Source organism: Choloepus didactylus, chromosome 2 (genome assembly GCF_015220235.1).
Source record: "Choloepus didactylus isolate mChoDid1 chromosome 2, mChoDid1.pri, whole genome shotgun sequence".
Classification (NCBI taxonomy): Eukaryota; Metazoa; Chordata; class Mammalia; order Pilosa; family Megalonychidae; genus Choloepus; species Choloepus didactylus.
In genome coordinates this window covers 240,295,913-240,398,991 of record NC_051308.1, presented here as the reverse complement: position 1 = coordinate 240,398,991, position 103,079 = coordinate 240,295,913, and the positions used below count along the sequence as shown (strand labels likewise).

Here is a 103,079-nt window from a genome sequence, read left to right as displayed (position 1 = left end):
ATCCCAGGAGACTCACTGGTTCTGTTCTGGGAGAAAGGACCAGGAGGCAGGTGCTGCCCAGGTGTGACTGCATTGGGCCCACTAGAGGGGAGCAAGTGGAGGCCACGTGTGAGCTGCTCCCATTTCACAAGTGAGGAGCCTGAGACACGCGATACTAAATAGTCTGCTGGAGCCCAGGATTCCCCGACTCTCTTGGGATTCTAGAACATCCTTGGAGAAGGAATGAGCCAGGACAGGCAAGTGAGAACACCCAGGTGCCAGTGGAAGGCTGAGGACCAGGCCCAACTTTTCCCATATGGGGTTAGTGCAGGGGAAGGGGCACTTCCTTGCCCACCCTCGCCATGGGGCGGATGAGGTGAAGAAGCGTTCCCAGATCCCCAAAGACTCCAGAGGATAAAACAAAGTCAGTGGCCTGGGAGGCAGCACATGGTGATGGAAGGGTTTGCTTTTATGGTTGGATAAATGTCGGTGCCAATTCTGACTTGCTGGGTGACCTTGGCAATGACAATTAGAAGATCAGTAATTTGCCTTGAGAACTTACCTTCAGGTAATCTCATTCAGTCCTCAGATCAGTTGTGAGAGACGGAAACTAGTCCCACCCCACTTACAGGGGGGACCTTGGTGATTGGCAGCTAAGACTTGGCCTGGCCACCATCATGGGGTGCCCATCAGACCCCAAGTCCCCAACCCCCACTCCCCATGCACCTGCCATCCTGCCTCGGCTCATAGTGCAGATTCAATAGATGTGGAATGAACAAATGACACGCAGCCCTGCCCTGGGTTATTGTAGGTACCGTGGCCAGAGAGCCTGGCTCCCAGCGGCCTGTGCATGAGTTCACAACCCCTCCCAGAAACCTCAAGCATCAGCTCTCCTCCGTGCGTCCCCATCCGAGTCCCCTGCCCTGGCTGGCCCTTTCTTCCTGCTGTCCTTTCAGAGTCACCGAAATGCCTTGACCTGTAGTTAACCATCTCATGATTACACTTTGGAGACATTAGACCCTGGCTACTGGAGAATTGAAATGAACCGATTCTTATTTGCTTTTCCCTTTTCCATCCAGAGAGGCCAAGACATACACAGGCCTCTATAATTTTTATTTATTTATTTGTTTGTTTATTTATTCATTTATTTTAGCATTTTAGTGTAAATGAGGGCTGCTTTTAAAAGGCCTCTGTAAATGTCAAACTCTGTCGCACTTTTCCCCACCTGGCCAGGCCCGGGGAGGGTGCACCCACCCCTATTTCCTCTAGAATGCACCCGGTGCCTGGAGACACACATGCCTCTAACTTACACACCAAGGCCAAAGGGGGCTGGAAAAGGGGTGTTACAGCCGGCAGGATAATTCACAGGTGCCCCGGGTCTGCGTCCCCACTCACTGAATCCCAGCAGCCGCCTGGGGGGCCTTTGGGCCTTGAATTAACCGCCGAGGCCCGGGGTTGTCAGTGCTGCCGGCTCGGCCTCCCCCCCTCAAATGAGAAAAACTAACTCAGACAAGTACTTGGGAAACATCCAGCCCCAAGTTCGTGGAAAAGCCAGCAAAGGAACCCAAGGGATTCTCATCCCCTGTCTGTCGAGGGCTCCGTCTTGTCCACAAAGGTTAATTTTAAACAGGAGGATGAAAATGTTCTGGGATCAGATAGTGGGGATGGTTGCACAACTTTGTGAATATGCTGGAAACCACTGAATTGTAAACTTCTAAAATGGTGAAATTTATGGTATGTGAGTTGTAGACCGAAAAAAAAGAAAAAAAAAAAAAGCCACCCAACTCCTCCCTGGCCTGGGAAACAGGACATGCACCCCAATAAGTGCCTGAGAGCCACCAAGGCCCCTAATTTAGAGGATCTAGTCTGGGTTGTGGATAACCCAGGAGGAACCAACATCCCAAGGCTGCAGTGTTTCTTTCCGGGGACGTGGCTTGTTCACAGGGACAAGTGCCAGGAGGCCAGGAGGGGCTTGCCTCAGATATGTCTGCAGAAAAAAGGGGTCCCGGGAGGAGGGGCTGACTTCACTCGGCCCTGACATCAGAGAATCGCTTGGTGGTGGTGACGGTGGACAGGCGAGTGTGTGTATGTGTGTGTGTAGGCATGCATGTGTGTGCACACATGTGTGTGTGCACGTGTGGTGGATTGGGAGTGGGTGGGTGGGCTCCCTGAAGCCCACTCAGTATTGACAAGGCCCTTGCTGTCGGCAAGCACAATTTTTAGTGCCTCTCGTCGGAATAAGGAAGCCCGACTTTTCTCTTGCTGGGTTGGTGAAGAAATCTCTACCAGATTAAAAATAGCAAGCAAATGCAAGAAGTCAAAATACTGTACAAAGGGGAGAATGACTTTAAAATGTTTACTCATCACTACGCTGACGGGGCATTTTAACTAAATATAGCTTTAAGGTTCTGACGATTTTCTCATTCCTACAGTCGCCTTCTGTCTTATGCAAAAAATCAGCCATTTTCATAATTGTTGACAGACGGATCAATTTAGGAGGTATCTATCAATCCATAAATAGATATTTACTAGATATGTATTATAAAACTGCTATTTATGTCGTTACGTATATGTTAGGAAGTGCTTTGTATGTTTTACAGACTTTATCTCATTTGGTCTCTCTATAAAATTCCTAGTCTTATGCCCATTTAGCAGGTGATCAACTGAGTCTCAGAGCAGTGTAAGCTTACGCCCCATGTCTAAGGAAGGCCATAGAGCTGGTAAGTGACAGGCCTGGGATTTGAACCTCCTGTGAATCCCAAAGGTAGGGCGGCTGATTACACCACCCCGTGCCCCTCAGAACACCCAGCCCTGTTTCACACAGGCACAGAGGAAACCCCTCCATTTTTATCGCGATGCATGACAGCTGCCTAACTTTGGGTTCCAGAAGTGAGACTTGCCCAGGTCTGTGCGCTGCCAGCAGGCTTTCGTGAATACACGCAACTGCTCCATCCCCTTTCACCCACTTGAAGCAGAAGATAGAGCCACTTTCCTCTCTGTGTCTAAATGGGCAGTGACTCCAGGCGTCCGTCCTAAGGGCTATGGAAAGGACATCTTCTCTTTCCAAGGATCCCGCCCCTCAATGAACTCTGGGTGCACCAGCCCCCCTCAAGTCACAGGGTGGGGTGATGGAGGAGGGCCCCTTCTATCGTGCTGCATCAGACACAGGTAGCACGGCCAACCTGCAGCCCTTGGTACCTGCCCTTTGGAGAGAGGATTTGTTCCAACCCACACTCTGGATTTTTCAACCAACACTTACATTAGGGGCTTCTCTGGGGCAGGCTGAGGTCTGAGTGCTCCACAGGCATTACTGCTCCTTATTCTCGTGATAATGGGGTGGTTGCTTTTATTACCCTCCATCTTACAGATGAGGAGACCGAGGCACGGACGGGTCAGCTAACTAGTTAGTGGCCCGGCTGGGATGTGGCTCCAGAGTCTGCCCCCAGCACCGTCAGGCTGCCCGGCTAGGCTCCCAAGGGTGCCAGGTGCCAGGGCGCCAAGCCCTTCTCTAGGACCTCCTGGTCCCTGGGGTTGGCGTCCGATGACTTGTTCCCCAGGCCCCTTGACCTCCTGTCGGCTGACGTCACTGTGTTCCTTCCAGTCCATCCCAGATGGTGGAAATGTCTGGGCCCCCATCCCCTCCCCACCTCACCCCCGGAGAGGCTTACAGGACCCACCACAAGTTCCCAGTCACCTTCCTAACCACCCCCCACTCCACCAGCAATAGGGAGGCGCAGCTCCACCGCCTTTCTAAGCCAAACGCCTCCTGCCCATCCCGTGCCCAGAACTCAGTGGTTATTCCTGGGACAAGACAAGGTTCTTCCTGCTCCGAGACAGTTTCGTGTCTCCGCTCCCAGAAACAAGCTGCTGGCACCTTTTAAAGAGCACTTTCTCATTAAACAAAAGGTGAGTTCTGCCTTACCTGATGCTATTGCACAGCATATTTCATACACACACGCACACAAAATACATGTCATATTATATATATGCATATGTTATTTATATTATATTATTTGTTCCTCCAGATCGATGGTTTTGAACCTTTCTTTGGATCATATAGTCCTTTGAGAATCTAATGAAAGCTATCAACCCTTTTCCAAGATGAAAAACAAAATCCTCATCACCCAAAATTTTACTCACAACTTCAGGAGATTCCTTGACTGCTTTGTCCCTCTCTCTTCCTCCTGACAAACTTAAAAATACTGAGCTGTTGTCCAATAGAACTTTCTGTGCTAGCAGAAAAGTCCTGTATCTTCGCCATCCAATATCGTAGCCACTAGCTACATGTGGCTATTTAAATTTAAGTTAATTAAAATTAAGTAAAATGTTAAATTCAGGCCCTCGGTGGCAAGAGCACATGTTGTTTGTGGCTACTATATTAGCACAGCTTGAAAGTCTCTCCTGAAATGAGCCAGAGCCGTAAGAAGTTGAAACCTGGGCTGCCGCACACTTTTTTGCTGCCATGGGCTAGTGTTGAGGGGCCGTCGGAGAAAGCACCCCGAGACACGTCCCCCACCCTCAGTGCTAACTCTCAGGATCTCATCGAGGTGAGGAGGATCATTATGTAAAGCATGTTAGGTCCTGGTCTCCATGGCAATCCACTTTTGGGGACTGAGATTCCCAGACAAAGGCAACTTGGCAAGGAGACGTTTCTTTGGTCACCAAATTGTCCTTTGAATTAGTTGAAGGCTGAAGGCCTTTAGCTATAAAGCCAGCTAATGTGCTTTGATGATGACGCAGCAGTCTGAATATGAGCACAAGTGCTCCTTTTGAAAGGTAGGAGTGGGACTGAGTTCTAGTAAAATATTTTAGAAGGTCTGATGGGTTGTTGGTGCTGGGCAGCCTTCCGCCGAATACCTGGCAGCTCCCAATAGGACCGGAGCTAGATCCGATCAGCCCCAATGACCAAGAACCTGGGGTCTCTCTCTCCACTTTGCTGCCATGTGACCACGTCTGAGAGATCCTTCCCCTCCTTGTCCACTGAGTCTAGGGGGCCAATGGAAAGCTTGCTCTCTCCCACTCTTATCTTGTCTAGGTCACAAATGAGCTCCATGTTGCTAAGTCCAGTGATCAATTCCAAGTCCTCACTTGGCTTGACTCATCAGCATCATTTAACAGAGCTGACCCCTCCCTCAGCTTTGAAACATTTTTTTTTTCCATTTGGATATTAATCTACCACTCTCTCTTGGTTCTCACGCACTTCACTGGCCATTCATTCCCAGTCTCTTCTGCCGATTCCTCCTCTACTCTCCATCCTCTGTACTGGGGGAGCCCAGGGCTTGTTCCTTGTACCCCTTCTGTACTACACTCCCTCCTGGGTGATCTCATACAGCCCCTCATGGAGTCCACTGAGCTCCCACACTGACCATCTGCAGCCCGGGGTCTCCCCTGACCTCCAGACTCTGATAGCCAACCGCCAAATCAGTATTGTGGGTGTGAAGTAGGAATCTCCAACATAATACCCCAAACTAAAGCCCTGATTCCACCCTCCCTAACCAGATTGCTCTTCCGAAGCCCTCCCCATCTCCTCAAATGCAGCTCCATCCTTCCAGTGCTGAAGCCAGCAATCTTGCCTTTCCCCCTTGTCTCTTCTCTCTCATACATCCCGTCCACCAGCAGAGCTTACTGGCTCCACCTTTAGATTATATCCAGAATCCAAGCACTTCTCTCCTTTCTCTCATTGCACTCAACTTCCCCGCTTGCTGAGCCACTGTCATCTCTTGTATGGACGGTGGCCGTGGCCTCCTCGCTGGTTTCACTTGCCCCTCTCTTCCCAAAGTCCATTCTCAGCACAGCGTCCAACAGCAATCTGTTTAGGACAAAGTCAGATCTCATTGCTCCTGCACTCAAAACCCGCCAGTGGCTCTTCCTCTCACTCCAACCAAAAGCCAAGTCCTTTCCGGGGCCTAAAAGGCTCACGTGAACTGGCCCCTGCTTACACCGTCACAGCCACACTAACCCCTGTTCTTATCTTGGCACACACCGGGCACACCCCTACTGCAGGGCCTTGGCACATACTGTTCCTCCTGCCTGCACTGCTCCCGCCCCGAAGCCCCTCGTGGCCTGCTTCCTACCTCCTTCAGGTCTCTGACAGATGAGGCCTTTCTAGATTATTCCCTGCCCCACTCTCTTGCTTTATGATTTGTCCACGCATTTACCACCTGACATTCTATTTATTTGCATGTTTGTTCACTGTCTGTCCTCCCCAACCATCACTGGAATGTAAGCTCCATGCAGACGGGGACATGGTTGTGTTCACTGCTGTATCTTGAGCATCTAAAAAGGGTCCAGCATACAGTAAGTGCTCAGTAAATATTTGTTGAAATGGATAAACCAGCATAGGCTACTCAGCCTCATGCCTCTGCTCAGATTATCCCTCCGTCTGAAAGGCTCCCCTCGCTGAGCCAAATCCTGCCTGCTCCACTCAGCACTCAACAAATATCCTGTCCATGTTGTAAGGCCAAAGGGAATTTAGGCTTCACATGTTGATTTCGGTGCCTGCCAAGGCATGGTTCCATCTAAGGAAAATTACCCCTTCCTGTTGAAAGGGCATCCTGTTGTATGGCCTGCTTCCACCCTGTGTCATTGGACCTGTCTACAGGTGCTTGCACCTGTCTAATGGGAGTGAGGCTGTCCCTCTGGGAGCTGCAGCCACGTGGGTCATGAGGTAGAGAGAGGCTGATGGGCCACGGGCTGAATTAGGCCAAAGCTCAGGGTCAGCCAAAGTTGGGGGCAAGCGGTGTCAAAGAGGGAGAGAAAAGACACACCGGGCAAGGTACAAGGAGGCCTGTGGCTGGAGGAAGAGAAGTGGACCAGGATGGCAGGTCCCGGGGTGGGCGGGCTGAGCCCCCAGTGACAGTGGAAGAAACGCACAAGTACCCAGACCGTGGCTGTGGATGAACACAGCGCGCCGTGGACTCCGAGGCCTGGGTCTGGTTTCCGGGAGGCCAGCCCTCCTCCTTCCGGGCCTGTTACTTGGCTTCTTGTTCCCGTGCAGCTTTCCAAGAAGCCCCTTCAGAGAAGCCAAAGGAACCAATCAAATTGTGCACTTGGGGACGGCCTTTGCCATCATCATCATCATCAATGGGAAGTGAGAACCGATGGCTGGGAGAGTCCAGTGAGTCTCCATCCTGGGTCCCCAGGGGTGGAAATGCAGCCCAGGGGTCGGGTGACAGCCAAGGAGGCCCTGGGCCTGTGGTTACAATACTCATTTCTCACAGCCAAAGGGCCACAGAAGGAAAAAGCAAAGTTCTTTCCTAATTCCAGAAAAGTACTATCGGCCCTTCATTTCTGAGATAGGTAACCACATTATTCTCCTGATTCATCAGGAAAAAAAAGAAAGAAAGAAAAGGAACCCACTGCCAGTAGGAAGTGTGGGCTGCTCTTTAGCAGAGAAAGCCACTCTTTGGGGGGGGTTGACTAGGATCCCACACGTGGATGTGCTGAGACAGGCGGGACCCATGATGAACTAGGCTGACGTTCAAGGCACATGGCACTTGGTGGAATGGAAAGGGTAGCCAAGGTCAACAGAGACACAGCAGAAAGAAGCCACCCCAGACCCTCAAATACCTAAATCCTTCCAACGTGGAGACCATGAGTACACTCCTCGTAAATGGATGCAGGGAATTGTCTTAAATGAACCCCTCTTCTCTCCCAGCCACACCCAACACTCTCAGTCCTTTTGACGGATACTGAAAAGCTCTATATTTGCCGCCGCTACCCCTGTGTTGTTCTAGTTAGCTGTGGACCTCGCAGCAGCCACGTCTTTCTGTAAATAGGAAGAATGCTTAGCATGGCCCCCAGAAAACCGTATGCTGAAAGCGTATGGATTCCCGGCTGGAAGAGAGAAAGGTCACGCATGGGACTTCTTTGCTGGAGCTGTGTTTTTCCCACGTGCCTTGAAGGTGGTCACTTTTGGCCTCTGGGGACCTCACGAAGCAAGAAGCCAAACAGTTCCAAGAACCAGCTGCACCGCAGGTCCATGTGCGCCTCAAAGCAGGGGATCTGGAAGGTCTGCTCAGTGTCACCCTCACCAATCATTTCTCCACAGTGCGATGTTACTGCTAGGGACCCCCTTCTTTGAGTTAAGGCACTGCATTTTCAGGGGTCCCCTAGGCGGTGCCAACTCCCCAGAGAGGCCTGGCATTCCTAGAAGCGTGTGTGCTGGGTTCCCCGGCAGCCTGCAGACTTTTAAGGCAGAAGAGAGGGATGGGTCAGATGGCACAAACACGGCACTCAGGCCACCAGGCTCCTGCTGATGTGGGGTCCCTTTCAGCCTCTGAGGGCAGCCTGAGAGAGAGGGGTACAGGCAGGAAGGAGCAGCAAAGGCTTGGCCTGTTACACAATTTCACCCTGAACCAGCCCTATCTTACTACTGTTTTCAAGGGAACCCAAATTTGTGTTTTGTGTGTTGTTTTTTAAAAAACCACATATGCTTGTGACACAAGTGCATTTATTACTCCCTACTGTGAAATAAGTGCATTTATTACTCAGAGGAAGCTTGATATTTCCGAGACCTGAAACGGACTATTTGCCATATGTAGGCTGCAAGACAAAAAGTGACCTTCAGGCCACCAAGAGGCAATGTCTTGAGTCTGGCAAGGTGGGGCCTTTTGGAGGACATAAGACACCCAGGTATTAGGGGACCTGGGATTCGACAGAAGGAGAAACGAAACAGAAAAAATGTGTGTTTTAAACATTTAAAAATTTTAAAACAATGTTTTTTAAACATTACACAAAACCAAATACCATTTAATGCGCTGTTGACTAGAAGTGATACAAAAAATCTGAAGACCCTTTTCAAACATGAAGTCCTGGCCAAATGCCACCCCTGTCCCCCAGCAGACAGACCTGTGGCAAGATGCTGTCCGCGAGCCAGCAGCATGCAATGACTCAGGCACTAAAATAGGAATCCGAGCTGCAGGGCTGGACGGTCAAATAGCGACGCTTCTGAACCCAAATGATCTGGCACACTGGCAATATGGCTACATTTCCACTCTCAATCCAGATTTGGATCAAGAAGGGAGGAAAAAAAAAAGGGAGAGGCTGAGCTGTCATCTCTAGCCCTGAGACAGACCCCCATCCCCCCGCCCTCCCACCAACTGTGCTTTGCCACCCTACTGCCCTCTGTGAAATGCAATGCTGACGGTCTTTACCCCTAAGCACCAATGCTCATGTTAGTAGATGCTCAAGAGTTACTTGTTAGGTTGACCTGAATTATAAAGAAGGTGATATCAAGGATTCTTTGGGTAGATATTTCACACTGAAAGAGGGTCAAGCAAAGTGTTTTGCTCACTGGTTCCATTTGAGATGGTTCCAGTCAACTTTCTCTGCCTCTGACAAGTCAACCCAGACACCCCAGAAATCTTAAGGGAGCCGGCAGCTTTCCCGCTCAGCGGCAGTTACAGAACTTGCATGGACATGTGTCAGTGAATAAGCACCCGTGAACACCCCAACACAGAGTCTTCCACTAGCCCTAAACTGGAGAACTCAGAAGTTGCCACAGGGAACGATAACAAGCAATCCGTAAGCACGTTTTGCCACGAAGAGGTAATTGCCTGGCACCGAAGACGGGTTTCCCAAATAATCTCAGTCACTCACCTCCAAGCAGTGAGCTGAAGGTCATGAACAGGCAGCGTTTTAGTTTCAGAGGGGTTCAGTGTGGTCTTACTTGCACCAAATTAGTGTGAAGCAGGTAGAAGCTTTCAGGAGGAAAGCGAGAACACTGGGCACGAGAGGGAGTTGCCTAGGTTCTCCATTGGAGGCCCACGGCTCTGAGCAGGTGCCCCAAGCATCTGAAAAGTCACCCAGGGGGAGGCTGGTGGGAAGGGCCTGACCCCAAACCCCGGCAGCCAAGTCGCGTGGTCTCTTGTCCGGGTTTGCTCCTGTCATTCCGTGACATTCTCCAAACCAGTGGTGGACATGAGGCCAGCCCTGAAAAGCCAGGGTGCCTGGAGAGCTTGCCCTGGGCCAGAATGTTCTGTTCAGTGTTCCCCGTTGCCCACCTCTCCTTTGCACCCCACTCAAGGAAAGGATCCCCCCAGAATGTCGTTAAATCTCTGCAAATAACAGTGTACTGTGACTAATCAGGCCTACCACAAAATGAGAAGCAACAACAAAAAACACGGTACACACCCCCATACTGAGTCCAAAAATGCAACAGAGGTGGCCTGGGAGATGACACAGATCCTGAATGGCAGGGAACTCCCTAAGTAACCTTTCCATATTAGTTGACACAAAAAATCCTGAACACTTTTCTGCTTAGATCCAAGGGGCTAAATGAAACTAACAAGCCCCAATCTGCAACCACCCCTGGCCCAGCAGTCAGTGGCTGGATTTCCTTCCGGCGTCCTCGGGGGCCCTCTGCTGGAGGAAGACTGAATTACAGCACAAATAACCGGGCAGGGAGCAGCCAGGCTCAAGGGACCCCGATTTTCCAGAATTGGAAACAGGAGAAACATATAAGAAGCTTAGTGTTTTCTCCCCCCAACCCCAGGCATCTTGTCCAATGACAGCTGTAAGCCAGAGGCCATGCAAACCCGCTCAAACGGAGCGTCCAGTTACCAGCCAGCACTGCCCAGGGTCCAGTGAGTTTTGCCCATGGTTCTCAGAACCCCAGGTCTGGGTCACCTCCCAGCCCCCGATTTCTTTACCTGAGCCAGGCGCCTGATGGATCCAGCACTGATGAGCTCATCCTTGCACCCCGTGCAAGTCTGGGGGTCCCCCTGCTCTGCTCTGAGTGACTGTGTCCTTGGTCAAGCCAGTAAATGTCTCTGACTCAGGGCCTCATTTCCAAGCAAGGGCTTGGACCACATGACTTCCGGCTTTGACTACAGCGTCTGTGAGGTCACAGCACCTCGGGCAGCCAGGGTTAGAGTTGAAATGCATAAAGCAAAGACAGGTTCTGATATCCTTGGTCAGATCTGCAGCCAGGGTTAGAGTTGAAATGCATAAAGCAAAGACAGGTTCTGATATCCTTGGTCAGATCTGCAGCCAGGGTTAGAGTTGAAATGCATAAAGCAAAGACAGGTTCTGATATCCTTGGTCAGATCTGCAGCCAGGGTTAGAGTTGAAATGCATAAAGCAAAGACAGGTTCTGATATCCTTGGTCAGATCTGCAGCCAGGGTTAGAGTTGAAATGCATAAAGCAAAGACAGGTTCTGATATCCTTGGTCAGATCTGCAGAGAATGGGAACAGCAGAAACCACTGACTCTGCACTGGATGAAAAGCATTTGGTCCTGGAGCCGTGGGGTCCTGGCAGCCCCTTGGAGCCTTTCGATGCAACCCCCACTGGCCTCTTTCGTCCTCGCTCTCTCCGCAGCCTGGGCTCTGCCTCCTTGCCAGGTGAGCACCACCAACGGCCGTCACCAGTTGATAAGCCAGGCCTACTATTTGTTCTCCTGGCCCCCCCTTTTCCTTAGACCTTAGTCCCAGGAGGAGCTGCAGGCACTTGGCTCTGCCTGGAGGGTGCAGGCAGTCCCGGGAGAGCCTCCTCTCCCAGCGTCCTTGGCAGGGCACACCGGCAGCCGCAGTGCCCGTCCCAGACTGAGGGTGTCCGTCTGGGGTGACCACAGGCCTGAGCGGGGCCTTGAAACTGATGGCCTCGGCACTTCACAGGGTCTGCAGGCGTGCTCCCCCTCCCCCCTCCAACACAATGCAGGACTCCAAGGGCAGGCTGCAAGGTGGAGACATTCAACCAAAAACCTGGGGATGGAAAAGAGCAGCCAGCAGAGCTGAGGATCTGTCTTCCAGCAGGAGTTCAGGGTTCTGAGCAACGGACGGCATTAGTCTCTGAACTGTCTCACAGCCGGGAACACCCCCAGAAAAGCCGGTTCGTGTGCGCAATGTGACATCACTTTCTAGCCTGCTGGGAGACAGGGTTTCACCGAGAACAGGCCCCTGAGGACCAGGGAGGCAGGACGAATGTTGCTGCTGGCATCGATAGAGACCTGCGCAGGGGCTGCTGCTGCCTCCTCCCGGTTCCCCACCTCCCGCCACCTGAGCCCATCACATCACCCAGCAGGGTTGGCAGCTCCTGGACCCCACCTCCATTTGCTGGCTGAGCTTCCCTCTGCAGGGGGAGCCGGGCTTCCCCCTCTGCCTACGTAGCTCACATGCAAGTTCAACCTTCTTGCAAGGAACTAAACAAAAATGAAAAAAAAACACAAACTCTCCCACTGCTGTGTGTCTCCATTTGTCTCAGAGGCTGTCCCAGAAATCACAACAGTGTGATCAGAGACGGTCACTTTGCCCTCTCCCAAGAGGAAGCCTGAGTGGGGGATCCCTTCCTTACCCTCCAAGTGGAAAGGCAGCCTTGCATTCCAAACTCACATTTGGGACTCAGAGTGGGGCGCGCAAGCTCGAGCCCGAAAGACGGCCTCCTTCCGCTCATCTCAGAGCCTTCACCCCGCTGACCCCTCCCAGGCGTGGCCCGTCTTATTCTGCCGTGGAGTTTCCCACTGCATGCCACACACTTGGTGGGTGCTGGAGACCGAGGCATGATTTCAGTGATGCTGCGGAAATGCCCCATCCAAGGATGGTCAAAGCCGGTGGGCGCAAGAGCCCAGAAGCAGAGCCCCCCATTTGTCATCCCTCTCCTTGGAGCCAGCTGCCTCCTGCCTACCGTCCTCCACTCCAGGAAAGTACAGTTGTCAAGAAGAGGTTGCATAAAGAAAGCCAGAGGCTCACTCACTGCACCACCCAGCGACGCCCGTCCTGTCTCGGCGCTGGCTGCGCGCTGGCTGCGCGCAGCCGCTGGAGGTGGCCACGGGGCCAGAGCGGAGCGCGGGCTGAGGCGCCGCCCACCTGGAGCAGGCAGTGGTGCAGGGGATCCGCAGCTCCCCCGGCTGCTGCAGCCCGGCGCGGGGGCGGGGCGGGAGGCTGCCAGGGCTCAGCTGGCCACGGCGGGGCGGCCAGTGGAGGTGGGCGAGGGGAGCTGCAGAGAGGCCCTGAGTCAGCACTGGTGCAGTCATGGCGAGGCGCCCCGGGGAGCCCTGTCCCAGCCACCTCGGCCCCCTGTCCCCTTCCAGCCACACCTCCCGCCCATCTCAGGGACCAGCTCTAGCCTCCCTCAATTCCTGCTCCACAATGCACCCCGCTCCAAGTAACGCGGGGGAGGGAAAGATGGGAAATTCTTTGTAAAGAATTTACAGGTCCATGGAACCCTCTAGACATTACTCTGGGGTCAAACCCCAGGGCCACAGGATGTGACATATGGGCAGGGACAAGGGGAGGGTCTTTTCTCGCTCCCACCCTGCTGCAGTCCCACAGCCAGTAGGTCTAAGGTAGAGAAAGAGATGGAGGCCTGGGGCAGTCACCACTTGCATTGGATTCTCTGCCTGATAAAACCTGGGCAACACTGGCTCCTCAGGGTCAGGGGTCAGCGGCTGACTGGACGAGGGCTGAGCCCTGCCCTGTCCACCCCCGAAGGTCTCGCGTCACCTTGGTGGCTGTCCTGTCTCCCAACTGCCTCGATGGCGTCATAGCCCCAGACACCACTTGCCTGGGGGAAGGAGGCCTCTTGCAAAGAGAAGGTTGTAGAAGCCAGGGCAGCTGAGTGCCACAGCCCTGGTTCATCCCCTGCTGGCAGGGTGCGTAAGCCGTCCCTCGGGCCCCCCGCAATGTCAGGGTGCACACACAGGTGACCAGAGACGAGGGGATGCTGGGGGCCAAGGGTAGCATTTCCTTTGTAGCTCTTGCCAGTTGGCTTGCCCTTGGCTAATTCCGGATGTAAAGGATGCTGCCTGCCATCCGGGCTCAGAGTGCCTTTCCCTTGTCCCTGCTGAGGCTCTGCTACTAGCAGAGGTGTCAGCACATGGCGTGGGGGGGTGGGGGGGTGGGCAACTGCCTTGGCACCCAGCTCTGTTCTTTCACTCCCCCAGGGTGGCAAGGCTGCCAGTGCCTGCAACCCATTGTGAGGGAAAACTGCAAGTTCAGAAAGAAATGGCCTATCCTAGCCTCGTCTGGGGGAGAGGAGGGGACAAATTCTGCCCACCACTCAAGTGAGGCTCTGTCTGCAGCACCACATGCAGCTGACCTCAGAGGACCCTGGTGCTTGGGACCCAGTGACCGCTGGGATGTGCCGGACTCCAAACCGTTCAGATTCAAGGACATTAGTCTGGAAAATTAAAGTCATTGCATATGGCTTAGGCATTTCTGCAAACACCCACCACAGCTTTAGGCACAAAGGTCAAAGATGGTTTTAAATATATGGGGAATGTATTTAAAGATGGGTGGAGTGAGGGAAAGGGCCGTGAGGCTGTGGGGATTGAGAAAGTGTCAAGTAGACATTCCTAATTGGCAGAGGGGGTGCTTCAGTCTGGAGAGCACTTTTCTGGTCTAGGCAATTGCGGGGTTCAAGACTCTCTAAAATATTTGTCTATGAGCCCCTGTTTCCCCAGATGCCGACAGAGGGTTTGATGTGAGCGTCTTGTGTGCCCCGAGGAGCTTTGACTTCCCGGCCCCTGCCAGAGGGCAGCAGAGTGTCCTGCTGTGAACCCCAGTCCTCGCTCCTGGCTGTCGCGAGAGCCAGGACCCTCGGAGGTTCCTGCCCTGCTGCGGTTTCAGGGACTGGCCTGGGTAATTTATAAGTGAGAGGCTCACTGCACGTCCTCAGAGCTGGTTTCCAACTGCAAGACCTAAAGTTTGTGTTTTGTTTTGTTTTGTTTTGTTTTTTGCTTTGGGAGAATCACAAGGAGCTCTGGCACCTGGGACCACCTTGGCACTTGCCAGCACTGGCATGACACCACCCCCCATGCAGAACCACATCCGAGCGCCACGCGTCTGGGAATGTCAGCTGTGCCAGCCGGGAGCTCCTGCCGCCGGCACCTACTGAGGCAGCAGCTGGCTTTGGGGTGCAGGGGAGTGTGGGTTCCAGAGCCCAGAGCTCAGGCACTTGGAGCCACTCATGCATTTCCCTGGAAGGATCCCCTGCCCAAAGGGTACCTTCCTCCCGGCGCTGAGCAACCCCTCACGGAGCGCTCCCCACTGCCTTGGGCATCAGCCTCGTTCTTAAATGCTGCAGCCCCTGCCCTGTCGGACACAAATATTTCCGTTCTGAGTTTCCCTCCAAAGCTCAGCTTAGATCAGTAAACCCAAAAGAATAAAACCGCAGCGCCCAATTCTTAAGGCAGTGCAGGCTGCGTCTGGCTTCCCAGGGCTCAAGCCAGGCTGGAGAGACATCACCCTAGAAGTCAGAGCTGCCTTTTCCAGCCCCGCTCCACATGGCTCAAGGAGCCAGTTAACAGACACGAGGCAGCAAGACACGCACCGAGGCAAGGACCAAAGCGCAAACTCATCAGCTGCCCGAGGAGTCCCCGGTACCCCCCACCCCTGCCCCTCCAAGCCCCCCGGGTGCGGGGGAGAGAAACCAACCCCAAGTGAAGGTCCCAATCGTGCTTTGGATTCTGCCCGAGGCTGAGCGCTCCCCGGCCCGAGTGGCCCACCTGACTGGCTGGGGAGGGGGCACCCCCTTTCCTGCCTCCTCCTCCCGCCGCCGCTGCGGTTCTGCAGTCACTTGAAGGAGAAAGATTTCGCAGTACGGCATTCTTAAAGCTGCAGTGTCCAAATTCCCCCTTCAAACCCCAGCTGCCACCGTCATCAGCTCACTTACCGGGGTCCTTTGTGGAGGGGGTGGGTGGGCAAAGAGATGGGGGACAGGGGCTTGGAGAAGTCAGGCAGGGAGTGGGGCTGGGGGCCGGGGCGGCGAGGAATCAGAGGCCCGGGCTCTGGCAAGGGTAAAGAGGAGAGGCAGTGGCTCCACGGTACCCTCTGCAGCTAAACCAGGTTGCCGGCTGCACCAGGACTGCAATGGAGTCGAAAGAATTTCCTAATCCTAAAACCCCCCACCAAAAATCCCTCCACCAACTTGCCTTCTTTGAGGCTTAATTAAAACACAAGGTGCAAATACGAAACCAACATGAGAAAGAAACCCATTTTTTAAAAAAAGAATTCAAACAGCATTTCTCGATTGTTTTCTTAAATGTACTCTTGGCAAGCAACTGACTCAGCTTTCCCCTGCACTGCTCTGCTGGAAAGTCATGCAAGAAAGCACCCAGGAGTTCACAGATCCGAACCCGGAGTTTCTTTCTGCAAAGTGCAGGGAGAGGGCTCCAGCTTCTTAGAGGAGAAAGCTTTTTAAAAGCCAAAGGAAAGGGAATCTTTCTGCCATCTCTCTAAGGAGAGCGCGAACGAGCTGATCCAGTATCAAGAAACCAACACACCCCTCCCGGAGAGTTACCTCTCTCCTCCGTGCCACGGCTGCCGTCCTGCCCAGACGCCGGCAAGTTGCAGACTGCTGCTGGCGAGGCAGGACCCGAAATAAGAAGTGTCAGCTGGATCCCTGCACCGAAACGATGCCGGGAGCCGATGCTGCAGGCGGCAGGGATGATCTGCCCCCCTCCCCCGGTTTAATTTAAACTCCTGACACTGCAGAATGCCCGCACATCTCCAAAGAGCCGCCTCCCTCCCCACGTTCCCTTGCCCCCTGGGACCAGCCATTTCTCCACCTCCCAGAATTGTTCACCTGAAGGTGCTTTTCTTGCAGGAAGAGAAAGAAGGAAACAACAACCGGGACTTTGCAGAATCCTTAATGTCTTCCTTTCTGTGACCACATTTTGGAGACGATGGAACTTGTTCAGAAGTTTGAGAATCGCAGCCTGATGTCCAGAAAGGAGTGCAGGAAGGACCCACAATCTGCTTTGCTTTAGACATTAGCACAACCGTTTTACTGATAAAGGACAGAGGTGGACCCAGGGTAAAAAAAAGAATAGGAAAATTCCTCTGTCTCCTGGCAGACTTTCCACAGCTTGGGAATTCTCTATTTTTATCATTATTATTAGTTGCTTTCCTTCAAGAAACTTTGCACACCGTGAAATTTGCAAAGATGGCCCCAAAGTGCAAATTTTATGCTGACGTGTCTGTGATTCTTAAAGTTTGTGCTCCTGCTTCTACGCAAGTTAATATCATTTTAAAAGATTTATTTGGGGAAATCCCAGGAGAGAGCACTTTAAATGCAGATTTAGAGAAGCACTTTAAATACTGCGTTCTAATATAATTTACAAGGGATGATGCAGAATAGACAAACCGAGAGGCAGGAAAGGGTGAGGGGAGAAGTAAGCTATTCCTGGGTTTTGAATTTATTGCAAACTGAGAGTCTGGGGAAAGACAATAAAGAAGAAAGTGTGTGTGTTTGGGGTGGGAGTGGGGGGCGGTGACAAAGACTCCCTTCCTAAATAGATCGATCAAAAGGACCAATAGCATCCGTTCCATGTACATGTCATTACTGAAGTGTGTGACTTATTTCCAAACGGGCTGGGAAGGAGGCTCTGCTGTCTGCATCCTGCCTGGGATACAGTCATGCTGCTGCAGTGCGTCGCGGCCACCACGGGCACAGTGTGGCTGGCCACCACCCCCCACCCCACCCCACCCCCTGTCCTGGGCACAGGTAAGGCTGTGCAGCTGTGCCGTGAAGCCCCGGAGCCAAGGCCCTCTCTTTCTCCCCCCGGCTGTGACAAATTGGGGGACGATGACAGACTTGTGGATCGTCATAGCTGGAGGGGATGCCCCAAGAGCAAGCAGCCCAATCCCCACGTTTCACAGATGGGTAAACTGAGACCCAAGTAGCAGCAGGGCCTCACCCAGAGTCCCATGGCCAGTCAAATGCAGCCCCTGGAGTAGACACTGGGGATGCTTTGTCCCACCCTCTTTTCACTGTACCAGTCATCATACTTCTTCCCACGACCTCGACGACGGTCCCTGCTCTGGGGCTCGGTTTCCCCTCCAGAGATGATGCACAGATGCAGGCCAAGTAACTTCAGCCCTTTGACAGTGGGAAAAATGCCAAGTAGTTTGCTTGTAGCCAGAGGCAAGGCCCTACAGGAGACTTTAGAATCCCGAGGAGGCTTTTCTTCAGTCCCCTACAGTTTTGAAACCCTGAATGTCATCCTGTTAGATTCCTAGAGCTGTTGTAACAAATGACCACAAGCGGGGAGGCTTAAAACCACAGAAATGGGTTCTTGCACCGTTCTGGAGGCTGGATGTCTGAACAAGGTGTCGGCCTGGCTGGTTTCTTCTGGAAGCTCGCTGTGCTGGAAGCTTGTGTGTCTTCTCAGCGGGAACTTTAATGCACTCAGTCGCACTTGGAATGCCCTCCTGAGAGCCGCCAATCACCCGGCCCCGTGCCAGGAGCTTAGGGGTTAAATTGGGGGGGGGGGAGAAAAGACAGGGAAGAGAGTGAGCCCAGCCACGGCGATGGGGAAGAGGGAAGGTAGGGTGATGTGGGGAGGAGTCCGGTGCCCTGAAAACCACCTTGGAAAGGCTCTCGTGGTCACTTCTTAGGTACGATGGCCGCCACTCATCCGCTGTGTGACTTTGGACAAGTTTCTAAACTTCTCCCTAAAGTGGGTGATCATGACTCTTCCCACAGGGAAGGTGGGGGGCTTTGAGGTGAGGCTGTGCACGTGGACAGGGAGCTCCTGAGAAGGGGATAACAGTGTCGTTCCTCCCCCCGGCCTTGGGGGCTGCCAGCGACCCCAGGGCTCCTTGGCTTGTGGCTGCGCCACTGCGCTCTCTGCCTCCACCTCTACACGGTCTTCTCCTCTGTGTGCCTTCTCCCGTTCCCTTCTCTTCCTTTAAAAGGACACTTGTCATCCTAAGCCAGGGTGATCTCATCTCAGATCTTTCATTTCATTTCTTCTGCAAAGACCCTTTCTCCAAGTAAGTTCACGTTCACAGGCTCTGGGTGGACACATCCCTTGGGAGCCACGATTCAGTCCATTCCATCATGCAATGAAAGTTTTCATCCGACAACCTCCAGCACGTTGTTCTCAGATGAACGTGTTGCCCCTCGCCTCGTCTCGGCTCCAGAGGTGCTGTAACATGGACCCCTTTGGTTATAAGAAACCAAAAGCTACAGCTACAGAATACCGGGAGGTGCCTGGCCTTGTTCTAAGTGCTCTACTTGTGTTGATTCATTCGATTCTCACAACTCTCATTTTTATCCCCATTTTACAGTCCAGGAAACTGAGGCACAGAGAGGTTTAGGTCTCACAGCTGGTACATGGCAGGATTTAGGCCACCCGGCTCCAGAATCCGTGCCCTCAACAACACTTCCGCTCAGTCATGCTGGAGCTGCAGATTCTCTGCTCTCTCCACTTGATGACATTGATTTTCTACCCAACCCACGTCTCTGATCCATTTCTTTTATGGATATTTGTTGGGTATTTGGGGGTTGTGCTCTGTGCTGATCTGCCTTTAGGCATCGTCCTTCACCTTCCCTACCAGTGTTGACCTCTTTCTCCTTAGACCTATGGGAGAGACTCTGTGAAGTTAATTTGTGAGAACAGTGCACAGCTCCAAGCTAAGGACAGAGGGGAGATATCCCTCCCCCCAACTTTTTTGCTAGTGATTAATGAAACACCTGTCAGGTCAAGAATTAACAAGAAATGAGCATTTTAAAAAGGAATTGTATTTTTTTCATTTTTCATTTTATATTTTAAAGCAGTTGTAGGTTTATAGAAAAATTATGCCAAAAGTACAGAGTTCCCAATACTCCCTCCCTCCCCACACACAGAGCTTTCCCTATTATTAACATTTTGCATTAGTGTGGTACATTTATTACAATAGATGAACCAATATTATTATAAATATATTATTAACTAAATTCTATAGTTTATTTTAGGGTTCACTGTTTTGGACAGTTCTATAAACTTTTCCTAAATTTAATTTTACTGTAACATATATACAATATAAAATTTCCCATTCTAACTGCTTTCAAGTATACAGTTTGGGGCTGTTAATTACATTCACAATGTCATGCTACTATCGCCACCGTCCATGACCAAAACTTTTCCATCATCCCAAACAGAAACTCTGTACCAATTAAACATTCACCCCAACCCCTACCCCTGCCAACCTGGATTCTAATTTCTGACTCTCTGCATTTGCATATTCTAATTATTTCATATAAGTGAGATCATACAGTATTTGTCCTTTTGTGTTATGGCTTATTTCACTCAACATGATAGATTCAAGGTTCATCCATTTTGTAGTAGGTATAGATTTTCATTCTCTTATACAATGGAATATTATTTCATTATACATATACTTGTTTATCCATTCTTCTGTTGATGGACACTTGGGTTGCTCCTGCCTTTTTGGCTATTGTGAATAAATGCTGTAATGAACATGTGTGTATAAGTACCTGTTCGAGTCCCTGCTTCCAATTTTTGGGGTCTATACTCAAGAAGTGGGATTGCCAGGCTATATGGTAACTCTATGCTTAACTTTCCGAGGCACCAGCATTCATTTTTAAATCAAACAGAAGAGGCTTAGAAATGATGGTGGTCTTTGGGACACTGTCATGAGTCCTCCTATAAGACCTCTTTCCCATGCTGAGTTTTGCCAAATCTGGGTGATTCCCTTCCTTCAAGAGCAAGTTCCAGCATATAGGATTTCTTCTGAGCCAGCTCCTAAATCCTCTTGGCTTTGGCATGCATATGGCCCTGTGGACTTGGACTTTCTAAGCCTCGTGTGTGGTCCGTTGGCTGTCATACACTGCGATGAGCTGTTTGCACACACATAGGTGCAGGGTGAATACAGCCGAGATCTTCTCACCATTTGCCTTCTGCAGGCTAAATACTCCGTAATCCCACCATCTCTTATACTTTCAGTAACAGCAGGAGAAATCTAGGATAAATCTGGAGAAAGGGATCTGTCTGGACATTGTTCTGAAATATTATCTCTAGAGCTGATCTGGAGATCTTGACCTTTTTAGGATGCAGTGGAACGTCAGAGCGATGCTGCCCGCCGACGAGGCCGGCCTCGACAAGCTCTAGATTGCCGTCCCACGCAGGAGATTCCCTATGTCTTAAATCATAGAAAGTTCCTTGACCTTCGGAGAGCAAAACATCTGGATTGGGATGGGAGAAAGTTGAATGCATCACGGTGGCTTTCTTTTTTCCGGATGAGTAAAGTCTTCTCTGATGACCTCAGTGTGCTTGACCTTTCCTGTTCCAGCACAAAACCACAGAAACCCGGGATGGGGAGAGGGGTGGGGGTTAGCATGAAGAGAAAGGCTTTCCCCACCTTGAATCTTGAAGTTTGTGATGATAGCCACACTGAGCAATTCCCTGTGAGTTTACAGTACAAAATGTCCCTGCATTTTACACTCAACAGGACCCCCCCCCCGAAATGTTCGCATTCTTTCTCTATCCTTCATCCTCAGCTATGGAGGGACCACCTCCCACCCTCCCAATTTGGCCATTGTCATATTTAAACAGAACCGTAAGTACTCAAATATAAGAGCTGCCAGTTTTCACCTGCCCTCTGTGGGGTTTCTCACGTGTTCACTCACCATGGGTTTGCTGAGCACCTACTGTTTGCAGAGCAGCTACAGAGAGAAACTGTCTGCATGGACAGTACTTGCTGCTGTCCCCCTTCCCCTAAACCAAACTAAGGTGTAGTCGGCAGTTTGTTAATACGTCTTTGCTGAGATGCTGCAGGTGAACTGGCTTAAGTTGAGATTCTTCCCAAGGAGTCTGTGTTTAACAGAACAATGAAGAAGTTTTAACTGCAAAGAAATGATGAGTGCATTTTCAGGACCTTGCAGCCAAATGAAAAATATTTTCTGTGTGGGTAAGCTTCCTGGGGTCCCTTTAAATAACCACATGAGGTCAGGAGCCCCTTTCCCTCTTCACACAGCTCACCAGCACCCCCTCATCCCTCTACCCCCCTTATCTTGCTTTTTTTTTTTCCTTCCTAGCACTTCTATCAGCACCTGCCGTTGTACCCTTATTTATCAATTGATTCTCTGCCTCCCTGCACTAGAATGTAAGTTCCCTCGAAGCAGAGACGTGGCTGTTTCGTTCACTGCTGCACCCCGGCTCTCAGGACACTGCATGGTATACAGTAGGGGCTCCATAAATATCTGTACGTGAATGAATGAACCAGCAAATGAACACACCCCCTTGCTTCTCCATCTGTATGGCACCTGGCAGAATTCCTCACCAATTTTAGGCAAACCTATGACCTCCGCTGTTTGGAGACCTCTGTCTCCTTCCATAAGTGAAATCTGCTTCCCGCAAGCCCTCGTTAGAGCTTGCTGGATTGTGACCCCTGGAAGTCACCTCCCGCCAGGCCCTGAGGCACTGGCTGGGAGGTAGGGCTGGCTCTTACTGCCCTTCAGAGCTGCTTGTTGTCCTAGAATAGAGCACACACTCGCCAAGGCCCATCTCCCAGCCGCCCTCTCCTTCACTCCCTCCGCCCCAGCAATTCCAGCTTCCTTTGGGGTCTTTGAAAGGCCCCTTGCAGTTCCCCCTCCTCGGAACTCTTCCCCCACCTGACCCCTTCTCATCCTTCAGGGGTCAGCCGAAACTGACCTTAGAGAGGCCCCCCACCCACACCCTCCCTGACAGCCCCCGTAGCCCAGGGTCTGCTGTGGCCTGAGGTTCCCAGGTTGCTTCTGCCCCCTCTGGCAGGGTGGGCGCTCTCCCAGGGCAGAGCCTTCCCGCTCGGTCATCGCTGAACATCTCGGCCTGGAAGAGCACTGCCATAACAAATGGCCACCAGCGGGGTGGGTGTAAAGCAACTGCTCTGGAGGCTGGACGTTCAAGATCAAGGAGTCAGCAGGGCTGACTCCAGGGGGTCTAGAGAGGAGCCTTCCCGGCCCCTTCCACCTTCTGGTGGCCCCAGGTGCTCCTTGGCTTGTGGCTGCATCACTCCCAATCTCTGCCTCTGTCTTCTCGTGGCCATCTTCTCTCTGCTTCTCTCTTCTTCTCTCTGCCAAATGTCCTATTCTTTTAAGTCACCAGTCATACGGATTCAGGGCCCACCTAATCCAGTGTGACCTCATCTTAACTTGGTTACATCTGCAAAGACCCTATTTTCAAATAAAGTCACATTCATGGGTACCAGGGTTTAGGACTTGAACACATCTTTTTTGGGGGGACACAACTCAACCTGCGGTTGGATAAAGGGTGAGTGTCTTTCCACAGCCTTCTGCTTTGTCATCCCTGCGGTCCACTCAGACCACCTACCTCATCTTCGCTGACTCACAGGGCACTCTCCCACTCTCCTCTGATTTTCATGCCCAGCTCCCAGCCCCTGGTCTCCTTATCTACTCCCCTACCTCTTCCTTCCCTCCTTCCTCTGAACAACCTCAACATCCTATTGCTCATGTTTTATTCATAATGGGGTTTCCTCGGATCCTTGTTTATCCCGTTTGGCTATCTGGTTGCTAAGCCTATTGCAGAGTAACTGCTCCCATTTGCTGAGTGCTTGCTAAGGGCCGGGTGCTGCATTGTGCCTTTCCATATTCTAAATGCATCTTAACCCTCACAAAACCCCATTAGACAGCTCTGACTACCCCTATACTGTATCAGGGGGAACGCAAGCTCAGGCTTGCACAGGGACATAGTGCTAAAAGTGGGGGGACCCAGAGTTGAATCCAGGCTGTCCAGCTCCAGGGCATGTGCTCAGAACACTGCTCATTCGTGTGCAAACGGTACGCAGCCCCACTGTGTACCAGGCACAGAGGGCCAGGCTCCCCGCCGAAGTAGGAAGAGGGGCGAAAAAGGAAGTAGGCTCACTTGCAGCAGCAACAGAATGGGGCAGCCAATCGCCAAGGAAGAGACAGAAACATTAGAAAGAGCAGAATAAGAATTAAAAACAAGGCCATCTGAGGACACTTAATACGAGGACTAAGAGTCCTACGTGCCTCAACGGGCCCCAAACGCGGCACGTGGGTTGCAGCAGCAGAAGAGTGCTCAGTTAGGGCTGCCAGGTTTAGCAAATAAAAATACAGGGTGCCCGTTAAAGTTGAATTTCAGATAAACAAGTTGTTTTTTAGCATATGTGTGTTCCATGCAGTATTTGGGATATACTTTTACTAAAAAATTATTTGTTATCTGAAATTCCAGTTTAATTGGACTTCCTATATTTTATCTAGCAACTCTATGCTGAGTATATGCTTGTTATAAGGAAGCAAGAAAGTACACAATGAATTCTAGAGAGATTTCTTTCCAAAAATTTTATGATTGGTGCTGAAGTGATCCCCATAACAGATATAACAAACAAGAACTATGTAAATGACAAGCTGAAAATTGAGTCGTAAACAAAGTAGAAGTTTATTTCGCTCTCATATAAAAAAAAAAATTCCAGAGTTTGGTGATCCTGGGATGTTACAGTGTCTCCACCGGGTGACATGGGCTCCTTCTGCTTTTCTCTTTTGCCACCCTTAGCATGGGGGCTTCCATCCTTACAGTTACTTCACGAGCCAAAAGTGTTGCAAGAGCTCTGGTTGTCACATCAGCATTCCAGGCAAGAAGCAAGAAGCAGGTGGGGATGGGTGGAGAAGAATATGTAAAAAGCTCATGCCAGCTGTCCAACCCCTTTTCATAAATTCTGTCTGACAACTTCTGCTTACATTTCTTTAGCCAGAACTTAGTCATGTGGTCCTATTTAGCTGCAAGAGAAGCTTGGAAATGTAGTGTTAAAACTGTGTACAGGTTTGTCACTAATGAGAAAGGAGAGAACGAACATTAGATAGGCAGTTAGCCTCGTTAGACCCCTATGTCCTCCTACCTAATTGTTTAGGAAACATGGTCTTTTCTGGTGGAGGGTGTTAGAAACCCACTTTATTTAAATATAGGCAATCTCGTGCCTGCTACATTGTTTTATACACTTCATTCATTACTGCTCTAAGCCACTAAGGGCACAATTAAATGTAAGTGAAAAGTAATAAAATAAAACAGCAGATAGATTTTTTTATATCTAAAAATCTAATTTAAAAGAATGCTTTTTTTTTTTTCCAGAAGAAGAGTAAACTGATCTCTGTGGACCTCCCACGTTATTCTTGGACCGTAATTCAGTGCAGGCTTCACCTGGATCCTCCCGTGTGTGCGGTGGGTGCTAGAACCGGGGATAAGATGGTGGGTGAGGGGTGCTTGCCCACCGAGGTGAGAAGCGCCTGCTGCAGTAGCTTGAGAACGTGCTTGACTCCCACACAATTAGGTTGGGTAAGAGACTACACCTGACTAGGTGCGATACCTGGGGATGCCCCCCCACCCCACCCCGGCCCATGAACTCATTAATATTCCTGACAAAATTCATTCAACAATAAAAACTAAAGGACAAATGGGGTGGGATGGGGGGATGATTTGGGTGTTCTTTTTTCACTTCTATTTTTTTATTCTTGTTCTGGTTCTTTCTGATGTAAGGAAAATGTTCAGAGATAGATTGTGGTGATGAACGCATAACTATGTTATCATACTGTGGACAGTAGATTGTATACCATGGATGATTGTATGGTGTGTGTGAATGTATTTCAATAAAACTGAATTTAATAAAAAAAAAAAAAGAAAAAAAAACAAAAAACAAAAAACAAAATTCATCCAACAGAGGAGAATTCCAGCTCCTTGATGCTCCATGTGTGCCAGAAGGACTTACACCAGCTGCTGGAGCTCTGACTCAAGACCCATGTTTTAGAGCAATTTTCTGGGCCTCCTGAAGCCATTCAGGATTCACATGGATCCCTTCAGTTCTGCTGAGAATTTTCCACCTGTTCCAAGGTTTAGTATTAAGCAAAACTCTTAAGATCTTAAAAAAAAAAAAAATCCTTGGTTTGCACTCAGTACTTTGGTCATTAAAAGCACATGTGGTTTGGTGGTTCCTCGAAAACTAAATGTGGAATTACCATATGACCCAGCAATTCCAAATATTCCTAGGTACAAACCTGAAAGTATTGAAAAAAGGTTCTCCAACAAGTTCATGTGCGCACATGTTCATAGCAGAACTATTCCCAATAGCTGAATGGCAGAAACACCCAAATGTCCATCAACTGATGAATGGATAAGCACATTGTGATATAGCCATACAATGGAATATTACTTGGCCATAAAAAGGCATGAAGTTCTGATCCACGCTGCAGCATGAACAAGTCCTGAAAACATTGTGCAAAGTGAAAGCTCAGTCACAAAAGGCCACGTAGGGTCTGATTCCATTCAGATAAAACATTCGGAATCGGCAAATCCAAAGGGACAGAAAGCAGACTGGTGATTTGCCAGGGGCTGGGGGGACAGGCAGTGGGGTGTGACTGCTTACTGCGTGCCGGGTTTTATTTTGGAGTGACAGAAATGATTTGGAACTAGATAGCGGTGGTGGCGGCCCAACAATGTGAAAGTACCAAATGCCACTCAACTGTGCACTTTAAAATGGTGAATTTTATGTTGTGTGAATATCACCACAAAGAATTAAAAAAAAAAAGTGCATCTCCTGGAACTTTAGTTAATATGGGACTCAGTTTCCATTTGGGTCAAAGGTCCCAGTATTTAGCCGCCAACTATTTCCAATTCCAGGCTGAGATGTGGATGACCAGTCAAATGTCAAAGGAGGGGGTCATATAACAGTTTGGCATCCATTATAAAAACCACTTTGAGGAAGAAAAAAGGTCAAACAAATTTGAGATTACGGAGAGAATATTTTCAGAGGAAGCTGTCCGTGCCTCGCCTGCATCCAACGCTTGGCAGGGGCTGTGGGGGTGTGGGGGTTGCCTTCCCATGTCTCTTACGGAGAGTAAAAGATAAGTTCTCTCTGTACTTCAGAGAGTAAGAGTAAGTTACTTACAAAGAGAAAGAGTAAGTTGTTTCCCCCCATCTCTTACAGACAGTAGCTTTATGGAGACAATTCAGACGGCAGCAACGTGTCCCTGGGACTGCAATGGCTTGGGATGTAACCCCCAGTGAGAAACCTAATGGGGGGTCCAGGCTAAATCAGCCCTTGGTAGGAACGTTCTTTCACTGACACCTGGTGCAGGTGGGTGCTGGCTGTGGACCAGGTGTGGGTCTGGGAGTCTTAGATTTTCCAGCAGGACCACATGGAGGGGAAAGAGACCAGAGAACTCAAGGGAAAAGATAACCCAAAGACTGAGGGTGGAATATCAAAAGCAGGTGTTTTCCCTGGAGTCTTAACAATGGCAGGTGTGAGATTCTCAGCGTTCAGAGTCTCTAAAGACCCTCCAAAGTGCCCAAGAAATAAGCTTTCAATGCCTGCCAAACCTGAGAGCAGTGATGCCAGCCCATGGCCTATACCAGCCCAGTAAAACCTTACCTGTCCCCTTCTTGTGTCTTTGTCCTCCCACTCTGCAATTCCAGAGGAAGCTGTGAAACCAGCTAGAAACTGCATCTAGCAAGTAGAGGGGTGCCCCTGTGGGAAAAACAAAGGAGAAGCCCACTGGAGAAGTGGTTTCCCTCTTAGCAGCTCCCCACCAGGAGCTGGGGGTATGGAGAAACTGTCACTTTGGAGTTCTGACTATTACATGGGACTGGACATTTAAAATCCTGACTTGAAGCGACTGAAGAGAGAGCGAGGCCAGGAAAGGCTCGGGGCTTGGCCCAGACTTCACCCAAGGGGCGGTGAGGAGCGGGTAAGAGCCTGCAAGCAGGTTTGAACTAGCCGTGCAGAGACAACCAAATTGTTTTCCATTGAACTCAAGGAGTCCCACTTGTTCAACGTACCAGTTACATGCAAAACCTTTTAAAATATATGTCTGGGTTAATCTCCCAATTGCAGAGAAGCACAATTAGCACATGCAGTAATTAGAGCTCCATTTGCACATCTAGCCTCACCTCTAAATGCGGGATTATTTGGAGCTAGTTCCCCTAAAGGCAGCACTCATTAGTGTTTAATTTGTAATTCAGATTTCCTCAAGTACCTGGGAGCCCTATACAACATTTCCAACCTCGTGGAACTCAGTACAGGAAAACTCATTTGGGGCCTCAACCACACAGGTGGGGGGCTTAATTCTAGAAGGCAGAGGAGAACACCATTATCAGGTTTCCCAATTGCACAGATTCTGGGAACAAGGTTTTTTAGAGACCTGGGCATTTGTTTGAATTTCATAGGCCTTTAATTTTGTAACAGGAACTCAAATGTACTCAATATTGTCCCACACTGGACATGTCAATTGGCAAAATGTCCGACTTAAGCCAACACATCATTTACTCTTTATAGCAAAATTGCAGGAGGGACAGGCTTGTTGGAGCGATGCGAGGGATACAGGAGAAATGGGGGACAAGTGTGAGAATGAGATTAAGTTTAGCTTTCACACAGGACAGGTGTGCCTAGCAGGGTGGGGCAGTTAAGGAATTGGTAGAAGGTAAAAAAGACAAACTGTAATCCACAGTCAGTCCCCCTGCTTATCCGCCCACTATCCACAGTCAGTCCCCCTGCTTATCTGCCCACTATCTACTATCCTTGCAGGGTGGAGCCTCGGAATAGAGGTTCTCAAAATAGCCTCATAACTTGTTACCGAACTAGCCCAGACTGGCTCTAAAGAGGCCTGGGCATACCCATTATAGTCAGGGGTGGAGATTTGTTCCAAGGGTTCCTAATGTTGAAAATTTGCACGGGAAAGTATTTCAAATGTTTCCAATTTGGGCGGGCTGCATGTTTCAAATTTGCAGGGGCTAGTTAGGCTTGTCGAATAGAATGTAACCTCTGGAGTATCCAGCCAATGGAGAAACAGGGGAGGGACTTGCGGTTAGGTTTAGGGAATAAATACTGCTGAATCTATTGTTCTGCGCGCCAACCCCACATTTGGTTGCGTGCCCGTTCTTGCAAGACGGTGATAAATTCTTTCCTTCTCCACAATTGGGTGAGTGTTTATTCCTTTTTAGGAACTGTTCTTGTTTCTCACACAAGGTCTAGGCCCTTGAAGAGCTGCCTATTGTTGCCACGTGGACCAGGTTTGGCCCTGGTTGTCGCCATCCATGGGGATAAACCTCCCATGTCCAGCCCTCCCCATGGAAAGGTAAAAGGACAACCCACTGCTCCTGGTCAGAGCAGAGAGGCCGGGCGGACATCCTGGATTCAATGACACTGCATAAGCCAAATGTCAGTTTCTGCTGCCCCCAAATGTGACATTTTGCATTTGTAATAACAAAATAGTAGATCTGACAAAGATCTGCCAGCTAATGGCCATGATATATTAGTTAATTCACTCATTGTATTAATTAATACATTAATTATTAATGTATTAATTATTAATGTATTAATTCACCCATGAATTAATAAATTCACCCATGTGTATTACGGAGAATGTTGTACTACGTGATGGGGAGGGGTATATATTTATTGGCAACTGCCAGACAGCCCCATCTACAAATGGTTATAGTCTAGTGGACAAGATGTTCCCCCAAAAATAGAAAGGCTGAAAAAGAAAGACGCATGTTTGCAGGTGCCACGTGATCATTGCACATATGTGAATTCGGTAAATGTTGAAGGGAATGCTCAAGGGTCAAGAGACATGGGGGTCAGAGAAACCCATACAACTCCACCACCTGCCCCAAACCACACAGTCCATTCCTGTAGGAGGTTCTATGTTACATCTAAAGTAGTGAGAACTCAGAACTCGAACTTTAGGAGTCCCTCACCCAGTCAGGCTGTGTTTTAGGGAGGGAACACCTTTTTGGCTTTGCCCTAGACATAAAGACATCACGGACCCACCCTTCATCAAAAGAGATTGCGTAAAAATCTTTTATGGATCACCCCTTGTGCAACAAGGGTTCTCTGCTTTGTTAACCCTGATTTTATAATAATAACTGCAGCAGCAATTTACTGTTATATATAATTGAAGTTAACAAAACACGATTTTATAAAGCAAAAGAGTTAGAAGGCCATTATTTGAATGGTCAAGAATGGTCTAGAATGTTTGAAAGGCTTTGCCTGAAATTCCTACAAAGATCCCTGAACCCAGAAAAATGGGTTTATAGAAGCCTTAATTTATAGCAGCAAGAGACCCCCCCACCAGGGAAGGGTCCCAGGCCTCAGGCCAGTGGAAACCAACCAGCAATCATGGCTGCCAAGATGCTAATGTAAGTCCCTGGGAAAAAAATTATTTCTAAACACTTAATAAGAATTTTTGCATTATGCAAACTTTTTTAATGCAGTTTTATTGAGATACAGTTACACACCACACAATCCATCCAAAGTGTACAATCAGTGGCTCACCATATCATTGCATTATGCACTACTTTTTTTTAGCACCATATCTGTTATTTAAAGCAAGGTGGGCTTGCACTTCAGGAATTCGGATGCCCCTGCCTTGCTGAATTTCCAGACTCGAGGCTGGGCTCCCCTACCAGGGTTTAAGCTCCCTAAAGAGGAGCTACATCTCAGGCCCCCCAAAGACTTGTTCAGTGGGTGAAGAGACCCAGTTGTTTAAGCCACAAGCTCAGACAGCAGCCTGGATCTCCCTCTTCCTGCGTCATCTCCAGTCAGCCCATCAGCACATCTCGTCAATCTGCTCCCCCAAATCTCCCTCCATAGACTCCAGGTGCGCCCTGGAGTGGGCATCCCAGCCTGCCTGGACCCCGCGATAGCTTCCCACCCACTCACACACTTCCTCTCCAGGCCTGCTGCCCACAAGCCAGAGCGACTTCCCTGGAATGAAAACTGGTCATGCCACTCGCTTACGGAAAAAAAAAAAAAAATCCCCGGAGTCTTCCCGTTACAAATTAGAATAAAACCCACATTTCTCACCGCGGCCCAACACAGCCCATCTCTGCAACCTGCCCTTGTGCCACCTCTTGCTCGGGGCCCCGGCTGCACTGGCCTCTTTTCAGTCCTTCAAGGACGCCAAGCCAGTTCCTGCCTCGGGGCCTTTGTACCTGCTGTTCTCGCCTCCAGCCTTGGCACAGCTAGCTTCTCTTCCTCTAGTCTCAGCGCAAATGGCAGGCTTTGAAGTATCCTTTCTGACTACCCATCGGACACTTATGTGATGACCCCACCCCCACTTGCATTAGAATATAAGCCCCTTGAGTGCACCGAGCCATGCATGCTCCCTGGCCCCGGGTGCATGAATGAGGAGCACCTTACCTGTATTTTCCAGACAGGCGTGGAAGGGACTGATGAGTGCAGAGGAGTCCCCTGACATGACCTTGCATCCAGCCGGGAACTGCTGGCTCACCAGAGGCCCCTGAACTCCTGGCCCCAGACCAGGCCACCGCAGTGTCAGGGCTGGGGAAGGGCCGGCAGCACCTGCTTCTTCCTTGAGAAGCAAATAGGCAGCCCGCCTCTGTCTCACGAAGTCCTGCTGACCATCACATTTCGCCTGCAAGGGTGCCCTGTCCTTTCCTGGACCCTGGGCTCATCCATCACCTGCTTGAGAAGCTTGGCTGTCCCCAGGCTGCGTCTCCACTTGGCCCAGACGATACGATGCAGCTTTTGCTGGTGCAGAGATGTCTGGGGTGGCTGCCAGCACTTTTATCTTCTCATTTTATCTGCAGGTTGAGAGCTTTTCCCTGCTTTTGTCTGGTGGAGCTTAAGCCAAGAAACGTCCACCTTGAGTGCCGGTGCCTGTAGCTTAGTTACTCAAAGTCCCTGGGCTGGGTCACTGTTTTTCGTTTGTTTGTTTTTGTCTCATCTCTCTCCTTTTCCGTTGACTCTTCCCTGACCCAGGCAACCCCCAAAGACAATTCGGAATTTTTTTCCTCCGATATCTGGCTCAGGCAGTAAGGGCGCTGGTAGTCTGCCCTTTTGCCCAAGGGCACCAAATGTACCTCTGCAAACGGCAGCCAAGAGGCCTTCTGGAGAAAACAGTCTCAGAGTCATTTGCAGCCAGGTGAAGAGCAAAGGGGAACCCCAGCACCTGAACTTGTGGCTCTGGCTCCCCAGCTTGCGGCATACCCATTTAACATTTCTTGAGGTTGTATTATGGCCAGGCATTGGTCTTCCGGGGTCTGTCTCACTGGACTGGGTGGGGACTTTGAAAATGTCAGTGCTGCATGTCTATCTGAGCAGGTATATTTTGAGCACAGCATTATGTGACGGTTTGACAAAAGGTACTGGGACAATTGGATAGCCACATGCAAAGGAATGAAGTTGGACACCCTACCTCACACCATATACCAAAATTAACTCAAAATGGATTGAAGATCTAAATGTAAGAGCTAAAATTATTGAACTCTTAGAAGAAAACATGGGGGTAAGTCTTTGTGATGCTGCATCACAAAGATATGACACCCAAAGCACTGCAACAAAAGAAAACAGATAAACTGGACCTCATCAAAATTAGAAACCTATGATTCAAAGGACACTATCAAGAGAGGGAGAAGACAACCCATGGAAGGCAAGAAAATTTTTGCAGATCATATATCTGATAAGGGACTTGTATCTAGAATATATGAAGACCACTTACAACTCGATTTTAAAAAGACAACCCAGTTTAAAACTAGGCAAAGTATCTGAATAGACAGTTCCCCAAAGAAGATATACAAATGACCAATAAATACATAAAAAGATGCTCAACATTATTAGCCAGCAGGGAAACGTAAATCAAAAACACAATGAGATACCACTTCATGCCCATTGGGATGGCTACAATCAAAAGAACGTATAATAAGTCTTGGTGAAGACGTGGATAAATTGGAGCCCTCATTTACTGCTGGTGGGAACATAAAATGATGCAGCCACTTTGGAAAACCTTTTAGCAGTTCCTCGAAAGGTTAAACATATAGTTATCATATTAGCCAGCAATTCCACTCTCAGGTATATACCCAAGAGAAAAGAAAAGGTGTGTCCATACACAAAAATTTGTACAAGAATATTCATAGTAGCATTATTTATTCAGCATTATTAATAGTAGCCAAAAGTGGAGACAACCCAAATGTCCATCAACTGATGAGTAGATAAACAAAATGTGGTATATCTGTACAATAGAATATTATTTGGCAATAAAAAGAAATGAAATTCTGATATATGTGAAAATATAGATGGACCTTGAAAAATTATGCTAAGTGAAAGGGGTCAGTCAGAAAAGACTACATATTTTATGATTCCATTTATACAAAATGCCCAGAATGGGCAAATCCATAGAGACAGAAAGTAGATTAGTGGTTGCCTGGGGCTGGGAGGGTTGGGGGGAAGTGGGGAGTGATGCCTAATGGGTACAGTGTTTCCTGTTGGGGTGATAAAAATGTTCTAAAATTGATTGTGGTGATGGTTGCACAACTCTATGAATATACTAAAAACCATTTAATTGTGCACTTTTAATGGGTGAATTGTATGGTATGTAAATGATATCACAATAAAGCTATTATTAAACAATTATGTGACAAAGAAGGATGAGAATCTGCAAACTTATAACGTGAGGTAGGCAGAATCTGGCCACTAAAGATGGCTTCATCCCCTGGAACCTGTGAACCTAGGACATTACCTGGCAAAAGGAACTTTGCGAATGTGATTAAGAGAATGGACCTTGAGGCAGGAAATTATCCTGGATTATCCAGTGGACCCAATCTAATGCCATGAGTTCTTAAAAGTAGAGATCTTTCCCTGCTGGTTTGGAGACATGAACCAGAAGAAGAAGGAATGATTTGAAGCACTTGAGCCACCTTTGCTTGCTTTGAAGCTGGAGGAAGGAGCCTACAGGCAAAGAAGGTGGGGAGCCTCTAGAATCTACAGTCAACAAAGAAATAGGGAATCTCCATCCTACAGCCACAAGGAACTGAATTCTGCCAACCACCCAAATAAGCAAGAAAATGGTAGCCCCAGAAAGGAATGAGGCCCTGCTGACAACCTGATTTTAGCCAGAAGTGAGACTTCTGAGTTACAGAACTCTAAAATAATACATTCGTATCATTTAAGCACTAAATTTGTGGTAATTTGTTGTGGCAGCAATAGAACACTAATTCACAACCACAGACTATCTGGAGTCAATCTTAAACAAAACAAAACAAAACAAAAAATTCGGCTTCTGAAGCTTCTCCTTTCAGAGGACGAAGACATCTACATCTGTTCGTGGCTGAAAATCCAGGACACCTGCTGTCCCCTTCCTTCCCCTGCAAAAAGAAGAGTGTGGACAAGTAGAGCTGAATTAGTGAGTGGTATCGGAAAGACAGAAACTGCAAAGTGACTTGATTTCTAACTCCACAGACACCTGTCTGGGTCTCACCTTCCATTTCCCTAAAGCAGGCTGGGCTGACCCTAACATCTGTCTACCCCACAGTTTAAGGACGAGGAAGATTAAAAAATCAGCTTTGCCAATAATCCCCCAGGGTGCTCCTTGTCAGCCTGGGATGAACACAGACTCAGTGAGGGTCAGAGGGCCCCCCAAGAGGCGTCCCTCCTTCCTCCGTGGGGCTCTGGGCACATCTAGTCCCTGGGGATGTGGCCTGGCCTGCATCTCATAGCTGCTGTTAGCACCAAAGGGAGGACAGCCTCGGGGAGGTTGACGGGCTGAAATGACTCTCAAGGCTCCAACTGACCAGGCCGTAGATGTTTGGTTTTGGGGGACAGGGGATACTCTTACTCCTGGACCATCAGGGTTTCACATGACCAAAGAAGGCAAAGCTATTGCCCAAATCAGACCAGAAGGTACTGAGGCAGAAAAGCAGAGAAATGGAAACCTCTCAAAGTCATCTGGGAGAGGAAGCACCAGTGGGCCGGGCCGTTGGGCCACCCGGACTCATTTCATGTCACTCCTCAGACCCTGCCCCCTGATGCCTAGTTCAACAGACATGTTTTCCTAATTAGCTAGTTAGCACCGACTTGGTTTGGGGATATGTTTAAAGATGCTCTGGAGCTCTCCCTGTGATCAATGCATGGAGATCTGGGAGTGTTCCCTTGGCTCATCCAGTTTTCTGGGCACCTGCCATCTCCCATCTGCACCTCCCCTAGTTCGGGTTCTGGTTTTCAGAGCTGTGTGGGTGTGGGGTGCTCCCAGGGAGGGCCTCTAGGTCAAGGGCCCTCGTGTCACTGGAGTCTGGTTTGACTGGTCTCTGCCGGAGACCCTCCTGGCCATGTCCAGCTTTGGAGGCAGCCCAGAAGGTGCCTGGCTCCTCGACCCCCCCATCCCCACCCCCAGGCCCTCACCCCACTCAGTGTGTCCCAACTCCTTCCTGAGGCCTGGCCACCCCCTCTAGCAGGTCCCCAGATGGCCTGTGGCCTTGGTGACAGCGGGGCCCAGCCTTCCTGGAACACCCTTGCTCAATGCCCTGTGTGGTAATCACGCCTGTTGGCCCACTCAGTCCTCTGGCCACAGCCAGGTGCCCCGTTAGTTCCCAACATTCCCACCTCCAACGGAAGCTTCGTGAAAAAAAAAGCTGCTGCAAATTGGTCAGCAGCCCCTTCTGGGCTGGCCAGGGCTCTTCAGCAGGGGGGCCTTGCATTCTCCTGTCTCTGGGGTGGGAGGGAGGTGGGTCTGGAGAAGGGACAGAGCTGAGATGTTCCAGCTGAGATGTCAGGGGGCCCAAGTCCAGGAGGTGGCCCTGAGGGGACTGGCTGGCCAGCGCAGCAGCGGCCCTCTGCAATTAGCCTGAGGTCACTCGGGCCCTGCTGGGAAAAAGGGCCACAGCAGAAAGGAACGGCTGACCCTCCAGTGGTTGGAGCCCCATTGGGGCAGGATCCAGCTGAGGGGTTGGGGAACCAGGGCACGAGGTTGCAGCAGGGTGAGGGTGAACCACTGCAGGATAATGGGGAGTGGGGTGGCCGGGACTGAATTACCAGCCACTGAGTCCCCCGAGAGGCAGCTGACTCCTGTCATTTCTTAAACACCTTGGAGTCACCCTGCAGAGAAGGCCTAACCATTCCCATTTACAGATAAAGGAAGCCACGCAGGTACAAGACACCATTTACTGAGCACCTGCCCACGTCAGGCACACCGGGTGCATACTCCCATTGCCCCCACTATGCAGAGGAAGAAGCTCAGGTTCGTGCCCTCATGGTCACGCGGGTGGTGGGCTGGGATTTGAAGCTGTCTGCTAAACCACTGCCTGTGGTTGTGAACGTCGGACGGACCGAGCCGCGCCTTCTACAGATGGGAAAAGCAAGGCATGGGGAGGTCCGGCGACCTGCTCAAGGTCCCAGAGCTGGGGCCAGATCCTGGAGAGGCTCCTGGGCTTCCTTCAAGACACAACCATCTCCCGCGGTCACGTCTGGGGTACGCGTGTGTGTCAGACGCAGCACAGCAGAGAGACAGGCCGTGGATGCGAGCGCAGGTGCCCGCCCACTTCACTCCGAGGTCCAGCCGCTGCCGGCGAACCAAGGAATCACTCCGGAGGCCCCGCCTCCTCCCCAGGCTGGGGGGCGTGGTTTCGCCCGCGCCTCCGCCGCGCGCCGCCTGCGCGTCCCTCGGCCGCGGCCCCCGCGCGCGTGCGCATCTCTCGTCCGGGAGGGGGTGGGGGCCAGTGCGCGCGCGCGTGCCTCGCCCGGGGCCCCGGTGCGCGCGCAGGGGTGAGGGAGGCGCCGCGCGCATGGCCTGAGGCCCAGCGCCGAGGCTCCCGGGGGCTCTGAGGCGTCTCGGGTTGGGGCAGGGAAGGGGCAGCGGCCTCCGCCTCCGCCGCCCCCGGCTCCGCGGGCGAAATCTCGCGTGTCGCGCGCACCTGTCGGAGCGGGCCCGGCCCTCGCCTGGGCGGCCCTTGTCCGGGGCGGTCCCTGCCCCCGGTCCGCCCCCGTGGAAGAGCAGCTGCTGGGCTCGGGTCGCGGGACCCCCGCGGCCGGCCCCCGACCTTCCCGGAGAACCGCCCGGCCTGGACGAGTGAGATGAAGTAAGCCGCCACCCCTGCTTTCTCTCCGGCTTCCCTTTTGCCAGAGGCGTTATTTATAACCGAGCAGCCTCCGCGTGCTGGCCCCGGGCCCGAGCCGACCGAGGTCGGGGGCAGGCGGCCCGGAGGCTGAGCGCCCGCGGGTCACACCCTCGGGCATTCTGTCCGCAAGAGTCATCTCGGCCCTCGCCCACCCGCTGCCGCAGCCCAGGCCGCCCTTCATCGCCCTCCCTGCCCGCCTCCCGCGGACCAGACGACCTCCCCGCTTCCGCCCCGGGCCCGAGGCCGGTGGAGGGGCCCGCGAGAGGCGGGACCAGACGCCTTTTTTCTGGGATCTGCTTAATCTTTGGCCTCGGCCACTCGGGTTTCAGTCACCGTTTCCCGTGCACTGGTTTGCCTCGGGTAAACCTCTCTGGATCTCACTCCTTCGGGAATGTTCAGCCGGGGGTGGAATGTGGGGGAGGGGTCCGAAGTCTGGCCCCCGCCCCACCCCGCCTCCTGCACCGGGCTCCTGGCTCCTGAAAGGGAGCGGACGCGGGGACACTGGCCTAGAATGGGCATATTTTAAATTATGTTCTACATTCTCGGTAGCAATGGGTGGCTGAAATAATTATTGAGTTTATGAAACCCATCTTGTACGTTTTAGGGAAGATCAAATGCTCTTTGGTTGGCATGAGAGCTTTTTCTCTGTTTCTTTGAGGTAAATGCTCAACAAATAACCATTCTAGGCAAACAAATTGTTTTTATCCAAAGACCGTGGCGTATATTAAGTTACTGCCACTGTCAAAATGCTTTGGGGCCATTTTAAAGGGAAAAAGTTAACTCTGAGGAAGGGAAGGGAGACCAAGAGGCACCTCTGATGACCTGTGGCCTGGTGGCTTCCCACTTTATTTATGGCATCTGACCAAGGCAAGATGTTATGGGTTGTTGTTGCCTGACCACATCAGGGCCTAACCCAGGAACCGTGTCCTTAGCCAGAGCAGGAAGTCAGACTTTGTTCTTTGCTGCCCTGAGTTGGGAGTCAGGTGGCCTTGTCTGGGAGATCTCTTACCAACATACCCTCCCAAAGGGTCTTCACGGCCACTGTCTGTTTTTTTCTTTTGTGTGTGTGTTTACACCAATCCTTCAAATGAAGTAGGTCATCCCCGTTTACAGCTGGAGAAAAAGAGGCCAGATTATAAACCTCTCCAGGCTTCTGCTGGGAACTTTTTAACCAGTCACCATCCCAGCATTATATCCCTTTAGGTTTCCTTGGTTTGATTCGAAGATCATGAAGAGCTGTGGATGAGCTGTTCCTTGGCATTTTGTTTTCCTGCTGAAGGACGCTTGATTCATTTTACGGCAGTTCCAAGAAGCTTCGTTGATGATGCGGTTGGGTTAATAATGAAAGAAGCTGACATTTCTTGAGTGCTTTACTGTATGCCAAGGATCGTGCTAAGTGTTGTACAAGGATGATCTTGTTTGTGCTTCTAGTTGACCAGTTTTCCCACCCTGTATTCAGGCACAGAGAGGTTAAGTAACTTGTCTAAGGTCACACAGCTGCTAAGTAGAGGAGCAAATATTTGAGTCCAAAGTTCAAGCACTTAACCATTTCTTGAGAAACTAGTCCAAGGGCCTTCCAGGTTTTCACAAAGCAGCACAGGTGTAAACACCATGTCTTCACGATGTCAGGAGGAAGGAGAATGAGTCACTGTTGGGTGAAGTGGACGTGTGGGGCCTGGAGCATTTACTGCAGGTAGTATAATCTCTGCACTTATAGTCTTTTTTAGAGGAGCAAAACCAGGGTCTTACCAATATAGTGTTTTAAATTTAGCCGTTTGAAGCAATAGTCACATATGTTACGAAAAGGTGGGATGGGCCTGGCTTTTGAATCATGCGCCCTGGAGCCAGACAGCCTGCACTCAAATCTATTACCTCAGAGATTCCTGACCTTCTGAAAGTTATTTTATCTCCCTATGCCCTAGTTTTCTCTCTACTCACAGCTGAAAATGGGGTTAATAATAGTACCCACTCATAGAATTGTGGCAAGAATTAAATGGTATGATGCATGTCAAGCTCTTAGCCTAGTATTTGGCATGTAGTTAAATGCTCTATAAATATCTTTCATTATGAACAGTATTGTTACAGGTAGTAAACTGCTGCTGATGGTGACAGATCATGGTCCTTGAAATTCACCATTAGACTTTTTCCTTTGAGCCATCATTCAAACGCATATACCTCCAGAAGTAGCATATATACTGGGTGACTGTGGTCCTGTATGAATGGGATGTATTTATTCATTCAGCAGCTATTTATAGAATGCTTTCTGTGGGCCAGGCCCTGTTTTGGATACTGGAGATGCTGCAGTGAACAAAACAGACAAACATCCCTGCCCTTTTTGGCATTTGCACTCTGGCGGGGAGGGGTGACAGATGATAAACATGATAAATATACTTTTCACACAGTATATTCGGAAGCGACACATACTAGGAAGAGAAATAAAGCAGGAGAGGAGAACAAAGCATGTGGGATGGGGTTGGCAGATTTACGGTTTTACATGGAGTGGTCTGAGAAAGCCTCACTGGGAAGGTGACATTCAGCAAAGACATGAAGCTGGTGAAGGAGTGAACCGTGTGGATGTCTGCAGGGAAAAGTGGGCCAGGCAGAGAGAACAGCACGTTCAAAGGCCCTGAGGCAGGAGGATGGGTGGCTGGAGCAGAATAGTGGGAGTAGAGGTCAAGGAGTTAATGGGTGGGAGACCGGAACGTGTGGACCCTGTGGGCCTCTTTACAGAGGAATGATGAGATCTGACTGTTGCTGTGCAAAGGACACTCCAATGTACTTCTGCTATGTCAAGGCTCTACTATAAAGAGGACAACAACAAGAGCAGGAGGCCAGTTAGGAGGCTTCTACAGTAACCCCAACAGATGATGGCGGCCAGGACCAGGGCGGGAGGGGTGGAAGGTGGTGAGACGTAGTTATAGTCTAGATAGATTTTGATGACAGAAATTAGAATTTGCTGACAGATCAGATAACCTGATACCTGGAAAGATAGAGTTGCCACTTGCTGAGGATGGGAAAACTGAGTTTGGAGCAGGTTAGAAGATAAGCTAGTTCAGTTTTGGACATGTTAAGTCTTAAGTCTGGAGTTTAGGGGATAAGTCCAGAATGGAGATAAAGATTTGGGAGAGTGGGCAGTTGTCTGCTAGTAAATGTTAAAGGACTGACTCTGTAGAGATTAGGGGGTGATTTATAGCCGTTGCCAATTTCCATGGTGTGAATACCCTACCATGGCCAATTTCAAGCACAGCATCATAGAATATCTTCACCATACAGATACAGTAGGCATAAATAATATCAAGAGGTTAGATAATAGTAAAATAAATAGGAATGGATGGATTTGGAGTATTTATTACCTTTGTTTTTAATATAATTTATTTAATTGTGAGTTTATGTAATTCAATTTTTAATAATGGCTGTGTTTAACAACTGACTAGAAAAATCCCGGAAAATATAGCAATCAAATCTTGGGTGCAGGTATGAGCTACCTCAAGGACACCACTGATATTGGGACCCAAGATTGATCCCTAAAGAGGTGTGAGAATAAGGGTTCTCTGCGATTAGGGAGGCATAGGGCCCCAGAGCCTAGCTCTGCCTTGGGGGCGACGAACGCAACCCAGAGTTCATTGACGAAGGGTTTGTCTTGCATCTCAGCGATGCGTTTGGCACAGATGGGCCAGGTCAAGGAGAGTGCAGGAGAAATACATGAGTTGGCTTTTGAAACAAGGATTGGACACATTACTTTGTACTTTAGTTAAATATGATCTTTAGTCTGATTTCTTGTTTCACTCCCACACATTCTTATAAAAATTCCACACTCATGGGCTGTGATTATCAGAAAATTCCCCTCCTTTCTCCCTTTCTAGGCAGCACACACAAGGTAGAGGTCAAAGACGTCAGTGTGGTGTCGGAAAGGGAACTGGTGGAGCAGCTCTGACCTTTGCCTCCGCACTCCTTTCTCCCGCCCCTTTTCTGCTGGGAATAGGGAATTGGGAACTGCTTCCTCCTGTGGTTTACCAGAAACCTCTCTGCTGCTAGAGCTCCAGCACCTGTGGGCTGTGTGCTGGGTCTGAGCGGAGTGGCCGCAGTTCCTGACCATGTCTGATTCTTTTGCTGGGGCGAAAACAAAAACGGGAACCCTGATTCTGGTCAAGTCAGTGTTCACCCCTGTTGGGATGTTAGCAGAGCCCTTCTGTAAAAGGTGAGTCTCTCCCAGGATCCCCTGTAGGAGCCCCTCAGACCAAGAGTTGGGGCAGTGACGGGGTCCCTGTCCTGTGCACAGGGGCCCACAGCCGCCCCGACTCCAAGAGGAGAAAGGTCTTCTGTGCCTACCCAGGGTGACCCAATACCCTGCACTTTATGGTGCAGTGTATTTCCTGCAAGTGTCTTGAAATAGAATTGTAAGTGAAATCGCTTCCTCCACGCACTTTAAAGAGATTTTTTTCTTAATCCTCAGTTATTGGCTCAGCCTCTTGGTTCAGTTCTCTATTTTCCCGCCCTGCTGCATAGGTCTGAGACGCTCAGCACCTCGTTGCCTCATCTCTCCTGATAACAGGGTGCTTATTTCCTTTCCTGGAACACAGAGAACTTAGGGACAGTGCTTGTTCAAGGTAACGTGGCGGTTTAGGGCAGGGCCTGGGCAAGAACCCCCATATCCTCCACTCCCCAACCTAATACACTGTCCTTCCTATCCTACAGCTTCTTAAATCTCTCTCAGGGTTTTCTCATTTTTTTTGTTTTATTAGAAACGAGTTTCACAGCAGAATTGGCTGCTGTGTGGTTACTTCCATGCATTTTGTCTAAGTTCAAGAATGTCATTTTATAAGATTTCTTTCGTGGCCCCTCCCTCCCAGTGCAGGCAAGGATGTAGGAGGGGAAATGCATCAGAAAAAAGCCTTCCAAAATAGGAGCTCCACAGCAGGAGGGAGGCTCAGCCTGGGTGGGCATGTGGCGGCCGTTCCCTCCGTTCCTGTGCAGGGAGGCTGCTTTTCCCGACTCCGGCTTAATCAGGCTTCACTGGGCCTGGACAGCAGGGAGGACAGCCACCTCACCAGCCCCCTGCCAGGGCAGTGCCCGGCAAATGCCCATGGGTTGTTGTCCTGCGCTGTCTATGCTGCTGGGCTCTGTGGCCCCCAGAGATGAGGGAGCTGCACGGACAGGGTTTCTCCTGATGGCAATGACGTTAGCCACCCTTGGGGGCCAGGAGGCACTTTACATTGAATTACGAACATCTTCAGGGCTTTTGTTGCTCGTATCCCCTCATTTAATCTTCGCACCCTCTGTTCAGGTTTGTGGGATTAGCCGTGTTTTATAGATGAGGAAAGGTGGCCCCAAACCGATCAGTGATTTAATGAAGTTGTTGGGCCAGAAGTAGCCTCCAACCCAGGTCCTTTGCCCCGGAGAAGATGTTCCTCTGCTCCATTCAGGAAGCCGTTTAGCATAGCAGCCGGGGGCTCCGGCTTGCCACTTGGCAGTTAATTTCAGCTCCCAATTTCTCATCTGTAAAAGGAGAATCTCAGAGAACCGCCCTCGCAGCACCCGTGCAAGGAAGGAGTGAGACAGTGTGTTTAAATTCTCGCCCAGTGACTGGCACACACCACCTTCTCAGTAAGCTTGGGTGACAGTAGACTCTCAGGAGTCAGCAGGTAGTTTCTGCAAGGGGTGAAATCCCTGTGCTTGGAATCCAGGACTTATTTGATCCTGGACCCCTCCTTGGTGAGGGGAGTGGGAGACTAGGTGTGTGCCTTTTGAAAAGCCCTCCAGTTGGTTCTGATTCACTCCTCTAATTGAGAACTATCCTTCTGCGCTCAGTATTCTAGAATCTTGCTACCCAAAGTGTGCCAGCTGTCAGCACCTTGGGCCACTCCCCGGACCTTCTGAACCAGAATCTGCATTTTGAAAAGATCCCCAGAAGATATGCATACTAAACTTGAGAAATACTGTTAAGCCTGAGAAACATGGTAATAAATGAAAAAAAAAAAAAAACACCAAATGCTTGCTCACCCCCTCCCCCTTTCCCCCAGCTTAGGAAAGTGTAAACAGCCATGTTGAAATACATGATATCTCTGATTTGTATTTGTTTAAAGGGAGTGCTGGGAAATGAAGCAAAAGATAAGGGAGGCTGACCTGAGAACGGGGAACCCGGAACAGGACCAGTCAGGGAAGACGGCAGCAAGACTTCCAAGTCAGAACAGGATTAAACAGAGGGCGGGAGTCAGGCAGGCCAGGCAGCCCTCCTCCCCGGCCTGTCTGCAGTCTTCGCAGTGGGGGTTGAGGCGCCAGCCCTGGGGCTCCCCCACCTGCCCATCTGGTCTCTCTGAGGTCCTTGGGCTCCTCCCCTTGCCCCAGCACGTCCAGATTCCTGGCTTCCAGGATCATATCAGAAGCTCTGAAACGCAGCCTGCCAGCTGGCTGCTCTTCGTTCTCCAGGCTCTTCTCTGGGCTTCAGATTTCTCTCTGCCTCTCTCCTGTACTGACCTTGCAGCTTTTCCTTCTCTCCAGACAGAAGCTATTGCCAGTTGAGAAAGAAACGCTTGAAGGGCCAAGGACAGGGATTGGAAATGAGGAGAAGAAAGTAGAATGGTCCTGTGGCCCATCTGTGGATTTTGGGGTGAGTGCAGATGAAGAGAGTGTGGGAGAGAAAGGTCGGGGGCCCCCTCAATGGTCTCTTGTCCTCCACGTAAAGCTCCTAATGATGAAAGAGTTGACAAGCATGTCTGGTATCCCACCAGCACTGGCACAAGCACCACTGTTGGGTTTGCGTTAGGGTTTCACCACTAACTAGGACTTTCTTGGGCATGGAGCTCAAGAGAGAGGAGGAGGCAAAGGGAGCAGTAGGAGGAGGGGGTCTGATGTCCCAGCGAAAGGGCAGATCTGGTCCCTCGATGGGGAAGGGCTGAGTGGAAGGACGAGCTGGCAGTTTCTGCAGTGTCTGGGAACCAGGACCTTTTACAAGCCACTGTACTTCTTCAAGCCTCAGTTTCGCTATTTTTAAACCAGATTACAGCCTCGTAAGGTTGTGGGTGAACACTCAGCATGTAGGAGATTCCAAGTTAGAGATCATGGTTCCTTCTTCACTGCTTCCACCCCAGGCGGGCCCCTTTCCCATCTCTCTCTGACAGTCAGTGTTGCTGACCATGCCCCTCACTTCCTCTGCCCTCCCCTCAAAGTGGCAGCCACAGGGGGAACCGGAGAGCTGGAGAGGGGCCATGGAGTTAGAACTCAGCACATTAGGTCCTGCAACCTTGCTCAGAGTGTAAGGCCAGAAAATACAAATATTCTGGTGCCTCTGGGACAGGCCATAGGACTCTGGCCTTTCACACATGTCAGGTGCTTCAGATTCGGCCAAAAAACAGCCAAGATGTCAGCCCTCATTCCACCACTTCTCACTGTGTGACCTTCACCTACCTCAGCTTTTCCATCTGCAAGAGGGGGAGGGGAGGGGGTGGCTGTAACAGTGCCAACCCCATGTGGTTCTTTCCAGGATTCTTGTCTGGATTCAGTGCAGTCAAATGCACATCAGTGCTTAGCTCAGTGCTTGGCCATGTTTGCTGCTGTTAGTGCTAGTCCAAAATAATAGCCACTGCATATATAGCACACACCAGGCCCTAAGCAACTTGTAAATATATACTCATTTAATCCTGATAACAACCCTATGCTATAGGTGACAGTTATTTCAGATGAGAAAACTTAGAGGTTAAATGACTTGCCAAGGTCAGACACCTGGTAAGGGGTTAGTTGGGAGTTGAGCCCAGGTACTTGGCTCCAGAGTCTGTGTTTTTCAGCAATTTTCATCAATTTTTGCTGTGCTGAAGCAATTACTATGAATTCTTTTGTGCTTGGAGCCCAGAAGGCAAGGGAGAAAGCAGAGAGAAATGGGAGGAGGTGAGCAGATCATCTGGTGGTCTAGACAGTGGTCTTGGACCTGGATCTGGACCTAGTCCTGTTCCTGGGCTGGAGGTGCTCTGATGTCCAGGTGCCCTGTGCCTGTGGTTGGGACCAGCCTTGGCCAGAGAGTGGACAGTTCCAACCCCAGGCTCCCCCAGCAGCACCGTGGCCTCCCTGGTGGCTTGTGCCACTTCCCCAAGCTCCTGGCAGCAAAACGGTCCATTTCCAGCAGGTGGCCCCCGCCTTCCCTGGCACAGTCTCTGTTTGCAGGGCAGGTCCCTACCCACTGGCTTCCTGGAACAGCAGCCAAGCTGCCTAGGAGGGAGGGGGAAGCTGTGGGGCTGTAATGTTTCATAAGAAACCATGGGTATCAAACAGGCAGGAAATGTTTGATACCCTAGAGATGTGTTTCCTTCCACATCACAGCCACCTGGACCAAGTCTGATCCTTCCTTGTTCCTTGTCTGTCTCCCATGTACCCCAGGCACCCAGGCTTTTGGAAGATGCTCACAGTGGCGACATGCATGGCCCTTCTGGGCTGCCTGCAGGCCCAGGAGCTCCAGGGACATGTATCCATAATCCTGTTGGGAGCAACTGGGGACCTGGCCAAAAAGTACTTGTGGCAGGGACTGTTCCAGCTGTACCTGGATGAGGCGGGGAAGGGCCACAGTTTTACCTTCCATGGCGCCGCTCTGACGGACCCCAAGCAGGGCCAGCAGCTCATGGCCAAGGCCCTGGAGACCCTCTCCTGCTCCCAGGACATAGCACCCCGTCAGTGTGCTGAACTCAAGGATCAGTTCCTGCAGCTGAGCCAGTACCGCCAGCTGAAGACAACCACAGACTACAGTGCTCTGAGCAAGGACATCGAGGCACAGGTGCAACACAAAGGCCTCCGGGAGGCTGGCAGGATTTTCTACTTCTCGGTGCCACCCTTCGCCTATGCAGACATTGCCCGCAACATCAACAGCAGCTGCCGCCCAGGCCCAGGAGCCTGGCTGCGGGTCGTCCTGGAGAAACCCTTTGGCCGGGACCATAACTCGGCCCAGCAGTTGGCCACGGAGCTTGGGAGCATTTTTCAAGAAGAGGAGATGTACCGGGTGGACCATTACCTGGGCAAGCAGGTGAGCTTCAGCCAGTGGCCTGCCTGGCTTGGGGGGAGTTGGGTGCTGGTAGACCCATCAGCGGGGCCACACTACTAGTAGAATTGTGAGATCTGAGCACCCACAGACTTCTTAGAAGTAGGCAAGAGGCAGGAGGGCAAAGCAGCAAGGACAGGACTGTCTGGTTCTTCTCCATGTGTCTAGCCTCACTGGTGTTGTGTCGTGTTCTTTCGTGCATCTCCCAGAGTCTCTGTGTTGCCACATCCCCTGTGGTGGTATGGCCTGGGGACTGGTTCTGGGTCTAGCTTCCAGCTGGGTATGCCGTGGGAATTAGGATTAGCCTGCTTCTTCAGCACCTGTTTCAGTTTGCTAATGCTGCCGGAATGCAATATACCAGAAATGGGTTGGCTTTTACAATGGGGATTTATTAGTTCACAAATCTACAGTTCTAAGGCCATGAGAATGTCCCAATTAAGGCATCAACAGGACAATTCCTTCTCTGAAGAAAGGCCGCTGGCATCCGGGGTTCCTCTGTCACATGGGAAGGCACATGGCCGGCGTCTGCTGGTCCTTCTCTCTCGGGTTTCATTGCTTCCAGGTTCCGGCTCTTTCAGCTTTTGTGGTCCTTGCTTGCTTCTCCCAGGGCTTTTCTCTCAGCTCTCTGCAAACTTCTCTGGTTTTTCTCTCTAAATTCTTTGGGCTGTTTCTGTCTTTTATCCTCATAAAGGACTCCACTGAAGGATTAAGTCCTACCCATAACAGGTCTGCACCCACAGGAATGGATTAAAAGAACATGGCCTTTTGGGGAGTGCATAACTGCTTTGAACCAGCACAACACGATCTGCCTTTTCTCTTTTTCTTCCTGCTTTCTGCCTTGAACCAGAGTGCTGGTAACAAGATCTTAAAACTAAATAGGAGGCAGTGGACACCTAAGACCAAACTCCTCAGCCAGGAATGTGGGGCTGGCCTCCTGGGTGATGCCTGTCACTTCGCCAGTTAACTCTGAACATGCCCTCGGAGCCCCCTGGGGCATTCATTTCCGGAAACCCCAGCAGAGAGCACACCAGCACCTGCCTTCTCTGGTCCTGTCCAGGCTGGTGAAGCAGGGCCAGTGGGCAGGCACCTATGTCAGATTCCACCAGAAGATCTGGGACAGGCCCCAGGAGTCACCAGGCCTGGGTCATCATCATTTGGCTCTACCGAGCAGCTGTCACCTGGCATCTCCTTGTTCATCATACCACAGTGATAATAGCTGTCTTCTTGCTAGAGAGTACTGGTCTGAGGACCCTGCAGGAGTGAGTGCGGCCTGGCAGAGCGTAAGGTGGCAGGTGCAGGGGAGGTGGTGTCCAGGTAATGCCTGCAACAGAGGGACTTCTTTCCAACCCTATTTGAAGTTCCCAGAGTGACGACTTCCAAGTGGTCCTTGGACCAGTGCTGTCCTGGTGAAGCTGTCACTCAGTCAAGGCGAAAATGAGAAAAAGTACTGACCGGATATAATTTTAAAGGTTTTCTTGCTACGTTTTTGGTGATAAGTCTTTTCCCTTTATTAAAAATTGTTGGTAATAGAGGATAGATCATTTTAAGTATTTTCTTTCTTGGCAAAATGAAACACTGATCACTCTGAGGCCACATAAAATTTTTCGGGGCGTTTACTGGGCTGTGTGAAGCCCCGAGGTCCAGGAACTCCTGCTCCAGAGACAGCGTCTTCTCTAGGCCAGAGAGGGCTGGGCCCTTGCTTGGAGGGTTCCTACTTCACTCTGAGAAGAACCGAGAGCACAACCAGTGTTTCTCCTGCCAGGCCGTGGCCCAGATCCTGCCTTTCCGGGACCAGAACCGCCAGGCCCTGGACCGCCTATGGAACCGGCACCACGTGGAGCGGGTGGAGATCGTCATGAAGGAGACGGTGGACGCAGAAGGTGCGTGAGGGCTCCAAGCCTCCACCTGCCCTGGTGTCTGCGTGGAGGACTGCTAGGCCTCTGTCTCGGGGAGCCTTCCGCTGTGGGGGCTCCCCAAGGCCTTCCCAGGGCTCCTGCAGCACAGCCTGGGCAGTCACTGCTGCCCTCAGGGAGTGCACGGTCTATTGAGTAAACCTGGCATCGGGCACTTGGAACAATGGGCAAGCGGAAAACACCAGAAATTCACTTGAGGGTTACTTGAGGGTGGAGGTCATCGGAGGTGTAGGAGGCTGGGGGGAGGAGGGAGGCAGCCATTTCACTGGGCCTGGATGGGGCTGGAGCTGGGCTGGGGAAAGGAGAAAGGTGGCGGTCCCTGGTGGTCCCTGGCAGGAAGGAGGCCCAGGAGGCCTGTGAGGAGAGGAGGACTGAAGAGGTTCTTGGTGCCCATCAGCCTGGCACTGCCTGAGAGCTGACCCGGGGCAGCTGGAGGCTTAAGACTGTCCCAGTGGCTCACCGGCTCCTCGTCGCTGTCATGCTGGTGAGGCCTGCATGTCTGCCCAGCCTGCCCCTCTGGCTTCGCCCTGACCAGGTTCCCTGTTGCCCTCGCTTGTTGGCAAATCAGTCTACTGTGCTCTGTACGTGTGGTGTCCTCTGCCTGGAAGGCTCCTCCTTGTTCACCTTCCTGTGTCCTGCCCAGCTCTGTGATCCCCTCCCGGGGAAGCTGTTGCTGATCCCTTTGATGAGTCCACCCACCTTTAGGCCCCCTCCTGGCACCATGTCCCTCCCCTCTCAGCCCGTCACAGTGCCAGGCTTGCCTCAGGCTTGCTCAGTCCACCTCCCACTGGACTGTGGGCATCCCTTGGTACTGGGCATATACCTTGGGCAAGCTGACCCAGTGCTGAGCGGGCAGCCCTGTCTGCCTTTCACTGGGTGACCATGGGTGTAGATGATGATAGCGAAATTCCCTTTGAGTTCTGGCATTCCGTGATGTCATCAAATTTTCAAAGCATTGACTATATATATCCAAAGCATTGATTTGTCCTTGGTAATGAAGCGATTTCTTATTGTGTATTTAATCCCCCCCACCCATATGAGGAAGGCACCGTTATTAGCTTGGGGACCTCCCAAGGTCACAGGCAGCGAGTGGTGGCACCTGGGTTCTAGGGGGAGGTGTCTGGCTCCAGCATGAGGCCCTGCACCGTCACGCTGTGCTGCCAGGCGGCACGAGCAGCCAGCTCGTCCTGGGACTGCCTCCTGCAGCTAGGCTGGGGGTGCCGCAGCCACCACCCCCAACCCCCCACCCACCCCACAGTGTGTACAGCCCGTCCCGGGGGCTGGGGGCAGGAGGGAGCACCTGGACCCTCGTCTCTGGGTGGGGAACCATAAGTCTGTCTCTTTCTCTTTTCTTCCTCTTGACCTTGTTCTTTCTCCTTGCCTTTTCTTCTTTTTTCTTCTGTCTCTTCTCTCCTTCCCTCTTTGTATATGTATTTAGTACTGCAAGCTCTGCAGGGGCTGTGGTGATATAGAGGTGTGAGACCCAGCCCCTGTCCCCTGATGCCTCGCAGAGTCCTTGGGGAACATAATATGATCACACTCTGATCTTAGGTTAAAATCCCCAAATGGATGCTCTCGGCAGCGGATGGAGTAGGAGGCAGGGGAGGGTGTGGGCAGGTGTGGGGGAGCTGAGGCAGCACGTCCTGACCAGGCCTTGAAGGACATGCCCGTCCTTGAGCAGGAGCTGGGCTCCCCTCTGGAACTGCGTCAGAGAAGATGTCCTCTCCCCACTCCAGGCAGCCCTTGTGGGTTGCGGGAGTCTGTCTTCCAAATTTCCCCTCCTCATGCCCGGCCCAGGCCCAGCATGGGCTCCCCGTGCCTGTGTGCCTGTGTCCCGGTGGAAGGGTGTGCGGGGCCAGGCCTGCCCTCTCTCCCTCTGCAGAGATGAGCTGCGGGTCTGGGGCTGCCAGCGCGGAGCGGGAGCCCGGGGAGGGGCCAGCCCCTCTGTCTGCCCGCAGTTTCCAGGTCGCTGGCAGTGCTGGGAGCCCAGGGCTCCCTTGCAATCCCTCAGGCAGCTCTTTCCTGTGTCCACCTGGGCTAGGAAAGAGTGGATGTCTTGAGGAACCAGGCGGCTCCAAGGCCTCTCTTGGGATTTGGAGCAAAGAAATCAGGAGACAAAGCCAAAAGGCTGGCAGAGGCCTGTGCAGTCCGTGGCCTGGGCCGGGGATCTTGGTTGAACAGAAACACCCTGGCCTAGGTTGCTTGCCCGTCGGGTCCCAGAGTGAAAGGCTCCTGGAGCTCTGCCTCCTGGGCCACTGGGTGTGACCAGCCAGAGGCCTGCGTTCACCTGCAGCATGCAGGTTGGAAGGGGAGGGCCATGCTGCTTCCACACCCGGAGAAGAGTGTGTTTTCACTCAACCGGGCTCTGTGCCGTCAGCTCAGAGGCAGAGGGAGACAGAGCAAGACGAAAGCTGGTGCCACTGGTCCCGAGGGGCTGGTAACCTTTAAGGGTGGGGCCAGGAGCAGCTAGTACCAGCTGGCTGTCCATGGCAGAGGAGGCCAGCAGGACTGCAGCTGTCCTGGGGTTGGGGCTCCTTGGTGGCCTATGTACCTGCCAGTTCCGCGCACAGGCTGAGAACTGTGGGCCAAGGGAGTGACCGACCCCCTGCTGCTGTGCTAACCCCATGGCCAGTGGGACCTCTGGACTGGGGTACATTGGGGTTCCCCCCCTCCCTCCGTCGCCGGCTTCAGGCCTTTGGGACCCCAAAGGATGAGCATTCTCTGCTGCAGCTCTTGGGGCTCAAACGCTTACCCACGCCCTCCCCTCTGGGTCCTGCTTTGGCACCTGTCCCTCAGCTGGCCCCTTACAGACTGGAGTTCAAGCTGGAGAGGCCCTGAGCTGTGAACTTTGCAGCTCACCCCACAGCAAGTCACCATTTCACCAGCACGTGGGGGCCTAGGCTGCTGTTGCCCCTGGGGCTGGCGATGGGAGGCAGGGGAGAGAAAAGGCTGTCTCCTGCTGGCATTTGGCAAGCTCAGTAGTGAGTCCCACACAGTGCAGTGAGACTGCGTGGCCAGGAAGTCCTCAGGGAGGACTGGGAGCCCAGCAGTCCGGGCCTTCAGCAGAAGGACAGGGTGGCCGGTCATCCTCCCTGTCCCTGCCACTGCCCCCTGCCAAGCATTTCAGAGGATCCCCCAGGTTCTTCTTTCACACTGCAGCTGTGCAGCCTGAGCTGACTCCTGTGCCAGAGAGGCGGGGTGAGCCAGCACCTGGTGGCAGCCCTGAGTGCCAGCCTGAGTGCCGGAACTGGGGGCTGCAGGCTGGCCTGGGAATGGACCCTTCTTAGCCTAGAGCTGCTGCAGGCCCCAGGAAAGGGACTTCCAAGCTGCAAGGTCACTTGGACATCTTCCCCTACCCCCATTCCCGCACATCCAACCTGGAGGCAGGCTTCCCCGGCTCCTCCCCTCCACCACTGGGTGTGAGTGGGTTTTTTTCTGCTGCAGCCTCTGGCCCAGAGGAGTTTGCTGCAGAGTGGAGGCTGCTGCCCAGGCAGGGGCCAGCGATGGGGCAGGAAAGGAAGGAGGGAGCCTTCAGGCAGCCGGCTCCTCTCCTTCGGGCCCAAGGTGCTCCTCCAAGTGGCACCTTCTCAGGAGAGTGACCTTGGCCAGGTCACTTGGCCCCTCCGTGGAGAAGGTTCCCGACTGGCCCTCGTTGCGCCTGCTGGGTCAGGCCCTGCAGACGGAAGTACTGGTCACTAATGGGCTGAGGCTCAGCTGCCTACACTGGGCTGCCTTTTCCTTGGGGAATTTGAACCAAAGCCTGTGACCCTCAGAACCCCTAAGCTGCTAACACATGGTCGTCCAACCCAGCGGCTGCCAGCAGGGGCTGAGGGTCCCCTCTCTGCCCCCCATTTCCCCTCTGTGGGAAGGCTTTTGTGGCAGGGGGAGGGATGGGTGCTCCCCAAGACTGGCCTGGCTGCCCTGTTTGGGAGGCCCCTGCACCAGGGGCTGTGCTACCGTGTGGGGCCTCTTGCCCGGGGCCCAGGGCAGCCCGTGTGGCCAGAAGGGTCTGGGGCTGGCTCCTAGGGCCCACCCCCCTCCCTCCCTGGCCCTTCTGCAGGATGAGCCCAGGGCAGCTGCTGACTTCCTGACTGCAGCCTCCTCTCTCCTTCATCCACACCTCCTTTTTTTCCTGATGATTCCAAGATGGTGGAGGGGATTGCAGCCGGCTTTTAGTTGTGGGGGGGGGGGAGTGGGGGGGTGGTAAATTCAATTTTATTGAGATACATTCACAAACCATACAGTCATCCACAGTGTACAATCAGTTGTTTAAAGTACCATTATATAGTTGAGCATTAATCACCACAATTTTTGAACATTTTCATTACCACACACACAAAAAAAGAATAAGAATAAAAATTAAAGTAAAAAGAACACACAAAACATCCCATACTCCCCATCCCTTCCTATTATTCATTTACTTTTTTGTCCTCATTTTTCAACTCATCTCTCCATACACTGGATAAAGGGAGTGGAAACCACAAGGTTTTCACAATCACCTGGTCACACATAGTTGCACAATGATCTTCAAGAATCAAGATTGCAGTTCAACAGTTTCAGGTATTTCCTTCTAGCTATTCCAATACAGTAAAAACTAAAAACGGATCTCTATATAATACATAAGAATAACCTCCAGAGTGACCTCTCAACTCCATTTAAAATCTCTCAGCCACTGAAAATTTATTTTGTTTCATTTCTCTTCCCCCTTTTGGTCCAAGCAGGCTTTCTCAATCCCATGATGCCAGGGCCAAGCTCATCCCTGCGAATCATGTCCCATGTTGCCAGGGAGGGCGGTGAGTTTACCTGCAAAGTTAGCTTAGACAGAGAGAGGCCACTTCTGAACAATGACTATGTAGAGGTTCTTGGGGGGAGATTCTTAGGCACAATTTTAAGTAGGCTTAGCCTCTCCTTTGCAGTAACAAACTTCATAAGGGCAAGCCCCAAGATCGAGGGTTCAGCCTTCTAAATTGGTAGTCCCTAATGCTTGTGAGAATATCAGTAATTCCCCAAGTGGGGAAGTTTAATATTTCCACATTTTCCCCCAGTCCCTGAAGGGGACTTTGCAAAAACATTTTTATTTTCTGCCAAAATTACTCTGGGATATATTGAGGCTTCACACTAACCTGTACAAACCAACCAGATTTCACTCCCTATTCAACGTTCCATATAATTATGGTGTTTGAATAAACTGACCATACAAGTTAAATTATGTAGTGTGTTATGAAAAAGTATAGATTTTTGCATCTAATAAACATCTGTTCCTTTGGTCTCACACAGAAGTTGGAGTTTTAAAACACCATCAATATCTTCCTTTACCCTTTAGTCTGATTTAGCTTAGTCTTAACCAGGTCCATTTTGTTCATATCTCTAATTGAAACCTGGTTTCTTTTTTCAGCCTCTTTAATACTTGCTGTATGGGGTAATGCTGACATTCATAGCTGCCACACTCTGGGTTTGAGTCTCAGGTGTCACACAGAGACTTAAAGTTCCAGGACTGGCCAGGCTATGCACAAAGAGCTCAGCATCTCAGAATTTAGAAATAGCCCTTACAACTCAGGAATAGATGTAACTGCTGTAACAGCTTACAATCTAGGAACCTTTACAATAAGCCTTCCTCTGATAACCTATGCTCTCAGGCTCAGGTCTCAGAGTTTGCACATTATAATTAGTCCATATTAGTGAGGCATTATAATGTTTGTCTTTTCATTTCTGGTTTGTTTCACTCAACATACTGTCCTCAGGGTCCATTCACCTAGTTGCATAGCTTACGACTTCATTCCTTCTTGTAGCATCTCAAAATTCTATTGTATGTATACACCGTAGTTCACCATTCTGTTCATCAGTCGATGTACCATTAGGCCACCTCCATCTGCTGCGAATCATGAATACTGCCACCATAAACCCCACTGTGCAAATGTCCATTCGTGTCCCTGTTCCCAGTTCTTCCAGGTATATACCCAATAACAGGGTTGCAGGACCCTGTGACAACCCCATGCTTAGCTTCCTGTGGAACCGCCACACTGCCCTCCAGATGGGCTGTCCCACTCTACTTCCCCACCAATGGTGATTAGGTATATCCCTTTCTCCACATTTTCCTCAGCACTTGTATCCCTCTGTTTATTTTTTAGACAGTTTCATTCACACCCCATACATTCCCTCCTACGTAAACAATCAGTGGTTGCCTGTATAATCATACAGTTATGCATACACCTCCACAACCTATATGAGGATATTTCCATTTCTTCTGCAAAGGAAGAGGAAGAGGCAAAAAAAGAAAACAGAAGAAAGAAAAAAAGAAAAAGAAAAAAATGACAACTAAAAAGCAACAAAAGAAAAAATGAAATTAAAATAAAATACAATAAAAAGGTCAGACATCACTACCAATGCCAGGAGTCCCATACCTCTCTCTCATATTCTCCTCTTGCAGACATTTAGCTTTGGTATATTGCCTTTGTTACAATTAATGGAAGCATATTACAAGGTTACTGTTAACTGTAGACTCTAGTTTGCATTGATTGTATTTTTTCCCCAATACCATCACATTTTCAACACTTTGCAAAATTGACATTCATTTGTTCCTCCTCATGTAAAAACATTCTTGTATTTATACATTTAGTCATGATCATTTACCGCTCTAGGTTTCAGTAAGTTATACCATCCCAGTCTTTATCTTCTGTCTTTCCATCTGGTGTCCTACATGCCCGTAACCTTCCTCTTTAAACCATACTCACAGTTACCTTCATTCAGTGTACTTACAATGTTGTACTACCATCACCCAGTTGGTGCTATCCATTTCTGGATGTATACAGTCAATCCTGTCGAACATTCAGTACTCCTTCAGCATCAATTGCCTGATTTTTACCCTCTTTCTGTTTCCTGGTGTTGTCATCTAACTACACTCTTATCCAAATCTCTCTCTCCTGCCTTTTCCTATCTGTCCATAGCATTCCCTTTAGTATTTCTTATAGAGGAGGTCTCCTGTTCATGAACTCTCTCAGTGTCTGTTTATCTGTAAATATTTTAAACCCTGCCTCTTTTTGTGTGTGTGTGTGTGTGTGTGTGTGTGTGTGTGTGTGTGTGTGTGTGTGTGTTTAATGGTCTGGGCTTTTTTATTTTCTGTGTTTGAGATGATCCCCATGGAAATTAATTTGATGAATACCATTTGCTTTCTAAAGTCTTGGGAGACCCGTCATTGTATAAATCTAACAAGCTACATGCCTCTACATTGCTTTGAAATGGGAAAACAGTATTTCGGTGCAAAATTGCATTCTGCAGCCTTGCTAAGCCCAACCTTCATTTTACTGCAAGGAGGCCTTTTGTTTTGTTTTGTTTTTAAATTTATTTTTATTAAGGTATAGTCACATACCAATCATCCAAAGTGTACAATCAGTTATTTGCAATACCATCCTATAGTTGTGCATTCATCACCCCTATTTTTAAACATTTTGCTTGTACCAGAAAAAGTGAAAAAAAAAGAATTAAAAATACAAGTAAAAAAGAACACCCGAATCACCCTCCACCTTCCACCCTATTTTTCATTTAGTTTTTGTCCCCATTTTTCTACTCATCCATCCATACACTGGATAAAAGGACTGCGATCTACAAGGCTTTCACAATCACACTGTCACCCCTTGTAAGCTGCATTGCTATATGATTGTCTTCAAGAGTCAGGGCTACTGGGTTGGACTTTGATAGCTTCAGGTAATTATTTCTAACTATTTCACTGCACTAAAACCTATAAAGGTTATCTACGTAGTGCATAAGAATGCCCACCAGAGTTACCATTTGGAATGGTTACCAGAGACTCCATTTGGAATCTCTCAGCCACTGAAACTTCGTTTTGATTCATTTCGCATCCCCCTTTTGGTCAAGAAGATGTTCTCAATCCCAAGATGCGAGGTCCATATTCATCCTCAGGAGTCATATCCTGCATTGCCAAGGAGATTTACACCCCTGGGAGTCAGATCCCATGTAGAGGGGGAGGGTAGTGAGTTCACCTGCTGAGTTGGCTTAGAGAGAGAGGGCTACATCTGAGCAGCAAAGAGGTACTCAGGGGGTCTGCCTCATTTTTGAAGGATAGTTTTGCCAGATATAGGATTCTTGATTGGCAGGTTTCTCTTTCAGTATCTTGAATATGTCCTACCACTGTCTTCTCACCACCGTGGCTTCTACTGAGAAATCTGTGCTTAGTCTTATTGAGCCTCCCTTGTATGTGATGGATTGCTTTACTCTTGCTGCTTTCAGAATTCTTTGTCTTTGACATTTGACAATTTCATTGGTAAGTGTCTTGGAGTAGCTCTATCTGGATCAATTCCATTTGTGGTACACTGCACTTCTTGGCCCTGTAATTTTATGTGTTTCATAAGAGTTGGGAAATTTTCATTGATTATTTCCTCTATTATTATTTCTGCCTCTTTTCCCTTCTTTTCTCCTTTGGGGACACCTATAACAGTGTATATTAGTGCAAGTGCACTTCATGTTGTCATTCGTTCCCTGATCCCCTGCTCATATTTTTCCATTCTTTTCCCTATCTTTTCTTTTGAGTGTAGGATTTCAGATGTCCTGTCCTCTAGTTCAGTAAACTTTTGTTCTTCCTCTCCAGGTCTGCTGTTGTATGTCTCCATTGTGTTTTTCATCTTCTATTGTGACTTTCATTCCTGTAAATTCTGCCATTTGTTTTTTCAAGCTTATGAATTCTTCCTTATGGTCACCCAGTGTCTTCTTTATATCCCTCATCTCTTTTGTCACATTTCTTTCGATTTATTGATTTGATTTAGAAGATTTGTTTGAACATCTCTAATTAACTTGTTTCAACACTTGAGTCTCAGTTGAGGTGTTAGTTTGTTCCTTTGACTAGGCATCTGGTTTTCTTGATTAGTTTATTCTGGAGGTTGTTTTCACTCTTTTGCCTTGGGTTTTGTTGTTTTCTTTTGATCTATTTCTTTTTTCTCTCGGATTGGCTCTGCCTCCCAGTCTTCCCCCAAAATCAGGCACCCACCATGGCCTGCCACAGGGATGGAAAGTAGGCACTGGTCACCCCAACAACTTCACTGTGCGTGGTAATACAGATCTGCTGGCTTCCAGTGGTGCTCTGCTTTCCCTTGCACTTTCCGGACCGCCCAGCAGGTGGCGTTGTTTGGTAACGTAATTGACCTGGGAAGCTGCTTTGCCTCCGAGCACAGGCTGCATCTACACAGGTGAGCTGAAACTGCGGGATTCCTGTGCCCTCACTTTGCTGGCCAAAATCTGTCTTGATGTGGGGCTACAACTGTGGCAAAGTACTCCCTCAGCTGACCCAGTCCTCCAGCTGTCCCCCAGGCAAGGAAATGGCCGCGGCTGCTACTTCCCTGATGGGTAGGGGAAAGGCTTTCAGACCCAGGGCTGGAAACAGTCTCCATCTGTGTTTTCTCTTTGTCCCTCACTGACCTGGGCCTTGAAATGTCCTCCCCTGTCTCCTGGGTTTTCAAATGGTAGGGGTATGTCTCACTGTTGTGAGATTTTATAGTCTGTGTCCCTGGTGGGAGGGGGCCTGTCTGCCGATTCTGTGCCTTTCCCACGTGAGACTGAGTGATGGGGAAGGGAGAGGACCAACTAGTCCGGAACAGAAGATTCTTACCTGATAGTCTTCTCTTCCTTCAATTCAGTGTTTGCAGGAACCTTCTCCAGCCTACATCCTCTTCCCAAGTTTCAAACAATTCAGAATTATCCTTTTTTTGGTTGAATCTCTGGAGAGGAGTTTTTCTGTGTTTTCTTAAAATCTGTTTTGCTGGGAATTCCAGATCTCACACAGTGTGGGATGGTGGTGGGTGGTTTCTGGTCCCGTCTCTAAGGCTGTGACCGTCCGTGTAGCTTCTGTAAATGAGGATAACCCTGTTGCCTCTCTCCTGGGGTTGTCTGAAGGATTCAATCAGATAGCTTGCACAGAGATGCTTCACAAATGGAAATGTGCTCCTTCCAGCTTTGCAAGGAGAAGCAGAAGCATTGTTCTGTCTCTCGAGCTCCATACACTGCTCTGTGTGACTTACAGTGGGTTAAAGGCCTGCAGTTGCCTGGAACACTCTTTCATGTCTATTATTCACCTAACATTATTGTTCTCTCACATACCTACATGTGTATTTAAATTTCCATGTTTTGACAATCGGCCTAATGAATACCCTTCACTATCTCTGTATTTCTGTTCAATTTTGTTTGTATTATAGAATATACATTGTTCTTTTTGTTCCCAGTTTTTGCTGTTTTAAAGTGTGCAATTCAGTGGTTGTTCAGCTGACACCATTATCTTATGCAGAACATTTTCTTTATGAGCATTTGAAAGAGCTGTTCTCCTTTACATATACTTCTGAAGTGGAATTACTAGGTTAAAGGATAAAAACTATAGTTGTTAATACATCTCTTTTTGTGAGAATACATCAATTTTAATTCTAGCACCTGAAGCTATATAAGAGTATGCTTTATAAATTTCGTGATACTGTTGTACACATTCACTAAAGTGACAATTGTGCAATACCACTTAGTATCTCAGAATCAGAAGAAATGGTCTTTGGAATTGTTTAAACACAGTCCATGGAATTTAAAACAAAATCAGACGTCATCCACTGCTATACTAATTGCCAAAAGTTTTACATTTAATACTTGACATAACAGTCAACATGTAGTAGGGGGTATTGAAAGTGATTTCAGCTTCTCATCCTGTGCGTTGTCCTCTGTTGGGAAGCTTTATTGAATGGGTGTGTGGGCTGGCCAAGCGTGGGTTCAACCAGGACCAGAACAGCAGGTGATGTTCTACCAGAGTTTCTGTACCTTCCACTTCTTTTTTTCCCCAATTAAAAGTGAACAGTGAGAATTAAATACTTATCTTTATATATACACAAAAGCTGTGAAAGCATATTTGCTTACAGACATATAAAAATACTTGTTAACTGGTTTGATAAGAAAATAATGTATAAAACTATATAGTCAAAACATTAATCATCTCTGACCCTGGAAAGATCAATTCCGTGTTTTATATTACGTCAAACAAGAGAGGTTTAGTTTTTTCTTTTTATTCCCTTAACCAGAGACACTTGAAAAGGAAGACAGACAGAAATTAATTTCTACACTCAATATGGCTGTGACAACAGTTAAATTAAAAAGCTAAGAACAATGAAATGCTTAAGTCCAAAATGAACCCAAGTATTCGGCCACATAAGCTATTATCATCTTCGATAGTAGGAGTAAAAGGCTTTGTAAGCAGTTTTGAATCTGTAAGTACAATATGCAGTTTGGTATTTTGGCCACTGGAAAACAAAAGCTGTAGCATCAGCAAAGATCCAAGGTGTCTCGCTTTTGTAGACTCAACTTAGAGTATCTAATATTAACTAAAGCCGACATCAAAATCGTTAAAAATGGGCAGAAATTCACATTACAAAAAGAAAAAAACTCTTCGTTCCCATTTAGAGGAACAATAAGCAATATGATTCCAGAAGTTAAAAATTATTTCACTTCCCAAGACTTCAGCTTGGCAAACAGCTTGGGTTCCAGAACTGATTCATCCCTATTAAAATGTAAGCCCTTAAAAATGTGTCATGTATATAGTTACATATTTTTAAGGAATCAGATAATCTTAGAAGCAGCCTTTGAGTCTGTCTTGAAATGACCATAGTATTATCTTCACCAAAAGGATGTGCAAGCTTCTTGGCCTAAGGCTAACGTGGTGATCATTTGTCAGACTTGCTTGTCTAAGGCTAGAGAGGTCCCAATGAGATGTAAACCGTAAGGAGAGGACTGCTTTCCTGGCAGTCGGTAGCTAAAATTCATGGGATTCTTAGAAGATGACACAAGGGCAGCCTTTTATATCTGTTTCTTTCCGTGTTGGTTCGGGTGCAGGAGGACATTCCTATAACCCAGGCCAGTTCGTAGAGAGCTTCATCCACATTCGTCCTAGTCTCTGCTGCAGCCTGCATGTCTGTCATCTTACGTTGCCTTGCTAACTGCTGTCCTTCCTGTGTCACCTGTCTTTATCTAGATCTGCTTTGTTGTTAATTAAAATCACTGGAAATTCATCCTGGTCCTTTAGTCCGAGAATCTGTCTATGAAACTTAGATATCTCTTCAAAACTGCCTCTAGCTGTGACTGGAAAGACCAACAGGAAACCCTCGCCAGTCCTCACTCACTGTTTTCGCACAGCTCCAAACTCTTCTTGTCCTGCGGTGTCCAGAATACCAAGCCGGGCGACTCTGTCATCCGTCACAGGCCGCTTTGTATGGAATCTTCAATGGTTGGGTCATGATCTGTTAGTAAATAGGACTGGGTGACCTGGCTCGTGAGCGCCAACTTTCCCATGCTGCCTCGCTGACCACCACGGGCCGGTGCTTCTGGCTAGAGCCACCTGCCCTGGGCCCAGCTCCAGGGATGTGTGCGGCCGGAGGGCTGTGGATGAGCAGCCGGGTGGGGGTCCCGGGGGCCAGGAGCTGCCAGGAGGACTGGTCCATGTGTCACCGCAAGGTGTGGAGAAGCAAGGTGTCCACCTGGACCAGGGGCGGCAGCAGCCGGAGGAGGTCGCAGTCTCCTCTACCCGTCTCTACCACGCCAGCCGAATCAACCACCAGCGCCAGCACCTGTTAATGCATCTTAACAGACTTTTCCAGAAAACTTGCCACTGCAGTGTCCATAAGTGATACGTTCCTACAACTTTGGCAGCATTGGGTGTGGCTGCTTCCTTTGTTTTAGCCAGTCTGGTAGGTTGGTAGAGACCCTTTGCGGGCACGTTGAACACTTCTCTTCCACAGGATGCTACCCTGGGAGGTTTTGAGGGGCAGCGTGACCCAGGGGCAAACTGATGGGTCTCCCCTGCCTGGTGACCTTGTGGTCTTGGACACACTCTGACCTGGCAGTGGATGGGGCAGGGGGGAGGGTCCTTCCAGCTGCCCACCGGGCTGTGCCTTTTTCTACCTACTTTGTAAGCAGATGGGTTTTAACCCTAATTTTCAATCCAGGAAAGGATACCAGGAGTCGAGATAGGTCATTTTCAGGAAAACCGGCCCACGGTATGGGAGCTAGAAAGCCGTCAACACGCAGGGCATCCGCAGAGGCTCCCCTACCCCCTGTCCTTGTGCTTGGCGGCCTGGTCTCTGCAGACCGTGGGCGGCACTGGAACTCTGAGGAGGCAGAGCTGACCAAGGGTGGAGTCAAAGCCCGTCAGTCTACAGGCCGTGTAACTGCGGCGCACCCCCTGAAGCTTGAAATTAAGAAATAAAGGAAGCCCTGTCTTACACAGCAGGCAGTAAACCTCTCAGTGAACTGAGATAGGTTAAAAATAGGAAAAGGGTCACCTAGGGATGTGCTAAGCTAATGAAGAGTCAGCAGATAACGGGGCTTTTGAGGGCTCTGCTGCATCTCCACACTGGCCATCAAAAATTCATCTGTTCTCAAAGCTTTAATTATCCTCTTTACACTCATGCATCTAGTGTACTATTGTTCTTACTTTGAATGTGAGTGGGCTCACCTGCCCGGGTCACAGGCCAGCAGCTGGCAGAGCCTCTCCTGCACTCGCAGTGTGGTCAGTCACTGGGTGGTTTTTGTTCGTGCACAGTGGCCTTGTGCTCTCCCTGCTGCTGTGTTCACGCTGGCCGCCCTTGCTGCCCTCCATCGCAGCGGACGCTGCTCGGCCTCCCGCCCACCGGTCCCTTCTCTCTGTCAGCTCGTCTCGCCGGTCGCAGACAGCTCCCCTCCCCACAGCCCCTCTTTCCCGGCGCCGCTTCTCTGCTCAAGAGCTTCCTTTCACACAGTGTTATTGAGGTACACGTCACACACAGTTCACCCAGGTAAAGTGAGCATCATTGGTTTTTAGTTTATTCACAGAGCTATGCGTCCGTCACCACAACCAGTTTTAGAACATTTTCGTCACCCCAGAAAGAAACCTTGTATCCTTTAGCAGTCACAGCCCACCCCCCATCCATTTCTCCCCAGCACCCCCATCTGCCTCTGGCTCTGTGGACTGGCCCATTCTGGACCTTTCCTATACATGAACTCGTGCACTCTGTGGTCCTTTGTGACCAGCTTCTTTCACTCTGCATAATGCTTCCAGGTTCATCCATGTGGTAGCATGGATCAGAACGTCATTTCTTCTTTTTTCCCTAAAACTTTTTTTCTTGAAATAATTTCAAACTTACAGGAGAGTTGCAAGAACAATACAAAAGCCTTCTAGAGAACTCCAACAAACTCTCTCCTCTCACCCCCACCGCCCATACCCAGATCCACTAATTTTTTACTTCATTTCTTTTTACAGCTGAATAATGTTCTGTTGTATGGGTATAGCACATTTTGTTTATCCATTCGTCAGTGATGGACATTTGGGTTGTTTCCACTTTTTGGCTATTATGAATAATGCTGCTGTGAACATCCATGTAGTTATTGGGTGAATTTATGTTTCCATTTCTCTGGGGTCTCTACCTAGGAGTGGGATTGCTGGGTCATGTGGTAACTTCTCAGTTTAACAATTTGAGGTCAAGGACTTTTAATAGTTCCTCAAACTCCTCAGTCTAACTGTCAGGCCCTTGGCATCTGTTCTTGATTTCCTCTGTTCTCAGTCACACACTGCTGCCTTCTCCCAGGCCGGGCTCACCATCGTCATCCAAACTGGGCATCGACACCCCTGCCCTCTGTGCACCGTTTACCCAGGGGCCACATGTTTCCTTGAGACACTCGGCACTTTTTAAAAGCAGAATTATTTGCATACATTAAAAAATTCATGAGATACACTTAGCAATCCAAATTACCTTTTCCTGAAAACTTGGAAGATCTGGTCACACCAGGCCCACGTTGCCAACTGCAGCCGAGGAGGTCTCACTGTCCCCGAGGTGGCACACACGCCCGCCGTTGGTCACTGTGAGCTCCACGCCGTCCTCACACTTGCGCAGTAGGCAGTGGTGTCCCTGACCTTTGACCTAGACCCCTCCTCCCAAAGCCTAGAGCAGCTCTTTGACCGTTCTGCCCCACTTCTTCACTCACTCAGCTGTACGGTTGTTTAAATGGAAGGAGTAGGTTAAAGGGAGGCACTGCGGCGTGGTGGTAAGAATTGCAGGCTCTGGGGCCAGCAGCCTGGGTTCAATCTCATTTTTACACCTTTGCCAGCTGTGGACCTTGGACGAGTTACCTAACCTCTCTGGAGCTGAGTTTCCTTATGTGTTAAAATGGGGGTAATAGTAGGACTTAAGGAGTGAATGGGTGAATCTACATACGTTGCTGTCATCATCACTATTATCTTTTTCTTCTCAAAAATACTGTAAAAGCGCTGAAGGCTGGAACTCTCTGGGGCTAGGGGCACTCAGCCGTGGTTTCTCTAGGGGGCGCTTTTGGCATCACGGGTGGCACCTTTGGGCTGGATTGTCCTGTGGGTTTCGGGGTTAGGATCCTTGGCCAGAGCCACACCCGGCAGCTCCAGCAGAGAACAAAGCCTCTGGCTCCCGTCCTCAAGGAGAAGAGAGGAGAAGGGCGCCTCCTCCTCGCAGGCTCCTGGCTTTGTGTCCTGCCCCCGACCCAGGTGCTGCTATCGGTGAAGACTTTCAGGCCGAATACAGGGCAGGTTGTCCCACCGTCTCGGCCTCATCTGCTGGCCGCCCGGCTGGCCCGAGGGACCCCGCAGCCCGGGGGACGGTGGCAGCTCAGCCCCGGCCCGACACCCAGGGGCCACCTCAGGGGCTGCCTGGGCGGAACAGGACTGAGCCTGGGTCATCGTCGTCTTCTTTGTTTGAATTAAATACTGACTAGATTCTAGATTTAAAAGGATGCTTACAAAATACGTGTAAGACACATAGACCTGTGATAGAACAAACGTCAGTTTACCTGCCACCCAATTATAAAAAAAGAACTTTATTGTCTCCTGGATACCCCTCCCTCAGTTCTGTCCCATTTCCTCTCCTTTACTCTGCTGACTTTGGGGAAGATTATTCCCTTGCTTCCTTCCATTGTTTCCATATGGGTTTGATTTCCTAAACAACATATTGTTTGAGGAGGACTCATACGGCAGTGTTCCTGGAAGTCTGGATCTTTCTGTCTCTTTATCCTGCATGCTGAATAATTGCTTCACGTCCGTCTTCCATTCTCATCTGCATCTAATCCGTAAAACCCACCTATTGAATCTTTAATTTCCAATTATATATTTCACTTCTTGAAGTGCTGTTCTTTCTGGTCATTTATTATCCTATTTTCAAAATTTTGTTTTATTGAAGTAATCATATTTCTTTCTCTGGGAATCGTGTGTTTGCGATTCATCCTTGTAGACGTGCGTGTATTCACCTTCAGTGCTGTACAGTGTCCCACCTCTGTGAGGAGCTGGGGAACCGCAGTGAGCGGGAAGGAGGCAGGGGGCACCAAGTGGCAGTTGGGGGTGCTGGGAGAATACGGGGCGTGAGGTCAGTCAGAGCTCCTGGACGCGGAGACCAAAGGACAGGAAGGAGGTGGCCGGATGAGAACAGACTCCACATCGTTGACAGTGCACAGGGCCCTCGATGAGTGATGGCTCTTCATGCCATGCCGGCCTCTCACTGCCTGTAGGGTTGTGTGAATTGATCTGGGGGGGCCTGTGGGGTTCTACGTATCATTGGAATTAATTGGAGCTCACGTCGACTGTGCTCGGAGGAGAGAGGGAGGATGTTGCAGCGAGTGGGTAAGAGCTCAGGCTCTGACTCCCACTGCCAGGCTCACTGCCTGGCTCTGTCCGTCCTCACCCCAGTCGTCTGAACTCGTTCCTCATGTGCAAAGTGCTCACCATGCCAGGCCCTGGCAGGCGTCAGTGCTGGTGCAATCGTGAGTGCATGTGCCAGGCGTTGTGCACCGTGTTCGGGGTGTATGATTTTCTGCTGTCCTCACCATAGGGTCCACCTGCCAACTTGACGTCTCCACCTGGGTCTCTTGAGCTGAAACACTCCTAAAACAGATGCCACGCTTTCCCCTCCACCAAATGCACCTCTCCCCATCTTCCTTCTCCGTAAATGGTGCCACAGCCAATCCTATTGCTTAGGCCAGGTCGTTGGCGCTCTCTTAGGTTCCCCCCTTTCTTTCACACATATCCCTACATATCAGCAAGTCCAGCAATTCTGTTTCCAATATACACCATGAATCTCCATGCCCTCCATCTCCTTCACCATCACTTAAGTCCACAGCCCTATTCTCTCTCTCTTTGGGTAACTGCATAGTCTCTTCCTTGGTTTCCTTGCTTCTAGACCCGCACTCTCCCAGCAGGCCAGGGACACATCCTAGATATGGGCCAGATCTCATTCTTTCCTGCTCAGACCCTCCCATGGCTTCTGGAACTGAGAATGAACTCCAGCCTCATTACCTTTCCTAAAAGACCCCTCTCCAGCCTTATTGCCTTACTCCCCCTCTCACCCACCTTTATTGAGCCCCCCAGCATGCCAGGCTCTTTCCTGACACGGGGCTTTTTTGCTTGAAGGACTGTTCATCTGAAATGCTCTCTTACCTGGCCTTTTGCAGAGCTGACATTTCCAGCCCTTCAGGTCTAAGAGGGCCTTCGCAGGCCGTTCTATGTGAGGTCACTCCCCACCGCCCCACAATTACACTCTGTCGTAATCTCTATTTATCATGTATTCATTATTTACTTTCTCCCACCCACCCTTCCTCTCTTCCTTTTCAACATAAGCCAAAGGTGCCAAACACATGGGGGTACTTGGCAATGGGGTGGCATTTTTAGCCCCATTTAATGGCAAGATGCAGAAACAGAGTCAGGTCAACTCACTTGCCAGGATCAGACAGTACTAGACGGCAGGTAGACTCCAGAGCCCAAGTCCTAACCACGACCCTGCAGCCTTCTGCCGTGTGGCTGGCGCCGAGGAAGGGGCAGGGGGAAAGGCCAGCCACATACCCACAAATGCCATCTGATCTCCACTGGGACCAGAGCCTTTCCCACGCAGATTCCTGGAGAGGCCTGAGGAGAAGTTTGACACCTTCTCTTGGGAGGGTCCTCAGTGAAGGGAGGGGGTTCGCAGGTATCTGTCCTTCCTTGTTGAGGTCTGCTCTGCATCAGTTACTTTTATAGGCTCTTTGGACTGGGAATGAAGACGCTAGGACAGGCAGTGCCGTGTGGAGGTGTTGACCCACCTGGGGAAGTCTGACGTGCTGGCCACTCTGTCCCTCCTCTCTTCTCTGCCTCTTCCTGCTCAGGCCGCACCAGCTTCTACGAGGAGTACGGCGTCATTCGCGATGTCCTGCAGAACCACCTGACTGAGATCCTGACCCTCGTGGCCATGGAGCTGCCCCACAACATCAGCAACGCGGAGACTGTGCTGCAGCACAAACTGCGGGTCTTCCAGGCCCTGCGGGACCTGCAGAGGGGCAGCGCCGTGGTGGGCCAGTACCAGGCTTACAGCGAGCAGGTGCGCAGGGAGCTGCAGAAGCCAGAAAGCTTCCAGAGCCTGACGCCGACCTTTGCAGGTGGGATTGAGGGCCAGGAGCGGCTGCTGGGTCCCCTGCCCGAGGCGGCTTTCCAAACCCAGAAGCCTACTGGTTTGGGCTGGAAAGGACTGGAGGTGGGGACTTTGACAACAGTGGTTGGTGGCAAATGTGAAATTCCTCTGCAGTCTCTGGCCCAAAAGCTTAAAGAGTCCAGTCACCGGGGCCCTCCTCTGAGCAGAGGACATCCTCGTGGCCAAGTTAGGCCAAGTCCACGCATGCTGACCGAGGGCTTGCTGCACTGGGCTCAGGCCTGGTTCCTGTCCTCGTGGAGCTTCTGTCCAGCCTCCCAAATGAGGCCGTACCTGAAATTAGCCAGACCTCAAGGTTAAGGCATAGCGCCAGAGTCCCACGTCTACCAGGGAGCCAGGGCCCACCTGTGGGGCTGGAGGGAAGAGTCCACACAAGACCACCCTCACATCTGACATCACCCCCAGGGGCAGGGTGGAGGTTCCCAGACATTGTAAGGTTGTACAGTTCACTAGAAAGACTCGCAGAACTCGCTGAACCCTGTTATACCCAGGGTCACAGTCACTTTTACTCCAGGGAAGGGGTGCAGATAGAAAGGAACCAGCTAAAGGAAGAGATGCATTGAGCAAGGTCAGGAAGGGTCCCAGACATGAAGTTTCTGTTGTCCTCGGGGAGGCATTGCCCCCAGTACTGGTGTATGGCAGTGTGCACAGAGCACTGCCGCCCAGAGAGCCCACCCGAGTTTTGGGGTCCAGAGCTCTTGTCAGGGTTTCTAATCAGTTTGCTCAGGGTAAGCTCTCTCTCCAGCGTCCCAAGGTCACACGGAGGTGGTGCGTGGGAAAGCCGGGTGGGCCTCTCGGGGCCGGGGCACAGCTGGACGCCAGCTCCTCTGCAGGCCTCCCTCCCCCACAGTCCTCACCCGTGGACCACCGCCCTGCCCCCTCCCCATACCTGCCTTTGCTTCAGGCTCACGAGGAGGGAAGCATGAGAGTCAGGGCTTTAGCCCCGCTGTCCCCGCAGGGAGACTTCCTCTTTTAGAGTCTCAAGGTTGGAGACTCAGCCCAGCTCCCCTTTCCCTGAGGGCTGACTTTAAGGGGTACTCAAGGGAGGCAGATGTCAGAGCACCGTGTGGGCCCCAGGCTGGTTTTCTAGCCCTGGCTGGGAGGGGAGAGACTGGAAGGGGTGAGTACAACAAGGCAAGGGATCTTCCGAAGGCAGTGGGGTGCCTGGAGGAGGCGACCTGAGAGCAGAGGCCGGCCGGGAGGAAGTCAGGAAGGGACGTGCCCGTCCTCTGGGCTGGAGCGTCACCTCTGTGTTCCCCTGCCACCCAGGTGTCCTCGTTTATATCGACAACCTGCGCTGGGAGGGCGTCCCTTTCATCCTCATGTCCGGCAAGGCCCTGGATGAGAGAGCCGGCTACGTGCGCATCCTGTTCAAGAACCAGGCACACTGTGCCCAGAGCGAGGCGCGCTGGGTGGCGGGCCGCAGCCAGTGCCTGCCCCGGCAGGTCGTCTTCCACGTTGGGCACGGCGCCCTGGGCAGCCCGGCCGTGCTTGTCAGCCGGAACCTCTTCAGCCCCTCGCTGCCCGCCCAGGGATGGCAGGAGCTGGAGGGCCAGCCTGGGCTCCGCCTGTTTGGCTGCCCCCTCTCCGATTACTACGCCTACAGCCCTGTGAGGGAGCAGGACGCCTACGCCATCCTCATCTCCCACATCTTCCACCGCCGGAAAGATTCCTTCATCACCACGGAGAACTTGCTGGCCTCCTGGGTCTTCTGGACCCCCCTGCTGGACAGCCTTGCCTTCGAGGCCCCCCGCATCTATCCGGGAGGAGCTGAGAACGGGCACCTGTTGGACTTCGAGTTCAGTGGTGGCCAGTTGTCCTTTTCCCAGCAGCAGCCAGAGCAGCTGGTGCCAGGGCCAGGCTCTGCCCCAATGCCCAGCGACTTCCAGGTCCTCAGGGCCCAGTACCGGGAGAGCCCGTTGATCTCAGCCTGGCCCGAGGAGCTGATCTCTAAGCTGGCCAGCGACATCGAGGCCTCTGCTGTGCGGGCAGTGCGGCGCTCTGGCGAATTCCACCTGGCACTGTCGGGGGGCTCCAGCCCTGTTGCCCTGTTCCAGCAGCTGGCCCATTGGCACTACAGCTTCCCCTGGGCCCACACGCACCTGTGGCTGGTGGACGAGCGCTGCGTCCCCCTCTCAGACCCCGAGTCCAACTTCCAGGGCCTGCAGGCTCACCTGCTGCAGCGCATCCGGGTCCCCCACTACAATGTCCACCCCATGCCCGTGCAGCTGCGCCGGCGGCTCTGTGCCGAGGAGGACCAGGGCGCCCAGCTCTACGCTGCCGAGATCTCTGCCCTGGTGACCAACAGCAGCTTCGACCTGGTGCTGCTGGGCATGGGCACGGATGGGCACACGGCCTCGCTCTTCCCCCAGTCGCCCACCGGCTTGGACGGCGAGCAGCTGGTAGTGATGACCCAGAGCCCCTCCCGGCCCCACCACCGCATGAGCCTCAGCCTGCCCCTCATCAACCGTGCCAGGAGGGTGGCCGTCCTGGTTATGGGCAAGATGAAGCGGGAGATCACCCTGCTGGTGAGCCGCGTGGGCCACGAGCCCCAGAAGTGGCCCATCTCGGGCGTCCTGCCGAGCTCCGGCCAGCTGGTCTGGTACATGGACTACGAGGCATTCCTGGGGTGAAGGTGCCTTTGCCTTTGGCTCCCCAACCCTGGGCTCCCTTGCACCCATCCTCCTCCATCCCCTCCTCGCCCCGCCGCCTGCCCTCCGCGCTCTGACTGGCACCCTGGAATCTGATGCCCTGGGTCAAGCCTCCAAGGAGGGAGGGATGAGGCCGTATCCCAGCCTCGATAGTCAGTCCCTGCACTCCGGTGGGGAGACACAGAGGCTGGGAGGAAACAGACTGTCTGGGGGAAAAGAGCATGGATGAGGGGAGAGGAGGGGCAGAGGCCTCCACAGGTGAGGTGCCCTGTGTGAAGTGGGGTGTGGGGGACTGTCTGGAGACCCCGACAAGCCTCTGCTGCCTCCATCTGTCCCTGTCTTCCCGGCCTCTGCATGTCCAGCCTCCTCTTGTCTCCTCTCAGTGCTGCCTCCACCTGCCTCGTCTCTTGGGGTTCCTCTTTCCTTGACCCTGACTGTGGGGTAGGTTTTCCCAGCCCCCTGCCTCTTTGCTGTCCTTCAGAAACAGCCCACCAACCTGCCATTTTCAGAGTTTGCTGGTAATGACTTCAGAAAGACAGACGATGGGTGATAACAGTAATGGCAGCAAATGCTAGGATGTTGCAGATGTTCCAGAAATGTTAAGCCTGCTGTTTGCAGCTCCGTTTCTCAGGTGATAGACTTCTTTCCATGGAGGTGGTGGTGGTTGTGGTGGGGTCTAGTTCCCCCAGCTCCCTCAAGGAGGACCCCTGCCCTCTACCCTCTCTCCTTTCTCTAGCCAGACCCCATGAACACACTAAGTACAGGTGATCAGGCCATAAGGGACCCTGGGTTTAAGAGGTTCACTTACATCTCAGGGGAATCCCAGGTGGGTGTTTCCACCCTCAGCAGCCTCTCTCCTTTTACCAGGAAAGATCCTGTTAAGCCTTTCCCAGTTGGTGACAATTCATCTTGGGGAGGGGATATGATGCCCAGGGATGCTGAGCCACCCAGGCCACTATGATCTGGCCAGACAGCAGTCTTCATGGAGGGGCGGCTGCAGCACACAGGCGGGGTGCCCACATCCTGCTCAGGACCTTGGCCGACTTGTGGCACAGGGGGGCAGCCTACATCCAGCTCTCTCACCACCTGCCAGCTGTGTCTGAGCCTGCCAGCTTCCTGCCCCTCCTGCCACTTGCAGTTCACCACAGACACATTGCTTCAGGCTCTGCGAAGTAGAAAGGTTGGGTGCTGTGCTCTCCAGAAGCCATGGGCCAGATGCCTATTTTTCTGAACCCCCCAACAGGTCTCTGAAATTCTTAAAAACAACAACAACAACAACAAAAAACCTCAGGACACATTTGACTTTTATTCCAACTTCCCACATGGTCATGTCCCCAAGGCCCGCCTATAAAGAAATAAGAGGTTATCCTGTGACTTTCCCCTGTGTCATAGTCACACTTTGTAGCAGGCACATACCAAGTCTGGATGTCATAGAGAATTTTATAAACGGGATTTCATTTCATGAGCAGGAACATCACAAAATCCATTTCTCTACCTTCAATTGCTTAAACTTTTCTTCAAGGCTTTGGATATAAAAGAATTCCTGCTTTCATTTGAGATGCACCTGTGCAGGGGTTGCCCGAGCCTGGGGCTCTTCTGTGAAAGGCACTCCTTTAGGGTCTGCTTACCCTGATCCCCAGCGGCCCGGTCCAAACAGGACAGACCGCCTACACCCGGGGCGCTGGCCCTGGCACCCAAGCTGCTGCGTTCCCTGCTTTCCTGCTGCTCTTTCACACCTGGGGGGGGGGGCGCTCCCAGGCATGGGCAGGTGCTCGCAGCAGGTGCCGCCTCGGGCCACGTGGGGGCGCCCGCACTCTGCCGCCTCTGTGTGACAGCCCCCGTGCAGTCTCCGTGCAGCCCCAGTACTGTCTTCCTGTGCTTTTCCATGTCTTGCCTCCCGGTCCTTGGCCTGAGCACGGCCCCATCTGTTCTTTAGGAATCGTGCCTCTGCGGTTTTACCATGAGCCAGGCCTCGCTCCCTGATAAAGGGCAAGCGAACTCTTGATGTTACCTTTTCTGAATAAGGACAAGTCTCCGCCAGGCCTGAGCCTAGAATGTTCCATTTTTACTCCGGAAAGTGACTTGCCTCAAAATGTGCCCTTTTATCTGGGAAGGGAGTGTGTAAGGGCCCAGAGTGGGGGCGAAAATGCCAGAGGTTCCCTTCCTAGAATCAAGGGCTTTCCTGAGCTCCCATTGGGAGAGTGCGACCCGAGAGGCCACCGCTCTCTGCTCCCACTCGCTCCCTCCTCCCTTCCTCCCCTGCCCGGGGTGGGGTGGGGGTTTGGGCAGAGTCTCAGAACTAGGACCACCGAGTGGTTACAAGCTTCGTGGACCCTGATCCGCAGCAGGAAACCCTCCTTCCATCGTGTCAGCGTTCATGTCCGTGTATCATCTGCATCTCCAAGGACAATGTTGGGAAGGAATTCTGACTCCAGGACCTGGACCCACTCTGTTTTCTGTTCATCGTTTAAAATCAGTTGCTTGCAGTGCCCTAAGTTGAGTTGATACATAGTTTGAAAAATGCCGCCCTGATCTGCCTTTCTACCAGATGCCAAGGCCCCAGGGGGAGGACTGTGCCCGCCCTGCCCGCAAGGCTCGGCCGCCGTGGGCCAGGCCCCAGCCTCTCACTCCAGCAGCCTCCTGCCTCGGGCCCGTCCTGGCCCAGGACTGCTGGCTGGTCCCAGCCCAGTGGCACAGGCTCAGGGAGCCCTGGGACTGCTTCAGGCCCCTTGGGGCTGGGAGGTGCAGCTCTCATCTCTGCAGCGGGTCTGTCCCAAAGGACAGGGAGGAGATGTTGGAGAGGGAGTGCTCAGAGGGTTCTGGAGCTTGCTCAGTTAATCCTTGCCAACAGCCCCGATCCTTCGGCGACAGGGTCCTCAGGTCCTGCAACTCAGGCTGAGGACCTGCTGCTTGGGGATGGATGCAGCCAGTCGGGGGGACGAGCTGAGAACCCAGAGCCATGCCCCCAGCCACCCTGTGCAGCCACTTCCTTCCCAGGGAGCCTCGGCCCAGGGTCCCCAATGGAGAGCCGATTCCACGCGAGGACCTCCTTCCAGAGGCCTCGTCAGCAAATCTGCATCTCTCAAGCAAGCATGATCACCATTCGTTGTGGAGAAAGAATGTAGGAACTTTCCAGGTGGTTGTAAGATAGATTCTGATTTTGAATCTGGGGACAGATTTTTCTGCCAACCTCAAGTTAAAATAGTCTTCTCTTGATTTTCCCATCAACTTCTTGTGTCTCTGCAGACAATGCTTTGCACCTACTCTCAAGCCCCCAAATTAAAGCACCAGCAAAGCTTTCACAAACCCAGAACCACTCAGAATATTCCCTTGAGTGTTTTCATCCCAAATTCCAGGGCTTGGTGTGCGATCCCTCTTTGGGGAGTTTCCTTTCCCTTCGCATGGGTTTTTGCCTTACAGAGCCAGCCTCCAGGAGAGCTTTGGGCTGGGGTGACAGGCGATGGAAGGGGGAAGCCTTGGTTATTTGCTGAAAAGCAAATCTTCTGTAAAACCTGAAGAGATTATTTCCTAAATTTAGTTTTGTAGAAAAAAAAAATTGTTCCTGAAAATATAGGCAGCCTCACTCAAGCAGCCTCATTGCAACAGGTTTATTTTTGTCTTGAGCACACGTGGTCCTTGCAAACCCCTGTCCCCCGCTAGAAAAGCTGCCTGGCAGCAGCTTGGTGTCAGAGAATTGACGAGTCCCAGGAAAGGTCAGTGGGCGGCGAGGGGCTGCTGCCTCCAGATGCCACCGGCCTGTGTGGTCCACTCAGGCCGTCCACCCCCGGCCCTGCCCCTGCTGAGCTGAAGACCGTCTGTCTTCAGTGTCCTCCCTGCACTTCTCCGGCTTTGGGCTGGGACCGAGAGGCTGTGCCTGTGGAGGCGGCACTTGAGGCACTAATCATGGTTCGCGTGTTGGAGTGACATTTCCAGGAGGGAGAAGGTAGTTCCTCCAGCCTTCTCGGCATGCGGCCGCCAGTCAGGACTGCAGAGGACGCCTGAGCCTGACAGTAACCAAGGTAACGAGAACATCCCGGTTGGCCCTGCTCTGCCCTCGGAGGCTCTGGGCATTTTAGTTGCAGTGACGGAGCTCACTGGTGTGCGGCCCTGCCCGCTGGCACACCTGTAAGTGCGGGTTTGCAGGGGTTCCTTCTGCCCTGGAGTGTGTGCTCGCCATCGAGAATGACCACCTGCTTCCAGCCCCTTCTTCTCTGGAGGACTCCTCTCCCCGCTTTCACAGCCTCTTCCCTACAAAATGTGTCTTCACAGGACAGAGCTGGAGGAACCCACATCAGTGTGTGTTCTTGGAAGACGTATGGGAGCAGATGCCTTCCAGGAACATACCAGATTCCCTTCTCCAGATGCTTGCACTCCGGTCCTCAAGGCGTGAGGCAGGTGGGAGTGAAGAGCCTGGAAGCTTCCTCCGCTCATGGCCAAGCAAGGTGCAAACTTAACAATGCTGTCATCAGCACAGCACAGAAGTGGCCGGAGAGTTGAGGGTGTTTTTCTGAATTTACAGCAACCCTTAGGGGAAGATGATCCCTCTGATGAAAACGTCCTCTCCAGCCAGCTTTTTGGAGTACATCTGTTTGCAAAGGCGGCCATGGGGCATGTGTTTGTTTTGATTATGTTTCTGCTTATTCTTTTACTCCCAAGGATGATCTCTGTTGAAACCTCTTGCCCTGCTCTGAGGTGCTTGAAGAGAAGTCTCTGCATCTTTCTGTGTCCCTCTGGGGTGGGGAGGGGTAAGCACACTGCCGTTTGCTGAAGTCTACAGAGTAGATCTAAATGGTTGGCGGTAGAAGTCTAAACAGTTTGTGTCCTTAGGGGTCTAGGGGTGCCCCCACAGGCATCTGAAAGGGTCAGTTATAAAGCTGTGTAAGGGTCAGAGGACCCTGCTTAGCTGGCCGTCAAGAGCCCACTGGCATTTGTTTCCTGGGTTGTACCCACTGCAGTCTCTTCCCATCTGTCTGGAAGAGCCAGGGGTGGGAGCCAGGGAGCGAGCCTCCGCCGTGTCACGAGGACTTGTCACTGCCTGAGCTGACCTGAAGAGTCATCCATGTTTATGGTTGGAGAAGGTCAAGTTGGTGCTGTCGTTAAAAGGCTTCCGCCAGCAAGAGATCTCAGTGGGGGTGGGCAGACCCTGCGGTCTGCATCGTGTCAGTGCATTCTAGAAACAGCGTTCTGGGCTTCTGTTGGGGAAGAAGAGGGAGAGGGAAGCCCCTTCCTCAGAGAGACTGTCTGCTTCATTGCATTGGGGGGAGACAGTGGCCATGGAAGTGGCCCTCTGCCCAGGCAGCCAGAACCGGCCATGCTTTCCTCAGAGAGAGAAACTGCTGCTGGTTCTTACGGAAACACTGAAACTTTATGATGCCTCATGATGAGACACGTCCAGAGCAAAGTTTTTAATGTGGTTTTTGTATGTCACATATAAAACTTATTTTTTAAATAATAAAATTGTTTCGCTAAGATTCATGCTTTAATTCTTTCTTAAGGAGATGGAGTGAGGTGGCTGGTCAGTGCATGTGTGTTCCCAGAGGACAGGGAAGGGTCGGTGAGGGTTCTGGGGTGAGGACTTACAGAGGGGATGTCTGAGCAAACCTGCTGGATTCTGTCTGTCCCTGGGCCTAGGCGGCCTTGTAGGAGAGAGCTGGTGGTGAGATGAGGGAATTTCATCCATTCCCCAGCAGAGTGAGACTAGTTGTCCCCCAGCTGTTACCCATGAAACTTGGGGTCCTTTGCCCCATGCAAATCCCAGCCCATCTATGGCACTGGGGTTTCAAAGGGAGAAAGAGTTTATTGCCACACGAAGCAAGAGCAGATGGCCTATTGGCCTAAAATCTGTCCCCCCCAAACTGCAGAAACTGATTGTTTTGTAGTGTCTAAAGATGATCAGGTTTATGATAATAAGTAATGGCTCACGATGATGAAATTAGAGCTGAGCTAGTTATTGAGCATGCACAGATTGATTACATGCTTAGCCACAATGTATGTAAGAAAATGGTGATGGACATGATTTCTAGTGTTAATAATGAGGTATAGGTCACTTATAGGTTAAAGTTTAAGCTGCTCTGCATGTAAGACAGGCCCATTTTGCTTAGATCCTGTTTTGCTTATCAAGATAACTAGTTCTGGGCTGACTCAAGTTCCTTCACTAATAAACATCAGGGGCTCTCTAGGATCGCAAGACTTCAAAGTTGTAAAACAGGATAAGGGGCTACAAGTGGAACCCGTCACGAAGTTTCCATGATCACAAGATAAGGGTTATATAGTCATACAATTAGTATCAAAGATCAAGGCATCTGGGTTATAGGTCAGTGGGTTTCAGTGATTTCAGGTATTTCCTTTTGGCTATTCTACAACATACCAGAAAATAAGGAAAAGGGCATCTATATAATGATCCAGTCATCGTAACTGTTCACTCTTGATTTCTCGGTTCACACCCTCCCTGGCAGCCCCCTGCTGGGGAAGGACCTCACCTGGCGGGGGTCTGCCTGTCGTGGGTACCTGGGAGAGCAGCCCTGCCTGATGCCGTTGTTTGTTTCCCACTGTCCTCTCCCTGCCTCCTGCTCTAAACCGTGTCACGCTCCCAGGAAGGTGTGGGTTTGGGGGAGTCAAATAAAACTGAGTCCACTGCAGGGGATGGGAGCTACAGTGCTGGTTATCACGAAACAGGTAAGACAGTGGAGACCCAAATAGATTTGGTGACAGGAGCAGCACATCCCAGAGGGTTGAGACCAGCGGGGATGCTCACAAAGGTGAGGGAAGCAGGCGGAAACACCCAGAGACCCCAGGGCATGACGGGAAGAGCTGGCGATAAGCGAAGGCCGAAAACCAGACGGGGTAGCAGTCCTCCCTCGGCCCCTCAGACTGGGGAACACGGGATGCGCTTCCAGCGCCGGGGAGGAGACGGCGGTTTCGGCTGCCGCGGGCTGATGGCCGTTGGCTCTGCCGCCTTCATGGAGCAGGCAGGGTGGACTCGCTGCCACCTCGACCTGACACTGCAGGTCCCAACCAGGGATCCAGGAAGGCAGCCCTGGGGGCCATTTGATTTTTGGCCACCTGGTACCCATACCCCCTTGGGGGGCACACCTGGGTTTCTTTGAAGAGCCACCCTGTCCTTATATTTTCAGGGGTCCTGACTGAAGGGTGGGTGCAGGTCCCACAGCTGCAGCGACAGGCTCAGGGGTGGGCTCCCCAAGTTGGTGGAATCAGAGTGAGCCTGAGGACAGGGCCTGGAGGGGTGCAGCCCAGGGGCACCACAGGGAGCTCGAGAAAGAAGCCACCAGGAGAACAGAGACCAAGGCCAGAGTGTCCTGGGATGTCCCGGAGGACAGAACCCAGGCCTGCCTGAAGACTCCCCGGGGGTCCCCTCACTTACCAGGAGCTCATCAATTCCTTTTCTTGCTTAAGCCAGTTAAAATGGGGCAATAACTTGTAATAGGAAAACCTGATTGACATTGGAGCTGGGAGCTTTGTTAAGTATTCCATAAAGCCCAGAGGAAACCGGCTATGGAGGTGGCAGTGCAGGCCAGTGGGGGGGCCAGGGTTTCATCCTTTCAGTGCGGTGATGCCAGCTCGGCTGGCCCGGTGCTGAGGAACTCGGGCTGTTCTCTTACTGCTTAATTTGCACCATTTTCCTGATAGGCCGAAGGTTTCGGGGGAGAGCTGTGGAATTACTAAGGTGTCCTTGGTGGAGGCAAGGCCAGGAAGAATCTCTTACTGCTCTCAGAGCCCACAGCTCGTGCCCTGGAGGGTGTCAGCTTGCACATGTGTCTGTGGCTCTGCCGATGCCCCCTGTGCTCCCCCATCTCCCCACTCACCTGTTCACCTGCTCACCTGAGGATCAAGACTCTGCACCGCTTCCCCGCCTCTTTCTCCTTTTTGTGTTTCTAATATTTTGGCACTGTGCCCTGCAGCAAATGTGTGAGTGAATGAATGAATGAATGAATGAGCAGCAGGAACGAAAGCCAGGCAAGAACTGTTAGCAGCCGCTGGTGGAGCTCTGGGGTTGTCCTGGGGTCCTCAGCCACAGCTCATCCGGAGTCTCGTCATGGGCTTTGGTGCCCTGGACCCCGGGTCAGGGAGCTGTGCCCTCGCCTCGTGGGGAGCTCAGTGCCCCGTCTCCTTGGTAACCTGGGGAAGCCGCCCGTGCAGCTGCTCTGCCCTTGCTCATGGTGGAGGAGACGGTCTGCTGCAGGACCCTCGGGGGTGCACACAGTCCAGTCCTGGTGTCCGTGGGTGACGGGAGGAAGACAGGAGCTGGTGCCTGGGAGTGTCCAGGCGGCCAATGGGTGGAGAGTCCGAGAGGGCCTGGCACTGTGCCATCTCCTCTAGGGGAGGGGATGGGCGAATGCCAGGTCTCTTATGTCCAGAGTGGGCTGGGGCTGGGGTTCAGCGTGCTTGTTGGCACTAGTGGGACAGCAATGCATGATAAAGCAAAGCAAGGTCTGACCCCACACCCAGTGGTTTTTCCTCTTGCTGTAGGGGGACAGCAAGGCTGGGGGGTTGGCTCCAAAATTGGGGCACAAAGCTGCCTGTCCAGCCCCGCTGGCGGCTCTGCCTTGGGGGGAACTTGCTGCAGCCCCTTCCCCTCCCTGTCCCACCCCCCGGCCTGTGGAAACCCACTGTCACATCTTGTGTGTGTTTAAAGCTCTCTTGGGAAACAAATCATAAAATCAAACTCTTACTACCACTTAGGATCTCCCTGCTGCTTCACAAGTCTTTGTTTTTTACTGGGGGGGAAAAAAACAGAAAATACAAAGAAGAGAATATGAATTCATGTACATTACCTCCACTCAGCATTCACCATCATAAGGTCTTTGCATATTTGCTTTATTCTTACAAAAAAAGAAATCATGAATTTTCTTGTATGAAAGATGCATGCTTCTATAAAGAATTCAAACAGTACAGAAAAGTACACAAATGAAGGTAAAACAGACAAAACACTACAGTCCCACCTCCCAGAAATTAGCCACAGTAATATTAGGTGCGTGCAAATAGAAGGGATAAAAATATTTTATAAAAACAGGATCCTTCTCTTGATGCTATTTTTACTTTTTATAGCACATTGATAATTTTACTTGAAGCCAAAGGAATTGCTGAATTCCAAATAAATATTTTGTCATGCAATAAATAGTATTTTCAAAAGATCTCTTTAAGGTTAGAAATGTGTGAAAAACATGAGGAGGCTGGAGTCTGTAATGGTTTTTTTGTTTGTTTTGTTTTTGTTTTTTGCTTTTCAATTCAATAAATCTTTATTAAGTTCCCACAGGGTGCATTAATTTCTGATCTATAATTTACATAGGTAGAAAGTGTTACTTTAGCCCTTTTTAAAAAGCCAATTGCAACTTCCCTGTGTATTTCAAGTGAATCATTTTATGCAACTAAGGCTCAATTTGATGTTACCATAAGTACCAACAGTAGAAAACGGGAAAGTATAAACATTTTCCCTTCTACCAAAAAGGGTTTGGTGCCAGGAAAATCTTGGCCTGTTGGTCTAACAATAGCTGATCAAAAAAGGCCATAGAATCTGGGGAGGGAAAAAAAAAAAGTGTGCTTGGAAGCACCATCCTTTGAGGACTCAACCCAATAAGAGCAGCTGCCTGTAATAGGTTTTAACGTGGATTTTAACTCCATGTTCAGTTTTGATCTGGGGCTCTCTTGACTTTGGCAGATGTAGATGTTGACTTCCTCACAGCTCAAAAATTATACTGAGAGACCAAGAAAGGAGGTGGTCACAGCTTGTGGAAAAAAAATGCAAGAATAGAAGACACTATATGTAGCTGGATGCTAGACTAATAATTCTGAAGTTTCCTGGGAGTTATGCTAGCACTCTGAGCTAAAAAGGGGGCTGTAAGCATGCCCCTTTGAACAAAGCAGTTTAAGATGATAGATTCTCCAGTGCACCAACTGGATCTTCAAGAATAATTCTGGTATCTGTACCTAGTAATACAGAAGAAAAAGCAGCAAGGAGTAAGCGTCAAGTATATAGAACATAAAATGTTTGGCAGCCAATTCCCAGTTTGAGTCTTTTTCATCAGGAAAAGCACATTCTGGCTCAGTCCAGCGCTGCCTGATGGCTTCGTGAAGCAGGAGGCAACAGGGACTGTATGGAATCCTGGCTGTGCTCTTTCTTCTGTTAAACTCAAAATAAGGCTGTTTGAAGAATCCATATGACAGTAAACTGCGTGCCAGCGGCCTTTTCCCAGGATGTTGTTGCAAACAGTTGTGCTAAGCTGAAGAAGGCAGGAGAGAACACTTTTGAGGACAGTGTTCGCAGTCTGTCACTATTTACTGTGACACTGGACACGAGGACACGTTCTCCAATCCCAGAGTCTACACCCGATGTGGCGGTGACCGTGGCCACAGACTTCTCAGGCGGCGGAGGGGCCAGGCCCGCGCTCTAGACCCGCTCTCCTCCCGGGCTGCCTGTAAGGTTTTAACGTGAATTTTAACTCCACGTTTCAGTTTCGATCTGATTTTAACTCCACGTTTCAGTTTCGATCTGGGGCTCTCTTGACTTTGGCAGGTGTAGATGTTGATTTCCCCACAGCTTCCCTTTGCCAGACTCCCAATCCTGGGTTTTTGTAGGTTACATTATTTTTGTCTCATCATTGTCCAGGGTCCTTAAGCCTTTCTTTCTTGTCGGCCCTCGTTTCTACTACTTGGGCTGCTGGGTTTTCCTCTTTGTTTACCTTTCTTGTGGATTTAATCACCGGGGCCGCCAAGCTGAAGTGTGTCCCCCTTCTCACTTCCAACCAAGAGAGAAGGCCATTTGTAAACGGTAACTTTCTCCCCTCTGGATGTCTATTTATGTGTAAATAGCACCATAAAGAACATGAGGTGAAGAGAAATTACCCACAGCCCCCCCCACTGCCCCCACTCTGCCTATTAATCGTTTCCACTCTCAGTGGTTCCTTCTGCTCCTTGGAAGCTTTATACATAAGCAGCCTCTGTTGACACCCAGTGTTGTATCCGCCTTCGCTTTATTTGATCTTCACATGGCTGTTTTCCGTGACCATATAGTCTTCCTATGACTGGTATAATCGCTCAGCAAATGACAGCACCCTCATTAGCTTTCCAGCCCTCTGTGGTTGAACATTTAGGTCATTCCGAATGTCTCGTGGGTGGAGAGTAACACTGCAACAAAGGGTTTCTATAGTGTGAGAAAAAAACCTTCTGGTTCTTTATAAATTATGGGAACACAAGGTTTAAAATGACCCAGTAAACACGATTATTTTGTAATCAAACAACCAACACAGATATGGTCATAATTCTAACCACAATGAGGGAGAGTTTAGAAACTGCGACGTATCCAGGCAGAGCAGGAGGCCTGGGAAAGCGCGGGGTCAGGAGGAAGGGCCCGGGAAGGTCGACACGGCACCCACTGCACGGCCGGGAAGGGGACGCCGCAGCACAGGAGGGAGGCAGGGGGAGGCTGCCCTGGGCTGGAGGCCGGGATCCCAGGGCCAGAAATCCTCCCTCCAAGAGTTTGTGAGCCCCCGGCTCTTACTTTGGGTTTCCAAGTCCCTGGGTTTCTACATGCCACATGTTAATTTGTTCCTGAATTTTGGCCATTGCTTGCTCTATTAACCAGGACCCTGGGTAGCAAGTGACAGAAACCCAGTGCAAACCAGATTAAAATTAAAATAATAATAGGAAACATCCTGGCTCCTCTCCTCAAAAGGCCAGGGGTGGAAGCAACTTCAGCTCAAGTCGTGTCACCAGAAACTCTGAGTTCAGCCTCGTTGTGTTAGGGTGGCCAGATTTAGCAAATAAACATAGAAGACATCCAGTTAAGCTTGAATTTCAAATAAACAACAAATAACTTTTGTTAGCATAAGTATGTCCCAGATGTTGCCTGGGACATACTTACACTATAAAAGTTATTTGTGCTGAATCTGAAGTTCAGATTTAGCTGAGCATCCCGTATTTCCTCTGGCAGCCCTCCTTTTGTATTGCCCTCACTCTTCCCTCCTGGGAGAGCTTTCCCCGTGAGGGAACGTGGCTGCGGGCAGGGCCGGCTCACAGCATCTCGAGGTTCTGAATTGCCGGGGGAGGAGAGGGCATCCGGCTCCAGGCTCTGCCCAGCGCAGCCTGGGGAGGGGGCTTAGCTGGGTCCAGCGGGCTCTCTGTGATGACAACACTGGGGAGTGCCTGGAAAGCTTCACAACATCAGCTTCCCCCGAATTCCTAGATATGACAGTTGAGATTTTTATACCAACCTTTCCACAACCAAAAGCAGCAGTGCAGCCTCGAGGCAAGTGCTGAGTTCTTTTTCTGATTCTGTTTCTGCCCCAAAGTCCCTCCTTTTTTCTTAGGGGAGGGGGTACCAAATTACTTTATTAGAATGAGAGGTACAAATAAAAGAACTTGGTGGATGTTGGTAAAACTTACAGAAAAGGTAAAGGTAACCCCAGCATGCACTGCGGAGGTGACCACAGAAGTCACCCTGTGGTTTTAGGAAAGACGGGGAGCCACAGGGCTTAGCTCTCGTCACTGCTGTTTCCCAGCGTGTGCTTGTCAAGGAGGTGCCCTGCCAAGCCTGCATCCGGGGCCCCCATCTTGCACAAGTTGGTTACGTCGTCTCCCAATTCCTCAACAGATTTCCTCTGCTCATTCAGGTGATGGGTCTCGGTGAAGTCACACCAGTGGGGTTGTTTTTGTCTGTGGCCAGTTTGTGCAGTTCCAGGAGTGACTGAGTCACCCTTTTATCCAAGTGTGGTGCACACTCCATTGCATTCAGCCCGCTCTCCCAGTCATCTCATTCTGGTTTCTTGATATCCTGAGGGAAGACTTGGCCACCTCACTGGTTCTGCAGCTTCAGAAATTTCTCAGCACAGACCCTCTCCTCATGAGACTGGTGAAGAAAACATTTGGCAAAGTTCTTCAAAGCCACATTGTCATGGTCAAAGTAGCAGGACACTGACAGGTGGACCTAAGAGGCATGGAGCGCCACGCTGATCCTGCGGTTGATGGCGGCCTCTGGGTCCTGAGTGTAGTTCAGGCACACCTGCCACGGGGACGTGGTCGTCATGGCGGGTGGCTGGGGAGAAGTGGCAGCCCGCGGCGCTAGAGCGGTGGCCGAGGGCTGCTCAGAGTGGTCGGTGGGGAAACCACAGCGACTCTCCACGAAGATGCCTGGCCCCCAAAGCCCCCCTTGATGCAACATCTGGCCGGGCCCATCTCTGGTCCATCACTGCGTGAAAGAGGACGGGGCTGCCCCTGCCCCCAAGGCCCAGCTGCTCCTGAAAGGGGAAGATGCAGGACCCAGAACCCCACGGACCCCTGTGGCCTGAGAGCACATGAAGAGCTTCAGAACTTTTCATTGAATGCCTCCCGTTACCATAAGCAAGGGCAGGCCAAGTTACTAGAAATAACCATTTTAGCAGTTGTTCTCCTGTGTTCTGGAGTACGGAATACCCACCTGTAATGGTTAGGTTCATGTGTCAACTTGGCCAGGTGACCCAGCTGTCTGGTCAAGCAAACACTGGCCTAACAATTGCTGTGAGGACGTCTGTGGCTGGTTAATAAACCAACAGGCTGGTTTATTAAATCATCAGTCAATGGACTGCAGCTGTGACTGATGACTCATCAAAGGGTGTGCCTTCCACAATGAGAGAATGCGATTGGCTGGATTTAATCCAATTTATCAGTTGAAGACTTATAAGCAAGACAGATACAGGATCTTCACTTCTTCTTCGGCTGCCCGGTGAAGCATTTCCTGAGGAGTTCATCGAAGTTGCCAGTTCGTTTCCTGAGGAGTTCATCAGACATCTTCCTTGGAGTTGACAGTTTGTTGACGGCTCTACAGAAATTTGGGCTCATGCACACCCACAGTTGCATGAGTCACTTTTACAATTTGATAATCAGTGACACCTCTCATTACTTCTGTTTCCCTAGAGAACCCTAACTAATACACCACCGAAAGTTTTTCTAATCATGAAGTTATTTTAGAAGCAAGTACTCTCCAAAGAAATCCAAGCCAAGGCCATATTGACAAATAGATTTTTGCAGGCTTCTGCCGGAGCAGCCCTGGTGTTTGAGGACAGAGTTCGAAGGAGGTGGATGGGAGGGAAACGGCCGGGGAGCGTCCTTGTGCACTCAGAGATAAGCATGGATTTTAACGCTGGACTCGGCTCCCCCAGAGCCACCTGCTGAAGTGACTCTGAGCACCTCAAACCTTCCGAGGCCACCGCAGGCCACCCCAGCGCCCGTTCTTAGCCGCACTTTGATTCCTTACAAACATTACAACGTAATGTAACGTGCGGCTGTGGGGGGGGTTTCACGAGATCCCAAGAGGCAGTGTAGGGGACCGGGGGAGAGGGAGGGTGCGGTGGCCCGTCCCTCACGTGCACACATCATTCTGAGCTGGCTCGGACGAGGGGCCCTCTGGGAGCTGACGCAGACACTGTGTGGGTCACCTCAGCTAACAAGGGTCCCAGGTGACAAGGAGGCAGAGTTCTGGGGCGAGGTCCACCCCCGCATCCTCTCTGAGGGCCAGGCCCACACGCCTGCCCCTGGCGCAGCCTCCCCTCCCACCACCACCCCAGGGACAGTGACTCTTTCAGAAAATAGGCTGCAGTTCCCATAGAAGGGACTCCTTTCTCCCCGCTCCCTCTCCATCACAGTCTTCCCAGCAAGTGCTCAGTGCCAGGGGTGCCTGTCCCTCCTTCCTGAAGACCCCCAGAGCTCCCCTGGCAGCTCCCCCAGGGACGCCCCATCACCTGGCAGGGAGGCGGCCCGGGCCCCAACCGCAGCTGGCCGCAGGCCTGGAGGAAGACGCGGGTGTGGCAGGGGCGTGCGCTGAGCTCATGAAGCAGCAGACGGAGAGGCCGTGCTCCAGCGCCTGTGCTCCTGAATGGTAGATTCCAGAAATGCGCTCATTGCCCCAGGGAGGTGACTGAACACTTCTGTGCCAGGTGTACCCAGTGCACGAGGCTTTGCAGTTCATCGTTCATTCATTCAGCAAACACTTATCCACATTGAACTCTGGAGAGAAACAGGGATCACCCACAGGCCCTGGCTCCTTGGAGCTTATAGTTTGCTGGGTTGGGGGGAGGTATAGTGGCCTTTGCAATGATCTTCCCAGCACCCCTCTCCTCCTCTGGCTACAGCTCCCACCCCACCTCCAGGGGGCAGACCCCAAGGCTGGGCCCATGGGAGACCCATCCCCTGGCCACAGTGAGGCCCGGTGAGCAATGGGGATGCAGTGGGCCACTCGGACCTTCTGCGTGTCTTCTATTGACCTGCTAGCTCCTCCCTCCACCCTTCTCCACCCTGGTCTGTGCCCCAGGAAGCTGGGCTGCAGCAACCTGCCCCCTTGGCTTCCAGTGGATTCAGCCACTAGAGTGTGGGTCAGTAGAGTGAGAAGGACCTGGGGCAATTTACTTCCCCAGCTCTGCAGGGTGGCCTCAGCCGGCTGCATCCAGAAGGAAGGTCACCTTCCGGTGCGGGCAGCCCTCTTCCCCATGCATGACTCCATCCTTTAGGGTTCCAGCACCTTCCCCTCCCACTGGCCCTGGAGGTGGGAGCAGGACCCCCACTGGGCAGCAGCCTCAGGGGCTGTATCACCCCGTGGTTTCCCTGCCTTGTCCGTGCCTCTGTAATAGACCTTTTCTGAACGCTCCTCACGTCATCCTAATTTGTGGGCACCGTCTGTTGTCACGGAACTGGACTCACACACCTTCCCTGGGACTTCTCTCCCTGGAGCTGGTGGAAAAAAATCATTTCACCCCTTCACTTTAGAGCCATTTGTGTGTTTGCCTGGGGTGTCGGCAGATTCCTGCCTGCCGGGAAAGCGGGTCCCACAGAACGAAGCCAATGAGACAAGAGCACGAGGGGCCCTCGACTCCAGTAACTCTGGGGGCTCATGCCACCCTTGCCTGCCCCCAGTTACGTGAACCAATCCACCTTTATTTTCCAACTTATTCTAACTTGAATTGGATTTTTGTCATTCACAACCAGAGTCCTGGGTAATACCAAGGACAGACATGAGACTCTGAAGTATAATACGGTATTAGACGTACAACATAGAGGGCAGGATGGAGGCTCAGCTCCGAGGGCTTCCTGGAGGAAGAGGTGCTGCATTATGTTTTGAGCAATGGTAGACGCCTGTTCTAGTTTGCTAATGCTGCTGGAATGTAAAACAGCAGATCGGCTTTTATAAAGGGGGTTTATTTGGTTACAAAGTTACAGTTTTAAGGCCATAAAGTGTCCAAGGTAACACATCAGCAATCGGGTACCTTCACTGGAGGATGGCCAATGGCGTCCAGAAAACCTCTGTTAGCTGGGAAGGCACGTGGCTGGCGTCTGCTCCAAAGTTCTGGTTTCAAAATGGCTTTCTCCCAGGACATTCCTCTCTAGGCTGCAGTTCCTCAAAAATATCACTCTTAGTTGCTCTTGGGGTATTTGCCCTCTCTTAGCTTCTCTGGAGCAAGAGTGCTTTCAACGGCCATCTTCAAACTGTCTCTCATCTGCAGCTCCTGTGCTTTCTTCAAAGTGTCCCTCTTGGCTGTAGCAAGTTCGCTCCTTCTGTCTGAGCCTGTATATAGTGCTGAATGGGTGGGGTCACACTTCCATGGAAATTATCCAATTAGAGTCACCACCCACAGTTGGGTGGGGCACATCTCCACGGAAACACTCAAAGGATTCCAATCTCATCAGCACTAAAACTTCTGCCCCACAAGATTGCATCAAAGAACATGGCTTTTTCTGGGGGACATAACACATTCAAACCAGCACAACGCCGTCCAGGAGAAGGGGATGGGGGTGAAAGAGGGGAAACCTGGGCAGGGGGCCAGAAGCAACCTGAGTTCAGGACCAGGGAGAAGGGAGCTCAAGGTCGGTGGCAGTGGATGTTCTCCTGGGTCAGCCCCAGCTTCTCCAGCCGGACCCCTCACAGAGAGTGGACGGGCGCGGAGCCACAGGGCAAGCAAGGCTTTTGCTCCTCAAACAACAGCTGTACTAAAAAATGTGATTTTTATGCTGAAACAAAACTGGAGAAGAATGCAAAATTCCACCTCTTTCAAGTAGAAAGCACAAGATTTCAAGGTTATTCCCACGTGAGGGGGTTGGAGGGTTTGGAGGAAAAGTTTGAAAGTCACTCCATGGACAATGGGGAGTCATCAAAGGGTTTTGAATAGGGGAGGGGTCCAGTGAACACAGCTACCAAACCGTCTACCACTAGACTCATTCATTCATTCATGCGTGCATGCATTCATTCATTCTACAAGTACCTACTGAGTGCCAGGCGCTGTTCCAGGTAGGTGCCAGGGACGCAACCATGAACAGGAGCGACAATGACCTGCTTTTTCCACACCAAACTGTAGTCAAAACTTCCCCATGAGGATGCAAAATGAGACGAAATAGTTTCAGTGGCTGAGAGATTTCAAGTGGAGTCGAGAGGTCACTCTGGTGGACATTCTTATGCACTATATAGATAACACCTCTTAGGCTTTAATGTATTGGAATAGCTAGAAGTAAATACCTGAAACTACCAAACTCCAACCCAGCAGTCTGGACTCCTGAAGACAATTATATAATAATGTAGATTACAAGGGGTGACAGTGTGATTGTGAAGACCTTGTGGGTCACACCCCCTTTATCTAGTGTATGGATGAGTAGAAAAATGGGGATAAAAACTAAAGGACAAATGAGGTGGGATGGGGGATGATTTGGGTGTTCTTTTTTCACTTTTATTTTTTATTCTTGTTCTGGTTCTTTCTGATGTAAGGAAAATGTTCAGAGATAGATTGTGGTGATGAATGCATAACTATGTTATCATACTGTGGACAGTGGATTGTATACCATGGATGATTGTATGGTGTGTGAATGTATTTCAATAAAACTGAATTTAATAATAAAAAAAAAAAACTTCCCCATGAGCTGGGCATACACTCCCTGGTACACAGTTGGCACTCAGTAAGTGCTTGCTGACCGAGTCGGCAACTGAATCGGCAGTGGTTTGCCATGGCCCCATCAAAGGAAAGTCTGCGCTGCACCGTGTGTGTTGTGTTGTGTGGGAGCCTCCTTCCCATGTGTTTCCCATCAGCAGCCGAGGCCGCTGCCATCCTTGTGCCCGGCGCTGGCCGGCTCCCAGACGGGGCTCCCTGGTGTGGCTCCCAGGCCCGGCTCCCAGCACAGGGTGACTCTGCCACTAGGAGCTTTGGTTTCCTCCTCTGGAAACTGAGGTTAAACCCTGGGGCGCCAGGCCTGTGTCTTAGACAAGATGCCCCAAACCCAACATGTACTCCGGAAATGATGGTCTAGCAGGAGAGCTGAGCACCCTGCAAGGAGCATGCTTGGGTGTCTCGAATGTTGGGAGAGGAGCAGAGTACTGGGGGGGTGGGGTGGTGTAAGTGGTGCTGCTGAGTGGGGGGCAGGGAGTCAGGAAAGATTGCCATCAAGTTGATGGTCACAAATCAGGTATTCGGTCTATGCTTATGGACTGGCTTCACAAGACTCCAGGTTTTTATAGACTCCCTACTGAGATACAGAGCACCCTGTATCGGGATAAACCAGCAACAGTACAGAAAGGACTCTTCCCCAGGACTCCCAGTCTGGAGGGGGAAATAGACAAGAACCCAGGAGATCACTACCTAGCAAGTTCAGACCCTGGAATGCATCATGGAAGGCTTCCTGGAGGAAGGGATGCTTCAGCTGAATGTTGACCGATGAAGAGAGCTGTGCTGTGTGACCTAGGGCCAGCCTCTTCCCCTCTCTGGTCCTCAGTCTCAGCATCCACAGCCAAGGAGGCTGGAGTGCGCCTCTCTCAGATCTGGTGGGCTCCAATAGGATGTAATTTCCAAGGTGCTCACTGCTCACAGTGGGGGCAGGCTGGAGAATCAACTCCTCCTTAATGACCAGGGAGCCCTTTGAAAGCTCAGTTACTTCTCAGAGGGCTCTTTTAACTGTGGGAATCACAGCATGTGCAGGCAGATTTACAGCAAAGCTGCACAGCCCCCAGCCCAGCCCCAGGGGGCCTGTTCCGCCTGGCTTCCTCCTCATTCGCTTTGCTGCCCTGCTCTGCACAACTGCATGCTCCACCTCCCCCGGCTGGAGCCCAGAGTTTCCCCTGAGCCTTGGCTGCAGCTCCCTGTGCCCTCCCGGCCGCCCTGTGAGACAAGCATGCCCCAGCTGAGCTGCGGGAGCCCCTCCCCTCCCCTCCGCTTCCCTTCTCAGGGCCTCCCCTGCCCTGACTGAGAGGCAGGTTGACAATCACAGAGACTGCCCTTGCTTTAGGCATGGACTGCAAAGCATCTCCCAGATGCAACTCCCAGACAGAGCTCAGCCCAATCTTGGTGAGTGCCAGCTGTCTGGGTGGTCTGGTATCAGAATGAAATCCAGAGGCCAGAAGGAGCCCGGGTTCAAATTGCCACCAATTTCCGGAAAGTTCCTTCTGGAGCTCCAGACAAACCCACTGGTTGAGTGGGGGGAAAACAGACCCCTCACTTAAACCAGATGTCAGCATCTGTCCTGAGCCAGCCAGCCTCAGGAGAGGATAGGCCCTCTGCTTCCTCCTCTCCACATCGTAACTCTGCAGACGGGGTCAGCCACCACCCAGCCTGCGCCAGGCAAAAAAGACGCTGCGCAAAGGAAGCCACTTCTTAGCTGGCACCTAAAAATATTTACTTGTGATTTTTCTTTAAATAGAAAGGAAATTCAACTTGCTCCACCCAGGTCTCCTCTTCCTGGGTTCTGCAAGGGCACCCTGGGGACCTCACACAGACACTGAGCTGTGTGGCCTCGGGAGACAGAGCAGTGATGGGTGCAGAATGGGAGGGGGCTGGGGAAGGGCGGGAGGGGGCTGACTGGCACTCGGCCAACCCAATACTGCAAGCCACCACCCAGAGATGGTCCTTGATCAAAGCTCTGGAAATCTCTGTGGCCCAAATAAATCAGAGGACAAGGACTCAGGGCTTGTGCAACAAAAGATTACAAGAAACATACAAATCAATAGGAAATGATGGCCCATGATAAAGCATCAGCAATCATCAGCAAGGAATACCAGACCTTGGACATACCAGACAAAGACTTTTAAAAAGTTATCTTAAATATATAAACAGAACTAAAGGAAAACACAGACAAAGAACTAAAGGAAATCAGGAAAATGATAGATGAACAAAAAGAGAGTATCAATAAAGAGATAGAAATCATAAGAAGGAATCAGAGCTGAAGATCCCAACAATAGAAAAAACAATTTCCTAGAGGAATTCAATAGCAATTGAAGCTGGCAGATGAAAATAATCAGTGAACTTGCAGAAAAATCAGTTGAAATGATTCAATCTGAGAAGCAGAAAGAAAAAAGGATGAAAAAAAGTGACCAGAGCCTGAGGAAACTGTGGGATGCCATCAGACATACCAATATATGTATATGGGAGTCCCAAAAGGAGAAAACACAGAAAAAATATTCAAAGAAATCATGACTGAAAAACTTCCCCAAATTAATGAAAGACATATTTACACATGTCCAAGAAGCTCAATGAATTCCACACAAGATAAATCTAAATAGACCCACACTGAGGCACATTTTAAGAGTTAAATGTCAAAGAGAAAGAGTGAATCCTGAAAGCCACAATAGAGAAGCAACATGTCATGTGTAAAGGAGCCTCAATAAGGTTAAGTCTGATTTCTCATCAGAAACCATGGAGGCAAGAATGCAGTGGGTGACATACTTAAAGTGCTAAAAGCGAAAAAAAAAAGTCAACCAAGAGTTTTTGTGTCTGTCAAAACCGTCTTTCAAAAATGAGGGACAGAGTAAGACAACCAGACAAACAAAAACTGAGGGAGTTGTTCTGGTTTGCTAATGCTGCCATCATGCAAAATACCAGAAATGGATTGGCTTTTATAAAGGGGGTTTATTTAGCTACACAGTTACAGTCTTAAGGCCATAAAGTGTCCAGGGTAATGCATCAACAATCGGGTACCTTCACTGGAGAATGTCAATGGTGTCCAAAAAACCTCTGTTAGCTGGGAAGGCATGTGGCTGGTGTCTGCTCTGGAGTTCTGGTTCCAAAATGTCTTTCTCCCAGACATTCCTCTCTAGGCTGCAGCAGCGTCTGGGACTGTGTGGCTCTTTTTAAAGTACTCCAGTGATCCAATAATGATCTACGCTGAATGGGTGGAGCCACACCTCCAAGGAAACATTCAGTCAAGAGATCACACCCTAATCGAAGGTGTCACTCACAGTTGGGTGGGTCACATCTCCATGGAAACACTGAATCACAAGTTTCCAAACTAATCAACACCAATACGTCTGCCCCCACAAGATTGCATCAAAGATAATGGTGTTTTGGGGGACATAATGCATCCAAATTGGCACAGGAGTTTATCTTCTCTAGAGCAGACCTATAGGAAAAACTAAAGGGAGTTCTTCAGATTAAAGGAATATATTGAAGCTGCATGAAAAAATAAAGATGTCCAGTAAAGGTAGCAAAACAGGAAAATATAAATGCCAGTAGTATTGCAGTTTTGGTTTGTAGTACCATTTTCTCCTTCTTACAGGATCTAAAATGAAAATACCCAAGAAGTAGTGATAAATCTCTGTTTTTTGATTCATCATATATAAATATATAAATTATGAAAAAAACAACTTAAAGGTGGGGAGGATGGAGGGGTACAGGAGTATAGTTTTGTATGCTATTGAAGTTAAGTGAGTATCAAATAACATGAGATTGTTATAGATTTAGTATGTTAAATTTAAGCCCCATGGTAACCACAAAGAAAATAGTGGGAAATATGCACAGAAGGAAATGAGAAGGGATTATAAAGGGTTCACTGTAAAAGATCAACTATATACAAAAATATGCAGTAATGGAAGAATGAAGAGACATAAAATGTATGAGACTTACAAAACCCAAGTAGTAAGCTGGAAAAAGTGAGTCCAGAATTATCAATAGGTACTTTAAGTGTAAATGGATTAAATTCTCAAGTCAAAATGTAGAGGTCAGCAGAATGGATAAAAAAGCGTTACCCTACTATATGCTGTTTTCAAAAGACTCACCTTAAGTTCAAAGACACAAGTAAATTGAAAGTGAAAGAATGAAAAAAAGAATATTCCATGCAAAGAGTATCCAAAAGAGAGCATGGGTATCTATACTAATATCAAACAAGATAGACTTTAAGTTACAAACTGCTAAAAGGAACAAAGAACCCTGTATATTGACTAAAGGGTCACTTCATCAAGAAAATATAGCAATTATAAAACTGTATCCACCTAACAACAAAGCCTCAAAATAGATAAAGCAAATGTCAATAGATTTAACAGGAGAAATATACAGTTCTATACTGATAGTAGAAGACTTCAGTACAGCACTTACAATAATGGATAGACCTCTACACAATTAATAAGGAAATAGAAAAATACTATAAACCAACTAGATCTAACAGACAGATAGAACATTTCATCTAACAACAGTAGAATACACATTATTCTCAAGTGCATATGGATTATTCTCTATGAAAGATCATATGTTAAATCACAGAACAAGTCTCAATGAATTTAAAAAGATTTCAATCATGAGAGGTAACTTCCTCAGCCACAATGGAATAAAACCAGAAATCAATAATAGAGAGAAAACAGGAAAATTCACAAATATGTGGAAATTAAACAACACATTCTTAATCAGTCAATGGGTCAACAAAGAAATCACAAGGAAAATTAGGAAATATCTTGAGATAAATGAAAATGAAAACACAAAAATACCAAAACTTATGGGATACTGCAAAGGTAGTGCTGAGATGAAAATTTATAGCTCTAAATACTTACGTTAAAAAAGTAAAAGGTCTCAAACCAGTAACACATATCCTTGCACCTAGAGGAACTAAAAAAAAAAAAAAACGAAACACTAAACTACTAAACTAAACCCAAAGTAAGCAGAAGGATGGAAATCATAAAGATTAGAGAGGAGATAAATGAAATAGAAAATTAAAAAACGATAAAGAGAATCAATGAAATTTAAAAATTGGTTCTTGAAAGTTCAATAAAATTGACAAACCTTTAGCTAGATTGGTGAGAGACAGAGAGAAAGAGAGAGAGAGAGAGAGGAGAGGGAGAGGATTCAAATAACAAAATTCAAAAATGAAAGGAGGGCATTACTGCCAATCTTAAAGAGTTATAAAAGAATACTATGAACTTATAATATGCCAACAAATTAGACAACTTAAATGAAATGGACAATTTCCCAGAAATATACAAATTACTTAGACTGCCTGTCACAGCCCAAATGGGCCTTTGCTACCAAGAGGCCAAAGAAGATGCCAGACATGTTCAGAGGCATGAACTTTCTATTCAGGGCTTACTTACAAGGAAATGGAAGTCCGTCACATTGCCTGGATTCAGGAGCATTGGCTGGATTCAGGAGCGGCTCTGAATGGCGGCAGACTCAGAGCTCAACATTGAAATAGTCCACCCTTTGGGGGGCTGAGCCAGCTGGTTATAAGGGCTCGACATTCCAATGGGCATGAGAGCATAAGGCTGGAGTGGGGGTCTTGTGATATAAGGAGGGATCAATTGTAGTCAACAGGGAAGAGGGGAGGATTGTAGATTATCTTGTAGTTAATAGTACCTCAGGGAGTTTCAGGGAGGAGGTAAGCTATAGATTACACTTAGCACCAGAGGCCTGATTCTACAAGGAGAATAGGTCACACCTTAACTGACCCAGGTCACACAAGCTGCTGTGTGCAGTCTTCAAGGCTCTTGGGGAAGGCCCTGGGCCCAGGGCTCCCACAATGTCTCAGGAAAAAATAGAAGATCTCAACAGACTTATCACAAGTAATGAAATTGAATCAGTAATCAAAATCCTCCCAACAACAACAAAAAAATCCAGGACCAGATAGCTTCACTGGTGAATTTTACCAAACATTCAAAGAAGAATTAATATCAACCCTTCTCAAACTCTTCCTAAAAATTGAAGAAAAGGGAAGACTTCCTAATTCTTTCTGTGTGGCCAGCATCACCCAAATAATAAAACCAGATAAAGATATCACAAGAAAAGAAAATTAGAGACCAAGCTCCCTTATGAATATAGATGTAAAAATCCTCAACAAAATGCTAGCAAATCAAATCCAATGGCACATTTAAAGGATTATGCACCATGATCAAGTGAGATTTATCCCAGGAATGTAAACTTGGTTCAAAATAAATCGATATAATTGTATTAGTTAGGGATCTCTAGGGAAACAGAACCAGGAGTTACATGTAATATGAGATTTTATAAAAGTGTCTCATGCAACTGTGGGGATGCACAAGACCAAATTCCATAGAGCAGGTAGCAAGCTGGCAACTCCAATGAAGATCTTTGATGAACTCCTCAGGAGAGGCTGGCTGGCTGAAAAAGAAGTGAAAGTTCTTTCTCTTCTCCCTTAAAAGAATTCAACTGATTGGATTTAATCCAGCTGATTGAATTTTATCATTGCAAAAGACACTCCCTTCTTGATGTAATCAGCCACAGATGCAATCAGTTGACTGAAGATTTCATAAACCGGCCTTCTGGTTTATTAACCAGCCACAAATGTCCTTGCAGTAACAGAAAACCACATGATCATCTCAATTGATGCAGAAAAGGCATTTGACAAAGTCCAGCACCCATTCTTGATAAAAACACTCAGAAAACTAGGAAAATAAGGAAACTTCCTCAACATGATAGCATATATGAAAAACCCATAGTTAATATCATACTTAAAGGTGAAAGACTGAAAACTTCCTGTCTAAGACTAGGAACAAGACAAAGATGTCAGCTTTCTCCACTGCTATTCAACATTGTAGTGGAAGTGCTAGCCAGAGCAATTAGGCAAGAAAAAGAAATAAAAGGCATCCATGTTGCAAAGGAAGAATGTAACTATCCCTATTCACAGATGATGTGATTCTATATATAGAAAATTGCAAAAAAAAAAATGTCTACAAGAGAGTTGCTAGAGCTAATTGATGAATTTAGCAAAATGGCAGGGTACAAAATCAACACACAAAAATCAGTGGTGTTTCTATACACCAGCAATGAACAATCTGAAAAGGAAACCAAGAAAACAATTCCATTTACCATAGCAACTAAAAGAATCATATATCTAGGAATAAATTTAACCAAAGATGTGAAGGACTTGTACATGGAAAACTTTAAAATATTGCTAAAAAGAAATCTAGGAAGACCTAAATAAATGGAAGACTGAAAGACTAACTATTGTTAAGATGTCAGTTCTACCCAAATAGATTTACAGATTCAATGCAATCCCAACAAAATTTGCAGCTCTGTTAAACTTAGACAAGGAGAATGGCCTCTATTTTTGGTAGGAAACACAGAAAACATTTGGGGGCAATGAGGCATCATGTCAGAACTCTCAAATCGTTCAAGAAAAAAGTTCTTTACACTATACTTGCAACTTTTCTGTAAGCTTCAGACCATTTAAAAATTAAAAAAATATATTAATAAAGGTAGAGAGTCATTATGGAAGTTATCACATGTGCTGATTTGGATGTATTGTGTCCCCCAAAATGCCATGTTCTTTAATGCAATCTTGTGTGGGCAGACGCATTAGTGTTGATTAGGTTGGAATCTTTGGATTAAGTTGTTTCCATGGAGATGTGACCCACCCAACTGTAGGTGATAACTCTGATTGAATTATATCCATGGAGGTGTGGCCCTGCCCATCCAGTGTGGGTCTTGATTTAATCACTGGAGTCCTTTAAAAATGCTGGCCCAGAAGCTAGCTGGCTTAGCTCAGAGATGCTTGGAGTTGTAGACCCTGATGTTGGCTGCAGCCTAGAGAGACCTTTTGAAGACAGCCGTTGAAAGCCGAAACTGACAGTGTGGAGAAAGCCATTTTGAAACCAGAACCCTGGAGCAGACACCAGCCATGTATGTGTCTTCCCAGCTGACAGGTTTTCCAGATGCCATCGGTGTTCTTCAGCGAAGGTGCCCTACTGTTGATGCCTTTGTTTGGACACTTTTGTGGCCTTAGGACGATAACTTTGTAACCAAATAACCCCCCTTTATAAAAGCTAATCCATTTCTCATATTTTGCATAAGAACAGCATTAGCAAACTGGAACATCACATCTACCCTTTGCCACAGCATCCTGCTAGGTGGTGGAGGCTCCAGGTTCTGGGTCCTGAGTTCACCGTGGAGTGTGAGCAAAAAATAAACTGTGGCCATTTGAAACCTCTTAGCTTTGGGGGATGCTTGTTACCAAACATAACCTCATCTCTCCTGACAGATACAGAGATTATCCTCAAATGTCTGGTCATCCTTAGATATCCATTTGCATTTAAAAGTGAGCCTGAAAAGGCAGATTGGAAACTCAGTGTGTACGTGTGGGGGGTTGTTTTGGTGTCCTTGGCTGCTCAAGCATACACCACACAATGGGTGGGCTTGAACAACAGGAATTTATTAGCTCACAGTTTTGAGGCCAAAAGAAAGGCCAAATCAAGCTGTCATGAAGGTGGTGCTTCCTTCTTGAAGGCTGGAGTTCTAGGGCTGGCTGCCAGCAATCCTTGGTCCTTGGCTCCTCCATGACACGGTGGCCTCTCCGGCCTCTCCATTCCCTTCTGGGTTCCATTGAATGTCAGCTTCTCACTACTCCCTGTGACTTTCTCTTTGTCTGAATTTCATTCTGCTTGTAAAGGACTCCAGTAATAGGATTAAGATCATCCCGACTGAGGTGGGCCACACCTTAACCTCATTAAATTTCTTACTTACAGTGGGTTCACACCCGAAGGAATGGATTAAGTTAAGAACATGTTTTTCCAGGGTTCGTACAGCTTCAAACCACCACAGGTGGCATGCACTGTAGGGTCATCTCTTGTTTGTCAAGTGCCCTTCAAATGTCACCTTCTGCAGTCTTTGCTCTTGGACAGGTCCATTTTCCTAGAAAAGATTCCTCTCTTACCTGTGAGGCAAAAGTTTGGCTTCTGGTGCTTCCGGAGCTGAAGCAGGGGAAGGGGGCAGGGATCCCCGGTTCAGGGTGCAGACTCAGGCTTCATCCCCTTCTTTTCAGAAAGATGCTCCCCTCTCCCCTCTGTCTGCTGTCTCTCAGCCCAGCTCCCCCCAGGCTGGGTGGGGACTAGCCTGGCTGCACCTGGTCGGGGAGGGAATCTGTGGGTCCAGCTCCTTCAGGAGCATTTTCAAGCCCTTCACTTCCCACACCCCCATTCACAGGGACCCATGCCTCCAACCTCACCAGGTTCCATACCGAGCTCTGCAGGGTGCATGGCTTCCCCCGCCGGCACTTTCTCTGCTCTGCTGAACCAGCGACCACTTGGTCCCTCATCTGTCGTCTTCTCCTCTCCCATCCTTTTGTCCTTATTCATTTATACTTGACAAATTCATTTTAATGAAATTTTGGGAGGGCAATACATATGGGTGATTGGTCCGCCGTGCTTAACTAGAAGTCCCCTTTTGGAAATGTTCTGCTGTGGCGATGACCAGACAATAACTGGACTGAGAGCCAGTGCGAGGCAGCAGAAGGAGGAGAGAGAGGAGCGTTAGGAGGGAACATCCTCGAGCCGGTCTCCACCAGGCACCGCTGCCTGCCTGCTCGGCTGTTCGGGGAAGACACACACGCTGCGACTCAGGGAGAGGAAATTATCCACCGGCTAAAGCTTGTCCCCGTGGATGTTAACCAACCTGCACCTCTGGGCAGCCAAGCATGGGTGCCAGCCAGGGTCTCACAGTCTCCCAAGCCTCAGAGTCATCAAGGAAGCCCCAGAATGAGAGGTTGGAGGTTAGAGGAATGCACAGGTGAGTGCTAACAGGTAACACCTATGGGAAGCCGGCTGGTACACCTGCAGAGACAGCTGGGCCAGGAGGCGGGCAAAGCAAAGGAGTGTGCAACCACACCCACCACGTGTGGACTATTCTCATCCCCATCTTACATATGAGGAACCCAAAGCAGAGAGAGGGTAGGTGACTCTCCCAGGGTCACACAGCAAGTCCCGGTTGAGCTGGGCTCTGACCCCAGCAGGTGATGCCTGAGTCCACCCTGCCACACCACCTTCCCACCAGTTTTAGTTTTTTTGTCATTTTGTGATCAAATTTATTTTTTGTTAAAATTCCGTTTACTTTGTTATACTGTAATTTACAAGAGACTGACAAGTAAACTAGGTCTTTTACATTCACCGCACATTCTTTCAAATTGCCACAGTTGTTAGAAAAACATTAAAATCCATGTGTTGGGTTCTCATTTCCATGTGCACCAAAGTTCCTCGTGATGCTACAGGTGCTGGCAAGAGTTAAGTTCATTAAAAGGAGTGGACTTGTGATGGCTTGAAGCTGTGTGCACCCCAGAAAAGATATGTTCTTAAAGCTAATCCCTTCCTGTGGGTGGAGACCTATCATCGGTGGGACCTTTCAATTAGGTTATTTCAGTTGAGGTGTGTCCCGGGAGGGTCTTAATCCTCTTACTGGAGCCCTTTGTAAGAGAAGAAATTCAGAGAAGCTGAGAGAGAAAAGCCAGAGAAGCTGAGAGAGAAGGACACACAGAAAACAGAGAAGCTGAGGGAGAAGCAGCCAGAAGCTGACGGCAGTGAAACCCAGGAGAGAAGAGACACAGATGTTGGCATGTAGCAGAGCTGTCCCAGATCGCCAGTGGCCAGTCTTCAGGGGGAAAGCATCGCATGTTGATGCCTAGATTCAGACATTTTCATGGCCTCAGAACCCTAAACTTGTAAGTTAATAATCCCCATTGTAAAAGCCAAACCATTTCCAATATATTGCATTTTGGCAACTTTAGCAAACTAAAACAGGACTAGACTCTGTTTCGCAAAATTAGCAATTATCCTCCTCCCACCACACACTTTGCAGACGATGATGAAGCTCTGATGAAACCCACCTTACAACAGTGCCCAGGAAGGAGAGTCAGCCTCTATCCTGAACTCAGAGGACAAGCGAGACGTGGATTCGTGGCTGAGGACAGCAGGGCCCTACAGCAGGGATCCCAAACGCCCTGCCCGAGTGGCTGCAGCACTGCAGACTACACAGGGCCACGTGGGAAAATGAGGCACAGGGATGGAGGGGCTGCCAGCAAAGCAGCTGACCAGCGTGATTTGACTACAGGGGTTGGCATGTTTTAGGAGGGACAAGAAGTTAAAGAAGACGGTTTGTGACAGGAAGGCTCCCACAATGTCCAGCTTCCAGGACCGACAGGAGGACAGCTGCATTCGGACAGAGAGAGTTGACAAAAAACCTTACCCAGCTATTGTTGCCTTTTTGTAAGGACCAAAATTTAAAAAGGCCCATGGACCTTCTGTGAGAGCACATGGAAAGGGTGGAGTCTCCTCTCCAAGTCAGCACCCCACCCCCACCTCCACCCAAAGTATATTTATTTCAACATGAAAAGAGCAAAACTTCATCCCTGCATCCTATTGTGTAAGCTGTGAGGAATCGAGACCATTTGCACAGCTTCCAAGCTGCAATTTCAGAAAACAGTCATTTCAGAAACAGGGCTCCAAAGAAGTGCTAAACATCCACTTTTCTACACAGCCTACAACACTATTAAGATTGATTTCTTAATTTCTTTTTCTAACACATGCCTGAAAATTGTATAGCGTTTATTATAAATCAGAAACCATCATCTCCATTTTTGCTAGGTTTGATGAAGAAAAATACTTGAAATTTAAAATACGAAAATCCAATAAAAACAGGAAATTTTTAAAAGGGATTTTTCCTTCGGGGTACACAACTAAAAATTGGCCTGTGACTTTACCCCCTCACTAATAGATGTTGTCAAATTTGTCTGTAAGATAGTGACCATCAGAAATAAAGTGTTATAAATACATTCAGAGTTCACATCCCAGATTTATTAGACTACCAAAAATTTTAGAATGAATTTTACTTTGGGAGTCTGTTTGCTTATGGTCCTAAAATAAAAATTTGTAGGACTGATTTAAAGAACAGAAAGATAATAAAAGGCTATATATATAGGTCCATGACTTGACATTTATGAAACATCCCAGCTAGTATTATGTTGCAGTCCATTTGCCCATTAATGATATTACTCTGATAATTATTAAAATCCAGGTATATACATATATAGAAAATATTTTCTCCTGCATTCTTGCTGAAGATAGATACAGTACTTTGGAGATATTGTACATCAGTATGTTCCTTTGTTCATATATATACACCAGTGTGTGACCCTTTGTCGTAGCACTACATGCATTTTACATACAGCTACAGAAATACATGCACATACATATATATATATATACACACACATGGTTGGGAGCCTGTGCACGTGTGTACAAAGTCATAAACACATGTCTGGAAAACGTCAATTCTGCAGGATACTGGTCCATTTCTTCTTCTCCCGAGGCTGGCTGCATCTGCTCCCCTCCCTGAACTTTGACTACGGAAACAGATTGATATCGTCTCTGACCCTACCGGGGACTCATCGTTGGGTCCCAAAGGGCCTCTCTTGGTCTTGGCTGATTGGAATAATGCTGGGTCTTCATCAGTTTTGTAGTCTGCTGGCTCAACTTGACTTCAATCTGCAGTAGTTATATGGACAATTTTGACAGTTGTCCATGTGTTAGGATCTAAACCGTGTACATTGTCTATTGTCCCTGAGTCTGGTTTGTGCCATGGTCCAATTTTAATGAAGAAATCATCGTCATGTATTCATTTGTTACAATCGTTCTACGGTAGGGATATGTGTTCCTGGCTTTTCCACAAAACACCAAGGATCATCCTCACGATTGCTGGAACTTTGCTCTTTAGGTGACGACATTTTGTGTGTATGCTGTCCCTTTTCTCCATCCTTCTCAAGAGGTTCAGTTTTGAAGACTTCAACTCCTTCTCCACCACCGGTTTCATTCGTACTAGCTTCGGCCACAGACTAGAGCTATCAACTTGATACTCCTGAACAGAACATGTCCAAACCACATGGAATTCCTTCATCAGCACCATCTTCCCGAAATCTCCTCCACAGCTGCCACCACTACCACTTCTCCGCCAACTTTTTGTACAACAGAACTAATTTTTTTAAATGGGCCCTATTTAAAAAAGTCTGGGGACTACGCTTGGGCTCCCGCGCGGGAAGGAGGAAGCCGAGGTGACTTAGGAATTTGCTTGGGGTCAGTGGCACCGGGAGAGACTTTAAACGTTTCTGCTTCTAGTCCTGGAATTTAAAGTAAAGCATTGAAGTTAATTTCTGGCTTTTGTCACCATCTGGTTTGGAAGCCTGCAGCTAGTCACTCATGTCCGCATGCCTCAGTTTCCCCACCGAGTCATCATGGATGTTTAAGGACCCTCCCAGGGCTGAGAGTCTATGATTCTGTGATTCCAAGGCTGCTCAGCCAGTGTTCTAGCTGGGTTCGGAAGGGGCTGGCCCACCTCCTGCAGGACTGGGGAGGGGTCTGTGAGGTGACTTCCAGCCATGGGAAAATGCAGGTCTCCTATCGGCAAGGAGAGGAGGGGGAGAGAGGTCCCTGTGGGTGTGGGGCTGACAGGAGAACATGAAGTCCTGCCTTTTGGCCCTGGGTTATCTGCAGCCAGGGCTGACTGGTCCACCAGCTCTGGGCTGTGCGGCATCAACCGGGTCCACATAACTAGGGGTGAGACCACGGAGCTATGAGGAGAGGGAGAAGACGACAATCCTGTCCCAGAACCCCCTCTGTGCCCACTGGCAGGGCAGCCTGTATGCACGTCCACACGCGCTCAACAGTGACCTTTCCTGAGGTCCCCTTGGAGACATGTTCCCAAAGTCTGCCCCAGGAAGCCCCCACCACAATCCAGGGCAGGTCAAACTTGCAAAGCACCCAGGACCTTCCTCGAATTCTCCACCAGGTTCTCCCTTTGTTTCCGTATGTGACTAATCTTGCTCAAGCAAATATCTTCATTTATGCAACAAATATTGGTTGAGGCTTGCAGGAGGTTAGATTACCGTTTAGCAAATATTTACTGTCCCCCACCTTGCCCCATTGGAGAAATGTCCTTCCCTGCCCTGTGACTTATTTTGGCCAATGGGTGTGAGCAGACATGACTCGGGCAGAGGCTGGCAATGTGCTTGCACCATCAGACTTTCCTTCTTGGCATTTTTACCATCAATGAAGAGCTTTCCTGGGGTTTCCACTGCCCCTTTGGCCTGAGCCCCAGAATGAACATATGTGAAGTGGGCAGCCCAAAGCAGCAGCGTCCAGCCCAGCCTGCTGGACCGGTTCACCCCCAGCCACCCTGAAGAAACATGAGCAGGAAGAAATGATTGAGTTGGGGCGGTTTGTTACGCAGCAACAGCTGACTGATGAAAGGAGCTACTATGTGCCAGAGACTGAGTGAGGCCAGGGGGCCCAATGGGAAGCAAATACAGACCCTCATGAAATGCCGAGTCTGGTGAGACAGTATTAACTGAAGAATCAGATAAATATGTGCAAAACTCACCCCTACGATGAGTGTGATGTGGGAGAGGTCCAGCCTGGCCATGGGCTGGTTGGAAGGGGTGGGAGCTGGAAGCTGGAGAAGGTGGGGTATGGGGATTGTGGAAGGCAGGGAAGGGAGGGAAATCCTGGCAGAGAGGCCTGTGGGCAGTGTTTCGGGGCAGGAGGGAGTCTGGAACTTGAGGGAGCTGGAGGATGACAGGGAGGTGGGGGAGGTGGGTGAAGGTGCCATGTGGGGCTGGCAGGGACAGCAGAAGCCAGACGCCTAGAGCCTGCTGGGCATGGTAAGAATTCTGGGCTCCCTTTTAAGAGTTTCCCCGGGCTGCTGTGACCGAGCACCTTAAATGAGGAGGCTTGAAACAACAGACATTTATTGTCTCACAATTCTGGGGGCTGGAAGTCCAGAGCTAGGTGTCAGTGGGGCCAGGCTGTGGGGTTCTGGGGGTGCTGGCTGACCATCTATCTGGTGTTTGGCCTATGGCATAACTCAAGCTCTGCCTCTCACCCATGACTGTCTCCTCTGCCTGAGTCCAAATTTCCTCTCCTTATAAGGACACCAGTCATATGGGATCAGGACTCGCCCTAATCCAGTTTGACTTCATCTTAACCAATTATATCTTCAAAGAGCCTATTTCCAAAAGGGGTCATGTGCACTGGACACGGGTTAGGCCTTGCACATATTTTTGGCAGGATGTGTGTTTTGCAAAGGTGGCGACAGTTGCTGAGTGGGAAGCCAATCGGAAGGATCTGGAAGGTCGGGAATGCCAGTGGGGAGGTGGGGCGGGCCAGCGGTCGTCCTGGGGGGAGGCGCTGATGGCTGGCGCAGGAGATGACCAGGGTGGTCAGGGTTAAGAGTTATTTAGGGGGTAAAATGAACAGAACCTGGACCAGGGCCCACAGGCGGGACATCTGACCCCCCACCATTCTCTTGACCACCCCCTCGCCCTCTGCCCAACCACAGACCTGCTCCTGGGAGGCGGTGTCTGTCCATCTTCTTGTCCTGCGGGCAAGCTTGTCACCGACATGTGCAGGGCTCCTGTTTGGCTGCTGTTCTGCTGTGACCCCTTCCAGGGGCTGAGAAGGCAGGGCTCACCCTCCCTGGGCCCCTAATACTCACGGTGGGGACAGCACTCAGCCTGCTCTGGGCCAACAGAGGCCACGGGCTCTGGAGTAGCTCTGGGTTCAAGCCTGGACATGGCCACTTCCTAGCTGGGGGACTCTGGGCAACCTACTTAATCATGCAGTGCCTCAGTTTCCCCATCTGTAAAAGGGAGATAATCATAGTACCCACCTCCTTGGATGACAGAGCACCTGGCATGTAATAAGCACCTAAAGATCTATTATCATCCTATAGGTTTGGACTCCTTAACTCTTTCTTCTTCCAACCTGATCTCTGGAGAGAAAGACCCAGGACAAGGAAAGGGCCCACCCAGAGCCGGCCTCACCACTCCCGCCCGAGTAAGCCGAGCTCTGCGGGAGGCTGGTGGGGCTGGTGCTCCCGGCTCTCGGCCGTTTCCCCGGGAGCCAGGTGGAGAGGGCGCTGGTTCATTCTCACCCTCCAAACTCATGCCTGCTGGGCACAGGGCGGAACGTTCGCAAATGCCCAGCACACAGCGGGGCCCACAGTCCACACCCCAGAAATGCTTGCTGAGTGATCGAGGCAGCTGGCCCCCCGGCTGGGGACTGGGGGGCCTGAGATGAGGACGCAGCAGGGAAGCTGCGAGTTGGGGCTCATCTAAAGGTGCCTGACAAACGGCGAGCCCTGCATTGGCAGAGAGGAGGAGGGAAAGGAGGAGAGGAGCAGTTCCTCTGATCTGCCTTTCCGAACAGGAGGGTGATCTTTCTACAATCTTCACAGGCTTAAAGCTGGAACTAAGGTCACTGAACACAGGTCTTCTCTCTCATTCTCTAAGTTAAAGAAAAACAGACCACAGTCCATTTATGTGCGCCTATTCTTTATTACACTAATGACTCTCCGAAATTATCTCGCTTACTAGTAGAGTCTCGTGTTTATAGTCTGTCTCTCCCACTCAAATGGAAATTCTCTAAATCCAAGTTCCTGGTCCATCTCGTTTCCCCTTTTCTTTGGCCAGC

The 103,079-nt window shown here is 50.1% G+C and overlaps 1 protein-coding gene and 3 pseudogenes across 3 annotated transcripts; 1 reads left to right on the top strand and 3 right to left on the bottom strand.

Annotated features, from left to right (window-relative positions):
* Window positions 1-36,117: 36,117 nt before the first annotated feature.
* Window positions 36,118-74,091, top strand: H6PD (hexose-6-phosphate dehydrogenase/glucose 1-dehydrogenase). Of its 3 annotated transcripts, none has more exons than XM_037828595.1 (6): window positions 36,118-36,519; window positions 37,762-40,756; window positions 44,926-45,562; window positions 47,340-47,457; window positions 65,650-65,919; window positions 67,239-74,091. In XM_037828595.1, the coding sequence occupies exons 2-6, from the start codon at window positions 40,653-40,655 to the stop codon at window positions 68,600-68,602; spliced, it is 2,493 nt and encodes an 830-aa protein (XP_037684523.1). In that variant the 5' UTR covers window positions 36,118-36,519; window positions 37,762-40,652; the 3' UTR covers window positions 68,603-74,091. The 3 variants fall into 3 exon arrangements, with proteins under 3 accessions (XP_037684523.1, XP_037684525.1, XP_037684524.1); XM_037828597.1 differs by lacking the exon at window positions 37,762-40,756 and adding an exon at window positions 43,057-43,165 and having other exon boundaries at window positions 36,120-36,519; XM_037828596.1 differs by lacking the exon at window positions 37,762-40,756 and having other exon boundaries at window positions 36,120-36,519.
* LOC119528213 lies at window positions 59,294-59,960 on the bottom strand (annotated as a pseudogene).
* A 7,017-nt stretch (window positions 74,092-81,108) lies between the features above and the next one.
* Window positions 81,109-81,794, bottom strand: LOC119514726 (annotated as a pseudogene).
* A 24-nt stretch (window positions 81,795-81,818) lies between these two features.
* LOC119514716 lies at window positions 81,819-99,519 on the bottom strand (annotated as a pseudogene).
* Window positions 99,520-103,079: the final 3,560 nt, after the last annotated feature.

What these genes read in the sequence shown, in the direction of transcription:
- H6PD (XM_037828595.1), top strand. Translation starts at nt 40,653, where the DNA reads ATGTCTGATTCTTTTGCTGGGGCGAAAACAAAAACGGGAACCCTGATT. An exon ending in ACCATTACCTGGGCAAGCAG is followed by an intron (nt 45,563 to 47,339) that starts GTGAGCTTCAGC and finishes TTCTCCTGCCAG; the next exon opens with GCCGTGGCCCAGATCCTGCC. An exon ending in CCTGACGCCGACCTTTGCAG is followed by an intron (nt 65,920 to 67,238) that starts GTGGGATTGAGG and finishes CCTGCCACCCAG; the next exon opens with GTGTCCTCGTTTATATCGAC.